Here is a 144,179-nt window from a genome sequence, read left to right on the forward strand (position 1 = left end):
ACAAAGCTCTAATACCGGACATGTCCGGTATGAATACCGGACGTGTTCAGGATGCACGATTTCTGTAGAAAAGCCAGGCACAGTGATTGATACCGGACGTGTCCGATATACACGATTTTAGCAGAACAGCCCCAAACTTGCTCCCTTCAATTTCTATCTTCAAACCAAACTGCAGGTATCTACTAGAGATGACAGTAAACACAGAGAACATGCACAAGAGCTAGAGCAACACAAATATCGAATGAAATGCAAATTGAGACACGATATTTGTTTTATCGAAGTTCGGACTCGTTCAAGTCCTACTCTCTGTTATGGGGGCTATGGGCAACCCAGCGAAGGTCAGCCCTAGAGGGTACCACGAAGGTCACTCTAGCTAGAGTCTTTTCCAACTCCTTTTCCTCCTTCCACTAGATCATTCCGAGGCGGCAGAATCTACCATTACAAACTTTCTGAGGCACACCACAATCTCTCGGGTGCTCTCCGGTGACGCCTAACCATTTAGGACCGAAGAGTCTAAGAGTAACAAATGTGAATCATGAGATTGACAATATGCACAAGTGCTCAAGTGGTTGGATTGCTCTCTTTTTGAATTTCACTCAACCCACAATTTGATTTGGCAAATTTGATCAAACACTCACTAAGAGAGGGTTGGGAGAGTTGGCAAGGCTCAAAAATGTGTGTGTATGTTAGCAGAATTAGCAGCCTCCAAAGGTGGAGGCTTGGGGGTATTTATAGCCCCCTTGGAAAACTAGCCGTTTTATAGCTGTTGCAATACCGGACACGTCCGGTATGACTTACACTGCCCCAATGGTAACTAAGTTATAGTGAAGTTGTGAGGCATTGGAACTCCCGACTTACGTTGGAACTCCCGACCCTTAGTATATTTGAAAACCATATAACTGAGTTAAAGTAAGCAAGGTGTCAGAACTCTCGACATATGCTAGGACTTCTGATCGTTGGAACTCCTGACTCACGTCGGAACTCCCGACCCTCAAGGCTTTTGAAAACTAGCCGTTGGCCTCTGGTCATGCATACCAAACACGTCCGGTATGACTAGGACAGTGAACCCTCCAATGTTAGTTAAAGTGCGAGACATCGGAACTCCCAATCGTTGCCGGAACTCCCGACCGTCGGAACTCCCGATGAAACAACCCGAGAACAATAATTTTACAGCTGCTGGACAAATACCAGACACGTCCGGTATGAATACTGGGCACATCCGGTATTGCCAGACCAGCAAGAAATCAGTTAGCTCTTTTGTCTCTCAAAAACTCAAAACTCATATGGGTTGGCTTAAGCACTTATAAAACATTATCTATCAACATGATGCATCCCTCTTAATAGTACGGTATTCCTATTAACTCAAATTTAAAAGTATAACTAAATTAAACCTTTTGAGTTGATCTCTTTCAATCCGAGGCCGTGTATTCCAATCTTCATCAAATAGGGTGCCAACATGTTGATATTGATCCTTACACTTGAGCATAGCCATCTTGAGCACGTGACTTGATTCCATTCATCAAATATGAATAACTCCAAAATGTATCAAGTCACTTTCATCAAGCACTCCAATAGTGATTTGATCCTCCACATAAACGTGAACATCATAGCTTGATTAGTACCTCGACTAAATGTAAGTACTTCCTTCTTCACCCTAGCTAGGTTCTTTGGCTGCCAAGCCATCGCTTGCCCTTCACCCTTGCTTAGTACCTCGAAGCATTTCCTTCCTATCTTCACCATCTCAAGGCATCAAGTCACATCTTGTGTTGAATCATCCATTCATGTATTGTTATCTTTTTTATTTCAATTTAGCAAGCTTCAAATATGAGACCAATCCATATGCAATCCCTTACGTCTCATTAATTAATTCTTACAAGCTTGCTTTCTCATAGAACATGGAAATCCCACAAAAATTAAGCCTTTGCATGAATTCCATTTGCATTGTTGTCTTGTGCTTGAACTAGATTATTTACACAACAACACATCATTTTGGCTTTCATTAAGTACCTGTAAGATAACCTATTACCTGTCCACACTTAGCAAACGGGTTAGTCCTTTAATCACGTTGTTATTCAATCATCCAAAACCCACTAAAGGGCTAGATGCACTTTCAATCTCCCCCTTTTTGGTGATTGATGACAACTTGATTAAAGCTTACAAAATGATATAAACATTTAAACTTTTGGGTTCAATGATTTATGAGAGGCTCCCCCTTAATATGTGCTTATGATTAGAATTCACAAAATGACCTCAAATGTCAATTGCACATACTAAAACATATAGGAGACTCCCCCTAAATCATTGCATCCGTGGGGTGCATGTGTGTGTGACAAAGTGAAAAAGTGATGCATATGACAAGATATATCACACAAGAATAAATATAAAGGCATCACATCAAATATTTTTATTCTAGCATGCATAGTCCTTATGAAAATAAATATAACACATGTAATTCACACATAGCACTCATTACACATTTTCTCAAGTCCACAAGCCACTAAAATATAAATAAAGATCATGTCTCAAGAGATACATAGATAAAGCATAAGTCTCATCTCTCACATGATACAATCTATCTCAAATCCAAGATACATCAATGATGCTCAAAAATGAAAAGCTACAGCCTGCAGTACATATCTTCAGGTACAAAGATAAGCAAATAAAACTATCCTGAAGCTTTAATCAGTCTCTCTCCTCCTTTGTCATCTATCATCACAAAGGTCTAACAATGACATACTAAGGACAAAGAGGCTACAAGCTATCACTAAAAGCTGAGATCACTCATCATTGTCATCATCTCTATCAGCCTCCTCATCATCTGAGCATGTAACATGGGTTGGACGAGAACCACCCGTACTAGATGGGTCATAGCCACCAGACGCGTAGTAGCCACCACCACAAGTGAGGTCACTCCACTAGTATGAAGCATAGTCGTCTGCAGTGCTAGGACATGGCTGAGAGTGAGTAGGCATACAAGCCTAAAGTGGTAGTGTTAGGGTGCTCAGGTGCCTGCTGCTATTGTTGCTGAATGAACTCAACATACTCTATATCATATCTGGCCTACTGCTACTCCTTAGTCTTAGGCTCACTAACTGCCTCATCTGATAGTGGAGACCTAGGAGGATCAAGCTCAAGCCTAGAAGCAATTTGCTTCAAGGTTCGAGTGTCCTTCCTCCTAGCCTCCCTCTCCTTCTGCTGTCGAGTCTGGATGTCTCGGTACATCCCAAATATGGAGCTGAAGAGCCTACGGATAGGTGAGGGAGGACTGCCACGGTGTGAAGTAGAACATGAAGGAGCACATGGTGGAGGTGAAGCTCCTACTAGTGCACCACTCTCAGGTGCATCTACCTTTGGTGCTGCTGCTGCTCCTCCTAGTCATGCTGGAGGTAACCCTGTCTCAGGCAGATCTACAATAATCTTCAGGGCCTTGTGAATCTTATCATACTCGAATGTGTGCCCTGTCACCTGCTCAATCGTATACATGATATAGGGAGCAAATCCACATCCCTTGAGGGGCCTCTCTCCCACACTCCTAATCTCGGACCAAATAAAGTCAAATATGCTAAAAGGCCGAGCATCAGGTGACATCCTATGGAGTAGGTTCCTAGAGTAATTTGTAATGTTGCCCTTGTCTCTACCCTTGCAGTCAATAGTCTTCCTGAACATCCTATCTAGGTATCTATAGGTAGGGTGAAGACCTAGAACCTTCCCCACTACGCCTCTCTCACCTCCTGGTGGATACATATAGGCAAGCTGCTCAGGGGGTAACACTTGCTCGGTGTGGATCTAATCTCTCTGGAGGTCATCCTCTGAAAAGCCAAGGTGAGCGGCGAAAACATCATAATCAACACTGTACCACTAGCCCTCAAGCATCCAGTGCATCTGCCTCTCATCCTCCTCAACGAATAGAGTAGCATAGAACTGAGCTACTACCTCTGTGTTCTAATCATGATGGAACTCCATGATCTCATAAACCCCGATGCGCTGGCAAATAGCAATGGCATGATCAACTGAGGCCTTCTGCAACTCTCTAACGTACTGCCAGTCAATCCACTGAGACCTGACAATAACTGGGTTCCTAGTGAGAATCACACTAGAGTAGAAGTCCAGGTGAAAAGCTATTTGGAAGTAGTGATCATACTGAACCTTAGGTAAGCCTCTCGGATCAACCCTTTGCTCATCTCTAGCTTTCCTGGTCATACCCTTTCCCCTATAGTCAACTCTGGGAACATAAGAGGACACATTGGGCAAACATGTCTCAAGGAGACCATAATGCATACCCTAACTAGGCTAGTGCTGAACAGGAGGAACTGGCTCCTCCTCCTCAATCTCCTGCTCCTCATCTAAGCTATCACCATCTGATCCTCTATCAGTGCTCTTCCTCTTTCTTTCTTCTCTAGACTCCACTCTAAACTCATCAGTGTCAATGTCAGAAGAAGAGCTCCCTAACCCCTCTGCATACTAAACTGCTACACTAGAAGCAGCCCTGGTAGACCTCCTGTTGGTCGGCTTGAATCCAGGATGCATTTCCTGTCTTGCCTTCTTGTACTTTTCAAGTGCGGGATCATGCCTGTGCTTGGACCTCAGCTCCTATCGTCTACTCATGGCTGCTATCCTGTATCCAAGGATTTTCAAGAAATTTTAGATACAAGCCCAAAATTTAATCTTGAATTGCGATTAGACATAGAATCTTTTATCCAAGGTTTTACAATCATCTTGACATACAACTATCAAAAAGTTTGCAAAATGTAGATACAAAAGAAACTAAGCCTAACAAACAATTCTAGGATAGGATTGAATCAAAGGAGAGCAGAGATCCTGCTCTGCTGGGCCATACCGGACACATCCAGTAGCATACTAGACACGTCCGATATGGGCGTCCAGCAACCCTAAATAGGGTTCCTAGATTCAAACCATCACGGATCAATTCCAAACTTTGGGCATTGCTTCTATATTACTAATGCAGCATATTGACCGAAGGAATTTCAAAATCATGCATTGACCATGTAGATCGGACGAGGTCCATGATTAGGGTACCTTGAGAGGAGAGATGAGAAGGCGATGAGAAATCCAAGTCCCTAAGCCTTCAATCTTGATGCAAGCCTTCTCCAATGTGATTTCCTTCTCTCCTTTTTCTTGGTGAAGTCCTCAGTCACCCTAGGTGAGGAAGAAGTCAGCAGCTAGGTTGGTTGGAAGGAGACAAGCCTGTCTGGGCCGAAGGGGTACGCTCGGTTTTATAGTCCCGCTCATACCAGACACGTCCGATAGCATACCAGACACGTCCGGTATACATGGGCTGGCCCAAATAATTTGAAAAAGTGTTTTCTCTCTTCTAATCCCCTTTTTTGTTATTTCTCAGCCCAAAAAGGTATATAATCTTGATCCAAAGCGAGTATAATCACTTTTCTTATCTAATGCCATAAAATGATTTTCTCTTTTCCAAATATTTGGCATATACAAGATTTCGCTTACTTGAGAGAGATAAAGAGAGTCATAGTAGATTGTGGACTTAAGAAAGCCATGTCATGTGTGATTAGCCAATCAAACAATCAAGGGGAGCTATAATCATCACATGACAAGGCTAGGTCACAAAGACCAAGATTCAAATAGTTTTTCAAATTCACACCACCTACACATGCTAGTTATGGGTTTTGAAAAATATCTCTCCTATGTCACACAAATGCACATTCTAACATATAAAGGGCCTTAGATGCACTTACAATGTATGTATGTAAACACATGCCTTTGCCTTGAGCCCACAAGAATACCACTAAGAAGATCAATAGCATGATGATCTTTATGTTGACCTTAATTGCCAAATAATCATGCTAGACACATTTTCATCCAAAGAACTACAAAGAATGCTAGATAAATTTGTTAGTCCACAATGGTGAAAAATAGAAACTTAGCTCCCCCTAAATAAGTGCCTCATGTAATTTGAATGACTTTTCAACAAGCACTTTATTCTATTAAGAATTTGGGAGTCAATTTTCTATTTTGGACCATAACCAAATAATTTGCCATAAGTAAGTTTGAGTATAAGAGATGGTCATAATCCACTTAGATTTTGTAAACCACAAGCTTCTAAGTAAATTTAGGATATATGAAAATATATGGATAAAAAAACCTAGTTGCTTATCCAATTAGTATTCTGGTTCCTGCAATACCGGACACGTCCGGTAGGTATACCGGACATATCCAGAATACACAGAACAGAAACACTTTCTTTCTGTCCCTGGCCATACCGGACACGTCCGATAGGTTCAGGACAGAACCAATTAATTCACTGCTTGAAATTCTTCGTTTAGCTCTAGTATTTATTGTAAACTTGCACCTCAACAAATGAATTGTTTTACTAGAGAGCCGTTAAAAGCATCATATGGCAAAGTAAAATTCTTTTTAATTGAATCTAATTAACCACTTTCATTATTTCACAAATGTACCTATTTGTGAACTATAGAACACGAAATAAACAAAGTGGCTATCCTAAAAAGTTTAGGTACTTGTTACCAATGGTGAGGATGAAATATATGATATGTTCATTGAATTATCTTCGGGTCAACCATATAAGGGATTATGATAAGAATTGGTTGATAGATTGAGTGAATATTGTTAAATTGCTTGCTCAACCACCCCAAAGCCTTCATATCATCACCAAGTACCTACATCATTAACCTAAGCATACTTTGGTACCCAACTCTTGTTGGGTCCTTTTGAGTTAGTCAACAAGTGCTTAGGCACCCAAATGACTTTAGAACTAGTTTGTGGTGAACACATCACCTTGCTAATGCTAACTCCATTTGTGGTCTTCCTAAGCATATCATTATAAACAAATGTGTTCAGCTTAGGTAAGTTACCATTTGGGCATTCATAGCTTAGATGCCCCTTTCTTTTACAAGCATAGCATATGCGGCCTTTGTTTGCTCTATGCTTGTTTTGCTTGTATGGACATCTATCAACCTTATGGCCCATCTCATTGCAACCATAGAATCTTCTTGTTGCAACTTGGGTTTCCTTTCTTGCCTCTTTGTACATTTGGCATTTCTTGGTAGGATGCCCCAATTTCTTGCTCATGAGACAAGTGCTTTGCCCATCACTCTTCATTCGCTTGGCCTCCTTGGTAGAAGCCTTTTGATTGGTGGCTTCAACCTTGTTGGCCAACTCTTGTGTGGATACATAGCCCACTCATGTCCATACAATCCACAACCATAGCACATCCTTTTTTCATGTTTCTTGCTCTTGGTTGGGTTGGCCTTGCTTGAGATGTGATTCTTTTGTTGGGCTTTGGAGGAAGCAAGGTTCGAACCCTTCTCAAGCTTCTTCACCATGTTATCACGGTTATCTTGAGAAGGTTATGCTTTCTCCCTACCCTTCAATCGAATCACATCTTTCTTTAATCTTTTCACCTCTTCTTTGAGCTCTAAGTTTTCTATGAGATTTAGCTCAATCGAAGATTGGCTTGCTTGAGGAGCACACTCATTAGTACAAGAAACATTTAATTGAGATGGTGTACTAGTGAGTGGATGTGTGAGAGGTTGAGAAAATTTTATCGATGTAATCACAACCTCATGAGCCACCTCAAGCATGATGCTTGATTCTACTACTTCCTCATGAGAGCACTTTAGATGAACATAATTTGCTTGTAGCACATTATACTTGCTTGATAGTTCATCTAGCCTTGCCTTGAGCTCAAAGTTTTCCTTCTCTAGTTGTAAAACACTAGAAGAGGAGTTAGTAACTAAAGCATGCTCAATTGACAATTTTTCATACCTTTCACTTAGAGCCTTTAGTTCTTTCATTTTGGAGATAAGAAACAATTCTTGCTTTTGAAGTGATTGCTCTTGCTTCTCAATCTCTTCTTCAAGCTCATCATTCTTTTCAACTATCTTCATGATGATGAACTTGTCTTTGCGATTGAGATGATCAAGGTTGTAGTTATCTTCAACTTCAACATCACTCTCATCTTGATCATCTACTTGTGCTTTCTCCTTTTCTTGATCTTTCTTGTTACTCTTCTTCTTGTTTTTCTTGGCCATGAGACACAAGTGATGAGTATCATGAGATACTGAGGTTGACTCATCACTTGGTCGCCACCGGACTTGAGCATCATTGCAAACAACTGCTTGTTGGTCTGCTGCCTTGGCCACATGTCCGGTATGTGCAGGCAGATAGCAGGTCATGTGCTGCTTGCACTTCTTGCTCTAGCTCAGCACTCTTGAGGTCTTGTGAGGCTTCTTCGCTGCATGAAGACACAATGGACATACTTTTCATTGACTCGATCTCAAATGCATCATCACATTTGGATTTTCCATATAAATCAAAAAGTCTAGTCCAAATGAGATGAGCACTCTCTGGAGGTGGTTGTCCATTGAAGATTGCCTCATCTTGAACCTCTACACTCAATGTACTCAAAATAATATTAATAGCTTGAGCATTGAGTTGCACGCATATCTCTTCCTCTTTTGACAAATTTTTGTAGTTGCTCCAATCAACTATAGAAAGAGGTATGCTTGTATCCACAATATGCTCAACAAGAGGACTAATATCTCTAAAGGCATTGAGTACATGTATTGACCAAGTTAGAAAGTTTGAACCATCATTTTGGAGAAGCACCGGCTCCAACTTAATAGGCGTCGACATCCTTTTCTCACGGCGGTGAAGCTTTAGGTGAGAACCTTTCTCTGATACCAATTGAAAAGACCTAGGATGCCGCCTAGAGGGGGGTGAATAGGCGTTTCTGAAAATTAACACCTTTAAATGCAGAAACGATGGAAACTCCAAATAAAGAGTAGTACTACCCCTCACAAGTTAGCTACAGAGTATACAAGGTATAAATAATGTATCTAGAAGCTATAACCCTGCAACACAAAGTTAGAAACTAAAAATAAATATTTTCAGCACGGAGCTCTAATACCAGACGTGTCTGGTATGAATACCGAACGTGTCCGGTATGCACGGTTTCTATAGAAAAGCCGGGCACAGTGATCGATACCAGACGTGTCCGGTATACATGATTTCAGCAGAACAGCCCCAAACTTGCTCCCTTCGATTTCTATCTTCAAACCAAACTGCAGGTATCTACTGGAGATGATAGTAAACACAGAGAACCTGCACAAGAGCTAGAGCAACACAAATATCGAATGAAATGCAAATTGAGACACGATATTTGTTTTACCACAGTTCGGACTCGTTCGAGTCCTACTCTCCATTGAGAGGGTTGCGGGTGACCCAGCGAAGGTCAGCCCTAGAGGGTACCATGAAGGTCACTCTAGCTGGAGTCTTTTCCAACTCCTTTTCCTTCTTCCACTAGATGATTCTGAGGCAGCAGAATCGACCGTTACAAACTTTTCGAGGCACACCACAATCTCTCAGGTGCTCTCCGGTGATGCCTAATCGTCTAGGACTGAAGAGTCCAAGAGTAACAAATGCGAATCACGAGATTGACAATATGCGCAGGTGCTCAAGTGGTTGGATTGCTCTCTTTTTGAATTTCACTCAACCCATAATTTGATTTGGCAAATTTGATCAAACACTCACTAAGAGAGGGTTGGGAGAGTTGGTAAGGCTCAAAAACGTGTGTGTATGTCAGCAGAATTAGCAGCCTCCAAAGGTGGAGGCTTGGGGGTATTTATAGCCCCCTTAGAAAACTAGCCGTTGCAATACTAGACATGTTCGGTATGCATACTGGACACGTCCGGTATGACTTACACTGCCCCAACGGTAACTAAGTTACAGTGAAGTTGTGAGGCGTTGGAACTCCCAACTTACGTCGGAACTCCCGACCCTCAGTATATTTGAAAACTATGTAACTGAGTTAAAGTAAGTGAGGTGTCAGAACTCTCAACATATGCCGAGACTTCCGACCGTCGGAACTCCCGACCCTCAAGGCTTTTGAAAACTAGCCGTTGGCCTCTAGTCATGCATACTGGACACGTCCGGTATGACCAGGACAGTGAACCCTCCAATGTCAGTTAAAGTGCGAGATGTCAGAACTCCCGACTGTTGCCAGAACTCTCGACCGTCGAAACTCCCAACAAAACAACCCGAGAACAATAATTTTACAGCTGCTGGACAAATACCGGACACGTTCGGTATTGCTAGACCAACAAGAAATCAGTTAGCTCTTTTATCTCTCAAAAACTCAAAACTCACATGGGTTGGCTTAAGCACTTATGAAACATTATCTATCAACATGATGCATCCCTCTTAATAGTACGACATTCCTATTAACTTAAATTTAAAAGTATAACTAAATTAAACCTTTTGAGTTGATCTCTTTCAATCTGAGGCCGTGTATTCCAATCTTCATCAAATAGGGTGCCAACATGTTGATATTGATCCTTACACTTGAGCATAGCCATCTTGAGCACGTGACTTGATTCCATTCATCAAATATGAATAACTCCAAAATATATCAAGTCATTTTCATAAAACACTCCAATAGTGATTTGATCCTCCACATAAACGTGAACATCATAGCTTGATTAGTACCTCAACTAAATGCAAGTACTTCCTTCTTCACCCTAGCTAGGTTCTTCGGCCGCCAAGCCATCGCTTGCCCTTCACCCTTGCTTAGTACCTCGAAGCCTTTCCTTGCTATCTTCACCATCTCAAGGCATCAAGTCACATCTTGTGTTGAATCATTCATTCATGTATTGTTATTTTTTTCATTTCAATTTAGCAAGCTTCAAATATGAGACCAATCCATATGCAATCCCTTACGTCTCATTAATTAATTCTTATAAGCTTGCTTTCTCATAGAACATGGAAATCCTACAATAATTAAGCCTTTGCATGAATTCCATTTGCATTGTTGTCTTGTGCTTGAACTAGATTGTTTACACAACAACATATCATTTTGGCTTTCATTAAGTACCTGTGAGATAACCTATTACCTGTCCACACTTAGCAAACGGGTTAGTCCTTTAATCACGTTGTTATTCAATCATCCAAAACCCACTAAAGGGTTAGATGCACTTTCAATCTCCTCCTTTTTGGTGATTGATGACAACTTGATTAAAGCTTACAAAATGATATAAACATTTAAACTTTTGGGTTCAATGATTTATGAGAGGCTCCCCCTTAATATGTGCTTATGATTAGAATTCACAAAATGACCTCAAATGTCAATTGCACATACTAAAACATATAGGAGACTCTCCCTAAATCATTGCATCCGTGGGGTGCATATGTGTGTGACAAAGTGAAACAGTGACGCATATGATAAGATATATCACACAAGAATAAATATAAAGGCATCACATCAAATATTTTCATTCTAGCATGCATAGTCTTTATGAAAATAAATATAACACATGTAATTCACACATAGCACTCATTACACATTTTCTCAAGTCCACAAGCCACTAAAATATAAATAAAGATAATGTCTCAAGAGATACATAGATAAAGCATAAGTCTCATCTCTCACATGATACAATCTATCTCAAATCCAAGATACATCAATGAGGCTGGCTCCACCCCCCGCCCTAGCTCATGCGGGGCTCGCTCGCTCCGGCGCATGGTGGAGGACGGGACGAAGACGACCAGTGGAGGAAACGAAGAAGGGCACGGTCAAGAAGCAACGTGAGGGTATTTGTGACTTTTTCCAACGCAGATTGACACCATTAGATGAAAAAGTGGACGGAATGGCTTGGGAGGCAAAAAATAAAGTGTCATGACATATAGGTGTGTTCGAACTTTTTAGTGGTACATAGACCGCGACCATCTTTTATAACGACACACATGTAAAAGGCTCTAATGGTTTAGCCTTTCACACACAATCCGTTGCTCTCCTGTGGGCTGTGGGCTTGACATTTCGTTTAAAGGCCGATGCACGCATATTATTATGGGCCGGCTACCTAGCTCCGTGATCAGATTGATGGGCCCAGTTACAACCATAAATTCGGCCGGTGTTTGCAGGTCAACGCTGGTCCTCGGGATATTTCTTCTATTCTTCCCCGAATTGTTGCTTCTCAATATGCATTTTCACTTCCTAATAAATAAATAAAAGAAAACAAATTTCCCTGTCATGCTCTAGATTCAAAACTGAAAATTATTTTCCCCCTTCAATCTGGCTAGTTTTTTTTTTCTGTTTTTGTAAAGTCCATATTGATAGCTCTGTTTTTTTATGTACCTTATATTATCCCAATCACGTACCGCGGTAGTTTTATACTAAATTCGTTCTAAATTATAGTTTGTTTGATTTTTTGACCTCAAGTTTGACCACTTGTCTTATTCAAAAATTTGTGCAAAATATAACTTCTTTTGTTGCAGCTTGCTTTATTAACAAAAGTTCTTCAACAATGACTTAAATTTAACTATATTGACATAAAATTTTTAAATAAGACAAGTGGTCAAATTTGAGGTAAAAAAAATCAAACGAACTATAATTTAGAACGGATGAAATACTTCGCTCCTACCCCGACTCGTGCCCCCGCCCCGCCCCCCCTCCCCCCTCCCCGCACTACTGTTGCAAGGACACGCATAAGGCCCTGTTTGGTTCCCACCTCCTAAAATTTTTAGGAGCTTTTAGCAGCCATCTAAAACCTCCTAAAAATGTGTTTGGTTCCACCTACTAAAAGTGACTAAAAACAATAAATACTGTTGAACAAAGACACTTTTGCCCTGCTTCCTCCTACCCCTACTACCCCTGCACTCTTCCTCTCGCCTCCGTCGCGATGGCCCTCGGCGGCGCGGCGCCCGCCGCCTCCCGCTCAGGCGAGGCCGGCTCCACCGTAGGCGCGCGCCCCTTCGCCCACCGCACCACCAGCCGCCTAGGCGAATCTCGGGCCAGAGGAGGAACAACCCCCTGGGCGAATCGGCGATGGCGACCCACCCGGCCTCCCCGACCGCCAGCGCCGACTGGGGATCCATCCTGGTCTCCGTCGACGACGAACCCGACGTCGGCATCGCCTTCACCTCCACCAAGGCACAGGACCTCGCGCAACCGCTCGTCGTCGCGCAGATCCCCTTCAAGATCCAGCCTGGCCGAGGCGTCCAGGGGGAGCAGTGGGCCGCCGGTGTCGGGGGAGCGGGAGGGCGGCCTGGGGCTGGGGGCGGCAGATCCGACAGCGGGAGCCCTGGCGCTCCAACAGGTCCAGCAGCTGGAGCCCCGGCGCCGTCGCTGCCTCCACCGTGTTTGGGCGCGAAGGGGCGGCGGATCCGGCGGGGGGAGGGCACGGACCGGAGGCGCGAGGGAGCGGGGGCGGCGCGAGGGGGAGTGGAGGAGGGAGGGAGCGGTGGCGGGGTTGGGGAGGGAGCGGGGGCGGCGCAAGGGGCGGGCCCGTACGGCGGCAGCGGGGGGAGGGAGGGTGGGAGAGAGAGGGGTAGTGGGGTCCAAATGAACTTTAAGAGGTTTTAGGAGGGGTGGAGCTTATAAAGTTTTTGACCCATCTAAATTTTTCAGAAGGTTTTAGGAGGAAATGTTTGATTCTTTAAGCAAATTCTATCCAGATTTTAGATCCTAAAACTTTTAGAAGGGGTAACCAAACAGGGCCTAAATACCACCAGTACCCACATGCTGCGTGATGGAGGCAATCAGTGTGAAAGAGGATCAGCGAATGTGATGTGCCTAGGAAAGAAAGCAAGACAAGCTCGCGATAGATATCTTACGCTCCGATTGACCATTTTAGCCCTGTAAGAGACTACTTTGACTAATACAAGTCAGAGTGTCAGACCCGTTCTTCAAAAGTACAGTATTAAGCACAAAACTAGTATATCGATTAAGATCCCATACTCCAAAATATGCAAGAAAGATTAATAGTGGTAACATTCCTAGCTAAAAAACAGCACTATGTTGCTCGGTTTATAAGCCGTACTTTTTCAGCCAATGAATAATATTTTTTTCTCGCAATAAATCAGTCAACGGTATTTTTAGGTCCCGTTTGGCAGAGCTTCATTTCACTAGTGAAGCTATTTTTTTTTCTTCAGCTCCACGAACAGCTCCACTAGTGAAGCTGAAGCGGTTTTGGTAAACCATTTGGCAAAATGGCTTCCCTGTGAGAGCATGTTTTTAAGGGCCTGGAGGAGGAGCCGGGAGAAGCCATTTTTTTAGCTCCATCCCACCCCAAATCACTGTGAGAGCATGTTTTTAGGGGCTTCACCAGTGAAGCTATTTCACTTTACCCCGTTTGGCAGAAAACGGCTCCAAACGACTCCTGAAGTCGATGGAAAAACCCTACCAAACGGGTCTTAGTCATTACTTATCAGCCAAGCCAACCGGACAAACACATTTGAGTGCAAGGAAAAATCGTATTATATGAAAAAAAAGAAGAAGAAGAGATGGGCAGAAGTAGCAACGCCAACGCACACACTTCACGGCGACAGGTGATACAATCCTTCTAGCTACAAAAAAAAATCTTACTACTGGTGCTGCTGACAGACCTGGGCGGTAGGCCCCACCGAGCGATGCACGTTATCCATGGCGCCTCGAGCGCGGCCCCGGCGAATGGTGGCCCTTGGATCCAGCTGAGCGCGCATGCATGCGCATTCGCTGCCTTCCAAACGGAGGAACTGGAAATTAACAACGTGATTACGCGAAGCCTTCAAAAAGCCAGCCCCCTCCTCTCCCTTCCAGACAGCCAGCCACAGCGCAGCGGTGTGTGTCTGCGCGAGAGACCAAACACCAACCTCCCCCCACCCTCGACCCATCCCTCCGCGCATCCCCACCTCGCCGCCGCCGCCGCACGGTCTCCTTCCCCGAGGTAAGCGCCGGACCCTACCCTTTCATCCGTCCCTCCTCCCAGGTCGATCGCCGGGCACCGCGTCACGGATTGGCTAGCGTGTCGGCGGCGGCGGTGGCGGAGGAGGACGAGGCGGGCGCGGACGATCGGCGCGGCGCCGACCGATCTTAGCGGCCGTAGTGTCTGATCGCGCGGGGATCGCCCCGGCGCCCGCCGATCTCCCCGTTTCGTGGCGGAAATTTTGGGGGCGGCCTCTGTCCCCTCGGTTGCTGTTGGTACCCGTAGAGATTTTCTGGGGGCGGCCCGGCGGGTTTCGATGAGGTGGGTGAGGTATTGGCGTGCGTTAATCGCGCGTGTTTTGATCGGTTTTTCGAGAGAGGAGTTCGTGTGGAGGAGATCGGGATAGGATTTGGGGAGGAGAGAGGTAGTGGGGAGCTGACTGTTGGGAAATCTCATGTCATGGCTTGCGTAGATTGTTTCACCGCAAATGGGACAAGGGTCAGTAGCTTTGCATTAGTCCTAGACGTCGATCACAAATAAATGAAGGCTTGTTTGTGCTTGCTCGATCGGTACTTATTTATCCAGATGTGTTTTCTCATGTTTCCAGTGATATTTTATGTTTGATGAGCTGGCAGTAGAATCTAGTACCAGTGAATTGACTACTTAACGATGCTGTTGTCGTTTTCGATTGACAGATTCGTATGCGATAGGAAGTGCATGGGGAGAAAGGATGCCAGAGTTGCGTAGTGGAGTCCGGCAATCTCGGTTGAGGGCGAAGAAGGTTGAGGATCTTGTGGCTCAGGACCCTACCGACAACTTGGTTGTGGCGGCACCTACGGTGGCAGGAAGGCGTGGTAGAGGAAGGGGTGGGAGGGGTGGAGGGAGAGGAGCAGCACGGGGAAGGGGAGGAAGAGGAAGAGGTGTTCCAGTGATTGACTTAGATCCTGACCAGCCTTGTGAGGTTCTTCCAGGAGCTGGTGTTGGTGGCCGCGCTGCAGGTGGGGCACAGCCCATTCAAGACTTTGCTGATAAGGTTGTGAAGATGGATGGTGGGAGTGCTGAGAAGATTGCTGCAGGTGAAGATGAAGGGACTACATCTCCAGTCCCAGAGAAGGTACACTCTTCTTATGCAGTTTTGCTTGCCCTATTTGGTTGTGTATCTTCACTTGCATGATTTCCATAGCAGTGTCATTTCTTGCCATTGAGGTTAGTTTTGGCAGCGAAGCTATCTTAGAAAATGGGATAATAATGACAAAATATATATTGTGACAAGGTATCACATGGCACATGGAGTATGGTATCATACAGATTTAAAAAAAAATAAATGTAGTTCATATATGTGCCTATTTTCCATGCAGCTACTCATTATGCATCTTTGAAACCTACATATATTAACTATCTTACACCATCAAGAATCAAGTGACAAAAAAATCAGCACCTTCTTCCTTACTCTATCATTGTTGTAATGGTTATATGTCTGTAATGATTATCTTCTTGATTTCTAATGAGAATGAATGAATGAAATGCTCATATTAATATGCACAATTCTTTAGCTGGAGGTGTAGCGATTTCATGATTTATGGGATAGCCTGTGTATCAGATATGTAGTGACCTAAAGAAGTTTGGAGCTGGTAACAAAACAGAAAGTTATGGATTCAATATGGCTTGGTACCATTCTCCTGAGGAAAACAGTGCTATTCCTTTAACATTAGATCACTTAACGTGTTGCTTAGTGTAACTACATACTGTCAGAGTGTCAGTCACATGTGTCAAGGTAGGTGCACCATCCTGCATTCATGTTTTGTTTGTCTCAGGCCACTTCCAATGATATAGGTGTCTGTAGATGCAGTTGCTTTGTTCCTCTAAACTTAGCATCATATCTTGCATGGTTTCAGATGTATAAATTATTACATCACTTATGTCTACCTCTAGACTTAATTTAATCAACTGAAAGTGTCATGTCTGGTTTTATTGCCCAACCTTGCCCACTGGCCTTGGTTTGCAAGGTTGGTCAAGGCAAACCTTGCTACTTGAAGAGAGACATCTTCAGTCTCCATCAAAAGCTACGAAATCCTTGCCCAGCTTGCTCAAATCAAACCAAGCAAGAGAACTAACAGTATCTTCTTGTCCCCTTACTAGGTAAGGCCAGGCAGGGTGCGCAAAGAAACCAAGCATGCCCGTATTTTAGATCAAAGTGTTAAAGTCCAGGCTTTTTTTGTTGACTAGGTGAATCGAGTTGTATGCAGAAGAGAAGTTATGTGAACATGATAAAGCCTGTTTGCTTGCATCTGTAAATCGGACAGATTACAGTATTTTACGTCCAAAGTATTGAATCTTGTATTATGAGATATAGCAAGGACTTGCTATAAAAGGTATAGAGAGCTCGCATCTGTCATCAGCTCTTGAGCACTCTAAAACTGGATAGTACCGGACTACATGTAGTTGTCAGAGATTAATTTACTACATCTAGTAAAAAATGGCTAGTGCTGCAAATAACCCACCTATGCCTCAAATTCTAGCATGATTTTTTTCACTCTACTTGGAAGATATAAATTCAAACATGAGAATCTTACCAACAAAAGCTTGGATTGCTAAAAAGTAAAAAGTGGCCATGTACTCCAGGTTCATGGAATATGATTTATTAGTAATATATTTTGGTAATTGGTAAGAACCGACAGCTCTGGCCAATGGTGCCAAAAGTTAGAACTGCAAGTGTATAACTGAATTTGAAAATTTGGTCTCCTTTAAATGATAGATATCATTTGCAGGTTCAAGTAGGCCATTCTCCGCAGTACAAGGTTGAGCGCAAGTTGGGAAAAGGTGGTTTTGGGCAAGTATATGTTGGCAGAAGGATTTCTGGGGGAACAGAGCGCACTGGACCTGATGCTTATGAGGTTTATATATAGTTTACCCTTGAAGTTACTTAAAAAAGATATCCTCTTCTATGAAAGTTATACTAATACATGGCTTACTGACCACAGGTTGCTTTAAAATTTGAGCACCGAAACAGTAAGGGCTGCAATTATGGCCCTCCATATGAGTGGCAAGTTTATAGGTAATTACATCATATTAAGCTGAAAGTGTATATTACACTCTTACGGAAGAACTTTAGGGATCATAGTTATGAAAAATGTACTTTGAAACATGGCGATACGAATCATCGTTATAGTTTTGTGTTTGGTTCAGTAACTCTGGACTTACATTTTATCCTGAAACCCAAAATATTGAATGGCTAAGGTACATTGATGGCTCCATTCATTACTTTTGAACTCTGTCATTTCTTTGTTGTTTTGTTTATTTGGCAGCATTCTGTTAAATATGATAGCAGTATATGATGTTATTACTTATTAGTACAAATCTTACTAGTCATCCTACTAATTTTAATGTTTTTGTTGTGCATCTGCTTCAAGTGCTCTGAACGGGTGTTATGGTGTACCATGGGTTCATTACAAAGGTCGGCAAGGAGATTACTATGTTCTGGTTAGTTCTTATGTATATATATGCATAGTTGAATCTGAGTTTATATTACTTAAGTTAAAGAACTAAGCATTACAATTATTCCAGGTGATGGATATTCTAGGGCCCAGCCTTTGGGATGTCTGGAATTCATTTGGGCAGACGTAAGATGATATTTTCTGTCTGCTTTGTTTCACTCATGTTCTTCTAAGCTGACTGATCACCAATATTTGATTCAGGATGACAGCTAATATGGTTGCTTGCATTGCTGTAGAGGCAATTTCTATACTTGAGAAACTTCATGCAAAAGGGTGACTAGTGTATTTACTGAATTCTATTTGACATACTGTATCTCCCAATTATTTATTTATTGGTAATTTTCTGTCAGGTTTGTTCATGGAGATGTTAAACCCGAGAATTTTCTACTTGGTCAGCCTGGATCCCCTGACGAGAAAAAACTTTTTCTGATTGATCTTGGGTTAGGTACGTCATGGCGCTTCTCCTGTGATAGATATTTTGCTTGCAAATGTTAAGATGGTCTAACCAGTTTGTCGCACTGCTCTTTGTTAATATTCTGTGAGCTATGTTTCACATGTGCTTTAAACTTGTTATATACCAATGCTGATCTAAAATTTGAGTTAACAAGTTTATCATTCCTTCCATTTGCACTGTCAGCATCTAGATGGAAGGAAGCAGGGTCATCTGGACAACATGTTGAATATGATCAGAAACCAGATATTTTCAGGTCTGTTTTTTTTCTTTACCAAATAGTGTGTTTTTCATTTCCCTTCATTACACTGATCTTACTTTGCCCCTTCCTCAACAGAGGTACAATAAGATACGCTAGTGTCCATGCGCATTTAGGACGTACTGGTAGCAGAAGGGATGATCTGGAATCATTAGCATATACATTGATATTTCTTCTTAGAGGAAGGTTGCCGTGGCAAGGTTATCAGGTTTGCTATCTTTCTTTGGATGAGATTGTTGAATCATTCTTTTGGTTATTGACTATGCAGACTTTCTTATTCATTGTCATATTTACACGCTTGAAGCCATTTTCTCTTGTCTTTTATGCCTGAATTCACATATAGATTGAAGTAGTGTTTGAATACTGCTTTATTTTGCAGGGCGAGAACAAGAGTTTTCTTGTTTGCAAGAAGAAAATGGCTACCTCTCCAGATCTATTATGCTGTTTTTGCCCACCTCCATTCAAACTCTTCCTGGAGACTGTGACAAACATGAAATTTGATGAAGAACCAAATTACTCAAAACTTATTTCCCTTTTCGATGAATTGATTGAGCCCCAGCATTTGAGACCTATTAGAATTGATGGTGCATTGAAGGTTTGTTTTTTACCACAAGGAATGACATTTCTTATTTTTTTTATACAGTTGTTTTATGCATTTTTGTACTTACTGGATATCTGGCTTAATTTTGCATTCGATTACTTTCATGTGTAGGCTGGACAAAAGCGTGGAAGATTGCTTGTAAATCTAGAAGAAGATGAGCAACCGAAGAAGAAAGTTCGACTTGGAAGCCCAGCAAATCAGTGGATTTCAGTTTATAATGCTAGAAGGCCCATGAAGCAGAGGTAATTAAGTAAATAATAGTCTTTTTGGGTGTATGCATTATGTATCTTGTCATGATATGCTCAATTTTCAAGTTAGACCCTGCTTGTGGTGGTCCTGACTCCATACCTCCTATATGAGATGATTTTGTGTGGACATTTCAATGTTTATATATATATATTTTGCATGGACTTTTGTCCACGCAAGTACATCTGTTTTTGCTTCTCTATGGTAATCTGTTTGAATGTGGAAGGAGTTACCTCCTTGGGAAGCTTCTAGTCTTAACTATCACTAAACATTTTGAGATGTTTCCCTGGTCTTTGACAATTGACGAGCAATAGATGCTATATGCACACAGTTGTGCTGCATTCACAACTGCAGATTTTTATTAACAGAAACCATGTAAAATTTTTGTAGTGCTTTGCCGTTTTAAATGTCCTGGAAAAAAGACAGTTGAGAATGTACCACAACTGTAGATTATAAGTTATTAAGTAAAATGTATCATCTAAAGTAGTTATATGGCTTTATGCTCTAAAATGCTTTCTTTCCTTTCAGATACCATTACAATGTAGCAGATGCCAGACTTCATCAACACATAGAGAAGGGTAATGAAGATGGATTGTTCATTAGTTCAGTAGCATCTTCAGCAAATCTTTGGGCCCTCATTATGGATGCAGGGACTGGTTTCACATCCCAAGTATATGAACTGTCACCCATATTTCTTCATAAGGTATGGTCTCAATTCTCAAGCATAGTGCTTTTCTAAGCAAGGCTACATTTTAAGCTACAAGGTGCCTTTTCTTGCACTTTAGGATTGGATTATGGAGCAGTGGGAAAATAACTACTACATCAGTGCCATAGCTGGTGCAACGAACGGGAGTTCCTTGGTGGTCATGTCAAAAGGTATGTCCCAATTGATGGCTGTATTGGAGGCCTCTCATATTTATTACATTCATATGAAAAATCTTTGGGTGGTGCCTACTGCTGTCAGTGTTACTGACCAAACATATACACAGTTAAATGTTCTATGCTGACTCATGTATGCTATGGCATGCAAAGCAATTGGTTATATCTAGATCCTGGTGGTTTTCACATTCTTGTTTGCTTTCTAGTTTCAAGATATGTTACAAGATAACATTGAGAATACACACAAGTAGACCTGATCATTGACTGGTTGACCTGACCAGTGTATTGGGTGGGCATGGGCCACGATTTCAGTCTGGACACTGGGTCGGGTGTGGGCTGAATTTTTTGATCCAAAACCCTACCCAATATAGCGAAACCATCTCAACCTGGGAAAATACCCAACCCGATGCATTAGTCAGGTGGGGGCACAGGCCAAAAAAATCTGGCCTGGCACGGCTGCCAGTCAGGTCTGGGCCAGCAAAAAACGATAGGTTTTTTGGCCCGACCCAAGTCTAACCCTATCTGGCGCTTGAACGGGTGTACACACAAGAAAACAAATCACATGAATGTTTGATATGTCGTGGTTCTAAAATCAGGGCCTCAAATTGTCCTTTTCCAGAAGGACTTGATGAAGATGCTCCACTTCTATACTGTTAGATGCAAGCACAACACAAGTTTTGGGCTGATAGTAACAGTTTTCTGTGATTCTATAGATATTTGGCCTGTTTCTGTAGCCTTTCACTTTGCCAGTTTGCCTTGTCTGCGTTGATTTATCTTGTGCATTTCGGTTTAGAATTACCACATGAGTTACATTACTTGAACCTTTTTACTCTTTGCAGGAACTCCTTACACTCAGCAGTCTTACAAAGTTAGTGAATCATTCCCCTACAAGTGGATCAACAAGAAATGGAAAGAAGGTTTTCATGTTACATCAATGACAACTGCAGGAAGCCGCTGGGGTGTAGTTATGTCAAGGAACTCTGGATACTCTGAACAGGTATTGTGGAAGTTGTTTTTGGTCAATGCACAGTTAAATGCATATTTTGCAATGGTACTTCTAGTAGCAGCTGCATATAGAACTGTATTTGAAACTATCTGGTTTTTAAACAGAAGTGACTCACTGCAGGAAACAGGATACATAATAGAACTGTGTGGTATTTGAAACTATCTGCTATCTGAAATCAATTTGATTGTGCTTTCTTTTTTGTTATGCAATGCAGGTAGTGGAATTGGATTTTCTTTATCCTAGTGAAGGTATTCACCGACGATGGGAGAACGGATATAGAATAACTTCTACAGCAGCCACTGGTGATCAAGCTGCTTTCATATTGAGTATACCTAAAAGAAAGTTAATGGACGAGACACAAGAAACTCTTAGAACGTCTGCTTTTCCAAGCAACCATGTGAAGGTATGATCATATATTTTTATCCTTGACTACGCTATCAAAACTAGGGCGCTTATTTGAACTGAAAATTAGGGTTTTCGTGTTAAAGTTGCTGTGATTTTGTCTCAACTTGGCATGTGGCCTAGCCCATCCAGAAGCAGGGACTCAAATCACCCATCTAACGTCGACAAAATAATCTGGGTCTTTTGCAGGAGAAATGGGCCAAGAACCTTTACATTGCTTCAATATGTTATGGCCGGACAGTGTCATGAGGCTTGCTCGGCTGCATCCCTAGTTGGGAAGAGCATATTCTGATGAGTAGATATTGGAAAGTTCAGCAATTTTTGTTGCTGCTCTCTATTACTCTCTGTATGTGTAGGTAAACTGGTCAAGGAATCACCTCACAATGTCCAGAGTAGGAGCTCAAGAAAGAACCGAGAGGAAGGTGGAAAGCAAGCAGCCAATAAGCAGACGAGGAGGATGTGATCTGGCTAGTGGCGGGTGCAGACGCTAATGGCGTCAAATGTTTTGCATCAGCATGTTTTGCTTCGCTCCTGACTGCCGTGCAAGAGTATGACAGCTTGTAGCCTCCTTCGGAGGCAAGTCATCTGAGAACCATCGTGTATAGCGTATGATGTCATTGCATTTTCTTTAGTGGAAGCCAAGTTCCATCTTTCCGGAACTCTGAAAATGCTAAGTTATTATGTGAGGAAAACAAGTGTACTGAAAATTCGGTGTATCGATCCCACCATTCTATAATTCTTACCAGCATTAATTAATGCAATGTTGCATTACTAATATCATCCTGGTTTTGTTTGTTCGTTTTTTTTTGGCCGCGTCACAGAAGAATTTCTGACGTGCTTGTTACCATCATTCGGGAATACATAACCTCGATTAGAGCAGGAATCCAGTGAAAAGAACAACAGTGTACTTAAGTAGTTAAGTGCTGAACCTCAAAAGCAGTTACCAGGACAGGTACATAAAGCTAGAGCAACTAATTTGATACTGTTACACACCATGGTTAGACGTTTTTTTTTTTTTTTGTGAAACTGGGTGTAATCTCATTACAGCTGCTAACAAATTGTTAGCAACAATTACACGTACGCTTTCAGGAATAGAACTTATGATTCGCTCCTCTCACTAAACAAACAAATACCACGCAATTAAATGCATGAGGGGCTTGGTTACAATCTCGTCCTTCAAACAGGCACTAAAAAAACATCATCGAAGTCATCGGTTGTGACTGCTTGAACCACCATTTTCGCATTTGTCTCAACAATTAGGTGCCCAATACTCAAATCAATCGCCTTCTGTATTCCTCGAGGCAGGTGATGAGTTCGGCCTAGAAAGCATTCAGTAGATGGTCCATCTTCCCCTATCCGGACATGACCACATATCCGTCCCAATCCCGGATGAAGAAACCCTAGCTGCCCGACGATGAACTAGGTAGGAAGGATGCGTCACAATTAAGTTTTAGGAAACCCATTGGTGGTTTGCTCCATTTCTCCTATCGCCGAGGAATCCTGCTCCTTGTCGTCCCCCCCCTCCCACCCACCCCACCCCTCCCACACATACACTCGGATTAGATTCCGTTCATTCCAAGTGAACCAAAGCGCAATGATCATCAGCATCCTTCGGTCCTCCTTTGTTTTCATGATGAACTCAACGTCGTCTCGGACATGCGATGTAGTAGCCAGCGCCATCCGTTCCCTCTTTAGGTTCAGGAATCCCCATATATCTTAAGCCATTCTGCATTTGAACAATAAGTGCCCTCCATCTTCCTCGGCTTTCTCACAGACTAGACACTTTACCTCAATTTTCATGTCGCGATGTGCAAGATTGCCCCTTGCTGGTTATACATGAGACATGCGCTAGAGAAAAATGCTTAGCTTTACTTGGGCACTTTAGCTGCCAAATCTTTTTGGATTAAGTCCACTTTTGGCCCCTGAACTCTCATGTTGGTCTAATTTTTACACCTAAGTACAAAACCGTCTGATCTGGGCACCAAAACTTTCAAACCTGTTCACTTTAAGCCCCTCGGCGCGTTTGAGGCGGTTTGCGCTGACGTGTTCCCGGTTTTGAGTGGCAACGCTGGCGTTGACGGACACATAGGATCACCGCGCCGGTCAAAACACAAGCCGGCCTGCTCAGCTCTATCTCTCCCTCTCAGTTCCTCTCCCCCAAACCCTAGACACCGCCGCCGCCTCCATCGCCGCCGCCGCCTCCATCGTCGTAGCCGCTACCGCATCCTCTCCTCCGGTCCCTCTGCGTCCGCAGTCTCCCCTCTGCCGCCTTCGCAATCGTATATGACGACCTCAAGCGGATCCAGCCGAAGTTTGGGGACCCAAGAGTCGCGATGGCGTCGCCATGGCGATTCCCATGGCAATTCGTCCTCACCCATCCCCTATCGTGAAGGACCACTGGAGTATACCCCAGCTGTGCTATGCAAATGCGGTGCAAAAGCTGGTAGGTTCATATCTTGGAGTGATTTGAACCCAGGATTGCGGTATCTGAAGTGTGCACGGGCTCGTGTAAGTTGTTCTCTTCGTGATTCATAGTCTGTAGATGCATCAGTGATTGAGTGTGTCTCTAATTTGTTGGTTATTGGTTTGTTTCATAGGATGGTGGTTGCGACTTTTATAATTGGGTGGATCCGCCAAATAGTAGCTCCAAGAAGCAACTTCTGCTTGATTTGCGAGATGCAGTAAAGTACTAGAAGCGTGCAACTGGAGTAGCTGAACAGAGCTTGGAAGATGCAAGAATGGAGTCTGCAAGACTCTTGGAAGGTGCAACAAGGGAGAATCAAAGACTGCAGCTTCAGCTGGAAAGCACAACAAGGGAGAATCAAAGACTGCAGCTTGAGCTGGAAGGCGCTGTCAGGTACAATGAAGACAGGGGGGGCATGTTTGTTGCAGCCAGGAGAGATGTGGCCATTATGCAAGCTGAATTGCAGTTGGGAGCTGAATCTAGGGTTGAGTTAGAGGTGAGGATAGGGACATTGGAGAATGAGAGGAAGTTCTTGTTTGGTGCTCTATTTGTTTGTGTAGGATTAGTGGCTGCTTCCTGGATGCCTTGGATCATGTAAGTCAATGTGGTGTTAGCCTTGGTGTAGTTGTAGTTGTAGTTAGTAGGATCCCTGTTGGTACTGAAAACATGTTCAGGTTCTATTATGTGTTGTGTGTCAGCTTAATGCATGAGCATAATGCAAGACCATGTATGAGTATCAGGTTAATGCTCATGTCCTAATGTTTTAGTGAAGTGTGGTTGCATGAATCCTTTTATATGTGTAACCAGTGAGCTTTGTCAGACTAAAGTTCAATACAACACAGATCCATACAACACATGTCATTCAGTGATTAACACATGTCATTCAGTGATTAACACAGATCTAAGTTCATTACAATAGTTCATGTTGCACACACAGAGACTCATGAAATTTGACACACATGAAGTAAGGTAGAAGGATAGATCCAAGTTCATTACAGTAGTTCTAGATAGCATAGATAAGACAGATTCAAGTTCATTACAATAGTTCTAGATAGCATAGATAAGACACAGACACAGACATGGGCTCAAGGATTTGGGTCTGTCAGCAGTAAGGTAGAAGGAGTGGCTCCCTTGTGATCAGCTGCACTTGGTCTTCCTTCCTCTGGATAAATCTGCTTGGCTGGTCCTGTAGCTGACACAACAACCTTAGAGGTAGAAGCACTTGAAACTTGGAGGCTTACTTTACTGTGATTTCCAGACATCCCTGGTATAGTGGCCTCTAGGGTGACCTTAGCCCGAGCCCCTTTCTTCAACGTTGTCTTCACTCTTGCTGATGACTTCATAGCTTTTTGCCCATCCTGCAAGACAAAGGAAGTATATAACTAAGACAAAGAAAGTATATTACTATTAAGGATGACCACATGGAATAAGCAGTTAAACTTACATTGCAGTGTCTTTTGCTACTAGCAGCAGTAGATGAAGGGCATGACTTCCTTTTGATGAGCCTCCTCTACCAGACTGTGAAGCACCATCACCTCCTCTAATAGACTGTGAAGCACCACCACTTGCATTACCAGATTGTGAAGCACCATTGAAGGGTCGAGATGGCGACTAGAGGGGGATGAATAGTCTTTTCTATGACTTAATCGCGTCGGCTAACCGATACAAATGCAGAATTAAAACTATCGGTCTAGCCAAGACTATACCCCACTATATGTGTTCACTAGCACCTTGCAAAGATAACAAATATACAACAAAGGTGCCGGGCTAGCTAGAGCTCTCCTAAACAATTCTAGGAGCAAGGTTACACAAACCTATGTCACTAGTACTTTAAGCGACAAGGAAGCTCCTACACATGCTAGTAAGCAAAAGCACAAAGCTAACGATGCTCACTAGCAATGCTCAATAACAAGGCAACCAATGCCTAATTAGAGAGCGCAAAAACTTAGCTACACAAACTAAGCAATGTGACTAACAAGGTTACTAAAACCAAATTAGCCATGCAAGGGAGCTACTTCTATGCTACACAAGCAAGAAGGTAATTAGCAAGCTACACAAGCTATCTAATTACAAGAGCAACAACACAAGCTTAATGTATATGAATGTAAACGCAAGCTTGTGTAACGGGGATGCAAACCAACGGGAAGAACAAAGTTGACACGATGATTTTTCTCCCGAGGTTCACGTGTTTGCCAACACGCTAGTCCCCGTTGTGTCGACCGCTCACTTGGTGGTTCGGCGGCTAATTAGCATCACCCGCTAAGTCCGCACGTCGGGCACCGCAAGAACCTACCCCTTGAGTGAGGGTAGCTCAATGACACGCTTTACTAGAGTTGCTCTTCGCGGCTCCCGCGGGGCGAGCACAATGCCCCTCACAAGCATTTCTCCGGAGCGCCGCACAAGCTTCTTGCGCGCTTCGACGGAGACCACTACCAAGCCGTCTAGGAGGTGGCAACCTCCAAGAGTAACAAGCACCACCGGCTTGCAACTCGATCACCTAGTGCCACTCGATGCAACCTCACAATGCAATCGCACTAGAATCGCTCACTCACATAATCGAATGATCACTATCAAGTATATGTGTGATGGAGGGCTCCCAAGCACTCACAAGCATGGACACTAAGTCCCTTGAGGTGCTCCACACCAGCCATGGCCGAAGGCCACTTCTATTTATAGCCCCAAGGGCTAAACTAGCCGTTACCTCTTCACTGGGCAACGGTCGGGCCGACCGGACGCTCCGGTCGTGTTGACCGGACGCTGGACCTCAGCGTCCGGTCACTCATAGACGACCACGTGTCCCGATTCCAACGGTCATTTGACTTGACCAGACGCAGCAGCACTCAACTGATCGGACGCTGAACCCCCAGCATCCGGTCGTTTCCAGTAAGCTCCCGAGCATGACCGGACGCGTCCGGTCGAACGCGATCGGATGCAGCCAGCGTCCGGTCACTCTCCAGCTACTGCTACACTCCACGTCAGTGCGACCGGACGCAGCCTGCCAGCGTCCGGTGCATTCAGATCCAGCGTCCGGTCAGTTGACCGACGCCAGCATCTTCTCTATTCTCTTCACCCTTGCTCAAGTGTGCTAACCATAAGAATTTGCATCTGGCGCAATAGAAAATAGGCATTCCATTTTCCCGAAAGCACCGAATCCCGCCGAGCTTGTGAGGCGGGATTCGGCGCTTTTGGGAAAATGGAATGCCTATTTTCTATTGCGCCGGATGCAAATTCTTATGGTTAGCACACTTGAGCAAACATCACCTCCTTTGTAAATGTGCCAACACCACCAAGTGTACACCACCATGTATATGTGTGTTAGCATTTTCACAATCATTTCCCAAAGGATGTTAGCCACTCAACTTGCCACGCCACTCGATTCTAGCGACAATGCAAAGTTAGATCACTCGAGTGGCACTAGATGACCGATATGCAAACAAGTTTGCCCCTCTTGATAGTACGGCCATCTATCCTAAACCCGGTTATAAACTTCTCTACACACCTATGACCGGTGAAATGAAATGCCCTAGGTTATACCTTTGCCTTGCGCATTCCATTCCATCTCCTTCAATGTCGATGCAACACATGCACCAACACGATCAACAATGATATGATCCACTTCATATCATCACATGATCATATTGGTTCATCGATCTTGACTCTACTTGCTCTTCACCATTGCCATCGTCCATTGGTGCTAAGTCTTGCTCAAGCTTCACCGCCACGCGGTCCATCACTCCAAAGCCTTCGACTTGCCCTTCACGCTTACAACCGGTCCATCAAGCCAAGTCTTGTCTTGATCTTCTCCACCTTGATCACATGACTCAATGTCATGTCTCATGTGCATTTAAGCTCCTTCATCATCACATATGTGAGCTTTGCAACATCTCCAAGCCATTTTCATCTTCATGGCATATGTTGCTCACATACATGTACCTGTGGACTAATCACCTGTGTATCTCACATAAACACAATTAGTCCACCTAAGTTGTCACTCAATTACCAAAACCAAACAAGGACCTTTCAACCATCACCTCCTCTAATAGACTGTGAAGCACCACCACTTGCATTACCAGAACCTGTCCTCCTGCTACAGGTTGTCCTATTGTGTCTAATCCCTTTACATACTTTGCACCTTATAACTGTTCCTTTCTTGGATAGCTTACCCTGAGGTGGCTTCTTCTTCTCTCCATCTTTCCTTTTCCTCTCCTTTGGTCTTCCATGCATCTTTACATACCTAGGGGCAATGGCTTTTCTCTATTTGATACTAGCTAGAAGGCCTTGCCTTCCACTGGTTGCAGGCAGTGTGCATATGTCTTGCTGTACTCCTCAACATAATAACACTTGGCTATGAATTCTTCTAAAGGCTTGGATGCATAGTAGATGTAGGAAATAGCATGAGGGCAGGGCAAATCTGACAACTGCCAGAACCTACAGGAGCAAGTTCTCTCATCCAAATTCATAGTGAATCTGTGATCCCAGTAGGTTACTTCGTAGCAATTGTTGCCATTGCTGATAGCATGGCAGAACCCACTAGCTGTGACATATGTCATTAGCTTCTTGTAGGTGTTTGGACAGATGAGACTTGTCCACCTTTCTACCTTGTTCCTGTTCTCATGGATTCTTATCATAACTTGGCGCCTTATACCTTCAAGCATACTTATGATTAGAAGGAAAGAATCCAGTGGTTGAAGCACTCACACATGTTATTGTCCACAAAATCACAGAATGACCTAATTTTGAACCATGTTCTACTCCAATGCTCAGGATCAGTTCTCAAAATAGCATCAGCCCCATGTGGTGTCTCTGCCCTTAGCTTGTTCATGTTGTAGTTGAATTGATTCATTGATGAAGACTTTGCACATCTTCAAAAAAGCTTCTGATACTTCTTGTTAGTGAACTTCTTCCTCCAGTTAGCATAGATATGCCTGGCATACATCCTATGCTCCACCTTAGGTGCCCACTTGTTTACAGCATTGATGATCCCCTTCTGTTGGTCAGAAATGAATACCCAGCCATCACCATCACCAAACTGTAGGTCAGTGCTTAGCAAAGATAAGAAAAAGTCCCATGACTCCTTGGTCTCCCTCTCTACAACCGCCCAAGCTATTGGGTACATTTGATTGTTGGCATCTCTACCTAATGCATAAAGCAGCTCTCCATTGGTTAATCCCTTAAAAAACAACCATCCAGTCCAATAATCTTCCTGCAACCAGCAAGGAACCCCTTCTTGCATGTATCAAAGCAGACATAAAACATCATGAACATAGGTTCAAGTTCTTCAGTGTCAAGCTTCACTACTATTGTACTTTCAGGATTGCTTCTCAGTAGTTCAGAGCTAGTAGTCAAACATCAGAGCATACCCCCCTTGGTTGCATCATATATCCTTTGCATCACAATTGATTTGGCTCTCTTAATCTTTGAAATACTGACATCTACAAATATTTCCTCCTGAATTGTTTCTCTCATACTCTCAACTGACCACTATGGTTAGCCAATATCAATTTCTCGTATTTATCTGCTATTCTCCTTGATGTCACTAAAGAGTTGTCTCTCTTTGGTGGGCATATGTGCATATCTTTACATGTGGCTATAAGCCAACTACTTGCCCTTGATGTCTTTGACAGATGCAAAACCCAAGGACACTTTGGCCATGAACAAACTGCTCTACACCTTGTGCTCTCATTCTTCAAAAACTTAATCACCTTCCTTTCTGTAAGCCCATACTTGATGACAGTCTCCCTGAATGTTGACTTATCACTAAAAGCCATCCCAACAGTGAATACTAGCACTGGAGCATTGGCATCAAACTTGGAGAATTTCTTCTCCTTCCTAACCAACTCTCCATCAGATGTTTCATCACATGAATCATCCTCTTCATCAGTATCCATATCATGGGAATCACAGCCATCATCTTCATTAGCACATTCCACATTGACTTCATGCCTTTCCTCATCAACCACCAACATGCCTCTAGCTTTTAATTTCTTCTTTAACTCCTTTAGCTTAGCTCTAATCTGAATTACCTCCTCATCCTCTCCACTGCTCTCATCATCACCAGGCAAGTAATCCTGGTCACTAGAATCATCCATATCTGAACCGTGTTCCTTCTGCACCAGAGCCTCTTCATGAACAAACACTTCTTGAATAACTAACTTCTGTACAGGAGCCTTTTTTTCTCTCTAACCCAATGCAAATACTTAGTAGCACCTACTAAGTCCTTCACTTGTTCTGGTGATGACATGTTCATTATAGCCAAATCCTCAACCACCACATTGTCTTCATGAGGTGTTTCCATCCTAGTGCTTTCACGGTCTACTCTTTCACTCTCCATTTGAGCATCTTCCTCCCAGTCACTACACTGGTCCTCCCCATCCTCTTCCTCCTCAGTCTCCATGCCATCAGCTTTCACTTCAATAAGCTCAACAAATACATCTGCAACCCCTCCATCAGTAACACATTCAGACATGTCCAAACAAGCCTTGTCATCTACCAAAACTCTGAGCCCATTTAGTAAATCCTTGCCAGGGAACAACCAATGGAGAAGAACAGGCTCTGAAGCATTGTAATGGTCTTTAAGATGTCCAATTACTTCAGACAAAGATATTTTGTCACGCTCGATGAATGACATTTCCTCATTTCGACCTAGATAATGAAGTTTCTTCCCATCATTGAAAAACTCGCCACCAAAGTGAAATCAAACACAAAGAAATTCCAAAGAGTCCATTCCTACAACAGATATTAGAGTCTTAGGACTATGGATCTAAGGTAACTAACCTAAGAGCACTTCCATACCTACATCCATAAATGCAAAAGGATTCAATCGTACTTGAGCGTGTTCGTTTCAATCCTCCAAGCCCATACGACTGCGAAGGCAGCGGCGGAGGACTCCCAGGTGGAGGGGAGACTACGGACGTGGAGGGACTGGAGGAGAGGATGCGGTAGTGGCTACAGCGATGGAGGCGGCGGCGATGATGGAGAAGGCGGTGGCGTCTAGGGTTTGGGGGAGAGGAACTGAGAGGGAGAGACAGAGCTGAGCGGGCCGACTCGTGTTTTGACCGGCGCGGTGATCCTACGTGTCCGTCAACGCCAGCGTGGCCATTCAAAACCGGGAACACGTCAGCGCAAACAACCTGAAACGCACCGAGGGGCTTAAAGTAAACAGGTTTGAAAGTTCTGATGCCCAGATCAGACGGTTTTGTACTTGGCGGTAAAAATTAGACCGACACGAGAGTTTAGGGGCCGAAAGTGGACTTAATCCAATCTTTTTCCAATTGGAGTAAGGCGCATTGCCACTACTCCGTTTTGCTCCGAATCAACTTCTATTCTGTAGAAAATCAGCACGACAACACAATAGCTTTACGAGCCGTTACGAGCTGTTTTTGTTTGCTAAACACTTATTTTTAAAATGGCTTGTTTTTCTCCTCCTGTCACAAAGATATGGGTTAGGAGAAAGCTGAAAAAAGTAGCTTATCCTAGCTTTATCTCCCATATTATAGTCATTCTATTCATTGTTCCACCATGTGAAGCTGTTTTGCCAAACACTTGTTCCAAAACAATTCAGATTCAACAAAAAAAAGTTGCTCATGAGGCTATTTTGCAAAAAAAAACTTATATGGTGAAGCTGAGCTGTGCCAAACGTGGCCTAAATAATCACTCTTCGCACTAAATCGGCCGTGATTGTTAGGGTTCCATGCTAAGAAATTCTCCCCTCCCTCGTGAACCGGTAGCGCCAAGATAATCAGCCTGTTCGTTTCGGCTGAAACGATCGTGAATTATAAGTCAGAAGTACTGCTGGCTGGTTTGGTGTGAGAGAAAAATACTATTCTAGCTTATAATCCACGATCGTATAAGCTGAAACGAACAAGCTGAATATCAGCATCCTCTTCCCAGAAGAGCTCCTTAAACCCATCTCGCTAGTAAATTCCGTAATTATATCAGTGTTAAAAGAAAACTCAATAACAAATTCCATAATTATTGTCGGTGGTAAAAGAAAACACAGTTGTAGGAGAGTTAGGGGGCGTGAGAGTAGATTTATCTGAAGACACCCTTATGTTTCTTCACCCATTCACTAACACGTTAGCGGGTTTGACTCTCTAGAGTACGTACTTCATATTAGATATATAAAATTTGTTGGAAAATAAAGTATATATGGAAAATAATTTCTATTTAAATAACTTGTTACATAATAATTTAAAATAGTTAGTTAAGAGCATCTACCGATTGTAAAAAAATAACTTGGTAAACTAACGAGTTTTTTAAGTGACTAAAAAAAAGTTGAGAGCATATTTGTTTGGTTCTTCCAACAGTTTCCAAAATCTCATTCCTCAAGATAAAAGGTTTTACATCAAGAATCTCAAACTATTTCTAAACCACCTCTAAACATTTTTATACTTTCTGGATATGCATGCGTGTATTTATCCGCACGACGGGGTCGATTTTTCGAAGTGCCAAAAGATTGGTGTGTTTTTTTTTCTATATCGCCAGAAAATCATGAACCGAGAGCTTGTTTTGGGATCTCATGGAGATGCTTTAAAGAAAAACTCTTAGAATGCTCTTATGTTTCATTTGAACGGAAATAGCTTTATGCTAATTCATAGTACTCTATTTTATTTTAAATTATAAGTCATTCTCAAATTCCTCTAACTTCAACTGTGTTTACGAAAATTTGCGCCAACATTTACAAGTTCAAATACTAGATAAAATCATAGGAGCAGTACATAACACTTGAACGGTTTGAGCCCAATCCAAATTCCAAACACCCCCCCAAAAAAATAAAAAATAAAATGGGAGAGCTAATTTATACCAAGATGCTCAACTAACCGCGAGATCCAGAACGAACGGTGGAGCGACCTTCTTCCCGCGAAACAAAATGAAGGCAACTAAACATCGAGCGCACCTAAATTTTATCTTCCTCGTCGTCCCTGTCTCTCCTCAGATCTCACTTGTCCCGTGCGGCGCGGCCTCCCGCTTCCGATCCCCGCGGGGGCATAGGCCAAAACCCTACTGGTCCCACCGTCGCTTCCCTGCTGCGCCTGAGGAGGAGCAGGCCGGCGGAGGAGGAGATGGCCTTCATGGCGGCGCTGGAGGCCGATTTGCGCGCTCTCTCTGCTGAGGCACGCCGCCGCCACCCCGCTGTCAAAGACGCCGCGGAGCACGCTATACTCAAGGTACGCCTCTCCTTACCTAAGCAGTACGCACTCTTCAGCAGTGATCATGACACCGACACCCATTTCGCGTTCCTTCAGTGCCCTCGCCCGTTCCGGACCCATTTAGCGGCGGGGTAGTATCCGAACGTTTAGGCCGGTAATTGAAATTTGGAAGTGTTAATTTGGGTTTGGTAACTCTATTCTAGTCTTGTTCTGCGATAGTGTGATGTCACTATATCAGCGTGTTTGAACTAGAGATATGGAGTAGGACTGCTCCAATTTTAACGGCTGGAACCTCCGTAGTGGGAGTTTAAATTTCTAGCTGCATTTTGTGCATTGTGGTTAAGTTATATTAGTGATTAGTGCTTAGACAAGTCTATCCCCTAGGTGGGTGTAGAATGATTAGATAGCTTTTGTTCAGATGCTTGGAACCAACAACAACAACAACAACAACAAAGCCTTTAAGTCCCAAACAAGTTGGAGTAGGCTAGAGTTGAAACCCAACAGAAGCAATCAAGGTTCAGGCACGTGAATAGCTGTCTTCCAAGCACTCCTATCTAAGGCTAAGTCTTTGGGTATATTCCATCCTTTCAAGTCTCCTTTTATTGCCTCTACCTAAGTCAACTTCGGTCTTCCTCTGCCTCTCTTCACGTTACTATCCTGACTTAGGATTCCACTACGCACCGGTGCATCTGGAGGTCTCCGTTGCACATATCCAAACCATCTCAACCGGTGTTGGACAAGCTTTTCTTCAATTGGCGCTACCCCTAATCTCTCACGTATATCATCGTTCCGAACTCGATCCCTTCTTGTATGACCGCAAATCCAACGCAACATACGCATTTCCGCGACACTTAGCTGTTGAATATGTCGTCTTTTCGTAGGCCAACATTCTGTACCATACAACATAGCAGGTCTAATCGTCGTCCTATAAAACTTGCCTTTTAGCTTCTGTGGTACCCTTTTGTCACATAGGACACCAGACGCTTGCCGCCACTTCATCCACCCTGCTTTGATTCTATGGCTAACATCTTCATCAATATCCCCGTCCCTCTGTAGCATTGATCCTAAATATCGAAAGGTATCCTTCCTATGCACTACTTGACCTTCCAAACTAACATCTTCCTCCTCCCGAGTAGTAGTGCCGAAGTCACATCTCATATACTCAGTTTTAGTTCTACTAAGTCTAAAACCTTTGGACTCCAAAGTCTCCCGCCATAACTCCAGTTTCTGATTCACTCCTGTCCGGCTTTCATCAACTAGCACTACATCGTCCGCGAAAAGCATACACCAAGGGATGTCCCCTTGTATGTCCCTTGTGACCTCATCCATCACTAAAGCAAACAAATAAGGGCTCAAAGCTGACCCTTGATGTAGTCCTATCCTAATCGGGAAGTCATCCGTGTCTCTATCACTTGTTCGAACTCTAGTCACAACATTGCTGTACATGTCCTTAATGAGCCCGACGTACTTCGTTGGGACTTTATGTTTGTCCAACGCCCACCACATAACATTCCTTGGTATTTTATCATAAGCCTTCTCCAAGTCAATAAAAACCATGTGTAGGTCCTTCTTCTTCTCCCTATACCGCTCCATAACTTGTCTTATTAAGAAAATGGCTTCCATGGTTGACCTTCCGGGCATGAAACCAAATTGGTTCATAGAGACCCGCGTTATTGCTCTCAAGCGATGCTCGATAACTCTCTCCCATAGCTTCATAGTATGGCTCATCAACATAGTATGGTTCAGATGCTTGGAACCAATTTTGTGAATTTGGTTGGAGTGGAAATCTCAAGTTCATACCAAATGCACATTGTTTCCATGGTTTCGAGAGAAGTGTAAGCACCATATGCCCAAAGAAGCATAAATCATGTGGAGCTGAAGGAACTTCACTGGTTTCTTCAAGTTGAAGGGTTTATTAACTGCTCCTTCCATTCCAAATTGTAAGTCATTTTGTTTTTTCTAAAAAATCCAAAATGACTTACGATTTGCAACGGAGGGAGTAGTAGGCTAGTAGTCATGTGTTTGATGGTTCATGTGAAGTTCTAAGCTTAGCTTGAAAAATGAAAACTATATCAATGTTGGATTGCTGTTATCATTTCCGATGGCCTCCTATGGCCTAGGTGATGCGCCAGGGGTCTGCCTCATGCCTAATTGTGATTAAGCATACACGTAATTACACCTTTTTGGAACACTGATATCATCATACTCTTTGCTGGAGAGTTTGAACCTGTAGAAAGTCATGCACTGTTTCCACTTTATTATATTTTTAGGCAGTTTTTATATCATTATGGCAGATGTAACCAATTATTAGCTTTATTCCATGACCATCTAGGATGAATCTCTTTCATCTATGTTATTTTGACATAGAATGGTTAAGCATTCCATCTATCCCATAAAAGTTAGCTTTCAGTTTTTTTTTTAATCTTTATAGTATCAAGGGTCTCTTCTCTCTCTTGTAATCCAAATAAATTCATGGCTAAATAATGTTTATTGATTACTCAAGGAGAATACTTTTTATCCATTTCTTGTAATTCTGCAAAAGACTTGTAATTTATGACCTTCTATACATTTTCAGTATTAGTATATATCATAAGTGTTACTTGTTCGTTGACAAGGCATCATTTTCAATTTCTTTTTTGGTCTTGAAGCTCCGATCTCTATCTGGCCCAAGTGAAATAGCTCAAAATGAAGATATACTGCGGATGTTTCTGATGGCATGCAGTGTTAAATCAGTGAAGTTGAGTGTCATAGGACTATCCTGTTTGCAAAAGCTTATATCACATGATGCTGTTGCCTCATCTGCGCTGAAGGAGATACTAGCGACTTTGAAGGATGTGAGTTCTTGCCTTCTTAGTTACTTTTGCCCTCATTCTGTCTATTATGAAAATTTTGTCGATAAATGCACAAATCAGACATGATATTCTGCGTTATCTTTTGACTGTCATGCCATTTAGGAACTTAGGCCCTGTCTGGATCAGCTCAACTTTCTATAAGCTGCAATAGCTGGGGAGAGCTAGCTTATAACTTCTTCTAAGCTGGTTGGTTGGGCATGGGCTATAAGCTGGGCTGTTTGGACCAGACAGAGCTTTTTTTTAGCAGATTTCTATAAGCTCTAGCTAATCCAAATTGGGCCTTAGCAAGCTCAGTGGTGGGAGGTGTGGCTGTACACCTCCACCACCCAAGTTTGTGTCTTAAAAAAAACTCCTAGACCAACCTAGAAGGAACAGGTGGCTTTATATTAATAAGAAAATATGCACCCATATTCGCCTCGATGAGGACTTGAACCTGGGTGCTAGATGGGGTGATGCATCATGAGTCCATTCCTCAAATTTAGTGGAATGTCTTCATTCCTCATGCTATTATTATTTATTAGCTTGTAAGGAATGAGGTGGTGATGGATCAACTCATTCCATTCCACAAACCAAACACCCCATTACTGTTTTTCTTAATTGAGTTTGAGATTATGTTTTACAGACACAATAATTCAAAACCCACATTTATTAAGCTAGAAGTTTATTTTAGTTGTTTATTTTGTATTTGAACCTTTATGTTTATGTTTCTTCTGTTCAATTCTCATGACAAAATTTGATTTCCATAATCGTCTGTAGTTGTAGCTGCAACCTTGAACTCATTGTTTCTGAACTCTGTTGTTTGTTTGTTGCAGCACGCAGAGATGACTGATGAGATTGTTCAACTAAAGACTTTGCAAACGATGTTGATTCTTTTTCAATCTCGTCTACATCCTGAAAGTGAGGTATCAACTATCAGTGGCTATAATTTTATTTCTTTTTTGTGGAAGGTTTCCTACATGTCATGTGTTTAGGTAACCTTTGAACATGTGAAAGCTTCTATCTATCAAAATAATAAACATAAGACCGCATTAATGAGCCAACATGCCATCACCCGATGGTAACACTGCTGATTTCTTTTTGTCTTTCTCGCTTGGATTATGGCCCTGTTTGACACAGTTTAAACTTCTCTATAAGCTGTTTTTTTTCTAGCTGCACAGAGAAAACACTTCTTACACAAGCTGCTGAATAAAAAAACTATCCTGTTTGGAGGTTTGACTTCTTTTTCAACTTTTTTGTGAGGATTCAGAGATGAACAAGGTTGCTGCCAGTGCTCTCATCAGCAGAGAGAAAATCCATGGCCTGGCCTGGCCGATCTTCTGCAGCAACACATTGGGTGAGCATGGTGCACGTGTGGCTCCCAATCTCGTTGTGCAGGAGCGGCGTGGTTGTGTGCCATCGCTCAGCTTGGCAGGAATGCTGGAACGGTGAGGAGGGCGCGTGTGCCGATCCGCTGCTGGCGAGCTCCGTGGCTGACTACGGAGCGGGGAGCTGGATGCGGAGGGGCGGAACGGCCATGGGTGACAGATGCAGAGGGCAGCACAGTGAAGGAGTGGCATGGCCGTGGGCACGATGGTAGAGGAGTGGAGGGAGTGTTGCCGGCAGAGAAGGCTAGCACCACTGCTGCTTGGTGTGGGAGAGAAGTAAGGAGCAGTGTGGAGCAGAAGGGAGGAGCACAGGCGGAGGCAGTCGTGCGTGGGAGTTGCAGTTGAAAATCTTTCCCCCTGCCGCTGATGGAAAAAGTTGCGTGCTAGTTCATTTCCCACAAACACTTGATTTTAAGCTACTTGAAAAGTTTCGCATTTGGCACCTGTGGTAGCTGAAAAAGAAGCAGAAGCTGGAAATCCAATGTACCAAACAGGGCCTATGTTCACTGCTACCTTTTTCTTAAAAGAAAGTTATTGTTCTTTTCTTTTTTACTATCTAAATGCCCATGCGTTGCTATGGGCAACAAAAAACATATCAGCCTACAAGTCACAGGCATGGGAGCCTGAGCATCAAATCGTTGTGCCGTGCCGTCCACATGCTGCCAATTGGGACCAAGGTTGCAAAAGTTCACTGTCCTGGTTCTGGCAGAGCCCCTCATCAGATATTCTCATACATGAGAGTTTTCCTGATGTTGTTGAGTGCTAACTCATGATCCACTTAACCGTATTATATTAGCACATAATTTGTCAAATATATACATTTGTTTCAAAATAAGTAATGTAACCTTTCAAACTCAAATGATTTTTTTTATGCTGCACAAAATAAAAATTTCAGATATTATTTTTCGTACTCTTGATGTCTACAATAGTACCTTATGATCAGGCAAATGATATAACTATACATAAGCGAAACCATATACATCCTGAAAAATATCCGCACAAAAATGATAATTTTAAAAACATCTCCTTGGAGTAGCAAAATTGTTTAGCGTGGAAAAAAAAATCTGAAGAAACAGTACTCCGCCATGACAGAAAAACAAGAACAAGTAATGCACGAAAGAAAGTTTCCTGCTCAGCAGTTAGCACATTTGCGTGCCTCTTATGCAAGATTTTAAGTGCAGGAACACTTGTGACCATAAGGAATGCACAAACAACCAATGTTATTCCAGGTTCACAATAACCGGAGGAATGCATGTACATGTAAATGCACTGGCGGAGCTACATGGAGGCCAAAGTGGGTCATGGCCCGCCCTTGGCAATTGATTTTTCTTAATGATGTATTGATGTTTATGGTTAATTTTTAGGGAGTCTTAGAGATTTGCACACTAGAGATAACATGAATATTGTTGGTCTCCTCTTGAATCTCCTTCCGTGTAAATGGTAATATGACAAGATTGCAAGGTCCCTGCAAATACACGGGGCTGATGTAAAGCTGAAAATTGAGCGCATAAAGAGGACAGGGATAGATTTGGTTTTGTCCAGCTAGGGGTGCCCTAGGGACAGCGAGCTAGGCTTCCAGGCATGCGTTGATGAGGGTAGGCTGCAGGCACCATCTTCTGTGATGGAGTATGGGAGTAGGCAAGATCCTCCAGGACGGTGTCAAGCCATCAGCTGGTGGGCGGTAGAGAGAAGGCGGAGGGACCCATCCTTGTTAGATTATCTTCACCTCTCCATCGATCTAGTAGCACTGTGGCACGAGCCATAGCACCCAGAGGTGATTGCAGAGTGGCCAGGATTGACTTCGGCATGGAATGCCGGAGGCCGTTGTGACCATGGACGTGCTGCACCATGCTCTTGGTGGCCTACTCGCTTCAGTGCCTACACCGGTGCTGGTACCGCACTACTGCATATGTCTCATGACCGCGCACATCATGGGTGCTGATCGTTGAATGTAGGGGTGGCCAACATGCGATCTGGGTGACGAGGGAAGGTAGGTGGCCACCGGGCGTGATCTGGTGTCGAGGAAAAAGGAAGTCCGTGATCTGGTTGTGAGGGAAAAAAAAGGTGTGCAGTACGGCTTTGTGATGTAGCATTGGAGAAAAACTGGGAGAGGATGATGGACCTTGCGGGCTGGAGTGCAGAGCGTGTTTTTTTTTTTTGGGGGGGGGGGGGGGGGGGGGGGGGGTTGGAGCGGAGTGGAAGGGGACTCACTATTTACTTTCTAAGTAGTAGAGATACAGACTTTTTTTTTCTGGAACATGCAAGAGAACTGCATGTCATTTTGTTAAGAAGAAGAAATTAGGTTTCTTATACATAGCCCCGCGGTTACTAGATTATGTGCGTCCTTTTTTCGCTTCCAAAAATGACCACAACCTAGTCTTCTACCCTCTACTTGCCTCTTCTTTTTCATTTTTGGAGTGCAGGCTGCTTGAATTTTGAGCTATGAGCTTTTTAATGTCTTAGAGCAACTCCAAGAGCCTCTTTATATCCTTCCTAATTGATAGGAATAAAGATTTTGGTGAAAAAAATACCCTCCAACAACTTCTTTAATTAAATCTCAATATAGCTATCCTCTATTCTGGATTTCTCACTAGCCAAGGATGGACAGCGGGGCTAGAGGGCGCACATGATATAGAATGATTGGCTCTCCAATTGATGATTTAGAGAGTGAGTTTAAGAGAAACTCTTGGAGATGCTCTTAAAACATAGTGTGTTCTTGCCCAATAGTATGTTTTAGTTAGCTCTAGAATGAAAATTATTAGAAAAGTTATTCATAACTTCTAAGTCTTCTGGGGGGCGGGGAGCATGTCTATTTGCTACTTCTTGGATTATATTTTTGAATCTTGATTGTTTCTTTGGGTTGTTCTTTGGAGCATGAATAACAGTTGTGGTATCATGCCATGAATGTTCTCAGGATCATAATACTGTTACCATCAGTAGGCTTATCTTATCAGTAGATCCTTTATATTTCTTTCAGGAGAGCATGTCACAAGCTCTTGGAATATGCCTTTACCTACTTGAAAGCAGTCGATCTTCTGACAGTGTCCGCAAGTAAGCTCATTGCCATACAGTTGTATCACTGATTCTTAAGTTCCTTAGTAATATCCTATGAATCACATATTGTTCATTTAGTACGGCAGCAGCTACGTTTAGACAAGCAGTGGCTTTGGTCTTTGATAATGTTATTCGTGCTGAATCACTTCCCCCCGGCAAAGCTTCTTCAGCAAGACTCGGTTCCTGTGTTAACTCTGTTGTGGATAACGTCACTCATAGCTTCAGTCACACACTGTAAGGCTATCTCTATTTCTTTAATGATTATGCTATTAAGGCATATCTTAGCTGCTATAGTTGACAACTTGACATTATGACAAAGCAGGTAAACTTTTAGCCTGAAATGCAGAGCCCCTATTTTTAAGTTTATTGTTCCCAATGCACATTTTTTTGACTTACTAAAAGTTATACCACATGAGCTCTGCTAGATTCTTCTTAGCTGCACCATGCTTGAATTTTGCTTTGCTTATGTAGTTCTGTCATGGGTTTGTAGTTGAGATGGATAATAATATGAGAAGCTCTGCATACTTGCATTCTTATGCCTGCTTCATTCTAGTCAGATTTTGGAAAGACATTTTAAAATTTATACCCAAATACATGATAGGTACTGCAGAAATGTTAATGTTGTTATTCTTTGTGTTGCGTTTGCATTTTGCCTTTTTTTGGGTCTGTAGATTCAGATTGCTTTACATGGCAGATTGCTAGCAAGCAACTCTGGAGATCCTACCATGAGGGAGAATTTGAGTGATGTTGGAAAGCTCGGGCTCCGTCTGCTCGAAGACCTGACAGCTCTTGCTGCAGGTGGATCTGTATGTGCGAACAATTTCTGATAGAACCTTCTCTATTTTTCTGTAAATAAGGACATATGAAGTTTTTTTTTCCCTTCCACATAATGTTGTGGGTAACTCCTGACTTATTTCCTCTAGGCTACGTGGTTCCGTGTCTATTCACTGCATAGGACATTTGCCGTTGACATACTTGAGTAAGCTCTCTAAGTTCCACAATGAAAATTTTATTATGCTTTCTCTTGCAAGAATGTATCTGTCACTTGTTATCATATAATGACATGATGCTACCACTGGGCTGAGTTAAAAATTACTGATCCTAATGGTGCATTTTGACTGAATATGTTGTGAAGAAGATGTATGTAGAACAATTCCACGTAAATCTTAAGCAGAAGCAGAACCTGCATAATAACAATCTAAACCTCATCTGGACATATTTTGTTCCAGGTTTGTGCTATCCACATATGTTGCTATATTCCAGGCATTGTTATCTTACCAGCAGGTTTGTGTTTCTGTACAACCCTTTATCATCATTTTTTAAATTTGTTGATTGATAACTTTTGATCATCTTGATAATCTGCCAGGTTTTGCGTCATCAAATTTGCTCACTTCTCATGACTTCACTCCGCACTAATGTTGAGGTAGGTTCATTGAATCAGGGGTTTGACTTTATTAATATGCTCAATTTGCAGTTACAGATTTTGATTGCACACCACATCACAAGCTTCATATACAGAAGCATTAGCTAAATTTTGGTATACTCAGTATACATTCACGTTTGCAACATTACCATGTTTATCTTTACAAGTCACAAAGTTCATTCATTTCTCGGTACTTGCTTTTGAAATTGTAGGTGCCAGGTATTGTGTTCTCTGATTTATGCATGGAAGTTATTGAATTGGGGCTGTAGTCTTTTAGTCATAGATTCTTAGTAGCTCATGCCCTTAAACTAACAGGGCCAACACTTGATCATTTTAGCCAAATTAGGGGCTGAGAGGTTGGCATTAAAATAAACAGGTCCAAGAAGTTAGCCCTTCTTATGTTGTTGGCTCTTTGCTACCTTAGCTTACTAGCTTTTTGCCCCCAAACTGGAAGGAGAGCTTCCTGTCATTATATCAAAGAGGAGAAAAACAGTACAAAACAAAAACACATGCTCACACAAACAACAATACAATGCACACACAGAAATTAAAGTTAGAAAACACTGCTTACAACCACCTTACTAGTTTCGTGTGACCTGTTTATAGTCTGGCATTGCAAAGGCTTTCACAAGCACCTTTTAGTTTCTAGTTTTTTTCATCGAACGAGCAGGAGAGCTGCACATCTTTGTATTCTAGAGAGAAGAATAAAGGGCCCTTATAGACAACCTCCTCATCTCAACTGTGAGACAAGGAAGGACTGCTGTAAATCATGGGTCAAAAAAGTCTGAACAGAAAAGAAAAAACTCCCTAACATAAGCCCAACTCTTGAAGTTGGGTCCAGCCAAGCACCAGAGTCTCATCTCCTCCTTGAAGTAGTACTGAACATCAGTGGGAGAAGGAGAGGTGCCATCAAAGACACAATTGTTCCTTTGAATCCACAGGGTCCAAGCACCTAAATTCACATCACTATTAAATGCCTTTCTTTTGGCCTTATCAATCCTTTGACTTGCCTTTCTTGGTTTCTCCACCAGTCTGCAAAGCTTAATTTGTCACATCTTGGCCTTATCAATCCTTTGGCTTGGCTAACAAATTATGCCTGAATTGACGAGCAGACACACAAGTGGAGAGGATATGTTGGGCACTTCCCACCTCTTGATCACATAGCACACACTGCTCTGGGTGTGGTAGACCTCTTTTTGGTACTCCCTCCGTCCCAAAAAGAATGCAATTATGGGATTTGTGTCAGTCAAGCAAGCTCAAGTTTGACCAAATTTATAGTGAATAGTATTAACATTTATGTCTCCAAATAGGTTTATTATGAAAATATATTTCGTAATTAATCTAATGGTACTTATTTTGTATTATAAATGTTAGTACTTTTTGTATAACTTTGATAAAAATTCAAATCATTTGGCTTCTCGAAAAGCAAGAATTGCATTCTTTATGGGACAGAGGGAGCAGTTGATTGTCTGTCCAACATTTGTTCCAAAATCCGAATAGCAAGCCATGAAAATATTTTACATTTTGATGGTGCCCAGGATTTCCACAAGTGTTTCCACGGTTCAAAAGTGAGCAAACCATAAAAGAAAGCACTATATGTGGATTTAGATGTGAAGGACCCACTTGTCTCATGCTTCCACACATGTTGACCAACCTCCTGTTTTAAATCGATATTTCCAGGACATCCCAAACTTTGCAGATACTGCAACAGGCCTTCCACATAGAAAAGCCCCCTGAATGTCTCTAACGCAAGGTTGGTTTTCCAAAGCTTCTGCAACTGTACGATTACGAATCATTATGGATCTTTTGGACACACAAGCAATACTGCTGGAGCAAGATCAAGTAAAGAACTTCATGCAGCGAGCGATCTGTCCAAAGATGGTTTGTGCCACTCCCAACATATGTGGTCACAGAAATTGCAAACATTGCTTGAACTTGTGGCTGAATTGGGATGTCCAAACCTGACCAGGGACGTCCTTCCTCAGTTTTATTCAACCATAGCCATCTCATCTGTAATGCCCAGCCCATAACCTGCAAATTAGTAATACCTAGGCCACCCAGATCAATTGGTTTTGTCACTTTTTCCCATGCGGCAAGCAACAGCCACCATTAATCCTAATGCTCTTCTGATTTTGTCAAATTGTTTGAAGCACCCACTTAGGCACATTCATGGCAATCAACAAATAAACTGGGATCGCAGATAACACAAAACGGATTGTTTTGGGTGTGACATTAGTTGAAAGCATCGTTTAGGTGTATTTAATAAAAAAATGTACTGCAACCACTGAAGTTTTTCTAATAGTTTCCACTAGACAACAATGGAACATTGGCCATTAGCACCTTCTTGTATGATCTGATTTCTGTTTTTCTCTTCAGCTCGAGGGTGAAGCAGGGGAGCCTTCTTACCGTCGTTTAGTCCTCCGTCTGGTTTCTCATGTCATCAGACTATATAGCTCTTCACTTGTTACTGAAAGTGAGGTACTGTTTTGCCCGTTCTCATATGCATCCTGACTACATTTTTCATAATTTAATATAGAATCCAACCAAAGCTTTAGCTGACTATAATGGTGATTAATGATGGTTCTATAACTTAAAGCAATTAATCATGTTACTAGCTGTTTAGGGTCAATATGCTTGGGAATGCATCATACACAATCCTAAAGTAATGAAACGAGAACAACCAATTTTGTCCATATTAGAGCAATCCTTGTTACTGCTTATCTATCTAGTATACTAGTAGTATATTGTCTTTTAACTAGTTGCTAACGTGTATAAGTTGGTTGTTTTTGCTTAGGCACTAAGAGTAGGCAGCTCCCTCTGAAGGCTGCAGTAGAAGTCAATTGTATTTTCTAGTTTACAGCATCAGGAGTTTCTTGGTGTGTAAGATAAGTTGTGTGTGTAAGATAAGTTGTGCAGGCTGTCAGCAAGCAGTCTATTTGATGTTTGCATGTCCTGATAGCTGCTAGAACTATATGGTCAGTTCAGCAAACTGACTTCATATGTGTACTATTAATATGTGTGCCTATATGCAATGAAAGCTAAGTAAGTACGTTTCAGAACTGAACCTGTGTTTAGCCTTAGCTACTCCACTCACCACTGCTCATTCTCTAGCTGCTGCATTAAAAACAGTGCATTAGGTAATTAGGTTGTATCCACACCATGTGCATGTAGATTAAGCACCATAAGTCCGCAAAATTTTCAAAAGGTGAATCAATCAATGTAGACATGACTTTGTATCATGTCAGGAATCATTGTTAGTTCCTATTCGTAAATTGATTTACCAGTAGATCTTAGACTTTGCGTTCTGCAATTTGGAGGAGTGGTTCTTGCTAGCTATTTTCCCTCATATGATTGACCATGCGTTCACATTTTACTTGTAGGTAGAAATTGCTAGCTAGTCATGTAACACTTTGAAGCAACTAATTTGGGATGTGAAATAATTAGAGTTCATTATTATACGAGTGCTTATGGTACATCTAATTCATCCAGTTATGTTAGCCTACCTAAGCTCTAAGCTGCTTCTATTAACAGGTTTTCCTTAATATGCTTGTAAAAATTACCCGTCAGGACTTACCATTATGGCATCAGATACTTGTCCTTGAAATTTTAAGGGTAAGTTTCTTTGGCTAAAATAGTGGTTCATGCTTATTGATTAATGGTTACGTGCGCCCTTATTGTTATTTGTTCATCAGGGTTTTTGTGTAGAAGCCTGCACTCTGCGCTTGCTGTTTCAGACATTTGACTTGTACGTATTATTTCCACAGTGCTATTCTTGAATTCTCTTCTTCTGGTTGATGAATTTCTATACAGCTTCTCTCGAGGGGTTTGCTAATCATGTCAGATTGCCAGTCCTGTAGCATGTAAATTTAGAATTTACTTTTTTTTTCCTTAGCTATCCATTTGTAAGAGAACAGAGCCATAAAGATATTTTCTTTTCTTTTATCTAGAATCTATAGATATGTAAGAGTACATGCAACAACAACAACAAAGCTTTTAAGTCCCAAACAAGTTGGGGTAGGCTAGAGTTGAAACCCAACAGAAGCAATCAAGGTTCAGGCACGTGAATAGCTGTCTTCCAAGCACTCCTATCTAAGGCTAAGTCTTTGGGTATATTCCATTCTTTCAAGTCTCCTTTTATTGCCTCTACCCAAGTCAACTTCGGTCTTCCTCTGCCTCTCTTCACGTTACTATCCTGACTTAGGATTCCACTACGCACCGGTGCATCTGGAGGTCTCCGTTGCACATGTCCAAACCATCTCAACCGGTGTTGGACAAGCTTTTCTTCAATTGGCGCTACCCCTAATCTTTCACGTATATCATCGTTCCGAACTCGATCCCTTCTTGTATGACCGCAAATCCAACGCAACATACGCATTTCCGCGACACTTAGCTGTTGAATATGTCGTCTTTTCGTAGGCCAACATTCTGCACCATACAACATAGCAGGTCTAATCGTCGTCCTATAAAACTTGCCTTTTAGCTTCTGTGGTACCCTTTTGTCACATAGGACACCAGACGCTTGCCGCCACTTCATCCACCCTGCTTTGATTCTATGGCTAATATCTTCATCAATATCCCCGTCCCTCTGTAGCATTGATCCTAAATATCGAAAGGTATCCTTCCTAGGCACTACTTGACCTTCCAAACTAACATCTTCCTCCTCCCGAGTAGTAGTGCCGAAGTCACATCTCATATACTCAGTTTTAGTTCTACTAAGTCTAAAACCTTTGGACTCCAAAGTCTCCCGCCATAACTCCAGTTTCTGATTCACTCCTGTCCGGCTTTCATCAACTAGCACTACATCGTCCGCGAAAAGCATACACCAAGGGATGTCCCCTTGTATGTCCCTTGTGACCTCATCCATCACTAAAGCAAACAAATAAGGGCTCAAAGCTGACCCTTGATGTAGTCCTATCCTAATCGGGAAGTCATCCGTGTCTCCATCACTTGTTCGAACTCTAGTCACAACATTGCTGTACATGTCCTTAATGAGCCCGACGTACTTCGTTGGGACTTTATGTTTGTCCAACGCCCACCACATAACATTTCTTGGTATTTTATCATAAGCCTTCTCCAAGTCAATAAAAACCATGTGTAGGTCCTTCTTCTTCTCCCTATACCGCTCCATAACTTGTCTTATTAAGAAAATGGCTTCCATGATTGACCTTCCGGGCATGAAACCAAATTGGTTCATAGAGACCCGCGTTATTGCTCTCAAGCGATGCTCGATAACTCTCTCCCATAGCTTCATAGTATGGCTCATCAACTTAATTCCTCGGTAATTTGTACAACTTTGAATATCCCCTTTATTCTTGTAGATTGGTACCAATATATTTCTCCTTCACTCATCAGGAATCTTGTTCGATCGAAAAATATGGTTGAACAGCTTGGTTAACCATACTACAGCTATGTCCCCGAGGCATCTCTACACCTCGATTGGGATACCATCCGGTCCCATCGCCTTACCTCCTTTCATCCTTTTCAACACATCTCTGACCTCAGATTCTTGGATTCTCCGCACAAAGCGCCTATTGGTGTCATTAAAATAGTCATCCAATTGAAAGGTTGTGTCCATATTCTCACCATTGAACAATTTGTCAAAATACTCTTGCCATCGATGTCGGATCTCATCCTCCTTTACCAAGAGATGCTCCCTTTCATCCTTAATGCACTTAACTTGGTTGAAGTCCCGTATCTTTCTCTCACGAACCCTAGCTATCCTATAAATGTCATTCTCTCCTTCCTTCGTACTCAAATGTTGGTAAAGATCCTCGTACGCTCTACCCTTTGCCACACTTACAGCTCGCTTTGCAGTCTTTTTTGCCACCTTATACTTCTCTATGTTGTCCACACTCCTGTCATGGTACAAGCGTCTATAGCATTCTTTCTTCTCCTTAATAGCCCTTTGGACTTCCTCGTTCCACCACCAAGTATCTTTAGCCTCACGTCCCCTTCCTTTGGTTACTCCACACACCTCTGAGGCTACCTTCCGAATGTTGGTTGCCATCTTGTTCCACATATTGTTTATGTCTTCTTCTTCCTTCCAAGAGCCCCCTTTGATAACCCTTTCCCTAAATACCTCTGACGTCTCCCCTTTCAGTTTCCACCACTTTGTTCTTTCAATCTTAGCTTGTTTATCCCTACGGGCACGCATCTAAAAATGAAAATCTGCCACCAAAAGCTTATGTTGAGAAACAACACACTCCCCTAGTATCACCTTGCAATCCAAGCATGCTCGTTTGTTCTTTCTTCTTGCGAGGACAAAGTCAATCTGACTACAGTGTTGTCCGCTACTGAAGGTCACTAGATGAGATTCTCTCTTTCTAAAGAAAGTGTTGGCTATCATCAGATCAAAAGCTACCGCGAAGTCTAGAGCTTCCTCCCCCTCCTGATTTCTACTACCATACCCAAAACCTTCATGAACTGCCTTGAAACCTGCGCTTGTAGTATCTACATGCCCATTAAGATCTCCTCCTATAAAAAGCTTCTCACTACTAGGTATAGCTCTAACCAGGCCATCTAAGTCTTCCCAGAACTGTCTCTTAGCACTCTCGTCGAGGCCTACTTGAGGGCATACGCACTAATTACGTTCAAGACCATATCACCAACGACAAGCTTGACTAAGATAATCCTATCTCCTTGCCTTCTCACTCCCACCACACCATTCTTGAGGCTCTTATCAATCAAAACTCCTACTCCATTTCTATTCGCGACTGTCCCTGTATACCAAAGCTTGAAACCTGTATTGTCCACCTCCTTCGCCTTCTGACCCTTCCATTTAGTCTCTTGAACGCATAATATATTTACACGCCTCCTAGTCGCGGTATCAACTAATTCTCTTAACTTACTTGTAAGTGACCCTACATTCCAACTACCTAAACGGATCCTAGTTGGTTTGACTAGCTTCCTTACCCTTCGCACCCGTCGACTCTGATGCGAAGACCCTTGCTCATTTTTCACTACACCCGGACGCCGATGTAGCGCGCCACTAAGGAAGCGACGACCCGATCCTTGGTTACTTGACACCATGCCCAGATCACGACACGGCGCGTCACGGGGGTGACGACCCGGCCCTTGCCCATTTAACACCATACCCGGGTTCCGATATGGCGCGTCGCTAAGAGGGTTACGCCCCAACGATTTTCTTTCGGGTTTCATCTCCATTTAAGTGGCTAAGTTTTTACATTGGCTCGCCATGCCTAACACAACCCTCCTCCTTACCAGGGCTTGGGACCTGCTATGCTGGGACACCAAAGGCGCCCCACCATAGGCGGAGTTATATGTAAGAGTACATGAAATTATGAAAAGTTTTAGCCTTTCTGTTGGGTGTGTTTGTGTGCATCTTTTTCCTTAATGCACAATCCTGTGTATTTGAGAAAAGACAAGCTTATACTCCCTCCGTTCCAAATTGTAGGACATTTTAGTTTTGTCCTAAATCAAACTTCTAAAATTTTAAACAAGTTTATAGAAAAATGCACCAGCATCTATAACATCAAATCAACAACAACAACAAAGCCTTCAAGTCCCAAACAAGTTGGTGTAGACTAGAGTTGAAACTCAGCAGAAGCCATCAAGGTTGAGGCACGTGAATAGCTGTTTTTCAAGCACTCCTATCTAAGGCTAAGTCTTTGGGTATATTCCATCCTTTCAAGTCTCCTTTTATTGCCTCTATCCAAGTTAACTTCGGCCTTCCTCTGCCTCTCTTCACGTTACTATCCTGGCTTAGGATTCCACTACGCACCGGTGCCTCTGGAGGTCTCCGTTGTACATGTCCAAACCATCTCAACCGGTGTTGGACAAACTTTTCTTCAATTGGTGCTACCCCTAATCTATCACGTATATCATCGTTCCGATCTCGATCCCTTCTTGTATGATCGCAAATCCAACACAACATACGAATTTCCGCGACACTTATCTGTTGAACATGTCGTCTTTCTGTAGGCCAACATTCTGCACCATACAACATAGCAGGTCTAATCGCCGTCCTATAAAACTTGCCTTTTAACTTCGGTGGTACCCTTTTGTCACATAGGACATCAAATGCTTGGCGCTACTTCATCCACCCTGCTTTGATTCTATGGCTAACATCTTCATCAATATCCCCATCTCTTTGTAGCATTGATCCTAAATATCGAAAGGTATCCTTCCTAGGCACTATTTGACCTTCCAAACTAATATATTCCTCCTCCCGAGTAGTAGTGTCGAAGTCACATCTCATATACTCAGTTTTAGTTCTACCGAGTCTAAAACCTTTGGACTCCAAAGTCTCCCGTCATAACTCTAGTTTCTGATTCACTCCTGTCCGGCTTTCATCACCTAGCACTACATCATCCGCGAAAAGCATACACCAAGGGATGTCTTCTTGTATGTCTCTTGTGACCTCATCCATCACTAAGGCAAACAGATAAGGGCTCAAAGCTGACCCTTGATGTAGTCCTATCCTAATCGGGAAGTCATCTGTGTCTCCATTACTTGTTCGAACACTAGTCACAACATTGTTGTACATGTCCTTAATGAGCCCGATGTACTTCGTTGGGACTTTATGTTTGTCCAAAGCCCACCACATAACATTCCTTGATATTTTATCATAAGCTTTCTCCGAGTCAATAAAAAACATGTGTAGATCCTTCTTCGTCTCCCTATACCGCTCTATAACATCAAATCAGTGTCATTAAATTCTCCATGAAATATGTTTGATAGTGCATTTATTTGGTATTCTAGATGTTAATATATTTTTCCATAAACTTGGTCAAAGTAAGCGAAATTTGACTTAGGAAAAAACTAAAACAATGCACATTTTGGAATAGAGTAATAACCCGTAGAAAACCTGGCAAGTCACTATAGATATTTACTTTTCGGTCTTCATGGAAAGGTGACACTTGCCTTAAGAAAGATATGTATCTGTTAACAATCAGTATGAGAAATATAGTGTAGATAAAAAAAAACTCGTCCGGGGGGTTAAGACTGCCCCCGCAGCATTACAAATAAGAAGAAGAACCTTCTCACCCGGCCGAGAAAACCCCCGAACCCCCGCCCCCACCCTTACACGGTGGCTTTCCGTCGCCCAAGTGAGAATTGGGCCGGTGCCCCCCAGTGCTTTGGTTATGGGGACGGACGAGGGGATTTTTTTAATCTCAGCCTGAAATTCGCTCCCACGGCGAGTCGAACCCAGGACCTGAGGAGTGCCGCTGGGCCACCTAACCGTTTGAGCTAGGCGCCCTTTGGCGTATATAGTGTAGATATCTGTTTAAGGTTCTTTGTTTTCTTCTTCTAACATGCTTTGAAATTTTTTATATTTGGTATCAGTAGTTGTATGCTTTTTATTGATTTGAAGACTTATCTGACTAGCTGTTGACGTTTCTTGTGAAAATGTTCCTTGTTATGTTTTATCTTTTGCATTGTTTCTTGGCCAGAAATTTCTTTTTGCAGCTTATTAACTATCCATGCCAGTATGTCCACTGCATTGGTGCTTTATGTCTGTGCGCATAACATTAGGTTTTTAGGAGAATATGCTGATATCCTTTTCTTGTTTTAATAATACAGGAATCCTGTGAATACCAATGTCGTGGAGAACATAGTTAGAGCACTTGCTTTGGTGGTAGCTTCAATTCAGGTGGTATTGGTTCCCTTGCTTCAAAAGAACATCATCCTTATTAATTACATGTTTGTTTGAACTCATTTTATTTGAGAATTTTCCATTGCTATTCCTTTAACTAGAAATGTTTCTCTTATAGGCTTCAGATTCAAGCGAAGAAACTCTAGCAGCTGTTGGTGGAATGTTCAGTAGTAAAGCTAAAGGTACTCTCTACAGTTAACAAGCCTAGTGATTAAATTATTACTTGCTCTGAGCTTATTGTTTTGTTTACTCAGATTTGTAATAACTACTGATATGGAAAATACCATTCAGGGATTGAGTGGAGTATGGATAATGATGCATCAAATGCTGCTGTTTTGGTTGCTAGTGAAGCACATACTATCACTCTGGCCCTTGAAGGTCTCTTAGGTGTAGTTTTCACTATTGCCACTTTGACTGATGAAGCTCTAGATGTTGGTGAGGTAAGAACTAAGAGGAGACGATTCTTATGAATAACATAATAATGAAGCTCTAGATGTTGCTGAGGCCTCTTTGTATAGCGGTGCTCTTTTTTTATTTTAATAAAATCACATTGGGGGCCTGCCCTGCTGTACATTTCGTTCGAACAATGAATATATGAATTTAAGTTTAACTAATCTTTTCTGTATCTTTTTAGCTTGAATCACCGAAATGTGAATCAAATAGTATGGAATGTAGTGGACAGTTGGCCCTTCTTTGTATGGCTATGGTCAATTCAACATGGTTAACCATCCTTGACTCTCTGTCACTTATTTTGATGAGGTCAGGCCAATCTTTAAACGTACATGTACTTTCCTATAAATTATATGTTATTTTTCCTATTCTTATGGTTATGGGTAATCTAATTAACAGGTCACAGGGGGAAGCTATAATATTAGAGATATTGAAAGGATACCAAGCATTCACTCAGGTGATAATAGTGGTTTGTTGATGTATCAAGAACTTTGGAAAATTGCCCTACTCTAGTCCACTTAGAGAATAACAGTATTCCACCCATGATGTGGCTTAAGGGCTACTGGTCTTCTGTTGCTTTTCTGTTTTATCCATGTCCTATCCTTTATAGTGAATTAACTGCTTTGACAATCAGACATACTATTTCAGGCTTGTGGAGTTCTCCGTGCTATAGAGCCCTTAAACTCTTTCCTAGCATCACTTTGCAAGTTTACAATCAATAATCCAAACGACGGAGAGAAGAAAAGGTATGCTACTGTTGTCCGGTTTACTAGGATTCTTACTGGGCATATAACCAAATATCTTGTTGGTAGAATCATATATCATATGCCTGCAGCCCCCTCCTCTTCTAAGTACCTTTTTTTCCTTTTTTTGCGAAGTATATAACATGTGATGTGACAAGTAATATTGTAATATGGTTTGTTAGAAATACTGTGTAACAATGTTTTCAAGTCGTCCAGTCGAACCTAGTCGCCATGGGACCGACTAGGATGATTATGAAAGCATAAGTCTTGTTGTTATCTATCTAGGATGCTTATCTTAGTAGTAGTTGGTGCATATGTCAGCACCTTATCTTCTTATCTTGCTTTAGCATCTACTTAGAATATGCTGTAATCCTTTCTTAAGGACCAAGTATGCTACCCTATATGTATCCCCAACCTACCATGTTTGTGGCAAGGCTAATGAAACTGAAATTCTAGCCCCAAACCTGTGATTTTGTTCTAACAAATGGTATCTAGAGCCTAGTTTCTTACTTGGAGTTTTCCCCTTTACTAATCCTTAATCTGATCGCCATGTCCAACCGATCCAATCGCTCCCCTTCCCTTTCCTCTCATGGCTCAACCACCTCTAGCGGCGGGCGGAGCAGGCGGTCTGCGGCTGTCGCTGAGGGCGACGGAGACGCGACTGTTGCTGCACGGGCCGCGCGGGAGGCGCGGGAGCGGGCGGCTACGAGGCGGCGCGTCTCGCGGCGGCGGAGGCTGAAGCCGCGTGCGCCACGGAGGCGGCCAGGCAGGCCGCGGCTGCTGTTGCTGCTTTGCGAGTGGAGGAGGTTGCGGAGCGGTTCGACCATGAGCGCACGGGCCGCGCGGGACGCCGCGCGGACGTTGAGCGGGTGTGGTCCGATGTGGGCGGCCTGGACGGAAGCGATGCGGACGACTTCAACGCACGACGAGAACGGGGCCGAACCTGCTGGGTTCGACGCAGAGGCTTGGCTCGACCGCGAGGTTGCGCGGGAGTGGGACGCACGACCGCGGGGCGGACGCGGACGCGACTTCGGTGCTTCAGGCTGACGCTGCCTCGACCGGGACGCGGGCGCGCGTGACGCACGGATCGACCGCGAGCTGGAGGCGCAGCGGCAGCGCGAGCGGGCGAAGCTGGAGCAGGCTCTACGGGACGTAGACGTGTGCAACCACGATGAACGTGGCCTCGGCGGACGTGAGCGGGGCGGACGGGACGCTGGCGCACGAAGCCCTCACAGCCTGGCTCCCCTCCCGTCGTGTAGACCGTCGTCAAGGACGCCGGCGTCGGTAGCGGATGGCTCATGCTCACCAAGACCAACCACGTCGAGTGGTCCATGGTGATGAAGGTGAAGATGCAGGCACAACGCATGTGGGACACGGTACGGTACGACGACGTTGACTTCGAGGAGGATCGGCAGGCGCCGAAGGTGCTTCTTGCTGCTGTTCCGACGGAGATGCAGTCCTCCCTCGCGAACAAGCGGACCGCCAAGGACGCCATCGCCGCGACATGCATCGGTAGCGCCCGCGCCCGCAGGTCCATGTTGCAGAAGCTGCGTCAGGAGTGGGAGAACCTGGCTTTCAAGCCGGGCGAGGGCATCGACGACTTTGCTCTCCGCCTCAACACCCTGATGCAGCAGTTGGCGCGGTACGACGACGACGACATCGACGAGGATTGAGCCGTTGAGAAGTTCCTCCGCGTCGTCCCCAAGAAGTACACGCAGCTGGCTCTGTCGATCAAGACGTTGCTGGACTTCTCCGAGCTCACGATCGAGGAGGTGACGGGCCGCCTCAAGGCCGTCGACCACCGCATGCAGCTACCCTTATAGCCGGTCACCATCGGTGGCAAGCTTCTCTTCACCGAGGAGCAGTGGCTCGCCCACCAGCGGGAGTAGAAAAAGGGGGAGGCCTCGGGTTTGTTGGCCTCGGGTTCGTCGAGCAGCCGCAAGCGTCGGCCGCGCAAGCAGGACAAGGCGCGTGGTGGCGCTCCTGACGGCGCCGACGGCGAGCGCAAGGCTACCCGCGATGACACCTGCAAGAACCGTGGGAGGACCGGCCACTGGGCCAAGGACTGTCGACAGGCAAAGCGCGGCGGTTAGGCACACGTCGTGCAAGCGCAGGAGGGTGACGAGCCAACTCTGTTCTTCGTACACGGGAGCATCAAGCCGTAGTCCTCTCCCGCGTCGGCCGCCGCCGCGCTCCTCCACCTCGAGGAGTCGTGGGCCCATGTCTTCCTCGGCAACGGGTCCGGCGGTGACAAGATCGACGGGTGGTACCTCGACACCGGCGCCACCCACCACATGACCGGGCGGCGGGAGTTCTTCTCCGAGCTCGACTCCGGCGTTCGAGGCTCCGTCAAATTCGGGGACGCCTCCGCAGTGGAGATCAAGGGTGTCGGCTTCATCGTCTTCACCGCCAAGACCGGTGTCTACTACATCCCCGCACTGAGGAACTCCATCATCAGCTTGGGACAGCTGGATGAGAATGGCTCGCGCATGGAGATCGAGCACGGGATCCTACGCATCTGTGATCGCCATGGTCGCTTTCTCTCCAAGGTGAACAGAGGCATCAACCGCCTCTGCGTCCTCCACGTATAGGTGGCGCAACCGGTGTGCCTTGCAGCCCGCCGCGACGACGACGCCTGGCGGTGGCACGAGCGCTTTGGGCACCTCAACTTCGAGACCCTGAAGTAGCTCGGCAACAAGGAGATGGTGCAGGGCATGCCGCGAGTCGAGCACGTGGAGCGGATCTGCGACACCTGCGTCCTCACCAAGCAGCGGCGGCTCCCCTTCCCCCCCAGGTGAACTGCTGCGCCAAGGAGAAGCTGGAGCTCGTGCACGGCGACCTCTGTGGCCCCGTGACACCGGCCACACCTGGAGGCTGGCGCTTCCTGCTCCTCGTCGACAACGTGTCCCGCTACATGTGGTCGGTCCTGCTCGACACCAAGGCAGCAGCTGCGGACGCCATCAAGGGCCATCAAGCTGCTGCGGAGAAGGAGTACGGCCGCAAGCTTCGGGTGCTATGCACCGACAACGGCGGTGAGTTCACGGCAGCTGAGTTCGTGGTGTACTGCGCCGACGAGAGGATCCAGCGCCACTTTCCGCCCCATATACCCCACAACAGAACGGCGTCGTTGAGTGCCGCAACCAGACCATGGTGGCCACCGCCCGCGCCCTCCTCAAGCAGAGAGGGATGCCGGCAATCTACATGGGGGAGGCGGTGATGACTGTCGTCCATCTCCTCAACCGCTCGCCCACCAAGGCCCTTGATGGCAAGACGCCGTACGAGGCCTGGCACGAGCGCAAACCGACGGCCAGCCACCTTCGCGTCTTTGGCTGCCTCGCGTTCGCCAAGGAGCTCAACCACGTCGGCACGCTCGACGACCGGAGCACGCCGGGGGTCTTCATCGGCTACGCAGAGGGCGTCAAGGCCTACCGCATCCTCGACCTTGCGACATAGCGCGTCCGCATCTCCCGGGACGTCGTGTTCGACGAAGGGCGAGGTTGGGCCTAGGACAAGGCGGTGGACGACGGCTTGACTTGACTCTTAGAGACTTCGTCGTCGACTACATCCACTTCGAGGGAGCGGGGGGAGCTAGCAGCTCATCTTCACCGAGCTCGTCTACCTCATCACCCAGCTCGCCATCAGCTCTGGCGAGTCCTCCATCGCCTACACCACCAGCGAGTCCTACACCACCAGGTACGCCCCACTCTCCACCACCGGCTACGACCCGCTCTCTTGCACCGGCGCCCACACCTCCGAGATCGGCACCAGCAGCTTCGGTCCGTGACGGGCAGCGCTCGGTGGAGTTCGCCACTCCGCTGTCCAACGACGAGGACCGCGTCGATGCCTACCACGACGACGAGGTTCTGCGCTGCCACACCATGGACAACACCTTTGGCGATCAGCCCGTCCCTGGACTAGCGACGCATGGCCTCGAGGGGGAGCTGCACCTGGCGCACGAGGATGGCGAGCCCCGCTCCTTCGCTGAGGTGGAGGGAGACGCGGCATGGCGTGCCGCGATGCAGCAGGAGATGGACGCGGTCGAGCGGAACCGGACGTGGGAGCTGGCGGATCTTTCTGCCGGCCACCGCGCCATCACCCTTAAGTGGGTTTACAAGCTCAAGAAGGATGAGGCCGGAGTGGTGATCAAGCACAAGGCGCGTCTGGTGGCGCGCGGGTTCGTCCAGCAGGAGGGAGTCAACTTCGACGACGCCTTCGTGCCCATTGCGCTGATGGAGTCCGTCCGTCTCCTCGCACTGGCGGCCCAGGAGGGTTGGCGTGTGCACCACATGGACGTCAAGTCCGCATTCCTCAACGGTGACCTGAAGGAGGAGGTCTACGCCCACCAGCCGTCGGGATTCGTCATCCCCGGCAAGGAGAACAAGGTTCTCCGCCTGCGCAAGGCCCTCTACGGCTTGCGGCAGGCGCCACGAGCTTGGAACGCCAAGCTGGACTCCACTCTCTAGCAAATGGGGTTCCAACAGAGTCCTCACGAGGCTACTGTCTACCGGCGGGGCAAGGGAGGCAATGCCCTGTTGGTAGGCGTCTACGTCGACGACTTGATGATCACCGGCACCGAGGAGGACGAGGTGGAGGCGTTCAAGGAGGAGATGAAGGTAACCTTCCAGATGAGCGACATGGGCCTTCTGTCCTACCTGGGGATCGAGGTCCACCAGCACAGCTCCGGCATCTCCCTTCGCCAGACCGCCTACACCAAGCGCATCGTCGAGTTAGGCGGGCTCACCGGCTGCAACCCAGCCCACACTGCCACGGAGGAGAGGCTGAAGCTGAGCCACGATAGCACGACGAAGGAAGTCAATGCCACGCGATACCGGCGCATTGTGGGTAGCCTTCGCTACCTCATCCACACGCGGCCGGACCTGGCGTTCGCCGTTGGCTACGTCAGTCGGTTCATGCAACGACTGACGACGGAGCACGAGAAGGCCGTCAAGAGGATCCTCCGCTACGTTGAGGGCACCTCCGACTATGGCTTGCACTTCCCGAGGTGCCTCGGCGCGGAACACTTCATTGGGTACAGCGACAACGACCTTGCCGGCGACATCAACACAAGACATCGACACAAGCAAGAGCATCAACGGGACGCTATTCTTCCTTGGCAAGTGTCTGATCAGCTGGCAATCGGTCAAGCAGCAGGTGGTGGTCCTGTCCAGTTGCGAGGCAAAGTACATCGCTGCCACTACCGCTTCGACTCAGGCTCTCTGGTTGGCTCAGCTGCTGGGAGATCTCTTGGGCAGAGACGCAAAAGCAGTGGAGCTCAGGGTGGACAGCAAGTCCGCCTTGGCCTTGGCGAAGAACCCCGTCTTCCATGAGCGCAGCAAGCATATCCGCATCAAGTACCATTTCATTAGGAGCTGCTTGGATGAGGGGAGCATCAAGGCCGGCTACATCAACACCTAGGACCAGCTCGCTGACTTCCTCACCAAGTCCCTTGGGCGGGTCAAGTTCCAGGAGCTTCGCTCCAGGATTGGGATGGCTCAAATTCCCCAGAAGGCGCCACACAAGACTTAGGGGGAGAATGAAAGCATAAGTCTTGTTGTTATCTATCTAGGATGCTTATCTTAGGAGTAGTTGGTGCATATGTCAGCACCTTATCTTCTTATCTTGCTTTAGCATCTACTTTAGCATCTACTTAGAATGTTGTAATCCTTTCTTAAGGACCAAGTATGCTACCCTATATGTATCCCCAACCTGCCATGTTTGTGGCAAGGCTAATGAAACTGAAATTTTAGGCCCAAACCTGTGATTTGGTTCTAACAGATTAATCATGATTAATCGCGATTAATCGGGCGACTTGCACAAGTCGACGGTACCCCTGATCAGTCACCAGGGACCGATTAGGACGATTAATCGTGATTAATTGGACGACTTGTAATCATTGCTGTGTAAGCATATCTTAGTTTTTTAATAGCAAAAACAGTAGGGGTTCCTGCAATATTCATCCATCTTGTAAATTCCAGCCTTATAATTTGTCTATGGTTAATTTTGCATGTCTCTGACGGTGTAACCTCCTAAACGATTAGTCCAATTAAATATCTATCTTGGTGTGTGATAGCAATAAAATATGCAGCTTTATCTGTCCGAAAAAAAGTTTTCTACCTTTTGAGTTTTTAGTTTGAATGCTATGAATTCGCAAAATGAAATATATTATTTAGGTATTGTATAAACCTGGTTTTTCAGGGCATGTATGATATTTTGTTTTCTAGTATTTGTGTTTTGGTAGGATCTTATGATTTTTTTTTCTCAAACGACGCACGAGTGCCGTGTGTCCTTTTTTAAGAGAAAAAGGTACAAAGGAAGTGGGAAAAAGTAGCCCCGTCCAAACACACACCCTGCTAGAAACAGAAAAAATGATGTGCCACCGCAATACAAACAGGCATGACCAAAAGAAAGACCAGCCAGTCTCTCAACAACTAGAAGGCTGGACCTATGGAGGATTTTATCATTGGAATTCCCTTTTTCTTTTGATAGCTACAGCCTACAATAGTATTTTCTGTCTTGTATGTCATTAGGCATCACTAATGACCTCATAGAGGATAATTTTTTGTTTTGTTTTATTGTTTACTTCTGTGGTAGTAGTATGTTGAAATTGCTGTGTCGAAATGATAGGACAAATGACTAATAGTGGTGAACTAATAACTAAAATACAAGATATTAAGTACAAATTCATGGTTGCTGACTGGATTACAACTTTGCTAATGTTCAATTTACACTTGCCTTAGTCCAAAGTCTGGAGAGTGGTCATTTATATTTCATGTGATGACTTCATTTACACTGAATGCTTCAGCTGTGCCTAAAGTTTTGTGCTGCATCTGCTATTCATGAGCTTTGTGCAATTATTTCACCTCACTTAGTTTCCTTTCATATGTGTCAGCATCTTGCAATCTCCTGGATCAAAGAGGTCAGAAACTTCAATGGATCAGCGTGATAGTATTATTCTCACACCAAAAAATGTTCAGGCAAGTAGGAAAGAAGCGCAGTGTCGCTTACAACTATATTATGGTCCCTTGCTTTTTCACATGTATTTACACTTGTTTCATTCTGAATTCAGGCACTAAGGACACTTTTTAATGTTGCACATCGATTACACAATGTCCTTGGTCCTTCCTGGGTTCTGGTATGCAGAGAGTTAGATAAGTGTAACATTTTAAAGCTAATTAAGTTTCATGAATTATACTTCTAAATCTCTTATACATGGAATTGTAGGTATTGGAGACTCTTTCAGCACTTGATAGAGCTATTCATTCTCCACATGCTTCAACTCAGGTCACAGTACTTTGTCCCCAAGTTATTCATTATTATGGTTGAGGAATTCATGTTATTCAGAAGTTGATTTACTCTTCTTTTTTGTTAACATCTTATTACCAAAAATAAGACATTGTTTTGTGTGTCTAATTTAAGTTAGTGCTGCCATTTTGCTGACACTGCCAGTTTCTCTCACAGGAAGTATCAGCTTCTGTTTCAAGACTTTCAAGAGATACATCGGGACAGTACAGTGATTTCCATATTCTCTCTTCTTTAAATTCTCAGGTCAGGAGGGGGATTCTTTTTCAGTTTTTCTTCTTTTTTTTCATGTTTTTTTGTTGGTATCATCTTAACTACATTGCTTATATGATAAAGTGTATTTTGTTTCATTGTTGGAGAAATTTGTTTGAAAGTTGCTGCTTTCATGTTTTAACTAAATTGTAATGTTAAACTGCATTTTGTTTCTTTGTTGGAGGAAGTTGTTTGAAAGTTCAGCCTTGATGAACATAGCTGCGGTGAAGTCACTTCTGTCTGCATTGCACCAATTGTCAAGTCAGCACATATCTGGAAGCTCTCAATTGTCTGTCCAGCAGATCGGGAGCATTTCATTTTCAGTGGAGCGCATGACAACGATTCTCATCAATAATCTGCATCGTAGGTGCTTTCTTTACTTGGACTGTTCTTGCAGATAAAATAACCTATATGAATCAGTTATGGTCTTTTATGATCAAACATAAGCTTGATCAGGTATAAATACTACAAATGTGTTTTTTTTTTCAACAGTGATAGTGTGAGCTCGATCACATATATAATCATTACTCCGGCTCGACTCGAAGCGATGCATGCACATGCAGCTCAACCGTCGCTGCACTAGCTTAGTATACTCGAATAAAAAATGATTTAGCGCCCGGCGGGGCGATGCTAATCGAGGCGCAGCATAGCACGGCTGTTAATACAGGCGCGTATTTCCATAACCTTCTTGGTATCTGGTATCTTGCCTTGTACGCCGGGTATAGTGGAATGGAGGGAGTATTTGCTAAACTGAACAGTTAGTTTGCTGGATCCTGCTTTTCGAATTTCAAATGCCGAACATAATTGGTTGTTTGTATCATCTATATTTTGGGCTTGTGCGACACCTCACATTGGCATAGTAGAAGCATTGAGGCCATCAAACATCATATCAACCTATAGCATCAGTCGCTTACTGATGAGCATGACGATGATATATTAGAATAGCAAGTTACTACTGTCTACTGCATACCATAGTTCATGTAAATGAATGAGCATAAGATTTGCTATTGAGGAAGATCAGTTCATTGTTGAACTTGATCATTAGTCTTTAATGTGTTGTGTAACTAATGTGGAGCCTATTTTAGTGATAAAGCTTATTGGCACCACAATTTGTTTGTTCTGCTATTGATTATTTATGTTATTTATTCTGTTCAGGAGTTGAACCGATATGGGATCAAATTGCTGCTCATCATCTTGAGGTAGCAGTATCTTTTCATTCACTGGTAGTTTTCTCTCCGTTTATATAACGTCATGATGATCTTGGTGATGACATTGCAGCTTGCGAATTGCTCTAACCCACAATTACGTAGTATGGCACTGGATTCATTGGATCAATCGATTTGTTCGGTAGTGGGTTCTGAAAAATTTCAGGGCATCAGCTCAGCACCTCATCAGTTTCAAGAAAGCCATGTAAGGGATCAATAATAATACTCTGATGTTTCCTCTGCTTGTGCTATTGTCTGACCTTTCTATTCCTGTGCTTGCTAGTTGGTCAAAGAAAATGAAACTGTATCATTTGAGTATGCAGTTTTATCTCCATTGGTGATCCTCTATTCCTCTAACAAGAATGTTGATGTACAAATGGGTGCACTAAAGATTCTTTTGCATGTTCTCGAGGTACTTATTTCTTGTATATGCTTTTCATTGGGTGTATCAGACAATGTCCTCTTATCCGTATTTTTTCAGAGACATGGAGAAAAGTTGTCGTATAGCTGGCCCAGCATTCTTCATATGTTAAGGTGTCACTGCTATTCATTCATGAATTATACGTTTTTATTTGACGTTTTTGCTGTTTCTTACATCATTATTTTCTTCCAGGGCGGTTACCGATGCATCAGAAAAAGACCTCATCTCCTTAGGCTTTCAGGTAAAATTACTAAATTATTCCTTGCTATGTTTAACATGATATGATTTTTCTGAGGGAGTTTTTCCCCTGGCATAGCTGCTTGGGCCTGTTATGTTTTTGCCTATCTATGGATGTCGAATAGGATTATGGATTACATTTCTCAACTCTTGAATGGAGGAGGACCAAATAAGCACTTTTTAAGTACCCCCTCTGACCACAAAAGAATGCAATTCTCGCTTTTTGAGAAGTCAAACAGTTTGAACTTTGACTAAATTTATATAAGTACTAACATTCATGATATAAAATAAGTACCATTAGATTAGTTATAGAATATATTTTCATAATAAATTTAATTAGAGACATAAATGCTAATGTTATTTACTATAAACTTGGCCAAACTTGAGTTAGTTTTGACTGCCACGGATCCCATAATTGCATTCTTTTTGGACAAAGAGAGTGCTGATAAAGTAATATTGACCTGTAATAAATATGCAACTAAGGTACAGTCGGAAACATTTATGAACTATAACACTGATTTTCAATATACTGGTCATTCTAGTTAAACAAAAGGATAATAAATCTTGAGTGCTATTCCCAAAAAAAAAATCTTGAGTGCTCATTTGTTTTTGCTGTTGTTTTAGGCAAGTGCTGTACATCTTAATGCTTTTAATTAGTATATGAGTTGTACAGTGCCCTTTAAATATATTTAAACACAATCTTTACTTTGCAGAGCATACGTGTAATAATGAATGAAGGACTGGCAACAATCCCTGTACAATGCCTTCATGAGTAAGTCTTTAAAAAATCCACTGTTTTAGTATTGTCCACTATTGCTATTCTTCTCATTTTGCTAATAATAGTAACAATGAATATACTGCCTATGGGAATTAAGTTGATGAGCCATACTATGAAGCTATGGAAGAGAGTTATCGAGCATCACTTGAGAGCAATTGTCAGTAGTTAGCCTAGTGTTGATGTTTTCTATTTACCTACTATAGCTATTTACTATTCACTGTCATGTAAGGTTTCAGGTTCCTTGGCAACCAAGTTGATCATGGTGCCTTGGCAACCAAGTAGGAATCATAGCATCTGCTTTATGCAGTTAGAATATGCTAAGGAGTAGGTACACCACTTGCTTATATATGCAGTGGTTAGCATCTTCTTGTATCTAAGTCATTTTTGCAATACAATCCAAGCGGCCTGTTGGCCAAGCTGCCCTCTGGCAGCCAACAATTGGTATCAGAGCTGGTTGAGAGATAGGGAAAAGTATGGCCACCTCCGCAGAGAGAGCAGCAGCAGCCGCCGCCGCCGCCGAGCAGTGGGCGCAGCGTCTGGCCGCGGCAGAGGCCGCAGCCGCGCAGGCGCAGCAGGCCGCGGAGGCCGCAGCAGCAGCTCGGAACGCGGCCGCCACGGCCGCGGCTCTGCGTCGAGAGTTGGTGGAGGAGGATCCGCGCGATCGCCGCCCGTTTCTACGGAGGAGTCCGGAGCGCGAGCGCAGGCAGACGCGGTCGCCCGATCGGGATCAGGATCGCCGCCGCGGACGGGCCAGGGGCCGCTCGCCGGTGATCCAGACCGTGTACAAGGACTCTGGCGCAAGTTCCACCTGTCCAATGCTCACCAAGACAAACTATCATGAGTGGGCCTCGATCATGAAGCTGAAGCTCCAGGCGCGGCAACTTTGGGATGCGATTGAGTACCAAGACCTGCTATACCATGAGGACAGGCGCACAGTGGAGGCGATCATCGCCGCCGTGCCACAGGAGATGCAGATGCCGCTGTCCGAGAAGGGATCGGCCAAGGAGGCCTGGGACTCCATCGCCGCCGCACGGATCGGAGTCGATCGGGTGCGCCGCGCCACTCTCCAGCGACTCTGCAGCGACTGGGAGAAGCTCGCCTTCCGTCCGGGTGAGCAGATCGAGGACTTCACCCTTCGCTTGATGGCCCTGAAGCAGCAGCTTCTTCTCCACGGCGACAACGACATCGATGAAGAGCGCGCGGTGGAGAGGCTCCTGCGCGCCGTGCCGCCGAAGTACGCTCAGCTCCGGATCGCCATCGAGACGCTTCTGGACTTCCAGGACCTCACCATCGAGGTGTCTGGGCGCTTGAAGACGGTGGACGACATGGAGGCGTTGGACGCGGAACCGGCCGCCATCGGTGGACTGCTGCTGACGAGGGAGCAGTGGCGTGCCAAGGAGAAGGAGGAGGCTGCCGCTTCTGCGTCGGGCAAGGAACCGTGACGTCGTCCACGCGGCGGCAAGAAGCAGCGCGGGAAGGGAAATCGCGGCGGAGGAGACAGAGGCGGTGGCGACGATCGCGGGGTGAACGACGACACCTGCCTCAACTGTGGTGATCGCGGCCACTGGGCGCGCGACTGCCGCCAGCCGCGCCGTGGTGGTGGTGACCACGGCGGCGGCGGTGGCAACCACCGTGGAGGAGGCAACCGCGTTGGAGGTGATCAAGGTGGACAGCGCGGTGGAGGGCGTGGCGGTGTTGCGCACGTCGCAGAAGCAGAGGACGATGATGGTGCTCTGTTTTTCACCCACGGCTTCCTCGAGCTCGACGAGAAGAACGAAGCCGTCTGCTCCAAGGCCACGGTCTCCCTTGACATCAACGAGCCGCGCGCGCGTGTCTTCCTCAACACCAGCGCCAACGAGGAGGCGCTCGACGGATGGTACCTCGACAGCGGGGCCACGCATCACATGACCGGCCGCCGGGAGCTCTTCGCCGAGCTCGACACCACGGCGCGCGGCACGGTGCGTTTCGGCGACTCGTCTCGAGTGGAAATCAAGGGGACCGGCTCCATCGTCTTCCTGGCCAAGAACGGAGAGCAGCGCGTCCTCCATGGCGTCTTCTACATCCCAGCGCTCCGGAACTCGATTTTGAGTTTGGGGCAGCTCGACGAAGGAGGCTCCAGGGTGGAAATTGATCATGGAGTGCTCCGCATCTGGGACCGGCGTGGTCGTCTTCTCGCCAAGGTACATCGCGGGCCTAGTCGGCTGTACATCCTGCACTTGGAGGCCGCGCAGCCGGTATGTCTTGTCGCCAGGAAGGAGGACGAGTCATGGAGATGGCATGAGCGCTACGGGCATCTCAGCTTCGAGGCGCTGCACCAGCTCGGCAAGAAGGAGATGGTGAGGGGGATGCCGGTGATCAAGCTTGCGGAGCAAGTCTGCGACACCTGCGTCACCACCAAGCTCCGCCGCAATCCGTTTCCGCAGCAGGCGCAGTACCGCGCGCAGGCGCCCCTGGACCTCGTCCACGGCGACTTGTGCGGGCCGGTGACACCGGCGACACCAGGAGGGCGCCGCTACTTCTTGTTGATGGTGGACGACGCCACCCGCTTCATGTGGGCGGTGCTTCTGCCGACCAAGGATACTGCTGCGGATGCCGTGAAGCGGGTGAAGGCCGAAGCAGAAAAGGAGACCGGTCGTGAGCTCAAGGTACTGCGGACTGACAATGGAGGAGAGTTCACCGTCGGCGAGCTGGCGCAGTACTTCGCCGCCGAAGGAGTCAAGCAGCACTACTCTGCACCACTCACCGCAGCAAAACGGTGTTGTGGAGCGGCGCAATCAGACGGTCGTGGCGACCGTGCGCGCACTCCTGAAGCAGAGGTCCATGCCGGCAAAATTCTGGGGGGAGGCGGTGATGACGGCGGTGCATCTGCTCAACCGCGCGCCGACAAGAAGCTTGCAAGGTAAGACCCCCTATGAAGCCTGGCACGGACGAGCGCCGGCGGTGAGCTACCTGCGTACATTCGGCTACGTCGCCTACACAAGGGAGCTCGGGCAGCTGCGCAAGCTCGACGACCGCGGCAAGGCTACGCCGAGGGCGCCAAGGCCTACCGGGTCCTCGATCCGGCGACGGGACGCGTTAAGGTGAGCCGCGACGTGGTGTTTGATGAAGGGCGCGGCTGGGATTGGTCCAATTCGGCCGCCGGGACGTCTGCTTCAGCCTCCAGCAACTTCGACATCGAGTTCTGGGGAGTCGACACAGACGGAGCTCCGCCGCGCGCGCCGTCACCAGCTCCAGGGGAGCACGATCCACAAGCCTCCTCTGCTTCACCAGCAGCAGAGACCGAGCAGGCGGACCCAGTTGAGTTCGCGTCACCGCTCGAGGACGACGACGATCGCCTTGATGCTTCCTACGACGGCGAGCAGCTGCGGTACCGAACCATGCCCAACATCATCGGGGACGCACCCACACCGCTGCCGGCTTCACGTCTCTTCGCCGAGCTTCACCTCACGCACGCCGGCGAGCCGGCCAACTTCGCGGAGGCTGAAGGCGATCCTGCCTGGCAGGCCGCCATGGAGCAGGAGATCAAGGCAGTTGAGCAGAACTACACTTGGGAGCTTGTGGAGCTTCCTCCCGGTCATCGGCCCATCACTCTGAAGTGGGTCTACAAGCTCAAGAAGGACGAGCGGGGCGCGGTGACCAAGTACAAGGCGCGCTTGGTGGCGCGGGGCTTCGTCCAGCAGGAAGGGATCGACTTCGACGACGCGTTTGCTCCCGTGGCGCGCATGGAATCCGTCCGAGTCCTCCTCGCGCTGGCGGCCCAAGAAGGATGGCGCGTCCACCATATGGACGTCAAATCTGCCTTCCTTAACGGCGACCTCAAGGAGGAGGTGTACGTAAAGCAGCCGCCTGGCTTCACCATCGCCGGGAAGGAGAAGATGGTGTACCGTCTGTGCAAGGCCTTGTATGGCCTACGGCAGGCTCCACGAGCTTGGAATGCCAAGCTGGACGCCACCCTCAAGGAGATGGGTTTCCAGCAAAGCGACCATGAAGCCGCAATGTACAGGCGAGGAACAGGGGAGGAGCTGCTGCTGATTGGCGTCTATGTTGACGACTTGATCATCACCGGTGCCAGCGCTCAAGCCATAGAAGGTTTCAAGGCTCAGATGAAGAAGGTCTTCGACATGAGCGACCCCGGCCTCCTGTCCTTCTACCTGGGGGTCGAAGTACACCAAGATTCAGCTGGGATCACTCTGAGGCAAACCCATTATGCCAAGAGGATCCTTGAGTTGGGAAGTATGGATGCCTGCAACCCCGCCCATACACCAATGGAGGAGCGGCTAAGGTTGAGCAGGCAGAGCGCAGCTGCAGAGGTTGATCCTACCAAATACAGAAGATTGGTGGGCAGCTTGCGCTACTTGGTCCACACAAGACCTGACTTAGCCTTCTCAGTAGGCTTTGTCAGTCGATTCATGGAGAGGCCGACTGCAGAACACCAAGCAGCCATCAAGCGCATCTTGAGATATGTGGCTGGTACTCTGGAGCTTGGTCTGCACTACACTAAGGCTCCAGGGAGAGCAAGATTTGTTGGGTACCGCGACAGTGACTTGGCTGGAGACATTGACACCAGCAAGAGCACTAGTGGCACCTTGTTCTTCCTGGGAAGCAATCTTGTGTGCTGGCAGTTAGTGAAGCAGAAGGTGGTGGCTCTATCTAGTTGTGAAGCTGAGTACATTGCCACTACCACAGCTGCAAAACAAGCAATTTGGCTATCTAGGCTGTTGGCAGACCTCCTTGGAAGGAATGTGGAAGTGGTTGAACTGAAAATTGATAGCAGGTCTGCACTTGCTCTAGTCAAGAATCCAGTCTTTCATGAGCGCAGTAAGCACATCAGGATCGAGTATCACTTCATCAGAAACTGCTTGGAAGATGGAAGTATCAGGGCTGATCACATATCCACCACTGATCAGCTGGCTGACATTCTAACCAAGTCGCTTGGAAGATCAAAATTTGAAGAGATGAGGGGAAGAATTGGGCTCAAGCAGATCACTTCCAAGGACCACAAGGCTAAAGGGGAGAATTGTCAGTAGTTAGCCTAGTGTTGATGTTTTCCATTTACCTACTATAGCTATTTACTATTCACTGTCATGTAAGGTTTCAGGTTCCTTGGCAACCAAGTTGATCATGGTGCCTTGGCAACCAAGTAGGAATCATAGCATCTGCTTTATGCAGTTAGAATATGCTAAGGAGTAGGTACACCACTTGCTTATATATGCAGTGGTTAGCATCTTCTTGTATCTAAGTCATTTTTGCAATACAATCCAAGCGGCCTGTTGGCCAAGCTGCCCTCTGGTAGCCAACAGCAATAACGCGAATCTCTATGAACCAATTTGGTTTCATGCCTGGAAGGTCAACCATGGAAGCCATTTTCTTAATAAGACAAGTTATGGAGCGGTATAGGGAGAAGAAGGACCTACACATGGTTTTTATTGACTTGGAGAAGGCTTATGATAAAATACCAAGGAATGTTATGTGGTGGGCTTTGGACAAACATAAAGTCCTAACGAAGTACGTCGGGCTCATTAAGGACATGTACAACAATGTTGTGACTAGTGTTCGAACAAGTGATGGAGACACGGATGACTTCCCGATTAGGATAGGACTACATCAAGGGTCAGCTTTGAGCCCTTATATGTTTGCCTTAGTGATGGATGAGGTCACAAGGGAGATACAAGGGGACATTCCTTGGTGTATGCTTTTCGCGGACGATATAGTGCTAGTTGATGAAAGCTGGACAGGAGTGAATAAAAAACTGGAGTTATGGCTGGAGACTTTGGAGTCCAAAGGTTTTAGACTCAGTAGAACTAAAACTGAGTATATGAGATGTGACTTCGACACTACTACTCGGGAGGAGGAAGATATTAGTTTGGAAGATCAAGTAGTGCCTAGGAAGGATACCTTTCGATATTTAAGATCAATGCTACAGAGAGACGGGGATAGACGGGGATATTGATGAAGATGTTAGCCATAGAATCAAAGCAGGGTGGATGAAGTGGCGCCAAGCATCTGGTGTCCTATGTGACAAAAGGGTACCACAAAAGCTAAAAGACAAGTTTTATAAGATGGCGATTAGACCTGCTATGTTGTATGGTGCAGAATGTTGGTCTACGAAAAGACGACATGTTCAACAGATAAGTGTCGCGGAATTGCGTATGTTGCGTTGGATTTGCGGTCATACAAGAAGGGATCGAGTTCGGAACGATGATATACGTGATAGATTAGGGGTAGCACCAATTGAAGAAAAGCTTGTCCAACACCGGTTGAGATGGTTTGGACATGTCCAACGGAGACCTTCAGAGGCACCGGTGCGTAGTGGAATCCTAAGCCAAGATAGTAACGTGAAGAAAGGCAGAGGAAGACCGAAGTTGACTTGGGTAGAGGCAATAAAAGGAGACTTGAAAGGATGGAATATACTCAAAGACTTAGCCTTAGATAGGAGTGCTTGGAAAACAGCTATTCACGTGCCTGAACCTTGATTGCTACTGCTGGGTTTCAACTCTAGCCTACCCCAACTTGTTTGGGACTTAAAGGCTTTGTTGTTGTTGTTGTTGTTGTTGTATTTCAAAGCAAAACAGAACCATGGAAAAATAGGAAGAAAGCATTTACTAGTACCTCCTTGGATTATATGAACTGGAAGATTTAACATGGCTATCTGTGATTTTGTATGGTAGTAGCCAAATTCTAGAGTTACATGCTATTGCATAGGTAGTAACAATTTAATTTGGAATTTCACTTAAACACTGTCTTCGGCAGAAGGACAATATCCATTGTACTTGAAAGTTGAGACCATTGAGTATGCTCCAGGAATCACTGTTGCTCTTGAGTTTTATGGTGATGTGCAGCTTCTCATCCTTGCCGTGACAGATGTTGCTTCCATGTAAAAGCACTCAACGCTAGTAAATAACAGTTTTTTTTGCTTATGCAGCTATGCTTTTGCTTTTATGGATGGCATGCATTTATTTATGTAAGACTGGTTAATATGAACATAAATTGCAATAAAAAACGGAAAACTAAATCGAAGTACTTTAAAGTCTCGGCTTAATTACAATCACATTGAAAGGCAGCCCATAAAGTATGGATCTTCTTATATAAACGAATGTCACCAACATAAATCCTGATGAATGATTATTCAGAAATTTTCGCATGGTACACAGTTAGACCTTAGGACTTGTTTGTTTGGGCTGCAGCTTTTCATAAGCTGGCTTCTGTAGCTACATGTAAATGCCAGTTTTTGAGAAGCTGAAACAAAGAGGGCCTTGGAATAGTTTGCTTCTGTTACCTGAATGGCTGACTGGACACTACAAGTACTTAAGGTTGTCGGATGTACAAACTACAGATACAATAACCCTCAACTGGTATGAATGAAATTTGATACACACAAAGTAGATGATATCATGATGTTTAGTATTTGTAACTTGGTAAACTGCAAATAGACATCTTGTCCATACCATAGTGGTCTGTACACAAGATTAGGGCCTGGCTCTCAAAAGTAATGGGAATTTGCCTTAATATAAAGAAGGATCATTTGCCATTATTTTGGTGCAGCTATCTATAGACCTTTTGTGCTTTCTGTGTCACAAACTCTGTTTGGAATAGATGTTTATTAACAAAAACAACGGTATCAACAACAACAACAACAAAGCCTTTAAGTCCCAAACAAGTTGGGGTAGGCTAGAGTTGAAACCCAGCAGAAGCAATCAAGGTTCAGGCACGCGAATAGCTGTTTTCCAAGCACTCCTATCTAAGGCTAAGTCTTTGGGTATATTCCATCCTTTCAAGTCTCCTTTTATTGCCTCTACCCAAGTCAACTTCGGTCTTCATCTGCCTCTCTTCATGTTACTATCCTGGCTTAGGATTCCACTACGCACCGGTGCCTCTGGAGGTCTCCGTTGGACATGTCCAAACCGTCTCAACCGGTGTTGGACAAACTTTTCTTCAATTGGTGCTACCCCTAATCTATCACGTATATCAAACAAAAACAACGGTATAAGAAGAGAATTCCACCTTGGGAGTTTTATTAACAAAAACAGCTTTGAAAGGAAAAGCTATGTTCAGTTCACAATAGTTTTATCCCCATCTTGGGAGTTGTATGTTTACTTTAGTTTACGATTTGTTGCAATTGCTGAAACTTTCATTTGTCAACAACTGCAGATGCATTTTGGTAACTGGAGCATATGGTACTCAGAAAACTGATATAAACATAAGTTTAACATCAGTTGGACTTTTGTGGACTGCTACTGATTTTATTGTGAAGGTATTAATCAGCAAGCCTATTGATCAAGCTAGTCACATGAATGATGGTATGTGATCACCACATATAAATATACTTCCTCCTCCCTGATTTTCTATATCACTAATACATAGCTCTCCTTTTGCTTTGCAGATGTTCAGTCAGGTGGAACGATTAAAGAGGCAAACAGCAAGCAAGTTCCTCCAAAACAAATAGTTGACTATAGTATGCTTTTCTTTTCAGTTTTCTCTGTCCTCCAGAAATTGGGCTCAGATGATCGTCCTGAGGTGCATCTTCTCAACATACAATCTGTTCTCTGCATGAACACCCATGAATATTGTTGACAAGTTTTTCGTTAGCTCATTGAATCATTAGTGATCTCTGTAGGGCACTGCTGTCGTGCTTTAATATTAGCAATTCGTGGCAACCTTGGCATCTTCCTTATAGATTTTTTTTTGGCATCCTCTGTATGCACATCACACATATAATGCACACCTTTTACTCTTACCATGAAAAGTTCTAATTTGACTTTTTCCTTGAAGAAAAAATCTCTGTGCTATTAAGCATGGTGTTTGATGCTGAATCTCCAAACCTAGCTACAGCTCTATAGCTCGCTAGTGAGGAGCTGCTTTTGGGGGTTTGACAGGGGCACGAGGTATCAATTACCTCCTTGCCCTGGGGCTGGATGTGAATTAAGTTTTGGTCGAGCCTGCCCTCTCTGTGGTTAAGGGCGAGGAGTTTGTTTAGTAAGAACCCACTGGTGTGAGTGGGTGGGTCTTGTATGGGTTCTTATTCCGTTTTTTCTTCTAATATAAATGATACACAGCTCCCTTGCGTGTTCGAGGAAAAAAAAGCTGGCACAAATTTTCTTAATACCAATAGCTTTGTTGTACAAACTGATGCTAAGTTTTCTATTTTCATTTCAAGGTTCGAAACTCGGCCGTTAGGACTCTCTTTCAGACTCTCAGCACTCATGGACAAAAGCTTTCTAAAAGTATGTGGGAGGATTGTCTTTGGTTATATGTTTTCCCTATGTTAGAGCATGTTTCCCACTTGGTAAGTAATGTAGCAATTAGGAAGGGCATTTTATCTTCCCCATGAATCTCCTCTTTTGATATTTAAGTTAGGCTAAACCTTCTTTTTCAGGCATCTACCTCATCTCGAGATGAGTGGCAAGGGAAGGAACTAGGAACTCGGGCAGGCAAAGCTGTTCATATGCTTATCCATCACAGGTTTATAATTTTTTCTGAGAACCATAAACAATAGGCATTACCTATTAATTAAATATGAGACTACTGCTTATCAGAAAAGAAAGGATCTACGTGCTGTTTGGTGGTAGGTTTTGTAACGCAAACGCAAAGGAATTACGGCTATCCACGTTACGGCAACATATATGATTTCATTTCCATTTGCGTTACAATTCTAGGAACCAAACAGCACGCTAGTGCTGTGAGCTTTGTGACCTCATCGCGGGGCGGGGGGTAATTAACTTTTTTTTTTTGGTTGGGGGGGGGGGGGGGGGGGTTAGAAATTCAATAGTTTATTATCTTTAACTTGATTAGTAACACTTCTAGATACTAGGTTTTAGCTTCTAGTGTTCCCTGTAGGCTTAATAGCTCTAGCATTAAATAATCTTGAACTCCTGATTTCTTTCTAAGCTTGCATTCCTTTTCAAATCTTAAGTCAGCAAATTACCCTCTGCGAGGAAGAGAGATCAGAAGTCCAGGAGTGGCAAAGTGTTTGTTCTTCTGGCTAATTGCCTATTTGGTGACTTGCCTCTTCTTTCTTCTAATCTAATTGACTTCTTTGTTTTCCCAGTCGAAATACAGCACAAAAGCAATGGGATGAAACTATCGTTCTTGTACTTGGTGGTATTGCACGGCTTTTGCGTTCTTTTTTCTCTTACCTCCAGCAACTGAGAAAATTTTCTTCTGGTAAACCTTTGTTGTATTGCCTATCGTACTTACGTTGGTCATTGGTTATCAAATTCCAAGTAACTTCTCATCATATTGAAATGTGTTCAGGTTGGGTGCTTTTACTCGATTTTATAAAAAATAGCATCTTAAACGGTAGCAAGGAGGTTGCTCTTGCTGCCATAAATTGCTTGCAGACGTTTGTCGGCGCAAACTGTCCAAAGGTATCCTAAAAAAAAGGATCTCTTTAGAATTTTCAATATATATAGTTATCTTGTATTGTATGTATGATAGGAGCTATTTGGTCTGGTCTGCCCTTCAGACCAGCTTGCTTTATTCACCATAAAAATAGCTTCTTATCTTATTATTGTTACGGATAATTCCTCCCATGTCATGTCAATGTCACTGCACTTTCCTTTGTGTTTTCATAAATGTATGTGAACTAGCATCAATTTGTACGGAAAATGGTCCCAAAATTAATTAGCCTTGACCCAAACAGTGCACTAGCGGCAAACAAGATAAGCAGGTCTAGAAATTCAAATCACCTTTTGGTTTGTGATTTGTAGTTCAACATAGTGCTCACATGGTTTGAGCTCTTTAGATGTCTTGATTGAGCAATAACTTCAGAAATAAAACCTATCCATGTTTTTCATAACTGTATTCAAGTATGGCATTCTAGCGAACAGTGTCAGATTCTGTGTTTTGTATATGTTGACAGAGGCCCTGTTGCTTGTTAACAAGTGCAGTCTTTTTGGTTTTTATTATACCTGAACAACTCTTGATCTGTATTTTACTGGAAAAGATTACTATTAGTTCTGTTGAATGGTATGCATTGGACTGCCGCATATTTCAGATATTATTTAGATAAGGAAAGCCTCATAAATAAATGTTTCCTGAATTTATTTTTCCAGGGCAATCTGGAATCCTCGTATATCAAATCTGTTCTCGATATTTATGAGCTTGTTCTTCAAACTTCACCTAATTTTAAGAATGACTCCACTGATAAAGTGAAGCAAGAGGTTCTCCGTGGTCTTGGTAATTATAGCTTCCGTTTGTTTTACTCCAAGCATCAGATATTGTAATTTGCTATTAATCCCGTTTCACTCCTGCAGGTGATCTTTATGTCCAAGCACAATCTCTGTTTAATGGTGACATGTATCTAAGGCTTATGACATTTATGCATCTGATGATCAAGACTACCTTGAATCCTACTGATTATGATAGTGAACTGGTATACCTGTGCATGCATATTTTTAGTTGATATATATATTTGTTATAATACTGTGCGTAACCATATAAGTTTCTTGGAAGAAGTTTATAATTCTATTGTTTTCGTTTTATGTGGAAAATCTGGGCATGAAAATACGGAAGTGTATCCTTTAGTCTTCAATGTTTCTCGTAGGAAACCTTAAAACATGTTTCTTTTTTATGCTTCTATCCTGATAACTTTCATAATTCCAGTTTGGCATCGATCCAGTGTTGAATTTCTTTTCTCATTTGGTCCTTTATGCTTTAGGGTAGTATTCCTGCTGTACAACGAGGCATATTGGAAATCATTCCTATGCTACGCCCAACAGCTGTATTGTCTTCCATGTGGACACCTCTCCTCCTTGAGCTGTTATGCTATCTTAATGGGCACGAAGGCCCCCTCCAGAAAAATAGTAAACAAATACATGATCGGAATTCTCAAGCGCTGGTAGACGGTGCAAAGCAGTCTCTTGGTAAGACCTGTTATGATATCTTATATACAGTGTTGCATAATCTGAGAAAAAATATATTTCTTGTTGAATGATGTCTAATTTGCTATTGTTACAGTTGAAAGAAGCAATCTCAATGGCGGGGGTACAAAACTGGATATGGTGGGATCTGGTTGGGGTATTCTATTTGTAGAAAAACTTGTGCCAATCATTGTCAACCTTTTTTTGGAGGCTCCACCAAATGAAAGGTTTAGTGCCTCTCCTGAAGTCATCCAAGGTCTTGGAAGGTAATTGCTTTTTATGATATTATATCTGACAACACAATGCAAAAGTGAGGATATATCCACTTGTCAAGAAGGCTTTACGCTTATTGCAGAACAGAAGAACTGCTTTACTTATTTTCAAATTTTCATGTCAAAAAGGTTATTAATTGAAACAATCTAGATTCTATATAATGAGTGCACGAAAGTTTTATTGTGCTCTTCCTGCATGTTGACTCTGAAAGTTTCCTAAATAGGTGCATGAATACAAGGAGAGACAACCCAAGGGGTACCCTTTGGAGAATATCTGCTGAATGCTTCAATCGTGTTGTGACAGATGAGGTGAGGCAGGACAATGCTGATTGCAAAAGTGATGTGAATTCATATAAACTTTCTAGAGCTCGTTTCTGGAAGGAGGTCGCAGATGTGTATGAAACCTTTCTTGTTGGTTCTTGTGGACGCGTGTTGTCATCAGATGTTCCTTCAGCTGACTATATTACAGCTGATGAGACCCTTGAGATGAGTGTCCTCACTGTCTTTGGAGATGATATTCTGAAATTGCAAAAGGATGCTCCAGTTGAGGTTAGTTAGTCAATAAAATGTATTTGTTTTCCTCTTGCTGTTGCAACACAATACCTGACCTTGTAAATGCTCAATTGTGACCATCTCACGATCGCATTCTTTCAGGTTTTGCAAAGGCTTGTGAACTGTCTTGATCACTGTGCCTCACGAACAGGATCGCTGCCTGTTCAAACTGTTGGCCTTTTACCTGTACACTGTAGCAGATTTTCGCTGAGCTGTTTGCAGATGATGTTTTCTTTATGCAGGTACAAGCGTTGTGCAATACTATGTAAATACAGTGTGCAGATCATCTTTAAAATAATTTGGCAGCATGTCTCATATTTGAAAGCACAGTACAATTATTGCATATAACATGTAGAACGATTTGGGGAATGGGGATCTGTCAGAAAAGATACTGGGTGGATGGCAGAGTCTTACATGCATCTAACTTTTCCGTTTCTCATTTTTTTTGGGCACTGCTTCTGTTAGATATGTGCAATGTTAATTGATGGTGAAGCTGTGTAAATTGAGAACTCAATGTTAGCTATTTTCTGTGGTTGCAGTTGTATAGCAAAGGCAACCTTGTGTGCTGCAGCATCAGAAACCAGCAAAGTTTCAATTTCCATTCTTATGAAGCGATGTGAGATTATACTGGGTCAATTTTTAGCCGATGAAAATGATCTAGGTACCTTCGCAGTTTATTTCTATTCTTGAGTTTGTTTTTTCATAACAACCCTGATGTTCATATATTTCTTAAAAATGCTATAATCTACAATACGGATATGGTAAACCCCATTAATCTTGTTACACTATTGGCGTTTGCAGGAGAACATCCTTTGCCTAGTGTGAGGATTGAAGAAACGATCTGTGTTCTTCAAGAGCTTGCTAGACTAATTATAGACATCGATGCAGCTAATGCTCTCAACATACCTCCATATCTGAAACAAGCTTTGGGGGAAAACAAATCCCATGGACGGGCTCATTTATTGTCTTTGCTTCCCACTTTTTCTGAGCTTGTTGTCTCAAGGTAAGAAAAAGGTTTCTAGTAAAGTGTATAATTTTAGGCATAGCTGATAGCTTGTGGACCATGGCTATGCATGTGTTCTTTTTATGCTTTGTAGGCCGTTTATCATAACCAGCAACTTGTGGATTAGATAACCCTAAGCATGTGACATGATGGAGGCCAAAACTTAGATTTTGTTGCCCCCTTTTCTGTTTACACGGCACTATCAATATTAAGGTTGAAGCTTTTTTTCCCTTCTCTCATACATGTACAACAATGTGACAAACTCTAAAAGGAGTACCATAGATATTGAATATTGGGGACTCAGCCATAAATCTCTTAAATAATGTTTTAGCTACCGTACGTCATCTGTAGATAATTAGCTCTGGTTGCAAATGTCTCACAGCTAACCAGTGCATGTCTGTTGAGATACCTGCCAAATTTTGAAAAGGAACAGCCCAATTTACTGTGTAAACTTAGGATTGAACCATTTGCCACCGCTAACTTGTTAATTATATTCTTCAAAACCATGGTTCCTCCTTTAATGTTCTGTTTGTTAATAAAAAAAAGTTTTATTTAGGATATCTGAGTAAAACATGGTCTTTCTATGTTTCCCATCTGAGACTGTTTCCCATCTGAGACGATTTTGTGTGATCCTGCGCACTTTGGGACTCTCCTGTGCCTTTTGTAAGCTAGATTTGATGTTGTGGTCAGCCATTAATTGAACTGGGAAGAACATGACATACCGCTGGAGTAGATAACTCTCCTTTTTTTGGGTGGGGGTAGGGGGTATTGGCCCCATTCGGCTTACCCTATATTCGGCTTGTTTTTTCAGCCGGAACAGTGTTTTTCTCCCACAACAATTCAGCCAGAACAGTATGTTTCAGCCAAGATTCAGCAAGCCGAACGGGGCCATTGGCTTAAGAGTTGGCTTTGTGCTTTTATGATGCTAGTTTTGCTTGTGGTAGTGTAAAATTTAATTAATTGTTATTGCCCCTGCTGATCCATCAGAGAAGCTAGGGTGCGGGAGCTTGTACAAGTGCTGCTCAGACTCATTTCCTCGGAGCTAGGACTACATCGGCTGACATAACAACTAATGATGAAACTCTGTTTTCTATTCTTTTGCTGGAGGAGAATCATATAGCTTTGTCAGTATTTTCCCCTTCTCTTACAAAATTGATTTTTTATATCCATGATATCCAAATTAGGTTCTTGTCACATGTATCTAGGAACAGAGTTGTGTATGTAACATTTTGTTGGGAAAATATGGTGGCTGTTTCTGGAGTCACTAGGTGTACAGCCCATTCTTTCAACGTTTTCTTACGCAAGGAATCCATTCTGCCACTCATGTAAGTTGTGCCACTCCCCTGTACGGCTGTATCTTTTGACATGAACAATGGTTGGAGTTGTCATATAGTACAGAAACACTTGCCCACGCGGATCAGGCCTTGCAACTAAAATCAGGCTAAGGACTTCCCTTATTCCTGGGCAAATTTTGATTCATTACACCAGGTTACATGACAAATGATGTGTAAAATTTTTTATTAGTGAAACTTATTCAATCGACATTGTTACGACATTTCTGTGTGGATCTAGTTTTTTTGTTCTTTTAAGAGTTGCATTTCTCTGTGTCAAGATGGTATTTTTGCTACTTACCACAGGTTGACTCATAAGCAACTATTTGTTGTTCACTTGGATTGGTTGGAAATCTAGGTCATTTTGCTGAGGTATCGGTCTCACTCAGCTCGGCCTAGGCCCCTGGCCTCCTGCTTATCTCGAATGTAATGTTGTGGCTTATATAAAGCCATTACATTCAAAGGCCAAATTGGTGAACACAGCCCACACGATAATGTTGAGCCAAGGAAGAGAGAAATTGTGTAAATAAATGAATTAGAGCCCCTTTCGTAGAGCTTCGAAAAGAGCTTTGGCTCTGGCTTCCATCGATACCTAATATCAAAGAGCTGAAATTTTTTCTCCACAAATCACCCACTGCGTCAGATGTCACCGCGAGTCCGTTTTGGTGCTCTTCCACGTCTGCGTCAGTTTTTTCGTTTCAGTGGTATTTCATGTCTGCCCGTTCCATGAGTCCTTTTGGTTTCTGTCTCGCTCGTGGTATTCTCCCAAGTCCGTGTCAGTTTTTTCATTTCCATTGTAATTCATGTGCTGTCCATTGTGACTTGATTTTCCCGTTGAGACCTTGTCCGTTTCTACTCCAAACCAAAGGAGTTAGAGGGGATTAAGGGGGAGTTAATCCCCTACAAGTCAAAATCTCCCTCAATCTTCTTCAATCCTCTCCAAACCCCTTGGTTAGATGTAGATACGAACAAGGTCTGCGGCTCTATGCGGGGCCTACGCTTCTTCTGTCGTGGTTATGTGAATTTTTCCCTTTTTTGTTCTTTTCTAGCTCATAAAATTAAAAATAAATAATAAATACAGTATTATAGGTTCTTGGTAAACAAATATTTTCATCACTGAATTACTAATGTAGTTTTAATTAAGAGTAAAATTTTATTATTAAAACCTGGATCAACTGATGATCTAACTAACCGGATCGTGAATTGAAATCTTAAAAAGTTTGCCATTCAATCTAATCAAAATAAATGTATCTCTAAGCTGTATGAATATATGCATGCAATCTTTGACGAGGGCTACCGTGTGGATATCAAGAGAGGTCTCCATCATGATCATCAATGGGCAGACTGACCCTTAATATGACAATAACTAATTTCTTATTGACTTTGTGATCCTTAAAAGAAGTCGCGGAATTTGACTCTAACAACACATAGATAGTATGATATATTTATGAGTAAATATTTATGTGCCTTACAACAGAATAAAAAAATCTTTGAAGGTTGTATTTTAATTCAATACAAACTTAATAGGACATTGCAATATCATTGCCAGCATCAACTTATATTATTGACGTTATGGTCATCATAATATAAATTATAGGTTCTAAATTTTATAGAAAGGATAAAAACTAAATAGATACTCCCTCGGTCCTAAAATAGATTATACTTTAGTTATGGATTAGGACAAATATTTGTCCGGATTCATAGCTAAAGTATCATCTATTTTGGGACGGAAGGAGTAACATTCCGATCCTTATTTCCGTTAACGTTTGATAGCTTTTTTTTTCTTCTGGTTCTCGTTTTCCATTAACATTTGGTAGGTTTTACTCCCATTGCAACGCATGGATACATTTGCTAGTTAAAAATAAAAAAAGCAAATGCAAAGGATTTGAAGAAAATCAAGTTCATACAAAATAGTATACTCAGTACTCTTTCGTACACAATAAATTGAATAGCCAACGGCAACACGGCTAATAGGCATATTCCATTCATTTAAAAAAAACTAGAGAACATATCACTATATCAGTGCTCTACAATGGGACATGCTATGACTTGTTGCCTAGGCACATCGACAACTTGGATTCAAAGATTTATTTAATAATCATGTCATATGTTTTAATTCATCCTGAAATACAATCGGATTCCTTGCTACTCTAATTTGTATGTGTGCCGAGGCTCGGAGATTTATCCATATTTCACTCAATGACTCAATAAAAGAATGATTTATTTGATGTCATAAATCTTTATAATTATCCAATATTTTTAAAATAACTTATAATTTAGAATGGAGGGAGTCCGATTTTTCTATAGAACATAGACCACATCAGTTTTTTATAGCTTACGACTAAATTAAATAAACTCTAAGCATATTTCAATTCACATGTGTTAAAGTGAATTGTAGTAAAAATTAAATCCAACGTACCATACCGTGCATCTAAGCACGATCTCGTGAACACATTTGCCATTTCTTACTCACAGTCACTATTCATTCATCATTCACATCACACCTCCCGCGTTCCCCCTCTTTCTTTCTCACCTCCACGTCACCGTAACCTCCTCCTCCCCGCTAAAAAAAAAAACTCCTCCCCATCCCCTTCTCACGCGACGAAACTCAGCCGTCTCCCCATCGGAACCCTAATCCTCTCTTTCCCTGCTCGCGGAAGCCACCACCACCCGCAGGGAAAGCGGAAGGAAAGCACCTCGGCCCCGGCAAGATGGTGCTCGCGCAACTGGGCGGGAGCATCTCCCGCGCCCTGGCGCAGATGAGCAACGCCACGGTGATCGATGAGAAGGTGCTGAACGACTGCCTCAACGAGATCTCACGCGCGCTCCTACAGGCCGATGTCCAGTTCAAGATGGTCCGCGACATGCAGGCCAACATCAAGCGCATCGTCAACCTCGAGGCGCTTGCCGCAGGCACCAACAAGCGCCGCATCATGCAGCAGGTAAGGGGCGTACTGGTTCGTCGCCTCATCTGCGCAATCCGCCCCCAATCCGTCAAGAGCTTCGAGGGATTTCTGTGTAATTTGGGGTTATTCTGTGCATCCCGTTGATTGCGTTAATTGATCTCTGTTGTTATTGCTGTAGGCTGTCTTCACGGAACTCTGCAACATGCTAGATCCCGGGAAGCCTTCTTTCACTCCCAAAAAGGGCAAGCCAAGCGTAGTAATGTTCGTTGGTCTGCAAGGTCAGTCTTCCTGTCACTACGTTATGTCTCATGCTATGGTAGCTGCACATTTGCTCGAATGACGTTTGGCAGATGGTTTTCTGGTTTTCTTTGTTCAAGAAGATCCTGAATTATTAAAACTTGATTTATTACGATCTAGCCTAATTAGATATGTTTTTGACTTTGTCCATTCTTTTTTCTTATACAATAAACAGGCCACTCCCCTGCAACGATATTAATTTAAATGTAACCGTTCAAATAATTTTACAGCTCATAATGATGTCCACAGTGAGATTTGTTACCTCCAGTAATCCAACTCATAAACTTCAATCACTTAAGCTCTTACATATATTAGTAATTTTTTTCTTGAACACACAAGAGACCTGTGTATAATTATATTATAAGAAGAAAAAAAAGGAGGAAGGGATCTTACAAACACATAAATCACACACACCCACATCAGGAATTTAAAACATTCATGCCTTTGTACAAAGAGAACTCCACCACGACCATGACCAAATATCAACCTACAAGTTGGCACAAGCCACAAGGGCTGTGAGGTAAGAAATTCCTTGAAGCTAGCCAGCATCCATAGATGAAGACCCTCACTAGCAAAGTAGCAAGTAACAAAGCTCTTACGATGCTTGGAGATGCCCCATGGGACACACTGATTACGGTGACACCTACAAGTCCAGTCACCAAGAATGACGAGAGAGGGTAAATTACATTGTTAATTCCCCAGTTTTGCTCATGCTCATGTGGGGTTTATACTGTATCAAGGTCGTAAATGTCTGATGGCTACTCCAGACAGGGCCAATAGCCTTAGAAAATTGCGCACTTTGTTATCTAATTATTGATGCTGTTGTCCTTTATTAGGTCATGTTTTTGTCCAACAGGTTTTTTCTCAAGTTGTAATTTTTTTTAATGTTTTTGCTTTCTACTTCCTCCGTCCCAAATTATAAGTCATTCCAAGAATCTTGGAGAGTCTAGATTCTTCATTAGTTATATTTTCATATCATACCAATTTGATGTCATAAATCTTTGTGTTTCTCTCTATAATTTTGGTCAAACTTAAGATGCTTTGACTCTCCAAGATTTTTGGAATGACTTATAATTTGGAATGGAGGGAGTAGAATATAGCATAAGTAGTTGATTACTTATAAGAAGTTATGTGCATATCTCTTGTTAATATTAAGCCATTTGCTTGAGTACACACATCTTAAAGTCCAAGGTTTAGTTGAACATATGGGCTGTTTGAAATTTGAAAAACAGAAAGATGGATGCTGTGAATCTATGATGTGTGAGACATAATGATAAAGCATCACATATCTTCATTTTGGCTAAGCTTCATTGCACAGCAAGTGGTGCTGGGAGCGTAACTGATGTAGTTGACCTATCTAATATCTATGGCATACACAAAGATTGGCCAGATCCTAAATTTAACCTTGATGGGACAATTCGTGTTTTTATCCCCAGCATGTTTGTCATTCTTCTCACAAGATAACATCATTTTGGTGCAGGTTCTGGTAAAACTACCACTTGTACAAAATATGCTTATTATCATCAGAGGAAAGGATTCAAACCAGCGCTGGTTTGTGCTGATACATTTAGGGCTGGTGCTTTTGATCAGTTAAAGCAAAATGCAACGAAGGCCAAGATTCCCTTTTACGGAAGGTGCTATAGCTCTCAACGTGAGTTTGTTATTCATGTTATTATCTCTGTATTCTAACAGTCACTTTGCAGCTACATGGAATCTGATCCAGTAAAAATTGCTGTTGAGGGTGTGGAGAGGTTCAAGAAAGAAAACTGTGATCTCATCATTGTGGATACAAGTGGAAGGCACAAACAAGAAGCAGCACTCTTTGAAGAAATGCGGCAAGTTTCGGAAGCAACAGTATGTGCACTTGAAATTCGCAAATAAATTCTGGCTTTCAGCAATAATTTGAAGAAATCTAATGAAATTTTACCGTCATTCTTGTATTTTTCCTGCAGAAACCAGACTTGGTGATTTTTGTGATGGACAGCAGTATTGGTCAGGCTGCATTTGATCAAGCACAGGCATTTAAACAAAGTGTTTCTGTTGGTGCTGTGATTATTACAAAAATGGATGGTCACGCAAAAGGCGGTGGTGCCCTTAGCGCGTTAGTATTCTCTGCCTTTTTTTTGCAATATGGCCTTGGTTTAATTTCCTGTTTCGTAACTTATAAAGATTGTTTCCAAAGAACCTGATGTAGATGCTCTCCATTGGAATATGTCTTGGTTTCACTATAGTCCGGATACAGTCTCCACAAGATAATTCCACATTATTTTGTTCTAGGAAAGGATGTAATGAGTACTCGATTATGAAGGTCTGTTCATTTAATTTTTAGCAAGTATTGGAGCTAGATGGAATTATGGGGTGTTACTCTTAATACAGCTACTGCATTCACATTTCAGGATAAATGTACTTTGTCCTGGACTTCTGTGCGCACAGCACTATCTTTGTTTTTTGATGTCTTTAATTCCTGCTGTCTGTGTAGCAAGTTTTGTCCCTTCATATGCATGTGTGTTTAAGATACCTTTCACTGAACAACTACTTGGTGTGTTTAAGACATCCCTTGGTGTATGCTTTTCGCGGACGATGTAGTGCTAGTTGATGAAAGCCGGACAGGAGTGAATCAGAAACTGGAGTTATGGCGGGAGACCTTGGAGTCCAAAGGTTTTACACTTAGTAGAACTAAAACTGAGTATATGAGATGTGACTTCGGCACTACTACTCGGGAGGAGGAAGATGTTAGTTTGGAAGGTCAAGTAGTGCCTAGGAAGGATACCTTTCGATATTTAGGATCAATGCTACAGAGGGACGGGGATATTGATGAAGATGTTAGCCATAGAATCAAAGCAGGGTGGATGAAGTGGCGGCAAGCGTCTGGTGTCCTATGTGACAAAAGGGTACCACAGAAGCTAAAAGGCAAGTTTTATAGGACGGCGATTAGACCTGCTATGTTGTATGGTGCAGAATGTTGGCCTACGAAAAGACGACATATTCAACAGCTAAGTGTCGCGGAAATGCGTATGTTGCGTTGGATTTGCGGTCATACAAGAAGGGATCGAGTTCGGAACGATGATATACGTGAGAGATTAGGGGTAGCACCAATTGAAGAAAAGCTTGTCCAACACCGGTTGAGATGGTTTGGACATGTGCAACGGAGACCTCCAGATGCACCGGTGCGTAGTGGAATCCTAAGTCAGGATAGTAACGTGAAGAGAGGCCGAGGAAGACCGAAGTTGACTTGGGTAGAGGCAATAAAAGGAGACTTGAAAGGATGGAATATACCCAAAGACTTAGCCTTAGATAGGAGTGCTTGGAAGACAGCTATTCACGTGCCTGAACCTTGATTGCTTCTGTTGGGTTTCAACTCTAGCCTACCCCAACTTGTTTGGGACTTAAAGGCTTTGTTGTTGTTGTTGTTGTTGTCACTGAACAACTACTTATACATCTCATAACACTCAGAACCTATGAGCAACCTAACATATCTTCTATCCTTGTTTCTTTCCAGTGTCGCAGCAACAAAAAGTCCTGTTATATTCATTGGAACTGGAGAGCACATTGATGAGTTTGAAGTTTTTGATGTGAAGCCATTTGTTAGTCGCCTGTTAGGTCAGTGGAAATATAAGGCATGCTTTTACATGTTTATATGTGTGTGACATTCCATTAACCTTGCTTTGTTCGATTTGCAGGTATGGGAGATTGGTCAGGCTTTATGGACAAGATTCATGAAGTGGTACCTACAGATCAACAGCCTGAGCTTCTGCAGAAACTGTCTGAAGGAAGCTTTACTCTGAGGCTTATGTATGAGCAGTTCCAGAACATTCTGAAAATGGGTCCTATTGGCCAGGTTAACTACTTCAATCCTTGAAATTTCTTGAACATCTTGTCAAAACCAACATTAGTAATAACAGATTCATTCATTAACATCATGGGTCAGGACTTCTCTCTCAAATAAAAAATTGATTTTGGTTTATTTGCAGGTCTTCTCTATGTTGCCTGGGTTTAGCGCTGAACTAATGCCAAAAGGACATGAGAAGGAAAGCCAGGCTAAGATTAAGCGCTACATGACGATGATGGATTCCATGACTGATGCAGGTAATTTGTGGTGACAAGAACCTTCCTATATATAAATTTATTTATTTATTTATTTTAGTAGTGTGCTACAATTGTAATCTTCATGCCTGAGTTTTTGTCTCAGAGCTTGACAGCACAAATCCTAAGCTGATGACCGAATCACGGATCATTCGGATTGCACGGGGTTCTGGCCGGCCTGTCAGGGATGTCATGGACATGCTGGAAGAGTACAAGCGGCTTGCTAAAATCTGGGGCAAGATGAAGGGTCTCAAAATCCCAAAGAAAGGGGAGATGAGTGCACTGTCCCGCAACATGAATGTTCAGCACATGAGCAAGGTCCTTCCGCCGCAGATGCTTAAACAGATTGGTGGCATGGGCGGTCTGCAGTCTCTGATGAAACAGATGGGATCGAAGGAGATGAGCGGAATGTTTGGAGGCATGGGTGGCGAGCGGTAATTTTACATGATCTAATCCTGTTTTTGGTGGATCGTCATTGTGATGCTAAGTTGAGAGGGTTTAGTGCTGCGGTCTGATCATCAATCATCATAGCTTTCCCAGAAAGATCAGCCTGCGCCATGTTATGGAACAGGCTTAGCGTAGCTCCCCATGCCTGAAAATTTAATTTACATAAACAGTACGTTTGTCCTTGGAAAAATGGATAAGGTATATATTGACAAAGAGAATATGTTTATGTAGATTGTTATTTCCCACATTAGTCTTCCAGTGTTGTTATGCCGTTGGGTTGGCAGGGATGTGCCAGGAAACTTCATGCAAGGGCGAGCCTATTTGAATTGTGCACTTTGTGCTGGGCGAAAGTTAGAAACTGATCGGCTGCCAGTGTTGCAGCGCTGTTTCTGCTGCTGCAAGGAAGATACAGTAACTGGAGAGAATTTTTTTGCAGCAACAGCTGCAGCCACCGTAGAAAACCTAACAGACCCGAAGAGGTGCCCATTTGAACATAAACGACAAAACTACGAACAATGTGGCAGCATTTTATTGCCAAAGGAACGCGTGAGCGTGACGAGTCTCCAGTTTCTACGCCGGGAATGGAATGGAAGAACTAGAGCACGGGCACAGCAGGGATGTCATCGTATTCGTCGGCATCCGCCTCGCGCACCGCCCGCGCAATGGCCCGCACCGTGGCCGGGCTCGTCCTGCAGCACCCTCCGATGAGCGCGGCGCCCGCCCGCCTCCACTCGCCGACGGTCGACACGAAGTCCGTTCCCGCCGCGCCGTCCGAGTCCCGAAGTTTTTTGTTGTTGTCACACTGTTGGTGCCAAAGGCTACGTTATCGAAGAAGCGCACCACCCATTCGTTCGTCTCGGCGATGTACGTCTCCCAGCTGTTCGGATATACGACAATTGGCTTGCTCGTCACCTGGAAATGAAATTGCCGAGTTTCAAATGCTTCTCTGTTGGTAACGCTATACGGCCATAGTAGGACGAACAGGCATACTGACAGAGGGTAGAGCCAGAGAGATGCACCTTTTTGATGGAGAGGATAAGACCGTGGATGAGCCTGGGAGCAGTGCAGTTCACTCCGACCGCGGCCACCCTCTGGCAGGAATCAGCAACGGCCGCGCACTCGGTGATCGGGTCTCCGCTCGCCGCGTGAACCCCATCCTTGGAAGTGAAAGAGAACCAGGACGGGATCCGTATGCCGTTCTACTCCAGGAGCTCAGCGTAGGCCTGCAGAGGTTCGTCCAGGTAGCCATAGGCCATAGCACGGCAACATATGTGCAGATGAGATGAAATACAAATCGCATCCCGTCCGTTCGCTACGTGTAATGTACTGTATGTACCTGCGCTTCGAGCTTGTTTGGGATCGTCTCGAAGGCGATGAGGTCGGGCCCCGCGCCTGCCAGCACCTGCAGCCGCCTCCTGTGGAAGTTCTTGAGCGCTTCTTTCGTGACCGATTTGCCATAATCCCCACTGTACTCGGAGCCGTCTGCCCGGTACGCCCCGTAGCTCCCGATGGAGGCCGCCACCAGCACCGGCGGGCGCTCGCCGCGCGACCTGCGGCTGTCGCCCTCCACGAAGACTCTGCGCGCCTCCTGCGCGACGTGGACGCTACGACGCAGCAGCTCCTCGCTCTCGTCCCGGGAGAAGCCCCTCGATCGTGGCCTGCGTGCGTGCGCCACCAGCGACCGATCACCGGTCGTCGTGACATTGTGATACGGTCCGGGTCAAGAGTCAAACCCGCGCGCGTGCGCAAGAAAAAGAGCAGTGTACGGTCTGCGCACCTGGTAGGACGCCGAGATTATGACATCCGCGCCTGCTTCGACGTAGTCCAGATGGACCTGTGCTTTTTTTTTTCAGAGAAAAAAAAAACAAAATCGCTTGTGATAGTAACCCTCTGTGCATCGTGTAGGTGTAGCCAGCGGTGGGGCTAGGGGCTAGGGGGCTCCAGCCCCCCTTACCGCTCGGGAGCAAGTGAAGCTCTGTAGAGCCGCCGTTTGAAAGTTTAGCCGTAGATGTACAGGTAGGAGGGGCTGAGATTTGCTGAACTTCTTTTCTTACTAATTGTAGTTGTTTAGCTCCTCCTAAATTTTTTTCGAGCTTCGTCCCTGTGTAGCGGTGCTTAACGGCCGGTGGTGGACTGGTGCTTCACCTTGGGATGAGATGCGGGGCGGAGGCGAGGCACTTGGCGCTCCAGAGCGCGGCGTGCAGGTCCGCGCCGTGCGCCTCCAGCTGCGTGCCGAGGCCCCCGTTCACCACCGCGCACCCGCCCGCTTCCCGCACGAAGCCGCGCAGCGCGCCCGCCGCGTCGACGATGGGTCCTCCACCACCGAGCGACATTTTTCAAAGGACGATGCTGAACGCGCGGCGACGGATCGGAGAGAATTCGATTGGATGGGGAAAACGCAACAGTACCGGGCGTAGTGTGTGGTGAATGAATGTATAATAAATAATAGATAGATGCTGAATGCACATGCACGGGTGGACACGCAGAAACTGCACGTGGCTGGAGCGGCGAAGCTCGTGTGCGAAGCAAGGAAGTCGCCGGCGGCCACGTCGATGAGCGGCGCTGTACGTGTCGTCCTGTGCTGCTGGCAGCGCATTTTACGTGCATGCACGTCAGCACGTGACTAATGCATGGGCGTCGATCGCACCACGACGTACTGCAGGACAGCAGGAGTAGAGTAGCGCCGCAGATGGACTCGACCAGATCAATTTGCCCGGCAACTCGTTTAGGACCATCGCGCGTCATATCAGCTCCTCTCATCATACTTGAATAGTTGACTGGCCTTTTGCCCGCAAAAAAAAAAAAAAGTATTCTGGAAATTGGTAAACACTGCAGTTGGAAAGCGAATAATAAAGGAATCACAGCGCACGGCATTGACAAGATTAGCGTCATGTTTTTCAGCATTATTTGCAGCGAACAAACAATGTTTTTTTTCTCACAAAAATCAGTATAAGCTAAATTTCAGTGAAACGATCAGAGCCTAGATTGAGCTCTCCGACCACATCTCCGAGGAACACTATGATGTTTTTCTGACCTTATATATGTTGCTGGCAGATATGGAAGAGAAGAAACAATTTCATATTTCAAAAGCAAACGATGACGGTATACTTCTGGTGCTTAGTGGAGACTATGGAGTTATAGACTACCGGCATAGAGCAAATGTGTGACGACCACATTGGTGCTCAATTTTCATTCTCGGCAACAATGTAAACCCAGCTTCTTTTTTTTTTAATCTTTGTCTTATGTCCTCCAAAAACGACGTTAACTATCTTTTTTTCATTTTCAGTTATAGGTGAACACACGAGGGGCGAGGGCCCAATGCCTTGAACGGCACTATGGGACAAATATCGAAGGTCGGGCTCTGCCTAACGCATTGACAGTTGAAGTCTTTTACTTAAGCATAATATCAACACAAAAATAGCGAAAATAGATAAAAAAAAAAATTAACAAATCATCATCACAGGCAGGGGCGGAGCCAAGATGAGCACCTCGGGGGGGGGGGGGGGGGGGGGGGGGGGGGGGTTGGCGTTAATCAATAGAAATTTAGAACAAATGTCGAAGATTAATGGTGAAATCACGTTTTTTCTACAGCAAATACAAAGCAAAATCACTCTCAGGAGGGCTGCAGCCCCCCCCACCCCCGTGGATCCGCCAATGATCACAGGGTAGGGGGCAACTTTGATGCTAAACAAAATGATCTCCACTCTAATCTCCATTTTCGATTACTGCCTTCGTTTCAAAATGCAAGAGCCAAGACGTTGCTTTGTTTGAAGCTAAACTTTATTAACTTTAGCGAGATTTGTAAAATAAATCATTAATATCACCAATCCTAACATTGCTCGCTATTGTTTATCATTTTATATAGTCGTCGTTGGCTGTTGTTGATAGTCATGTTTTTTTTCTTGATTGTGGCTCTTAGTGTTGTATTTCCTTTTTTCCCATTAGCCCTCCTAGGGAGAACTCCTTGTTTTTTTTTCCAGGAAGTATTTTGCCATAACAACTCACTTTCATGTATCTTTTTTTTCGACTCTTTCATACCTGTCACCCTATTCTCCTTCCTCGACACTGCTCCTCTAGTGAAGCCCTCGACATGGCTCCCCTCCCGCCGGCCGTCCCCGCTTGCCGGTGCCTGTCCTATCCTGGTGAGACCCATTCGATGTGGATCCTCTCAAGACGAGGCACTCAACCTCGTCGCGGCTTCCACCTTGTGCCCGCATGTCCTGTCCCGGCGAGACTCATTCGAATACATTCGAGAGCCCTAATTTAAGGTCTCCGACTCTTAAAGGTATTTGAGCTCTTAAATTAAAAAAGTAGGGGCTTCCCCATGTAGGGGTCCCTTTGATTTGAACGGTTTAATTTGAAATGCTCTAATGTAAGTTAGGAGTGTGTTTGGTTTGAGGAATAAGACAGTCTATTTTCTTCTCACTCTCACTTTTTTGTTTGGTTTGCGGAATAAAATATACTGATACATCACCATCTTATTTCTCACAATCTATTATTTGCTAATAATTAGTAGTATATACATAAGGAATAAATTGATTCCACCAAAAATCATGAAACAAACCACCGTCTCATAAAAAAGCCTAAGGTAATTATATACAAACCAAATACACACATAAATTTTAAATTTAACGGGAGAGAAGCGTCGTTCAACAACCTGCTAATTGCCACCTCTCCAAAAAAAAAAAAACAAAAAAAAAACTCGTGCAACAAAGAGGCAACGAACCAAACAAAACCGAACAAGTCAAATCCCGAAGTCTCGAACCCAGCAAAGTTCCACACGGCCGAAGCGGCCATCCTCGTCACGACGCGTCCTGACTCCAATGAATGCGAGTCGCCCACCCCATCCCTTCCCTCCCTCGTCCGAATGCTCCGCCACCAAACCACCTCCACCGACGGCACACGGCAGGCAGCCCCGCAACAACGACACCACCTCGAGGCCCCCACCGAAAAAGACCATCTCGCCCCCCGGTCTGGACCTACTCCCTACCTCGACACGCCCCTGGCTTCTCGACCCGGAGCTGGCTAGTTTCGCCATTTCATAGTCCGATCAAAACCTCCCCAACCCCAACGGCACCGGCTAGTCGCTACGCTCGCACGTCGCACCCGGCCTCCGTTCCTCTCCCCTACCTCCCTTCTGGCCTTCTCTTCCGCCCGAAGTCTCACTTTCTCCCGTTTAAAACCTTCGCTTCGTCTCGACTCTACTTGGCCGGCCATTTCCTCTTGCCCAATCCTCGCTCACGTCAAACCCTAGGGCCCCGCGCCTCCTGCTCGGTGGCTCAGATCCAATGGGCACGACGCCGTCGACCCCGAGGCTGGTCGCGGCAGGCGCGCCGCCGTCGCCCAGCGCGGCGGAGCAGATGTTCGCGGCGCTGGTCGGCGAGAAGGCCTACCCAATCTCCTCCGAGTTCTGGAAGCAGCTGCTCGAGCTGCCCCTCACCCTGCAGTGGCCGCGCGACCGCGTGCTGCAGGCGTGCCACGCCTTCGGTGAGTGTGCGCCCCCTCTCCCCTCCACCACCCCCCCCCCCCCCCCCCCCCCCCCCCCCCCTTCGAGCGAGATCCACGTCCCGCCTGAGGAAATTTCGCGGCTGTGCTGATTGCTTCCTTGCGCTGTCGCTTCAGATGATTTTACTCCTCCTTCCTAGTGTTTTGATCCGTCGGGCAATGCAGATCATGATCATGTGGTTTGTGTGTCTGGGGATCGTGGTCTGCACTGTGCCGTTCACGCCTTTGAGGCGAACTGCTAGATTGGTCAGGGCGTTTACGGGATGTTTGCTACGCTGATTGTGCCGTTGGGAGGTTTTTTTAGGTGTCGGTTTCTGCGGATTTTGAGGTTTCTGTGTGTTTATTTTATGATGATGGGGATCCTGCGGGGTTTAGTTGCCGTTCTGGCCAATTTCATGCGGGCTTGTTGGAATCGGTGAGGCATGTTCCTAATTACTCCAAGTCTAGCCTGACTGGCCTTGATTTTGCTGCAAATTATGCCATATTGGCATGTTCGTAATTTCTGAGTTTCCGTGCGTCTGGCTGACCGGGTTTGTTTTTACTTGAACTAGTTCAGCGAGTAAACTTTGCATCCCCTGTTTTTGGTAAGCTGACCGCTTGAGCGGGACGGAAGTGATGATTAAATGTGAACATTAGGTGGTAGCTGCCTAGCTCCAATTTGGACATTTGATGGAAACACTGTGATTTACTGAATTGCTGTATAATTGATGATTGGTTTTGGAGTTCATGTTCCCAGTAATTAGTGACCTTGCTGATGTGCCAATGCAATGGCGATACACTGTATACTGTTTCAATCTCCCACTTTAGTTCGCTTGATGCTCTGCTTTAACATTTATATGATTGGATTTTCAAATATATTTAACTCATAATTATCTATGCTTATGGGCCTTAGTTATGTGCATCTGCAGCCGAGAATAACCACCAAACAAAGCATCTTGCAAAGATTTTGATCCATTTGGTTTGGTGCTTGCAAGAGTGCTCCTCAACAACTTCTGTATCTTCTGTCGTATATCGGAGGGCGATCAATGCGGCATACATATCATCCATATTTCTCAAGTTCATCATTGAAAACGCAAAAACCGACAGTTGGCAAGAGCTATGCCTTGACATTGACAGGAGTGAGAAGGGGTTGGAAAACTTTCCTGCAGGTAATTGATTATCCACATCCAGTAAGATTCTCTGTGTCTGGTCTATTGCAAAGCGTGCTTCTTCTGTAAGCTGCATTATCTATATTGCTATACGAGTGTTGGCCAGAATTCTTATGATATTTGATGTTCCCTTGATCCTTGAAGAAAACACTGTGGAGTATTTTCTGATGAGAGGTGTGCTGGACTATATTGGTAGTGTGGATGTAAGGTATCTTATTCATCACTTGTATATATTAATGTTTCCCGTTTTCATGTATGTTTTATTTATATTTGATCTAACTGTTATTTTGTACTGTATTAAGTCCGGAGTCATGCTACCTACATCATGAACTCCTGAACTTGATGCTAGTTCTTATGTCAACTCAGTTATGTTCTGGACCATCTCCAGAGCCAAAGGATGTGCATCCTTTTATTGATGCAGCTATGCTTCAGGTAAAAGCTGAAACTAGTGGTGCTTCATATATGATAATTTATTTCCAGACATTATTGGGATAAAATTTTAAGTGTATCTCCATGTGGCCTGTTTCATCTGCAGGACAGCTCCATAGTGGCTTCAGTGGTGCAAAAATTTTTGCTCAATTTTGTAACACGGCCAAAAATTCCTCTCAATGGTTCACACCTTGTTTTCTCTGATGATGGTAGGCCTGGTGTTCTGCAGCGAGTTGGCTCAGCAGCTGGTAACATGGATCCTTTTCTTCAGCACTATTGTTTCTATAAATTTGAATTACTATATTATCTTCATGATGTGTGTCATGTCAATGTCCTAAGGAATATGTCACCTTCTAAGTTCAGCTTAAATATATTTAGAATATGTCAACAGTCTTTCAGTTATTTGTACTTCTCATGATGGTTTTAGTTGATGTTCCTCTTATGCTCTACAAGATACATATTGTCCAACCCTTGTTCCTAATTTGCAACAGTATGCTAGTTAAAAATTATAATGTTCACTTTAGGTCAGATGATGTTAGAATATGTAATTTTTTTATTATTAGTCTATTACGAAAACTAGAGTTATGGCGGCAGACCCTTGAGTCTAAAGATTGAGCACAACTAAAACCGAATACATGAGATGCGACTTTGGCGGAGTTGTACAGGAGGAGGGAGATGTGAGTTTGGAAGGTCAAGTAGTGGCTAAGAAGGATACCGTTCGGTATCTGAGATCGATGCTACAGAGGGATGGAGATATTGATGCGGACGTTAGCCATAGAATCAAAGCAGGGTGGATCAAGTGGCGACAAGCTTCTTGCATTCTCTGTGACAAGAGGGTACCACAAAAGCTAAAAGGCAAGTTCTATAGAACGGCGATTAGACCGGCTATGGATGTATGGAGTAGAATGTTGGCCTACAAAGATTCGACATGTTCAACAACTGAGTGTTGCAGAAATGCGTATGTTGCGATGGATTTGCGGTCACACATGAATGGACCGAGTTTGGAACGATGATATACGTGATCGCCTAGAGGTAGCACCAATTGAAGAAAAGCTTGTCCAACATCGGTTAAGGTGGTTTGACCATGTCCAAAGGAGACCTCCAGAGGCACCAATGCATTGTGGAGTCCTAAGCCAAGCTAATAATATGAGGAGAGGTAGAGGAAGACCGAAATTGACATGGGGGGAGGCAATAAAAAGAGATTTGAAAGCTTGGGATATACCTAGAGATCTATGTTTAAATAGGAGTACTTGGAAAGCAGCTATTGAAGTGCCTGAACCGTGACTTGGGACTCTTGGTGGGTTTCAACTCTAGCCTACCCCAACTTGCTTGGGACTGAAAGGCTATGTTGTTGTTGTTGTTGTTGTTGTATTAGTCTATTACGAGATATCTTAGATAGAAAGTTCATTTTAGCCAATGGGCCATTCTTATAATTCTTAGTCTCTACTAAGGGACTCTCTTATCTTGTTCTGCAGCAAATATCGTCTTGTTGCCATATTATACTTTCAACTACCTTGTAAGCTCAACTCCTGAGGGTGCGACAAGTCAATTGGCAGATAACAGTTTACTTGTTCTGCTTATCATGATCCACTACCGAAAGTGCATTTCAACTAATGAGTCCATTCTAACCAACAATGTATACACTATGGACTCAAATACCAACGACAAGGATGCTCCAGTTTTTCATGATAACCCTTATTGCAAGGCATTAAACAGTGCTAAGGACATACAATGTAAGATGCACCAATACTACAGAGAAACTGTGGCACTAATATAGATCTCTAATAGTTACAGGAATGAATTATTATGCAGATGATCGTGCTGATGTTGGAGGAAATGCTCAAGATGGACCTGTTGTCGGGTTGTCTTTTGCATCGTTGTTTGATGCTCTTGGAAGGTAAGTAACGATCATCTGCTGATCCTTAAGATACTGCACATATTTTAATTCATTAGCTGCATGTGAAATTTCAAAATATTTGCGTTCGTTCTAAAATTAGAATGGCAGTGTTCCATTTTCCCTTGAAAAACAAAACACATAGATTATAAATAATATTAAATATTAATCTTCTGATAGAATTGTGCCACAACTTTTGATGGTTAAAAATGAATCTACACTTCTCTACAGTTAATGTCACATTTATGTTTTGGCATGTTTCAGGGCTTGTCTAGGGTCTATTATAATTTGGATCAACCATAAATGTTTTTTATCATATTCCACGGTACTCAATTTATCTTCTAGAAAAATCTTCTTACAGTATTCTTCATTAGTTTCTATTATTCTTGTTCCTTACAGATGCTTAAATGATGAGAGCTCGGTGCTGTTTCTTTATTCTTTGGTCCATGGGAACTGTGACTTTCAGGAATACGTCCTGGTTCGAACAGACTTGGATACTTTGGTACGTTTTGTTCGCCTTATATCTAAGCATTGTTGCTGGAGCAAATGGACATTTAGGTCTAACTGGAATATGTTTGGATCATTAAAACATCTGCATCTTTTAAATAGTTTCCTTTGCAATGAGTGTATATTAGCATTTACTATGATTTTGATTAGTAGCATATGCACATTGCACTTATTTTGTTTCATCCTTTTGCCTTCATGAACTGGCTTTTAGTTTGTTAATGATACTTATATTTCATTTTGTTAATGAGACCCACTTATGTGTTGATATCACTCAGCATAAAAAAGGTTAAAACACTGTTTGTTTTTTATCTAATTACATAATAACTGTCTATTATCTAATATAGATTCTTATTGATGCATGCTAATTTTTTTTGTCAATCATTTTGATAGCTGATGCCTATCTTGGAAATGCTCTACAATGCATCAAGGAAGACTTCGAATCAGATTTACATGCTGTTGATTATTCTCCTGATCCTCAGTCAAGATTCAACTTTCAATGCTAGTGTGCACAAATTAGTAAGCAAACTAGTTAACTTCTTAATTTGTTTGTTTGTAAAACTGTTAATAATATAACATGCAACACCAGGTGCTTCCTGCTGTTCCTTGGTACCATGAGCGCCTGATGCATCAAACATCTCTGGGATCTTTGATGGTTGTAATACTAATTCGGACCATCAAGTACAACCTCTCCAAGCTAAGAGTAGGTATCAGAATCTTTATTGTCTGTACAGGAAAGTTGAAACTAGGTTCTTGATCTACCAATTGGAAGTTGCCTTTTGAAATTTCCTGCTATTTGCTGCTACATTTTGTATTTTGCGCGCAACACTATTTGTAGTACTAACTGTTTAATGATAAGCTTATATACACTTGCAGGATGTCTACCTTCACACAAACTGTCTTGCAATTTTAGCAAATATGGCTCCTCATGTGCATAGGCTGAGTGCTTATGCATCACAAAGGCTAGTTAGTCTCTTTGACATGCTTTCTCGCAAGTAAGCTAGCCTTTACTCTTTCCCCAGATTTATTTACTTAGCTTTAGTGTAACTTCAAGTTGAACCTAAAGTAATCTAGCTTGTTTCTATGTACCATGCAATAGGTATGCCAAACTAGCTGAGTTAAAAAATGACAAGTCTCTGAAAGTTATATCTGATCAGATGGAAGCAGACAACATCGCAGATGATATGGTAGTCTACATTTATTTTGCTCCATGATGTCATCTTCATCATTGCTTATGTTTCTCTTCTTTTCCTAAATAATTATTTATTTTTGCAGTCTACAGAGCTTCACATATATACAGATTTCTTAAGAATTGTTCTGGAAATAATCAATGCAATCCTTACATATGCATTGCCCAGAAATCCTGAGGTATGTATTGGCCTGCAATTCAGTTTACTTGACAGGAGGACTAGCACTGCTTCTAACATTTTTCTACAGGTTGTGTATGCTGTATTGCATCGACAAGAGGTTTTTGAGCCATTTAAAAATCATCCACGTTTTAATGAACTGCTTGAGAACATATACACTGTATGTGTTACTGTTTATTGCTCATGAACTTTCATAAGTACACATAAATCTATTTCCCAGATTCTCATCACATTGTATGCTACGAGTGTCTGATAGGTATTGGATTTCTTCAATAGTCGAATGGACATGCAACAATTAGATGGGGAATGGTCTGTGGATAAGGTGCTTGAAGTCATCAACAAAACTTGCCGTTCATGGCGTGGAGAAGGGATGAAGGTAGTAGTTTCATCTTCTTTTACTTCTGGGCTTGAAATTATGTATTTATGATGGCAAGATCTTCTGGCAATAAGATTGGCTGACAATATACAATGAATTATTTTTCAGATGTTTACCCAGTTACGGTTTACATATGAGCAAGAAAGCCATCCTGAGGAATTCTTCATCCCATATGCATGGCGCCTTGTCCTATCACGGGGGTAATCATTTGCTGTTCTATATATGATTCACAATTTTTAGATAGATCTTTAGCAAACCTTCTTTATTTTTTCCCTGAGTGGTACCTCCCCCACTTGGGCAAGTGGAAATGCTCCTTTGCCAATATAGAATTATCTTGATGTTATACATTGCATCTTGTTTGGGACTTGAAGGCTTTGTTGTTGTTATACATTGCATCTTGCCTTACAAGGATCTCATAAGCTTTCACATGTAAATTAGACACGATTTTGAGATTTTGTCCAGTCTTTAATGGCCAACTCAATTAGACACTTCAGAGTCTAGAGCAGTGTCTTAGACTCTTAGTTCATGCCCAAGCTCTATTTCCAAATTCAATTCACACTGATTTGTCATATGTTGATTTGTCATAACTGTTTTGTGTATTCACAATTCACAGATTCTCCTTCAATCCGGGCGCCATAAATCTCTTCCCTGTGGAGATTCGCCTTGAAGTAAGTTGCTCTCTTCTTTGCTGAGTTGACGCTTTCAATATCAGTGAGACATATGCTTTGATATAAATTGCAGCACCCAGAACATCAAATGAATAGTCAAATATGATGTTACTCCTTTTTTTTTTTTTTTGGGGGGGGGGGGGGGGGGGGGGGTGCTGCGTGCATCTGTTTTGTCAAATATTATGCGCTGTTCTTTTTTATTTCACTAACATTTTTCTTTCTGCCAAAATGATTCTCCCAGGACGCACCTGCCGGTGAACAAAAGGTTTAGGAAGAATGGTCCGAACCAGAGTTCTGACAAGAACATAAAGGCATATTTTTGTTTCATTGTGGCAAAGAGCACGATGTAAATAGGCGGCACATACCATATACCAGGTAGTCGAATGTACACATTCTTTTGTATTAAATAGTTCCGTTGTTTCATAATATGTGTAAGAGGGAAGAGGCTGGACGGATTGCGCAAGGGTTCAGATATTGTGCTAGTATATAGGGGGTAGATTACTATGTAGGGTATACACAATTCTTTCATAAATTATCGTTGTATTGTACCCTTAAGCTGAAAGGCCTTGTAACCACGCTGGCCACTCTTTATTGTAAAGTTGTAAACTCTGCGATCTGGTCTTTCTCCGTTATGTGAAGTGTGAAGTGCTGGCTCTGCTCTCCGATGTGTCATAAGAAGCATGCCACAAGAGTCGTAAAGAGTCACATGTAGCAACACAACTGAATTAGGTGATATATAGCTCATTAGCTCATAATAAAACTACCCGATAATACTAAGTTTAACTCATCTTGACACCAAATTACCAGATCAAGATCACCAGCACATATAGCAGCATGACTATAACAACATAGGCAAGGCACAAGCAACCCACACAATAAGATATTAGATGATGAGTATTTCACATAGTTTAAACTAGATAGACAGTACCATAGGTTTATGGGTTCGGGAACCATACCCATACCCACCTACCTGATGGATATGATATTCAAACCATTATGAAATTCATGGGTTTAGAAATTGATCCATGAGTCTTTCTATACATTGGAAACCCTAAGGCCTTGTTTAGATGTTATCATATTTACCTCAATCCACGTGCGTTAGTGGGGATTGAGGTGGAATTTATTTTAAGTTGCATTCCAATCCACCTCAACACATGTGGATTGATGTGAATCCGACTATATCCAAACAAAGTCTAAGTATAGAAACAACTCCATAGTGTTATTACAACAATGGAGATTGAGGAGTTTGTATTCCTGTGGATCCACCTACATGCAACCTAGCTACAGTCCAAGGTGTGTGATACAATCATCATTTAGAAATGGACGACCGATGGACGATACTCCACACACTTAGCATATTGTATCCAATTCAAAGGTATTTATGGTAGACATAAAGTCAGTCTGATTTGGAAGACACGTGGAAAATAAATACAAAAAATTTACTTGGACGCTCATACATGATATTACGATCCTACTGTGGGATGATCTTGTGACCCGAGGCTGGCCCTGCAGGGACACCATGTTATGTGCAATGGACCAGTAAGAGGGTATTTGGTTCTTTAGTCACTTCTAAAATTCATGTCACATCAAATATTTAGATACTAATAAGGAGCATTAAATATAGATTAATTACAAAATCAATTACATAGATGGAGGCTAATTTGCGATACGACTTTTTAAGCCTAATTAATCTGCCATTAGCACATGTTTACTGTAGCACCACGTTGTCAAATTATGGACTAATTAGGCTTAAAAGATTCGTCTCGCAAATTAGTCGCAAGTTGTGCAATTAGTTTCGTAATTAGTCTATATTTAATACTCCATGCATGTGTCTAAACATTCGATGTGACATAAATTTTAGGAGGGACTGCAGTAACCAAACAGGACCTAAGATTGGCCACCACATACGCTTACTTTGCTCCAAACGCAACCATCTGACTCACGTGCCGCCGCCGCCTGCCTGCTCCTCGCTTCGCCGCGGACACGGTCGTGCCTAGGGCCCCTCTCCTTCCTCTCCTGTGCTTCTGCCGGAGATAAGAAGGGGAGGGGACTAATCATTTTCTCGCAGTTTTCTAGTGTCTTAGGATTGAATTCAAATACATTTCTAGAAAAATCAGATGATTTTTGGTCAGGATCATGTGTCATGTGATGACCTCAATGATTACCACGACGAGTCGCCGTTGCAGGCGTCGATTTCATCGGCAGGTGTCCAATTTGTGGCCTTTATCTGCAAGGGGAGGGATGCTTATGGGAGCCCCTACGAGGACAACGACTCCGGGTCATCAATCTCATAGTCGATGGCCGTGAAGAGAAAATCAAGATCTCGAGGTAATGAATCTAGATCCTATGTCGTACCCAATGATTCAACTGTCAATATTCTCTCAACAATTTAGAGTGTTTTGGACTGGTTCCGAATCATTAGATCTTACAATTTGTCCAATGTTTTGGGGTTGGTCGGTGGATTCGGCATAAGGGCTGCACTTTAGCTCCAACATTCGAGAGAAACCATTGGGGAGGAAGATGATAGAAGAATCTAGATAGAATATTATGTATTTTTATTTTATTTTTTCATGTGTAATTTAGGATGTACCGTGCCAAGATTTTATATAAGTCCCCCTTCCCTTCGAAAAAAATGCTTGCTCTGCCCCTCAAACCCGTTTGGGGCTAAGTCCTTGCGTGGGAACTAGAAAGCATACAACATGGGGCAACTCGTCCGATCCGAGGACTTACCAACCAATTAGGCCTTTAGATGTAGTTGAATTTACATCAATCCACATGTGTTGGGGGAGAGGGGGGATTGGAGCTGAACTTGAACTAAATTCGACCCCAATCCACTTCAACACATGTGAATTAAGGTAAAATCCAACAACATCTAAACAATGCCTTATTGGGAACTGGGAAGGATACAACATGGGACAACTCATCCGACCTAAAGGACTTCCCAACCATTAGTGGATACAACATGGGGGCAACTCGTTCTTCCCAGCCATTAGTACTTGGTGGGAAGTGGTAGCTAAGCATGTAAAGAAGGATCGTCGCCGTAAAATCAATAGTATAGTGATCTATGTCTTTTGGAACCTTTGAAAGAACAGAACCGACGGATCTTTAAAAACAAACCAGAAGTGGCGTACCAAGTGACGTTGAGAAAAGGGAAGATATTGAGCAACATAGTAGAGGGTTCAGATCACCTCTGTAGTTCTTCACTTCTTCTACCTGTCCTCTTTCTTTCTTGTGATTGGCTCCTCACCCGGTTTGGTTTGGGGTGCTGCTTTAGACTGGATTGAATATTGGTTGTTTTAAAAACTCTAAGTTCCATCTTAACTGAATCAGAGTTCCTGCCACCTTTTTTTTTTAAAAAAATCCCTAAATATGGTTCCAAGCCAATAAAAAACACATCATCTATTGAGACGCTAAAAAATCCCTAATCAGCATACTAAGTTCTTTACTGGCTTGGCTCAAAGCCGATACAGGTTTTGTATACTCGCTCCATTTCATTGGTTTGTACAAGTAACAAATTAGCTGGGTCGGTCAACATGCACCCTGAGATACTTGTCTAGGACATTATGGAATATCTGCATTAGAAAAAAAATATATCGTAAAACATGTTAAGTATGTTTCACAACGTAAATTCTGCAAAAGGCTTCATTAGATGGTTTCCATTTCAATATAAGAACACCAAATATTTCAACACAAGCAGCTCAGCGAGGACTAGTTTGCTTCAAAATTTCCATGATAGGTCAGAAGCACAGATTGATCATACTGTATTTAAGCTAGTAATTGACATGTCAATGAGTTTTCACTGTTATATGTCATTTAGCAATTAGTAGAGATTGCGACTTAATGATATGTATTGAAATGGAAATATTTTACAAATGTGTAAGTACCTGAAAAGAAAACAATTCCTTCCCGTTGAGAAGCACATCCATTGCAGCATACTGGTCGTCAAACACGCTATAAAATTTCTTGTAGAACTCAACCCTGCATCAATCCATTCAACAGTTTAGTAGACTTAAAATGTGGTCCAAGTTACAATTGACAGAAGAATACTGACTGTTCTTCTTTTGTTGTTTGTTGATCCATCTCATCAAACTTCCTAGTCAGTATCTCTGCTCCTACTGGCCCAAGCATGTTGAGAACTAAACTTTCTAACGTCCTTGGGAAAGTATGCTGAAAATCATAGAGGATATTGTTGTACTTATCAAAAAAAATTATTGCAGCGTACACAGATTGGATTCGAAAGATAACAGAAATGCAACAATATCAACCGATTGGTTTTTAACTTTGAAATGCATACCACCATTGCAAGCAGCATACTCCGCAATTCAAGTGGTTCAACTGGTAAAATGATTTTTGCAACAGGATCTTTGTCCAAGAGGGATGAATCATCTGCAGCAGCACTCGTCTCTGTTTCGTCTCTTTGGTTGGAAGATTTATTCTGGGATGTAGCTTCTGTTTTGTCATTTTGGCTAACCACTTCAGCACTATCATGGACCAGTGAGATCAGTTCATAAAGTGCTTGCAGAGTGGAGGGTTCCAGAGTTTGCAATGGTGAATATTTTTGCAAACTGAATATCTGGAAACCTGATAAATGATAAACACAAATTATTAATTGTTTGTTGTAATCAAAAGGGAATAGGATCCAAAGAAACATGATAAAAATAAATATAAAGGTAGCCATTAACTCAATTCTAAATAAAAAAAGTTGCCGCGGAAACAAATTTATGCTGATACGAAAGTATCAAACTACCAACAACACTGTAGAAGTTATTGCATCGATAAAAAAAGGGCGTACCCAGTGCAGAGAGCTTCTGCGCTGTGCGGGGTCTGGGGAAGGGTGTTAGTGGCAAGCCTTACCCTTGTCCGTGCAATGCGAGGAGACCGCGACTCGAACCCGGGATCTTCCGGTCACAGGCGGTAAGACTCTACCGCTTGCACGAGGCCCGCCCTTCAAGTTATTGCATCAATGAACAAATTAAAATAATTCATAGGATGAAAATCGCAAGGAGTTTCAGATGGCTTACAGTACTGACCTGTCAATGTTTTGGCCATGCGCTGAATATCGGTGCGATCTTTCGAATGACCAAAAGGACTCTTCTGCACAATTATGCTCTGTCTCACGAGAAATGGAGAAGGTAAAAAAAAAATTATTGATTAGAAGAAACATGACCATGTTTCACTTATAGGAAATAGGAATAAAGACCCAAATATATGAAGAGAAAAAAAAACCGCAAGGTGCATGCGTGCATGCAAAGTAGATGAACCAGCTAAAGTTTAACTGGATCAGATCAGGGAAAGGAGTGAAATACACTAGGTGACTGTAGAAACCAATAACAGACTCAGAGTTTTCAGACTATGAAGAGAAATGCCCTTTTTTCTTGTTCTACTAGAATAAATTGAACAGGGTAACAGAGCATACCATCTCCTGGTCCACCAATGTTCACTAGAAATCATTTGTAGAGGTAGAAATCCATGAGAGTGTGTGGAAACAAGGGTTAAATAGTCAGATGTTGGTTAAAAAGAGGTATTGTGAAGTAAACATTTAAAACATAAAATACTTGGTGTCTTGGTTAGGACTTAATTTCATCAATGTCCTTCAATTCCAAAATCACATTTATCAGGATAAAAAGTCTATCCCTCATTGTCATGTGGCGGCAGGACTATAGCCATTAGTCAGCTATCAGCACCTATGTGGGGCAGGCAGCAGAGCAGCAAGTTGCTGTGCCTCCTCCAGAAGCCACCTAGGCTTATAGAGAAGAGTCCTTGAGATATCCTGCTCAACCGTTATGTCTCAAGTTTTTTTTAGTTAGGGGTAAGGTTGGTTTAAAGAGTGTTGATTGTTCAGGGGTATTTCTAGAGATATAAATCATTCTGCACTAGTCTAGTTTTCCATGGGAGGATAGCTTGTGGGAGCTACTCTATGAGCTGACCTTAGATGGTTATTTCTATTAGCACATGCCAAAAAGGTAATTTAAGTGAAAAATATGTTTTTATCCCTGTATTGCTTACTAAAGGTTAGAAATGGAAAAGGTGGAAGGTCGCTAGGAAGTACAAAAATACTTGTACACGTGTCACCATGGGCAACCAATCTATGGCTAATTATGTATAATATTTAGAAGGAAATGTACATAGCTGAATGAATTACAAAATACCTGCTCAGGATTCAGCGTAGATAGTAGGCATCCATATGTTCTAACATTTGAGTCATTATTCTGGACTTCCACCAAAAGTTAACTGCTATGGTTAAGTCGTCACTGTCAACTTGGTGATACCTGTTACAAGAACACTCAAAGTGTTAGCTGGATTAATGCAGTACTGATTTCTCAGATATAAAGGACATAACAAAATAAAGAAACAGACACTGTTATTCAATATGTGCCAACTGTCACATATAAGTATCTTAGGAGGGAAAAGATATCTCAAACAACATCACTGCATTCTACATTCAGACGAGTTCATATCAGCGTTCAAATAAATTTCAGCTCATAATTGAAAGATGCAGATTACAGGTGACTTGATATCATTTTTCTATAAAAAAATCTAAGTATCCGGATCTAGGATGCCAAAACTCAGGTTCAAGTGTTAGGCTCTGAGCCTCACAGTAGTAATAATCAATAATAAAAAATAGAGATGTACCATCCTTCTGGTTTGAAAACAACATCGCCGCAGTTTAGAATGACTGTTTCAGAATATTCCTTCATGTATCTTGCCCTTGTATATATTGAATAATCTGGCTCCTCCATGCTAACAGAGCTGCCAAAAAGATAGCGAGATAAGAAGACGTATTTTTGACTGCCAAATTTTGAATTACTAAAAGATAGTTCAAATTATTTAAGTACTTCCTGAGCAGAGGATTTTACCTGTGGTTGGAGGCCTCACCATACACAGGCAACGGGTATAAGAATGGGGATGCAGATGGAGGCCACAAAGTAACTGTGTGAAATATATAGGAGCAAGAAACCATTAGCCTAGGTACCTCTAGATAACCATCACAGGGTGCTACAAATAATCAATAACACAAAAGCTACAAAGATAAGAATCATTTAGAAATTAGAATGAAGTAGAGCCAATGCACGCCGAAGAAAGAATTACATACATTGTCTACATACGGATGGGGGGATCGCGGTGGCTCATCAAGACAAAAAAAGGTGATACGAGATTATTTTAAAAATCACATTGGCTCCGCGGTTCCGAGAGCTTCGACAGTCAATTGGCAATCCCTTGGCTACAACCAACAGGATCTCTCCGATCTGGAGGTGCCTTTCTCCCAGGAAGAGTTAAAAAACACTATATATTCCATGCCTTCCGACAAAGCGCCAGGCCCGGATGGCTTCACAGGTGCCTTCTTCAAAGCTTGTTGGGAAATCATTAAAGATAATGTTATGACAGCCATGAACAGCCTATTCACATTGAACACCTAGGGTTTTGAATGGCTAAACTCGGCTTGCATCATCCTTCTACCCAAAAAAACGGATGCAACAAGAGTTACTGATTTTAGACCCATCAACCTCATCCATAGCATTGCAAAGATCTTCTCCAAAGTGTTAGCTAACAAACTTGCCCCTCGACTGAACTCCCTCGTCTCCAACTGCCAGAGCGCATTTATAAAAAAAGAGAAGTATCCATGATACGTCCAGGGCGCGGTGCAAAGGCTACACAAGCAGAAGATACCGGCTTTGTTCATGAAACTAGACATCCACAAAGCTTTTGATATGGTACATTGGGGGTACTTGCTTGAGATTCTGCACGCTCTGGGCTTCGGACAGCGATGGCGTGAATGGATCTCTATCCTCCTACGTACATCCACCTCGACACCCTTGCTTAATGGGCGGTAGGGGGCCACTTTTAGCCATGCCAGAGGCGTCCGGCAGGGAGATCCGCTTTCACCCATGCTATTCATCCTAGCTATGGACCCGCTTCAACGTTTGCTTGACCAAGCAACCCAACATGGGATACTCACACCCTTACCAATCACGACAGCTAAATGGAGAACCTCTATTATGCAGACGATGCGGCCATCTTCATCAGCCCGACAAAAGACGATGTAGAAGTCGTCAAAATCATCCTACAGGCTTTTGGCACATTCTTGGGACTCCATATTAATCTACAAAAGAGCTCAGTGCATCCAATCAGTTGTGCAAACATCGACCTAGACCAAGTCCTATCACCTTTCACCGGTACTAGAGGGGGCTTCCCATGCAAATATTTGGGGCTGCAACTTCACATCAGATCACTGCAAAAGGTCCATGTGCAACCCCTCATAGACCGTATTGGGCAAAGGTTACCCAAATGAAAAGGTAGATGGCTAAACAGAGCGGGACACCTCACTCTAGTAACCTCTGTCCTCTCCTCCATGCCAACCTACCACCTGATAGTGTTTTCTCTGGCTGCATGGGCTAAGAAAAAGATCGATAAAATCAGAAGATCTTTCTTGTGGAAGAGGGAGGAGAATACCAATGGAGGACACTGCCTAGTTAACTGGCAAACAGTTACCAGACCAAAAGACCTTGGTGGTTTAGGCGCTCCTGACCTCGATAGATTTGGGAGAGCCCTCCAGTTGCGATGGCTTTGGCAAGAATGGGTGGATGACTCCAAGTCTTGGAGCGGCTCAGAGCTTCCATGTTCTGATGATGATCGTCTCCTTTTCAACTCCTCAATCATTATAACTTTGGGGGATGGTGCAAAGACTAAGTTTTGGCACCATAATTGGCTTGATGGACAAGCTCCTAGGTACCTAGCCCCGAACTTATTTCGCCTAGTTTCAAGGACAAACCGAACGGTGCAACAAGAGCTCCGGAACAACAGTTGGATGCACAAGCTAGGAAGGAAAATCACCTCGGCTGTCCACATAGAGGAGTTTGTGTCCCTTTGGATACGAATACAGGATGTGCACCTACAACAGGGCGTCCAGGACACCATCATCTGGCAATGGACTAAGGATGGGAATTACTCCACCCGCTCGGCCTATAGAATTCAATTCAAAGGCTCGCTCGTTCCCTTCCGTACGGAATTGATTTGGAAAGCGCATGTGGAGAACAGATGCAAGATCTTCGCTTGGATCTTAGTGCAAGATAAAATTCTAATGGCGCAAAACCTACAAAAGAGAAGGTGGCCACACCAACAACAATGCGTGTTGTGCAACGGTCCCTTAGAGACCGGCCTCCACCTATGCCTATGTTGCCCTTTTGTTAAGGCGGTTTGGGATCAGATCCTCTCGTGGAAAAACTTCACTCAACTTCAACAACAACCCCAGGTAGACCCCACCCATATCAGGTCGTGGTGGGAAGAGGCGGCAAGAAAAGTGCCAAGATCTGAGCGTAGACGGCTTAACGGGGTAGTAATCTACACCTTTTGGAATATTTGGAAAAAGAGAAATAGGAAAATTTTCAACAACAAGATAGAAACGGTGCCGTAGGTAGCCGCAAGGATAAAAGAAGACAGAGAGCAGAGGAAGAGAGCACTCGCTTATGTTTAGCTGTTGTCCCCCCTTTGGGCCGTGCGGTTCCCTCCTTTACATGCTTGTGGGGGTTTGAAACCCCAATCTCGAGTGTCCTTGCTTGTACATAAACTTTCTTTCCCTATCTTAATTGAAAGACAGAGCTCCTGCCATTGCGTTCAAAAAAAAAATCCAAAATTAAAATTTGAAAAGGAGAAACAGTGATTTTTTTAAAAAATCCCATCTGCAGTTGCAGCAAAAGGAGTTCCTATGCTGTCCCAATTTGATACATCCACCAAAGCACAATGAACTTGGAAAACATGGGGGAATCTAAACAATGTCAAAGCATTGCCTTTGTGAAACTGCCCCAGAATGGCTATTAGAAACAACTGGATTATATGAGAAAAATTCCCAAATAAACTAATTCTTAAGGGTTATGGTCAACAGTACAAAATGACATCAAATTATAACAGATTTTCTAAAAGCATGAGATAAGGACCTTTTTTGCAACCAGATACCACACAGAGAAGGTTATGGTGGGGATCGTAATGAGTACTTGATCTCAAGTGACCCTTATTCATCCAAAAGTTTATTGACGAAAATGATTTTCCTCTCAGAAATATAGGCTGTAGCAGTAAAGAGAAACAAATTAATAGAATAATGAACTTCGATGTTCAACTTGAAAGTCATGTGGAGAGTATACTACTTTACTAAAAGGCAAAACTAGTTCAAACCTCCTGGATGTCCCCTTCCAAAACTTGTAATGAGCATCTCTCTTTATTCTCTGTGTTCATAATAGATACCTGCTAAAGGTAAATTGCTAAGTCCATTTCAAGATAACACCAACCTTATAAAATGTGAGCTTGCCTGTGCCAAATAGACTTGCTCCAAGTTCTCTGAGCTGTTCGAACACGTCTCCCTTGAACAAGCTGGCTCCCCAAGCATTCCCTGTTCTTTGGATGAATCACTAGCTGCATTTACATGATTCAGGTAAGACTTGCACGACTGAATGAACGTGGAGAATGAAACAGAAACCTGCATGGAGGAAAAAGTAGCATTAGTACCTCAATGCAAACAATCCATATGGCTGGATTTATAATTTACAAGTTCAGAGCAAAAACCAGCCCTCTCATGGCTTCTGAGATCCCCGTAGAACACATGGCCAGTGTTTGACATCATAGCTTCCACAGCGACATCAGGTCCCACTTTTTCCTGAAGAACAATCGGACCAAGAGCGAAGATTGAAGCGAAATGTCTAAAAGAATAATTGTTTTTCAACCCGACGCCTCATACGCATTGGGAGACTTATAAGAGAAGAACAAGAGCTGGATTGTTTGGCGTGGTCTCACAGGGAGAAAAGCGAACCACATGATGCAACATTGCTCTATTCCCTTGTGACAAATTGAAGGGTTGCCTTCGTGGTTCGACGTGACACCAGAGCTGCTCTCAAATAAGCGGAGTATGCGACAACTAGATGTTCTGAAACGTGTTTGCATGGTGTTTTGGGGGAGAATGTCTATATGTGACAACCACCTAGGTATGAAGATAAATCCCGTTACACGATTAGTTTATGAAAGTTTTTTGACAAGCACTCGTTGCAATTGGACACATAAATCAAAAGTCTGTCAATAAAAAGGAACACATTCCAACAAGTTCCAAAAGATAAATTTGTATAAAATTGAAACTAGTAACCAATCCCAATGTGGAAGTATTAAAAAACTTATATAAACAAAAAACATCTCAAATATAGACATATAGTAATTAGTATTAATATAAAAGACATAAGAGGGCCGACCAAGTATCTAAATTCTAATAAGTATGAGCAATAATTAATTCATAAGACTGGTTTAAAGGATTGCAAACCGGTGAATACTCCACTTTCTATCTCTGAGAAGTTAGACGGCTGGTGTTGGTGAATTGTTGGATGGTGCTTCTGTTAGATTGATCTCTAATCCTAACTGGACCCAACGGTCCAGTTGGGCCTTTGATTCACGCCCTTATCGGGGGCGCCCAGCCTACCATGGCTGGAGGGCGCCTGTCACACTGCGCTATAAAAAGAGATGTGGGCCGGCGGATCTTATCACGAGGTTCGCCTGAGCCTAGCTCCCCACCGACACCTAAACCCTAACCCGATCTAGAGAGGGGCGTAGCCAGTGACGGGAAGCCACCAGCCGCGCCGCCCGCTCCATCGATGTCGACATCTTCACCACCCTCTTCACCGGCCGTCGCTGTCCGTGTGCAGACTACACCGACGAACGTGATGGCGTCCTCTGAACCCTCCCCCTCTGCAGTGTCAAGTTCAACACCTTCTCCCTTCTCTCTCTGTCTCTCTAGTTCTACATGTATTAGGATGTACTGCGTCTTTTATCCCGAATAGAATCACTCTACCGGCTAGATCTATGATCCTAGTGATACTATAAGTCTAACAATGGTATCAGAGCCATCGGTTTCTAGGGTTTTTAGATCTAGAACAGGTAAACCGATGAGAAAAGGAAGTAGAAGGTTAGATCCAGTGCGGGTCTAAGAAGAATAGAGGGTTCGGTTGAACCCTAATCCTAACTGGGTTAAGGAAAGGAGAAGAAAAAGAGGGTTTCGACCTTAAGAAGGTAAGAGCCGAACCCTAAACCCGTGAAGACTTCATGGGGAAGATAAACAGTGGAACCCTAACCCTAACTTCGATCCGTATCCCCAATCGGTTGAATCCGAGAATAGAAACAGAGAAGCAAATCAGAGGGGGATGTTAGGGAAGGGGAGGCCTACCTCGCCGCTGCGCAGCGCTGCTGCCTCGCCGACGCGCGGGGAGAAGAAGGCCGAGCCGGGGGTGCTGCTCACCGGGCTCTGGCCAAAGAGGCGCCGCGGCCAGGCCGCTCGACGGCCGCGTGCTCACCCGCTGGGGAGTGCGCACGCCGGCGAGGGGGCCGGCAACGGCGCCGAGGCTCTCTGCTCTCTCTCATCGTCGTTTGCTCTTCGCTCGGCTGCTCGGTGCTGCTGTGCTGAGGAGAGACAAGTGTGCAGCAAAGAGAGAGAGGAAAGAATAGAATGAGCTAGGGTTTCAGGTCGGACGGCCGCGACCGCGATTTTGTTCACGCGATATCGCCACTCGGCCGTTGGATCGGCATGGGCAGCTCAGATCGAGCGGGCCTTTCCATGGCCTAGGCGGGCGAGCGCGCCGCGCGGCTTTGCCGGCCTAGGCCCAGGTTGCGGCCTGGGTGCGAGCAGCGTGCGCGGAGAGAAGTTGGGCCGGGCCGTTTTGCCGGCTGGGCCGAATCAACAGTGCTGAAATGAATCAGTTTTTCTTTTTCTTTTTCCAGTAAATGTTTATTTCCTAGAAATTGATTAACGGCTTAAAGAAAATAGAAAAGAATTTTTTTTCTGTGGGTAAAATTCACTAAATTGAGATTATTTTTCCGCTGCATACCTAAAGATGTTATTTTCATTATTAAATTCGAATCAATGGGAGAATTTAATTTTAAAAATGGATATGTTTTAATTGATTATAATATTGTTATTATTCTGACCAACGTTGATTAATGGCAATATTATGATATTTTGTCATGCATTAATTCTATTTTTGTCCAACGGTGATGTAGAATTAGTGTAGAGGACAATTATATGTTTTAATTTTGACCAACGTTGGAACTAAGGCATGTAATTGTTATTGTTATTATTTATGTTCTCACTCTATATGAATTATGTTTTCAGGCGGATACAACTTGATGGGTTGTATCAAAGAGATCCCCACTCTCAAAGGTGATAACTACACGGAGTAGAAGAAAAAGATTGACCTTGCCTTTATCTTGGCTGAGGTGGACTGGGTAGTCATCTCACCATATCCCACTAAGCCTGTGGCACCGATGAGGGAGACAAACAAGGCTGATGCCGCTTGGGCAACCAAAGAGAGGGATTTTGCATCCTAAAGAATGTCCTATGACCTTAAACATAGGAAGTGGATCACTGCCAACAAGAAATATTTGGCTATGATAAATAACACGATTGAGCCTGCAATTGTGGACTCAATCCCAGAGTGTGACACCGTCACCGAGTACCTCAAAAGAATAAAGAGTCAGTTCACTGGCTCTTCAAAGACATATGCTACCTAGCTGATAAAGCAGCTGGTGACAGAGAGGTACTCAGGTAATGGTGGTATAAGAGAGCATATACTAAGGATGAGCAATTTGGCATCCAAGCTAAAACCAATGGATCTGGCTCTCAAGGAAGAGTTTCTTATCCATCTGATTTTTGCTTCCTTGCCAAAAGAGTTTGACACTTTTGTTGTCAACTACAACATACAGCCCGAGAAATGGGACATGGAGAGGCTCATGGCTATGTGTGTGCAAGAGAACAAGAGAATGAAAGCTGCCAATGGTGACACTATCAATTATCTAAAAGACCATAAGAAAAAGAATAATAATACTAACTTCTCCTCAAAGTCAAAGGGAAAGGGTCCCATAATGCATCAGCCTCAGCAGAACAAGTTCACAATAGAGAAAGACCAGTGTCTCTACTGTAAAAAGACCGAACATTATAAGAAAGATTGTCCCGATTACTTAAAGATGATCATGGCAAAGAAATGTGAGAACATTATTACGTTCATAAATGAATCCCTGTATATACAGTATTCGAAATCTACTTGGTGGATTGACTCAGGTGCAACTGTTCATGTTGCTAATTCTTTACAGGGATTCCGTTCGACGAGGACTACGCAAAAAAGCAAAAAACACGTTAAAGTTGCAAATAGAGTCCGAGCAGATGTTGAAGCCGTTGGCGATCTTTCTCTAGAGCTTGCTGATAACTTGAGGCCATGGAAGATGAAATAAAATCTATGAATGCCAATAAAGTTTGGAACTTGGAAATAATTCCTAAAGGAGCCAAAACAGTAGACTGTAAATGGGTCTACAAAATAAAACTTGACTCTCAAGGGAATATAGAAAGATATAAAGCGTGACTTGTGGCAAAAGGCTTTTTACAAAGAGAAGGGATTGATTACAATGAGACATTTTCTCCAGTCTCATGTAAGGATTCCTTTAGAATTATAATGGCATTAGTGGCACATTATGATTTAGAATTACATCAGATGGATGTAAAGACGACATTTCTCAACGGTGACTTGGAGGAAAATGTTTACATGGCACAACCGAAAGGTTTTATCGTGGAAGAAAAAGATCGAATATGATGTCGCCTAAAGAAATCCATTTATGGATTAAAACAAACTTCAAGACAGTGGTACTTAAGTTTGATTAGACAATAAAGAATTTTAGGTTTAAAGAGAATGTTGAGGACTATTGTGTCTATGCAAAGTTTAAGAATGGGAAGTTTATCTTCCTTGTCCTGTATGTGGATGGCATCTTACTTGCTAGTTATGATGTTAGTCTACTACTGGAGACAAAGAAGTTTTTGTCTTCAAAATTTGATATGAAAGATCTTGATGAAGCTTCGTTCGTTCTAGGGATCGAGATTCACCGAGATAGAAGTAAAGGGGTATTAGGACTGTCACAAAAGGCATACATAGAAAAAATCTTAAAAAAATTCAGTATGCACAAATGTAGTCTCTCATCTGCTCCTATAGTCAAGGGTGATAGATATGGGGATTTTCAATGCCATAGGAAGCAATATGGGATCGATCAAATGAAAGCGGTTCCATATGCTTCAGCTATCGGAAGCTTGCAATACGCTCAAGTATGTATGCGCCCTGACTTGGCATTTGTTACCGGGTTACTTGGCAGATTCTAGAGCAATCCTAGAACAGAACACTAGAAATTAGTAAAGAAAGTCTTACGTTATTTGCAAGGAATGAAATGCCTCATGATGACGTATAGAAGATCTGATTCACTCTATATAGTGGGATATTCATATTCTGATTATGCGGGAGATGATAGAAAATCCACGTCTGGATATGTATTTACTCTCGCAGGGGAAGCTATTTCATGGAAAAGCTCAAAGCAAACCGTCATTACATCGTCCACAATGTATGCCGAGTTTGTAGCGTGTTATGAGGCAACGTGGCAGGTGAACTGGCTAAAGAAGTTCATACCCGGTTTAAAGGTGGTTGACGATATCTATAGACCACTTAAGTTATACTGCGATAATAATCCGGCAGTACAATATGCTCACAACAATAAGTCAAGTGGTGCTACCAAACACATTGACATAAAGTATTATGTTGTAAAAGATAAAGTCTGGGATCATGTCATAAGTCTTGAGCATATAAGTACCGAAAAGATGCTCGCGGATCCGCTTACAAAAGGCTTACCACCCAACATGTTCAGAGAACATATAGCCGTCATGGGTTTAAGGGAAAGCTTATAATTCCTGGACAAAAGAAGGCTCAAAGATAAGTATCTATTTCAGAACAGAGTGGTGTGTTGTAGCTGTTAAATCTATCGACAATGGACCGTGACGATGAGACATGCTCTATGCGCTAATCTGTAATGGAATGAACAAAAATAAATGATATGAAAATAAAAGATAGAAGGAGATCAAATGGGAGATTGTTAGATTGATCTCTAATTCTAATTGAACCTAACGGCCCAGTTGGGCCTTTGATTCACGCCCTTATCGGGGGCGCCCAGCCCACCATGGCTGGAGGGCGCCTGTCACACTGCGCTATAAAAAGAGATGGGGGCCGGCGGCTCTTATCACGAGGTTCGCCTGAGCCTAGCTCCCCACCGACACCTAAACCCTAACCTGATCTAGAGAGGGGCGCAGCCAGTGACGGGAAGCCACCAGCCGCGCCACCCGCTCCATCGACGTCGACATCTTCACCACCCTCTTCACCGGCCGTCGCTGTCCGTGTGCAGACTACACCGACGAACGTGATGACGTCCTCTGAACCCTCCCCCTCTGCAGTGTCAGGTTCAACACCTTCTCCCTTCTCTCTCTGTCTCTCTAGTTCTACATGTATTAGAATGTACTACGTCTTTTATCCCGAATAGAATCACTCTACCGGTTAGATCTATGATCCTAGTGATCCTATAAGTCTAACAGCTTCTACTACAATATACATGAGTATTGTGGGTGGTTTATAATATTTAACTCTCACTCATCCTGACCTGTCTTTTGCGGTGAATAAAGTTTGGTAATGTCTCCGTACTCCTACTTTAGCTCATTACACTACAATGAAAAGAATTCTAAGATATGTCAGTGGAATAACAGTTGGTTATGGGTTAAAAAATGTCAAATCCAACACAGATATGTGAGTGCTTTCTCTCACACAGATTGAGTTGGTTGTTGTTCTGATGATATGTGTTCTGCTGGTGGTTTTGCTATATTTCTAGGTTTCAATCTTATATCATGGAGTGCTGGAAAACAACCAACAAATCGAAGGTCTAGTACCGAAGCAAAGCACAAAACATTGGTCAATGCAACATCAGAAATTATATGGGTGCAAACACTTCTTCATGAGCTAGCTGTTTCACAACCTCAAGCATCTATTCTTTTGTGTGATAGTTTAAGTGCTACCTATCTATCAACAAATCCAGTGTTCCAATGCCAGAACAATGCATATTGAGTTGATTATCATTTTGTTAGAGAGAGGGTTGCATAAAGATTAATTGGTATCATAATATTTTTTCAAATGATCAAGTACCAGAAGGTTTACTAAGGCTGAATCGGTCCTAAGATTACAAGATTTTGAAATAAATCTCAACTTGTGTAAGTAGTGATTGAGGGGGATATAGAGGTAGTATATCTAGTAGTATTGGATACAAGTTATGTGCTACACGATGTATCTTGTCTAGGACATAGCTAGAGTCCTTGTAGTTATTCACATGCATGTATCCGTGATTATTCAGGTCTTGTAAACAGCTATACATAACAGAGAGCTGGCAGCTTTTTGGCTTGTGCGGTTCCATCAATCTTTACAACCATCACATGATCTATTATCATGTGTTGCTCCTTCCCTCAAACGCACGAGAATACAGAAAGGGTTGACCTCCAAAATGAAACCATACTAGAATGGTTGTCGCAGTGACAAATAATAAGGCACACCATCACCTTTGGACACGGGGAAAACCACTAACCACGAAAGGATGAAACCCCCCTCTAGAAAATTAGTTGGAGTCTCAAGTTCTAAAAGTACATCAATTTTGCTATAAATATGACGTATATCTAGATACATAGCAAAATCTATGTACCAAAAAAATAAAATAAAATTATAATTTAGAACGAAGGAGTACTAGATCTAGAAGATGACCACTAGATCGTGCACCTTCTCGTCGTCACTGCTAGTGCGGATATAGGAGTTTAGGAAGACAGGAGGCCAAGATGGCGGTGGCACTACTTGAGAACACCCTCGTATCAATTGAACCATGCATGCTTATTTGGATAAGTTGATTCCCCATGATGACTGGAATGTATTAGGAGGGGACTTATGGGTAAATTACTTAATTTCCCTCTTCAATCCACATTTATTGGGAAGGAATAGATTCATCCAAGCAATCCCTTAGGTGGCTTTTGTCTTTCGTATTTGAATTCATGCATAGTTAATTAGGACGTTGTGCTAAGTATACCATTTGTAGGCTCATTCACATGAGAATCCTGAAAATCATGGGCAAAGCTAAGTGGCACCTACTAGGAAATAAGAAGTGGTAGAAACAGAAACCTAGAAAAATCAAGAATGAAATTTCGTATACCTGCTAGGCTGCTAGTAGAAATTTTCCCATGTACGAAATGAACAGTACATATAATTTGTTACCAAGATAAATAGTAAAATGAAAAAATGTTGTTTTGGGGGATGTAGTAAGACCAAAAAGTTTTTGGATCGGTAGATTAATTAACCACATGAATCAAATTCAAGTTATAGCTAGACGCATGCTCTACATGTTATCACAAAGATCATGAACAAGTTAAAGAACAGCAAACAGAGAGGCGGATAGCCTGATCAGGGTGTCTTTGAAACCCCTGAACCCCATGCCCCACCCTCACACAGCGGCACCGTCGCCCCGTGAACGGGCCGGTCCTATCTTGAGTACCATTGGATCATAGATCAATGAAGTTATCCTTCTCACCAAAAGATAGTCTAGTAGATATATGTTTTACTTCGTAAAAAAGTTTCTGCGTACATGCTTGCAATTAAATTCTCTAATATTTCTTGATGGGAGAGACAAACATAAGAAGAGTATATAAATCAAATAAGCCAGATCTAATGCATCTAATTAATGGAAGTTCATAAGGGAATTGCAGATCGACTGAGAAAAAAAACAAAGAGGTCACTCAAGTGAAAAGAAAAGGAGTAAAAAAAAGAAATAATCAGAATTCAGAAGCAAAACAACAACAGGAAATAATCTGACTATACACAGTGACAACAGTTACCAAAAATCATGCAGAAATGTGCCACGCTCTTAAAGTACCGGGACAACAAACATGTACATCTGGTGACTGAGACTCTGAGGACAGAGAGCAGCGCGCATTATCGTGAAGAGAATTAATTAACCAGTGAACCACACCAAAGGCCCAAATGACTCACCTGACATTGACATCAATATAGTGACACTGATCTTTCATCTCTGAGATTTTCTCTCGCTATATGAAATTTGTATGCGCAAGCCGTGTTACATCATTTGATCTACCTTTGTACATAAGCAGGCTCATGGCCGTTGTTTTATTTTTCTGTGGTGGTGATGATGTGGGACGACAGAAGAAATTCACGGGGTAGAGTAGAAATTAAGGGCCTATCGTCTAATTTTTCTATGCTCCAATTAGCAGGTGAAACTGCGCAGCACGATCTAGATCTTAGGCATCCAAAGTTTGCCAGTAAAAGAAAGATCAGATCATGCTGGCAGCTTCAGCTGCTTAAAGTGCACAAATACACCACGCATCGATGTACATGGTCTTGGCTACTATAGAAGGTATAGTCACTACACCGTATCACAGGATAAGAGCGAGGGGCCGGCCGGGGTGGGGAGGGTTAGGGCACGGAAGCTCCTCATATATAGAGCAGTAGTATTAGAAGCTGAAACAAAAGCAACAAGGCATCTCGATCAGTTAATGTTATATAGCAGCAACAGCTAGGGTTAAAGTTCAAAATGGGAGGAGCTAAATTTTGGCAGGATTTTAAACTTGGAAAAAAGCTAGGTGGTCCTATGAGCGGGCATACAGAGGAATATGTCAAAAAAAAAAAAACGATGTTATCTTGCATTGGATGCTGATGCTGATGCTCACAGCACCAAGGACCACAGCATAGCATAGCATAGGCTGGGTAGCTAGGGTTTGTACAATTGTATATCATCTGTACTCTTGACACTTGTGCTGGGATTAGCCGGGGCGTGCGCCGCGAACGCAGTGCACAAGGCCAAGTTATCCGTTGCAGCAAGGGTACACGGCACGGTGACCTGCTAAGCTATTACATACGGGATCATCCCTGGTCGGTCACCTGGGCTCGTCCAATTAATTCGCTCATTTCCATGGGATCGACCCGCGTTACTGGAAACGGGATCTTTGCCGAGTGTCAAAAATCGGGCACTCGACAAAGACCTTCATTGCCGAGTGCCGCACTCGGCAAAGAATTGCACTCGGCAAAGAGTTTTTTTGCCGAGTGCCGGACACTCGGTAAAAAAAAGGCTCTCGGCAAAGGACTTCTTTGCCGAGTGTCAGGCTCTCGGCAAAAGCACGACACTCGGCATAGGCTGCCTGTCTTAACGGTGTTCGGACACATCCTTCTTTGCAGTGGCGGATCCAGGATTTTTGCATAGGGTATGCGTCACAAAAAAAAAATCTTATACAATTCGATAATCATTTATAATTCGGTAAAATCATATTATAATTCGGTAAAACGACGTCAAATCTTAATATAAATTGTTCAAATGAAATACAAATACTTCGAAATATAACAATATGAGACTTACAATATTACTTGTTTATCCGCCGCTTTCTCAATGACATGAATGTCTCCATTATATCATCTTCATTAACTTGGAAGAAAATATCCCGCTCAATAAATGTGACTAGACAATCATCCAAAACAGTATCACCTATCTTATTCCTTGACTTTGTTTTCACTATAACCAATGCAGAAAATACCCTTTCAACACTCGCATAACAGGATAATCTTCAATGGGTAGCCTTTCACCTGGATCATATGGTAGGCGATTGATGTCATACGCCGGCGGCTTTGATGCGGGTGGTGGCAGTGATGCTAGCGGGGGCGAGGGCAAATGATCTGCAATTTCTTCAACTTGTACTCTATCTTCTTTTTGATTCTGCTCTTCCACACTATTTTCATCCGGAGGTGGGTCAATAGCAGCCGCCTTCTTTGCTGCTTTCTGAAAAAGGGATCGAATGTCTCCGTTTCTTTTCATAATTCAAGACTCAAGAGTTCTGGAAAAAACACTTGCCAATTAGCAAAACTAACGATCGGAAGAAAAAACCTGGAACTGAGGAAGCACGGAGATGGACGGGGAGTATCACCTGAGGAACTGAGGAAGGACTGGCGATCACTCGATCAGTCTTGCAGGCGATGGCCAGGCCAGGCAAAGCGACGGGCGATGATCTGCTGGAGTGCTCGTAGGGCGGCGGCGGGCGCGCCGGGCACGGCACCGAGCGGTCAGCTGGAGCCGGCGCTGGCGCACGCGAAGTCGCGAAGAGCAGTCTAGACTCTGGACTCCTGGTATGACGCGTCGTAGTCTCATACTCGTAGACGAGGCCCGGGTCCGACGCGTAGTCATGCCGTCATGGTAGCGCGTGCTTGCCTGCTTGGGCCGGATGTGGCCTGAGCCGTAGTCATGGGCCCCACGACGGACCGATCCACCTCCGGATGAAAGCAGCAAAGAAGCCGTAGTCATGGACCGCGCACGCTACCATCTGTATCTCGTAGAGCATGATGCATGGTTGACAGGTGCAGTGGACTGGTGGCCCACAGGGTGGTCGGTGGACCACCCTGACCACCCACTAGGTCTGCCACTGCTTCTTTGCCGAGTGCCTGCTGTGAGGCACTCGACAAAGAAGTTTTTTTTTTTTAAAAAAATTTGTCGAGTGTCCTAGATCTGGCACCCGACAAATATTTTTTTTAAATATACTTTGCTGAGTGCCCCGGATTTGGCACTCGGCAAAGAAGGTTTTTTTTAATTTTGTTTGCCGAGTGTCCCAGATCTGGCACTCGGCAAAGATTTTTTTAAATACTTTGCCGAGTGCCCCTAACACGACGCTCGGCAAAGAATTTTTTTTTCGAAATGTCTTTGCCGAGTGCCCCTGTGAAGGCACTCGACAAAGAGAATTTTTTTTTAAAAAAATTCAAAACCATCTTTGCCGAGTGCCTTATTCTTGGCACTCGGCAAAGACCCCCTTTGCCGAGTGCCATACCTCGGCACTCGGCAAAGTTTTTTTTGCCTCTAATTTTTTTGTGGAGCCCTTTTAAAGTATCAGGAATTCATAGTTATAATTTGGGGATTTTTTGTGGCTTTTTAATATATTTAGTTATTTTATTTTGTTTACTTGAATTTTTTTTCGAAAAATATAAATTTGAACTGCACGTGGTACGAATAATAGAATTTAATGATTCAAAAAATTATAGTCATGTTACTGAGTGTAGTGTGAGACCGTATCCAGGAACGGACCCAAAATTTTGGACATCTTGTTCACGAAACATGACCGCGAACTTGCGTGCGAAGTGTTTTTAAATTCTATAAAAAGCAAACGAAGTCCAAAAATCATGAAACTTATTGAGATATCATATATCGTATGTGGAGATGTCCTGGTTTGTAAGCATCGTACGTGACAACGTGCACCAAACCTTCTCAAATTTTTATTATAGTCTCCACATACGATATCACGACATCTCAACAAGTTTCATGATTTTCAAACTTCCTTTGCTTTTTATAGAATTTAAAAACACTTCACACGCAAGGTCACGATCATGTTTCGTGAATAAGATGTCTGAAATTTCAGGTCTGTTCCTAGATATGGTCTCACACTACATTCAGTAACATAACTATAATTTTTTGAATCATTAAATTTCATTATTCGTACCACGTGAAGTTCAAATTTATATTTTTTGAAAAAATTCAAGTAAATGAAATAAAGTAACTAAATATATTAAAAACCCACAAAAATCCCCAAATTATAACTAGGAGTTCTTGATACTTTAAAAGGGCTCCACAAAAAATTTGGAGGCAAAAAAAAACTTTGCCGAGTGCCGGGGTATGGCACTCGGCAAAGAGGGTCTTTGCCGAGTGCCTTCATAGGGGCACTTGGCAAAGACATTTCAAAAAAAATTCTTTGCCGAGCGTTGTGTCAGGGGCACTCGGCAAAGTATTTTTTTTAAAAAAATCTTTGCCGAGTGTCAGATCTGGGACACTCAGCAAAGAAAATTTAAAAAACAACTTCTTTGCCGAGTGCCAGATCCGGGGCACACGACAAAGTATACATTTAACTGGACCGGACACGCACCCCGGCCACACACATGACACATGCACGACGCGCCACCGCCGGCTCGCCCGCGCCGCCCGCCCGACCGCGCCGCCCCCGGCCGGCCTAGCCCCCGGCCGCGTCCTGCCCGCACTGCCCGTGCTGCCCCCAGCCGGCCCTGCCCCTGGTGGCGCCCTGCCCCTGGCCATGCCCCGTGGACAGCCCACCCCGACGCTGCCCGTGCCCGACCCCGTTCCCGACTCCGGCGACCCCGACCCCGACGCCGACCCTGACGCCGCCCGCCCCTACCCCCGGCGCCCGTCAGGTATGCCTTCTCTCTTGTTGTTGTCGTGGTAGTGACAGTTGTAGTAGTATTAGTTGTACTAGTAGTGCTAGTGGTAGTAGTAGTATTAGAAGTAGTGGTAGTAGTAGTACAACTAGTGGTAGTAGTAGTAGTAGAATTAGTGGTAGTAGTGGTAGTAGTAGTAGTAGTAGAACTAGTGGTAGTAGTTGTAGCAATAGTGGTAGTAGTAGTAGAAATAGTGGAACTAGTAGTAGAAGTAGTGGTACTACTTGGATATATTCTTCTACATGGATTGATATCCAAACTACATGGCTTCTCTTGAGACATATGTGATTGTCGGCCATCGTGCCGTTGTTTTTTGCAGGTTTTGGAAACCTCATCGTGTAGGGGAGGTTCTGCCAAAATTTTTTAAATGACAGTATTTTGTTCCATTTTTGTAGAGAAGAGCCCGTCGGAGCCGAGTCAGAGTTCCCGTCGCCGTGCCAGTCTGCCTGCACCGCGTTGCCTCGCCACTGCACCGACCCACCACGGCCCCGCTAGCCTTACTCCACCGCCACCCTAGGTATAACCCCTCTTTCCGTATCATGGTCGTAGATCGCGTAACCTAGTTAGGTGTCTCCTGTTCAAAAGAGATACGGTTGGAGGTATGTAGATCTTTGCATATCTATGACCGTATCTATTTCAGATTGTCCACGTTTTTTGGATAGCCCACGGATGCGTAGATGGGTTAGTTTCCATGGTATGCTCTGGTCCGAGATAGAGTTTTGGCATGACCTCCCTATTGTTCTCCGAATACGCACTCTTCTTTGGCAGGACATGTATCTGGAGAACAACGGGGAGGTGCTGCTAAAATTCTATCTCAGATAGGAGTAGAGCATGGAAACTAACCTCATCTATGAATCCATGGGTGGGATTAGGACCTATCCTCACCTATTAGACAGTAGGAACACCATGTAGATGCAATTGATGGTTACATTACTCGCTGATACATATGTTAGAGGATGGATGACCGTTAGTGGATGTACATGGGCTGGAGAAGTCAGAGTGATTACACCATGGAATGGATGAACAAGACCGATGCTTTCTTGAATAGTGCATTTGGCAAGGCTGCTAAAGGACATTGCCTAGTTTTGTGTCCCTGCAGCAAATGTGGAAACAGGAGAAGGGTAAACAAGGTAGAAATGGGTAAACATCTTGTGAAGAATGAATTTACACCGGACTACACCCGGTGGGTCCACCATGGTGAAGCCCATCGTATGAGAGAGGAGGTGGTGAGACCATGGGTGGAGGCTTTTGATGCTGATGTTGGGGTAGCGGACATGTTAGATGACTTTCACCAAGGATAGTTCAATGAGGGACGTGAGAAGGAGGAGATGGAGGTAGCCGCACAGGCGTTCTATGACATGATGGACTCAGCATAGAAACCCCTTCATGATCGGTCGATGGTGTCTCAACTGGATGCCATTAGACGCTTAATGGGGTTGAAGTCTGAGTTAAACTTGAGTCGACCTAGCTTCGATAAGAAGTTGGCCATGATTAGCACCTTGCTTCCGGAGGGCCATATTCTGCCAAAGAACATGTACGAGTCACATAAACTCCTTCATGCACTTAAGATGCTGTATGAGTAGATACATGCTTGTCTGAAGGGGTGCGTCCTATTTAGGAAAGAACACAAGCATGCAAAGTTCTGTCCAAAGTGTAAATCCTCTAGGTATCTAGAGGTAGACTCTGATGATGGCCAGAAGAGGCAACTTACAATCCCCATGAAAATCCTATGGCACCTTCTATTCCTACCGAGGATCCAATGGCTATACATGACTGAGGAATCCACAAAACAGATGACGTGGCACAAAAATGGCAAATGGTACAATCCTGACAAGATGGTACATCCATCCGATGGTGAAGCTTGGATCCACTTTAATGACAAACATCATGACAAAGCAGATGAGGCTCGTAATGTACGTGTCACGCTGGCAACAGATGGGTTCAATCCTTATGGAATGATGGCTGCCCCATACACATGTTGGCCCATCTTCGTTATCCCCCTTAATCCCCCCCCCCGGTGTCTCCTTTCAACGACATAACATATTCTTGTCGTTGATAATTCCAAGACACCCAGGGAGTAATATGGGTGTATTCATAGAGCCCGTGTTTGATGAATTGGTCCATGCTTGGGACAAAGGGGTATGGACATATGATCGAGCTACAAAGACAACCTTCAAAATGCACGTTTGGTACCACTACCCCCTGTATGACTTCTTGGCGTATGGGATATTCTGCGCCTAGTGTGTTCACGGGAAGTTCCCATGCCCAATATGCAAGGAAGGTGTGAGGTTCATTTGGTTGCAGAAGGGTGGCAAGTATTTGTCGTTCGACAGACATCGTCAATTCCTACCTCTTGACCATCCATTCAGATAAGACATCAAGAACTTTACGAAAGGTGTCAAAGTGACAAATCCTGCACCGTGGATGATGACTAGTGCTGAGGTTCATGCTTAGATAGATGCTCTCATGCCCAATGAAGAAGGTGGTTTTGTGGGATATGGTGAGCAACATATGTGGACTCATATCTCAGGCATGACGAGGCTCCCCTATTTCGATGACCTTCTTCTACCACACAACATTGATATAATGCACACTGAAAAGAATGTTGCCAAGACACTTTGAGCAACACTTATGGACACTGAAAAGTCTAAGGACAACCCTAAGGCTATAGTGGACCTGGCAATGTTGTGCGATAGACCAAATCAAGAGATGCAGCCTCCTAGCCGTGGCAAGACCTGGAGAAGGCCTAAGGCCGATTTCATCTTGAAAAAGGACCAAAGGAGGGAAGTACTTGAAAGGATCAAGACGCTCATGTTCCCTGATGGGTATGCAGCGAATCTAAAGAGGGGAGTGAACTTAGGCACTCTGCGAGTAAATGGGATGAAGAGTCATGACTACCACATATGGATTGAGCGGCTTCTTCTAGAGATGGTTCAAGGCTATGTCTCGGAGCATGTCTGGCAAGTGCTGGCAGAGTTGAGCTACTTATGCTGCCAGCTTTGTGCCAAGGAGCTCTCTCGAACCATCATTGATGACTTGGAAAAAGTGGCACCCGTGTTGCTCTGTAAGTTGAAGAAGATCTTTCCACCCAACTTCTTCTTGCCGATGCAGCATTTGATTATGCACCTCCCGTATGAGGCACAGATGGGGGGCCGTGCAGAACTGTTGATGCTATCTAATCGAGAGATGTCTGAAGACTCTTCGCAAAAAATGTAGAAATAAAACCAAAATTAAGGCTTCCATTGCAGAGGCATACATTCTAGAGGAGGTGTCGAACTTCACAGAGAAATATTACACTAAGAAACTTCCTAGCGTTTATAATCCAACCCCTCGTTACAATGCTGGCGAAAATAAATCGAACCTCAGCCTTTTCCAAAGGCAACTCGGAAGCACAAGTGCATCGACCACTAAGCAATTGAAAAATGAAGAGTGGCGCAGTATCATGCTATATGTGTTGACCAACCTTGTCGAGGTGTAGCCATTCATTGGGTAAGTTCTAAACGAACTTGTTTCATTTCGCCGTATGTCCTTGTTTCTTCGTCCAACCCCCTTGTTTCTTGTTGGTACAGGGAATTTCTTTATCAATCCTGGCATGGATCAAGGCAACCTACCCTGCAAGAAAATGATACCCTTCTTTCATGGGGTACGGGACCAATGAGCCCCGATTTCATTTGTTGGTTCAAACAGAAAGCCCAAACTAATGCGTCTATAAGTGACGAGCTGAGACAGGTTGCAAACGGCTGTGCCGTTAGGGTCAAGTCATTTACTGGTTATGACATGAATGGATATCGTTTTCACACAGCAAGCTACAAGCAGAGTCAGCCTAATTGAAAAACCACAAACAGTGGAGTTGTTACGCCCGACACTGATGGACTCAACTATTATGGAAGAATTAAAGAAATCTATGAACTATCATTCTATGGTTCCAAACCTCTTACTCCTATCATATTCAAATGCCACTGGTTTCATCCTAGAGTAACGAGATGGACCCCTAAGCTTGGGCTAGTCGAGATTCGATAGGATTCCATCTATCCAGGAAAAGATGTCTACATTGTGGCTCAACAGGCCGTCCAGGTTTATTATACGTCATACGCGTGCAAAGACGCCGAGCATCTTAAGGGTTGTCTATTGTGCATAAGGTATCGCCACACGGTAAACTACCTGTCCCAAACGATGAAGATTACAACTTCAACCCAAACACATTTGATGGAGAGTTCTATCAAGAAGAGGGACTACAAGGAAGGTTTGACATAGACTTAACCAAAGAGATAGGAATGGAAGTAGACAATGAAAGGGATGATGACGAGGATGCAGAAGACGAGGTGCGAAATCTGAAGGACATACAAATGCTTGAACAATTACGTTTAGGCAATGACAATGAAGACAACATTCCTCCTTCAAATAGTGTTGATGAGTTGGACAATGTTGATAGTTATGACAAGACCTATGATCTAGCTAACCTCAATCATGAAGATTATTTTTAATACATGTAATACAATGTTTTTTGTAATTATGTTTTGTTCATTTTTGCACCTATTTCTAATTACATCTTGTTTTTCTTTTTTATTGCAGGTGATTGAACAAAGATGGCGGGCGACCATCATAGGTCCATGAGCTTGATTTACCAAAGACCACGCCGGCTGCAGGAGGAGGCGAAGGGATCAAACAGGAGAAGGAGGAGGACGACTGCCAGACGTAGGAGGGGGCTGTCTCCTCCCATGCCGCGTGAGGAGGAGCCGGAGGAGGAGGTGGCGCCCATGGATGAGTCGGACGATGAGCTAGTCCAGCAAACGAACAAGGAGGGGCCACATGAGGACAATGAGTTGGAGGCGGTAGGCACGAGTTCCGCTTCCTCCGACTCCTCTTCGAGTGTCTACTTGCGAGGTCCCGCGAGCCTCCCACATGTTCCGCTTCCTCACTAACGCCCAGTGATTCGCCCCAAAGGGCAAAAGTAAGTAACTTTATATGTTATCACCACTACTTCATATGATATGATGAAAAAAACTAATAATTTTTCTTAATCACTTGTGCAGGAACTGGGTGGTTGTGTCGGGTGGTAGCGCACGGCTAGTCAACGGCATCCTAGGTCTTCTGTGCAGGCAACACTTCCCCGGCATTGTCACGTACGCATCGAAGATGGAGCCAGCCTACTCGTTTGACCACTACGCCGTCGCCACCGATGTGGAGTACCCCAACAAGGCAGCACGGGTGAAGGCAGAGCTTTGGGTAAGTCTCCCTCGCACAACATTGCTCAATACGTCGCATTCATTGGACTTTTCTTGAAATAATGAATGGATATATCGCTTTTGTATGCAGACTTATTACAGATGCGAGGAGGGATTTGAGGCCAGGGCGGAGCAGGCGACTTCCAAAGCCTGTAAAAAACTCATCTCCGACATGCATCATGAGGTGCACATCTAGGCCATCGTAATCTACTACAGGTCAAAGCTTGGAGAGAGGAAAACCAAGAAAGATGCAAGAGAGATGCAGCTGACCCGAGAGCAGTACCTTGAGGTAAATGAAGAACATCAATATTGATTCGTTTTGAGATTAAGTTGGTTTAATTTGATCTTCTTATATGTCCAATACTTGATAACGTGTAGATGATTCCCTGGTGGTGCCAAGCGTATCCCGAGTGCTGGGCGATGATGGTGGAGAGGTGGTTCATGGAGAAGTACCTCAAGATGCACAGGGATGCCAGGGACCGTCGTTTGCAGATGCAAGGTCTAGCACACCATCAAGGTAGCCACAGCCTCGCCGGATACAAACAAGCATAGGTACACGAATTCATTTATCTATTGTGACGCTTAGTTCTGCCTAATTTTTAATCATTGTGCTGTCTTTCTCGCAGTCGGCGTCACATAGTGGCCAGGCTTGCTCGAACATCTAGGCATGGTGTATGGCCCACAAGGGCAAGGCGACGTCCGACATCTCCTTTAACCTAGAGGATCTGCCCGAGGCATACACGAACCCGAGCGTCCACTCCCGCATCAGTGAGTACACTGAGGTGGTGAGGTCGCTCCATGGGTCAGACCATGATCTGAGCACCCAGGACTTTGATGGAGAGGCCGTCATGAGGGCGGGGCAAGGCAAGAAGCATGGGCGGTTCTGGCTTGGCGATGGCGTCATCGACACGGCCTCTACTCTCTCTCGCTCCCAGATCCAAGCACAGAGCACGAGCGAGAGCTCAGCCATTCGCACATGGCCGACCGCTGCACAGCACCGGGTCGATGCACTCAAGGTTATTCCTGTTTTACTCGTCATACATTGATCTTTACACACCTTAATTAGCTTGGCATTACTAAAACATTGGAGTGAAATATTACAGGCCCAGCTGGAACAAGAAATGAGGCAACGTCAGGAGCTGGAGGCCGGGCACCAGAGGATGGCGGCCCAGCTGGAGGCCGAGCGGGAGGCCGAGCGGCAGGCCTAGGCGCAGAGGCTGACGGACATTACGGACTTCTTACAAGGGCTTGGGCAACGTGGTTCCACCTCTGCCTCCGCGTCCTGTAGCTCTAGCTACTCCTGTGAGTATGAAAGTTTTTTACTTTCGCTTGTGCTTTGCTTGTATGGCCTCTACCTTCCTAGATTAGCTATCCAAATAATCTTGTCTCACATGCAATATTTTCTCCTTTGTGCAGTCTCCATCTGATGGTGGTTCGAATAATCCACCTCATGAACCTCCGAATGATGGAACTAGGCCTTCACCACAGTCGCAGTGGCCGAGATGAGTGCATGTTGTATTTTTTTCATTTGTTGTTCACTTGGTGATGGACTTATGATATACTTGTAGATTTATTTGGATGAACTTAAGCACTTATTATTATATATGTGATATATATTGTGATGGATGTGATATGTGCGGATGAATGTGTGGATGGATGAGATATATATGTGATGGATGAGATATATATGTGATGAATGAGATATATATGTGATGGATGAGATACATGATTGTATGAATTTATTTGTCATGATGGAATATAAAAAAAATAAAAAATTGCCGTTTTGGGTCACTTTGCCGAGTGTTGCACTCGGTAAAGGACCTCGTTGCCGAGTGCCATGGTCACAACACTCGGCAAAGCTGAAAAAATGGACGCTTGGAAAACCATTTTTCCAGCTTTGCCGAGTGCCATGACCATGGCACTCGGCAAAGATTTTTTTAAAAAAAAATTCAAACTTTGCCGAGTGTCGGCCAGAGGACACTCGGCAAAGATTTTTTTTAAAAAAATTAAAACTTTGCCAAGTGCCGGCCAAAGGACACTCGGCAAAGATTTTTTTAAAAAAAATTCAAACTTTGCCGAGTGCCGGCAAGAGGGCACTCGGCAAAGAATTTTTTTTAAAAAAATTCAAACTTTGCCGAGTGCTGGCCAGAGGGCACTCGGCAAAGAATTTTTTTTTAAAAAAAATTCAAACTTTGCCGAGTGCCGGCAAGAGGGCACTTGGCAAAGAATTTTTTTAAAAAAAATTGAACCTTTGCCGAGTGCCGGCCAGAGGACACTCGGCAAAGAATTTTTAAAAAAATTCAAATTTTGCTGAGTGCCGGCAATAGGGCACTCGGCAAAGAATTTTAAAAAAATCAAACTTTGCCGAGTGCCGGACAGGGGGCACTCAGCAAAGAATTTTTTTAAAAAAAATAAAAAATTCTTTGCCGAGTGCCTGCAGGGTTGGCACTCGGCAAAGCCACCGTTAACGGGACCGGCGCCATGACGGTCGCTTTTCTTTGCCGAGTGCCCCCGGGGCTCTCGGCAAAGCCTTTGCCGAGTGCCCGATAAAAGACACTCGGCAAAGAGAGCTTTGCCGATCAATTTTTTGCCGTGTGTTCTTTGCTGAGTGCCGCACTCGACAAAGGCTTTACCGAGTGCAATTTGACCTTTACCGAGTGCCTCAGGCACTCGGCAAAGAACCTGAATCTAGTAGTGCCGCTAGTTATGACTAGGAGCGAGTCAGTTTCAGGCTAGTGATCTAGCTAACTAACTTGCACATACATACTCTCACTAAGCTACTAAAGGATCGATTTTGGGACACAAGCGTTTTGAATAACAGTGGTCAACACAAAGTATCCTTGCCTTAAAAAATGTATAGCGATTTTCAGAGGTGAGCAACCTATTTATAGGGCTACTTAGAAACACCTGTCTATCACTACGGGATACAGTAGATTTGCCGAGTGCTAGGAGCACTCGGCAAAAGCCCAAAAACACTTGGCAAATGCTTTGCCGAGTGTAACACTCGGCATACAACACACAACATTGATTTATCGGTAAACAGTAGTTTACCGAGTGTTTTTTATCGCACACTCGGCAAACAGTTTGCCGAGTGTCAATAAACACTCGGCAAAAAAATTTTGACGGGATGGCACGATGACGTCGATTTTGCCGAGTGCACGATGAAAAACACTCGGTAAAGTTTCTCAAGTTTGCCGAGTGTCAAGACAAAAACACTTGACAAAGTTTCTCAACTTTGCCGAGTGCCAACACGAAAGCACTCGACAAAGTTTACAAATTTTGCCGAGTGTTATGGACCAAAACACTCGGTAAAGTTTGTAAACTTTGCCGAGTGCCAGGTCCATAACACTCGGCAAAATTTGTAAACTTTGCCGAGTGCTAGGGCCATAACACTCGGCAAAGTCTATACACTTTGCCGAGTGCCACGCTTAAAACAGTCGGCAAACAAGCGATCAACGGTCAGATTTTATGGTCACTTTGCCGAGTGTCTATTAGAATACACTCGGCAAAGAAGGTTCCCAGAATGACAGAAAATGGTCTCTTCGCCGAGTGTTTTGTCTTGACACTCGGCAACTCCTCTCTTTGCCGAGTGTTACACTCGGCAAAGCGACCAAGACCCCCATTTTTACTAATCTGTCACGTATAACGGACCCCTCTCAATTCACAAAAAACCATGACAATTCACAATAAAACATCATTACTGGCATAATTATATGTCACATGCATAATAAACCATCATCATAATTCACAATAAACCATCATCACAAGTCACAATAAACCATCATCACAATTCACAACAACCCATCATCATAAGTCACAACTAAGTCACAATAAGCCACACATATAAATGCAATCACTATGGAGACCCTTAGAACCACTGCGACAAATCCAGGTCTTGAGACTGATTATTTGATGCCGCCGATTGATTCTGCACAAAAGAGAAAAGATTGCATGTGTGAGCTGCAGATATAAAAAACCCACTGCAATCAAAAAGTATAAGTAGTGTCTTCAAAAAATACTTGCACGTAAGTATATATAGTACTAACTTGTATTTGTGCAAGGGAAGCTAATAAGAAAGCTTCTAGTCTATTTGATTAAATTTTGGGAGAATTTATATTAAATTTTGTGTGCTGTGCTGCTGCCAGGAAATAACTATATATATTATTAAACTAACAAAGTGGGAGTACGTATAGAGCACAAGTAAATGTTTCGACTGGCATATGTGTGTGACACTGCTCCTGGATACTTGTATTGGCTTCTCTCCATTGTTTCTGCAACTGCAGGTGATGCTAGCTACTGCCCAATAGAAATATATCGACGAGAGCTAGACTACTTTTATATGTATACTGATTGCTACTTTCAGTCATATGATCCTAAGACATTTTCAATGCTTTTGTTTCACGATGATTTTAACCCAAGAAATTATCTAAGACATTCTTCTGCTGATATTTAAATCGAAACCACGCTATTTGATGACAATGTTCAGTGGTTGTGGGTGTCAAGTGACTCACAGGAGTAGTTGTGGGTGGCTGAGGTGGAGGGAATAGCACCGGTGGCGGTGGCAAAGCTTGACCCATACTCGATGCAAAATTCTACATGTATTGGAACATTTGATCCATCCTCAACCGATTTTCTTCCTCTATCCCTGCATCGTCCGCTGTTGTTCTTCCTCCATGTTCTGCCGCTCGGCCGCCACCCTCTGCTGAATCATCTCCTCCATCCTCACCTCCATCTCCTCCCGTTGCTTCGTTTCTGCTTCCACCCAGGCCTATAACATTTCATCCCAATGTTACAATGCAAAGCTAAAGTATGTAACAATCAACGAACGATGAATAAATAAGAAATAACCTAGAGAGCCTCCATCTGGAACTGTGTAGCGGTTGGCCGTGGGCGTATCGCCGAGCTCGCGCTCGTGCTCCTTGCTCGGATCTGGGAGAGAGTGGGAGTAGAGGCCGTGTCGATTGTACTGCCACCAATCCAGTACCGGCCATGCTTCTTGCCTCCTCCCACCCTCATCACGATTTTTCCATCAAGATCCTGGGTGCTCGGATCGAACTGTGGCCCATGAACCTGCCTTGCCATCGCTGTGTACTCACTGACGCGGCTGTGGATGCTAGGATCGATGTACGCCTCGGGCAGGTCCTCCGGGTTGAAGTCGATGTTTACCATCGCTTTACCCTTTTTGGACAGAACCCATGCCTTGAACTGGGAGCAAGGTTGGCCATCATGTGACGACGACTGCGGCAAAAATGCAAAATGATTAGAAATTATGCAGAATTGAGTGCTAGAATAAAGAAATGAATTCGTGTACCCATTTTTCCCTGTATTCGTCGAGGCTCAGGCTGCCTTGATGGTGTGATGCACGTGGCATCAGCAAACGCTGGTCCCGACAAGCAGTGTGTGTCTCCACCCACCCGGGCTCCAACCACTTGTCCACCATGTATTCCTAGCACTGGGTATGCTGGGCGCACTAGTACGGAGGCACCTACGTGATCAAGTGTGTGACATATGAAAAAATGAAATTAAGCATAATTAATCTCATAAAAAGTAAGTATTAATGTTCTATATTTACCTGCAAGAATTGTTCCTGGGTCAGGTTCATTGTTCTTGCCTCTTATTTTTTAACCTTCATCCCTCTATGTTGAGCATAGTAGTCGATGATGGCCTAGACGCGTGCCTCGTAGTGCATGTCCTTCATGAGCTTCTTGGTGGCTTCTTTAGAGATGGAGGCCGCCTTGGCCTCGTACCCCTCCTAGCATCTATAGAAGTCCTACATATAGATACGATGTATACAGTTATTACTTCAAGAATGTCCAGTGAATGTGATGTATTGAGCAATGTAGTGCGAGGAATACTTACCCACAGCTCGCCCTTCACCCACTCCGCCTTGTTGGGGAATACCCTGCAATCACGATCAGCGGCGTCGAGGGCGGTGACGTAGTGATACCACGTGTAGGCCGGCTGTAGCTCTTCGTGGAACTGCACTAAGCCAGGGAAGTGTAGCCTACACAAAAGGCCAAGGATGTCGTTGACCTTGCGGTTGTGATCACCCCCAATGACCTTAATCCAAGCCCTGCCCAAGTGATTAAGATAAATTATTAGTTTCCATTGTAATTTTCAACATATCAAATGAAAAATTATTGAGAACATCTAAAGTTACTTACTTTTTCCTAGAGGGTCGAATCATCAGGCGCCTCTCAAGAGGTATCGATCGCCTCGAGAGGGTCGAGGGACCTCGCAACCAGACCTAGGAACCCACTGCCTCCTCTACCTGCTCCTGCTCCTCCTGTACCTCCTCCTCATCACTAGAGGCATGCGCGGAAGGTACCTCCTCCTCGTCACCAGAGGCATGGGCGGAAAGTACCTCCTCAGACGATGACAAGGGAGCTACAGGTAACAGGGGCCTCGCCCCTTTACCCTTCCCTCCACCCTTGCCTCGACCCCTCCCTAAAGCTGACCCTGAAACTCCGGTCTTTCCGTAAAGCGCCACGATATTCCTCATACCGCCCACCATTGTTCAATCACCTACAATTAAAAAGAGTAAACCAATCAGCACAGATAAACAAAACATACTTAGAAAGATATGACAAACAATAAATAAATTAGTATGGCTCATACATGTATTAGAAATAATCATTATGATCGGGATTAGCTGGATCATAAGTCTCATCATCACTATCACACGTGTCGATATAATTATCATGATCGGGAATGTCGTCATCACTGTCATTGCCTAAATGTAATCGCTGAAGTAATTCTAAGTCCTTCACATTCTGAACCTTGTCTCCAGCGTCCTCGTCAGCAACCCTTTCATTGTCTACTTCCATTCCGATCGCTTCGGTTAAGTCTATCTCAAAACTCCCTTCGAGTCCATCTTCTTGGAAGAACTCTCCATCATATGTGTTGGGGTCTATGTTGTAATCTTCATTGTTTGGTATAGGTAGTTTACCGTGTGGTGATACCTTGTACACAACATCCCAACCCTTAAGACGGTTGTTGGTTTGGCACGGGTATGAGAGATAATAAACTTGCGTGGCCTGTTGAGCCACAATATAGACATCGTCTCCTGGTAAGACGGATGATTGTCGAATTTTGACTAGCCCAAGATTAGGGGTCCGTCTCACTACTGATGGATCAAACCAATGGCATTTGAATATGACTAGATTAAGAGGTTTGCAACCATGAAACATGAGTTCGTATATTTCTTTAATTCTTCCATAGTACTCGACCCCATCAAAGCCTAGCATAAAAACTCTGGTATTTGTGGTTCTTCGATTGGTCTGACTCTGCTCGTGGCTTGTTGTGTGAAAACGATAGCCATTCATGTCATAACAGGTAAATGACTTGACCCTATAGGCACAGCCATCGGCAACCTGTCTCAACTCAGCACTCATAGACGCATCAGTTTGGCCCTGCAAGTTCAAGCAGGGTGGTTCATTATATTATTCGCATGTACGAGCAACTTGTAATGTCAAACTAAGTACGAGCTAAATTGGACCATACCTTCTATTTGAACCAAGAAATAAAATTGGGCATTCCATTTCCCGCACCCTCTCTGAGAAGGGTCTCAGCTTCCTACGGGGTAGGTTCCCTTGATTCACGCCAGAATTGACGATGAAATTCCCTTTACCAACGAGAAACATGGGAGTTGGACACAGAATAGTGACTACTTGAGAACAAGTTTGTTGAGAATTTACAGCATGTACAGCTCCACTTCGGATAGGTTGGTCAACACATACAGCATGATAGTGTGCCACTCTACATGTTTCAAGGTCTTGTGGGTCGCACCACTTGCACTTCCGAGTTGCCCTCAGAAAATGCTAAGGCTCGATTCATCTTCGCCGACATTGTAACGAGGGGGTGGATTATGCATGCTAGGAAGGTTGTCAGCATAGTATTTTGTTATGAAGTTTGACACCTCCTCCAGAATGTATGCATCTGCAATGGATGCTTCAATTTTGCATTTATTTTTACATTTAGTTCAAAGAACCTTTTGACATCTCTTAATTGAATAGCACCAATGGCCCTGCATAGGCCCCCCATTCATGCTTCATACGGGAGGTGCAGAATCATATGCTGCATCGGATTGAAGAAGCCAGGTGGAAAAATCTTCTCCAACTTACAAAGCAACATAGGCGCCATTCTTTCCATTTCTGCAATCATGTTATGAGATAACTCCTTGGCACATAGCTGGCGGAAGAAATTGCTCAACTCTGCTAGCACATGCCAGACATGCTCAGGGACATAGCCTCGAACCATCACCGGAAGTAGGCGCTCAAGCCATATGTGGTAATCATGACTCTTGAGCCCATTGATTTGCATAGTAGCTAAGTTCACTCCCCTCTTTAGATTCACTACATACCCATCAGGGAACATTAACGTTTGGAACCATTCTAGTACCTCCTTCCTTTGGGCCCTCATCAGGACGAAATCGGCCTTAGGCTTTCTCCATGACTTGCTAGTTCTGGGAGGCGCCATGTTCAGCTTTGGTCTGTCGCATAACCTCGCTTGATCCACTCTAGCCTTAACATTATCCTTTGTCTTATCTAGAATGTCCATAATTGTACAAAAAATTGCCTCGGTGATATTCTTTTCAGTGTGCATTACATCAATGTTATATGGAAGAAGAAGATCATCAAAATAGGGGAGGTTCCACAAGCACGACTTCTGAGTCTAGGCATGTTGCTCGCTATATCCCGTAAAACCACCTTCTTGTTTATTGACCTCGAGAGCATCTAACTGAGCATGAACTGTGGCTCCTATCATCATCTGCGGTGTAGGGTCTTTAACTATGACACCTTTCATAAAGTTCTTGATGTCTAGTCTGAATGGATGGTTAAGAGGGAGGAATTGTCGATGTTTGTCGAAAGAAGAATACTTGCCACCCTTTGTCAACCAAATGAACATAAGAGAAGCCTTGCATACCAGGCATGGAAACCTCCCGTGAACACACCAGCAGCAGAAAATCCCATATGCCGGCAAGTCATGCAGGGAGTACTGGTAACATGCATCTTGAAGTTTGTCTTTGTATCTCGGTTGTATGTCCATACCCCTTCCTCCCAAGCATAGACCAAATCATTAATCAGAGACTCCATGTACACACTCATATTATTCCCTGGGTGTTCTAGAATTATCAACGACAAGAATATGTTCTGTCGTTGAAAGAGGATGCCAGGGGGAGATTGAGGGGGATAACGAAAATGGGCCAACAGATGTACGGGGCAGCCGCCATTCCCTAAGGATTGAACCCATCTGTTGTTAGTGCAACACATACATTACGAGCCTCTAGAGTTTTCTCACGATGAATCTCATCAAACCTTGTCCAGGCTTCACCATCGGATGGGTGTACCATCTTCTCATGATTGTATCGACGTCTATTTTTGTGCCATGTCATCTGGTTCATGGATTCCTTAGTCATGTAAAGCCGTTGGATCCTCGGTATGAAAGGAAGGTACCGTAGGATCTTCACGGGGATTGTGAGCTATCGCTTCTGACCATCACCAGAGTCTACCTCCAGGAACCTAGACGATTCGCACTTCACACAGTACTTTTCTTCTACATACTCTTTCCTAAATAAGATACACCCCTTCGGACAAGCATGTTGAAAGCTCTAGTTTGGTTTTGGTTAACTGACGAAACTCTAACCAAGTTTATCAAAGTAATCATGAGATAGGTAGCACTATTCCAAGTGATGAAGCAATGACAAAGATCAGGACAATGGTGATGGCATGGTTATGATCAAAGGCTTGAACTTGGAAAAGAAGAAAGAGAAAAACAAAAGGCTCAAAGCAAAGGTATAAAATGTAGGAGCCATTTTATTTTAGTGATCAAGACACTTAGTGAGTGTGATCACATTTAGGACAGATAGCCGTACTATTAAGAGGAGTGAAACTCGTATCGAAATGTGGTTATCAAAGTGCCACTAGATGCTCAAATTCATTGCACATGCATTTAGGATCTAGTGGAGTGCTAACACCCTTGAAAATATTTGTGAAAATATGCTAACACATGTGCATAAGGTGATACACTTGGTGGTTGGCACATTTGAGCAAGGGTGAAGGAGATAGAGATGATAGAAGGTCAGTCTCGCTATTTTACAACTGACCAGATGCTGGTCTCAGGGGAACCGGCGCATCCAGTCAGGCATGGTAGTGATAACCTAGTGTCAGTCATGCGACTAGATGTTGGGTCTCTAACTAACCAAATGCTGGAAGGTAGCGGCCGGTCAGAGCTAATGTAGCTGCACAGAAGTCAGGGTAACTGACCGGACGCTGGCTGTGTCTGGTCAAGTGCGACCAAACACGTCCGGTCGAAGAAATGCGTCTCTGGGAGCTTACGGGAAATGACCGAACACTGAGGTCTAGCGTCCGATCACTTTTTCACTAACGCATTCGATCAAGTCTTGACTGTTGAGATCCATTAGCTCCTGTTGAACGTAGAATGACACGTGGCCACCTTCGGGCGACCGGACGCTAAGCCCTATGTCTAATCAATAGGACTGGAGCGTTCGATCACCCCGATCAGTGCCCAGTGAAGGGTACAATGGCTCTATTTCATGGGGGCTTCTATTTAAGCCCCATGGCTGGCTCAAGCTCACTCTCTTGTACATTTTCATTGATATAGCAACCTTGTGAGCTTAGCCAAAGCACTCCCACTCATCTCCATCATTGATCCATCATCTTTGTGAGATTGGGAGAGAATCCAAGTGCATTGCTTGAGTGATTACATCTAGAGGCACTTGGTATTCGTGTTGCGCTATAGATTTTGCTTGTTACTCTTAGTGGTTGCCACTACCTAGATAGCTTGGTGCAGCGGTGGAGGATCAGCACGAGTTGGTGATTGTTCATGGCCGTCTCTGGTGACTGTGAGGGGAGTTGTACCTTCCCCGGTGGAGTGCCGAAAGATAACTCTAGTAAATTGCTCATGTCATTGAGTTACCTCACTTGTGGGTAGGTTCTTGCGGTGTCTAGTCGTGTGGACGAGGTTTGTGAAACACCTCTTAGCCGCCGAACCACCAAGTGTTGGTTGACACAACAGGGACTAGCGTGTTGGCAAGCATGTGAACCTTAGGAGAAAATCGGTTATCTCTTGTCATTTGTATTCTCCCGATGATTGGCGTAATCTTCATTTTGTGATTGGTTCATTCCTCTACACGGCAGTATAATCATCCTACTCACTCACTTACATTCTTGTAAACTAGTTGTAGCAAGCTCTTTAGTGTAATTAGAATTGAGAGCTTGTATTGTTATTCTAGTTCATCTAGCTAGTAGGATTGCAAGTGGTGTGTCAAGTGATCACTGCTACTAGAATTGTTGGATAGGTGGCTTGCAACCCTTATAGAGCTAGAGCAAGTTTGCATTTCACCGTTTGTCATACTAATCAAATTGCTCTAGTTGATTTGTAGAATTTAAATAGGCTATTCACTCTCCCCCTCTAGCCATATTAGGACCTTTCAAGTGGTATCGGAGCCGTGGTCACCGTTTGATTTAAGGCTTAACAACCTCAGTGTCAAATTATGGCTCAAGTTATGTTCAACCATGTGGGGAGCAAACCACCATTCTTTGATGGCACATGCTATGATTATTGGAAGAGAAAGATGAGGATGTATCTTGGTTCAATCAATGATCAAGTATGGGAAGTGACCGAGAATGATTATGCTATCATCGATCCTGATGATCCCACCAACCAAGATAAGATCAACAAGCAATGCAATATAATGGCTCCCAACACAATATACAATGCCATTGATTCCAAGGTGTTTGAGCAAATCAAGGATTGTGAAAGAGCAAATGAGGTGTGGAAAAGATTGGAAGAAACATATAAGGGCACACCGGCGGTGAAGAGTGCTAAGTTGTACATCCTCAAGGACAAGTTGACAAGTTTCAAGATGAAGGATGATGAGAGCATTCTAGAGATGTTTCATCGATTGCAAGTCATTGTCAACAACTTGAAGGCATTGGGAGAGAAGATCAAGGATGATGATGTCTCTCATCGATTCTTGATGTGCTTACCTCCAAGATTTGAGATGTTGAGATTGCTCATCATAAGAGGAGGATTGAAGGACATTACCCCCAACCAAGTACTAGGTGATGTCATGACACAAGAGACATACCGTGTGGAAAGGGAGGGAGATGGCAAGGAGGACAAGAAGGAAGAAGAGGACAAGAAGAAGAAGAGTGTAGCCTTTAAGGCTAGCTCATCATCATCCAAGAATAAGGGCAAGTCCAAGAAAGAATCAAGTGATGATAATGATCTTAGTGACATTGATGATGAAGCCATGGCTCTATTTGTTCGCAAGATGGGCAAATTCATGAAGAAGAAGGGCTATGGTACAAGAAAGAGAAGAGATCACACCAAGAGCAAAGAGTATGTGAGAAGATGCTACAATTGCAAGAGCCCCGATCATGTTGTAGCAAATTGTCCCTACAATAGTGATAATGATGAAGATGAGAAGAAGAAGCACAAGAAAGATAAAAATAAAAAGAAGGAGAAGAAGGAGAAGAGAATGACCTTCCAAAAGAAGAAGAAGGGTGGAGGATATGTAGTCACTTGGGATAGTGATGGCTCATCGGATAGTGATGACTCTATTGATGATGGCAAGAAATCCATTAAGAAAGCACTAGCAAGCATCACCATCAACAACAAGCCCTCCATCTTCGACACTCCATTGACATGTCTCATGGCAAAGCCTACCAAGGTAAAATATGATGAGAGTGATGATGATGAATGTGAAAGTGACTCTTGTAGGAATGATAATGATGATGATGACAAGGAGGAGTACACCAAGGAGGAGCTCTTGGATATGTCTGAGCAAGTGCACGCTTGCAATGAGATGAAGAGAAAGGAGTACAAAGAATTGCATAAGAAAGTAAAATTTCTTGAGCAATCCTTTGATGAGCTCAATGCTACTCACGAGAGGCTAATGGAAGCCCATGAGAAACTTGGCAAAGCTCACTCTAAGCTTGAAAATGCTCACTCCTCTCTCATTGATCAAGTCAAAGTGGAGGAAGCCAAGAAGGAGCAAGTGATCATATCATGTGATGTGAGACTAACATGTGATCTTATTGATGAATATATTTTTGTTGCTCCCACTAACACTTCCTATAGCACTACCACTTCTACTTCACCTTTGAGTGATGGTCTCACTTGTGAAACCTCACTAATGGTGGGAAATAAGACCCTCAAGAAGGAGGTGAATGAGCTCACTCATGCCTTAGGCAATACCTATGGTGGAGAAGCCCGCTTGCTAAAGTGCTTGGGTAGCCAAAGGTTTTCTCTCAACAAAGAGAGATTAGGCTATACCCCGAAAAAAGGCAAGACAACCTTTGTCACTCCCAAAGCTAGCTTTGTGAAGGGCAATGGTCAGTTTTGCAATAGATGCAAGCAAGTTGGGCATATAGAGCAAAATTGCAAGACTAACAAGAACAAGCTACCTAATGTATCCTCAATCAAATTTGATTCTTGTTACATGCTTTATAAGGGTGCCAACGGTGTGAATGCTAAGTTCATTGGTACACCAATTGTGGGCCCAAAGAAGAAGGCCATTTGGGTACCAAAGACCTTGGTAACTAACCTATAAGGACCCAAGCAAGTTTGGGTACCTAAAAAGAATTGATCATCTTTTGTAGGTAAATTATAAAGCCGGAGGAAGGCATTCGGTGCTTGATAGTGGGTGCACACAACACATGACCGGAGATCCAAGAATGTTCAATTCAATCAATGAAAACAAGATCAATGGGTTTGATAGTATCACATTTGGTGACAATGGAAAAGGCAAGGTCAAAGGGCTTGGTAAGATGCAATATCCAATGACTTGAGCATTTCCAATGTGCTACTAGTAGAGAGCTTAAACTTCAACCTTTTGTCGGTAGCTCAATTGTGTGATCTTGGTTTCAAGTGCATATTTAGTGTGGATGATGTAGAGATCATAAGTGTAGATGGTTCTAACTTGATATTCAAAGGATTTAGATATGAGAATCTATACTTGGTTGATTTCAATGCTAGAGAAGCTCAATTGTCAACATGTTTGATCACTAAATCTAGCATGGGTTGGTTATGGCATAGAAGGCTTAGTCATGTTGGAATGAAACAATTAAACAAGTTAATCAAGCATGACTTAGTTAGAAGCTTGAAAGATGTCACTTTTGAGAAAGATAAGCTATGTAGTGCATGTCAATCTGGAAACCAAGTTGGTAACACACATCCTAAGAAGAGTATGATGAGCACATCTAAGGCATTTGAGTTGTTGCACATGGACTTGTTTGGACCAACCACATATACTAGCATTGGTGGAAACAAATATGGATTTATGATTGTGGATGATTTCACTAGATATACATGGGTCTTCTTTCTTGTTGATAAGAGTGATGTGTTTGCAACATTCAAATCTTTTGTCAAGGGTATTCACAATGAGTTTGAAACAACAATCAAGAAAGTTAGAAGTGACAATGGAAGTGAGTTCAAGAACACAAGAATTGATGAGTTGTGTGATGAATTTGGAATTAGACATGAATTCTCGGCCAAGTATACTCCTCAATCAAATGGGTTGGTTGAAAGAAAGAATATAACCTTAATTGATATGGCAAGATCAATATTGAGTGAGTACAATGTGAGTCATTCATTTTGGGCCGAAGCAATCAACACGGCTTGCTACTATAGCAACTGACTCTATTGTCACCCCATGATGGAGAAGACACCTTATGAGCTATTGAATGAAAGAAAGCCCAACATAGCATACTTTCGGGTTTTTGGATGTAAATGCTACATATTGAAGAAAGGCACTAGATTGAGCAAGTTTGAAAAGAAATGTGATGAAGGTTTCTTGCTTGGTTACTCCACTACTAGCAAGGCTTATAGAGTTTGGAATTTGGCTAGTGGTACTCTTGAGGAGGCTCATGATGTGGAGTTTGATGAAACAAATGGTTCCCAAGAGGAAGATGAGAATCTAGATGATGTGAAAGGCACTCAATTGGTCAAGGCAATGAAAAACATGGACATTGGTGAGTTAAGTCCTAGAGTGGTGATTGATGTTGAAGATGACAAAAATCAAGTGCTCTCTAACTCAAATGTGCAAACTAGTGGTTCTTATGATCAAATCCGAGCAAGCACTAGTGATGGCAATGTGCAAGATCAACAAGTGGCTAGTTCATCATCTCAACCAAGTGATCAATCAAATGCTAGCAATCAAGTGCAAGTGCTTCAACCAACCAATGTTGCAAGAGATCATCCATTGGACACTATCATTGGTGATATTTCAAGAGGTGTGCAAACAAGATCAAGATTGGCTTTATTTTGTGAGCATTTCTCATTTGTATCATCCATTGAACCTAAGAAGATAGATGAAACTTTTAGGGATGTTGATTGGGTCAATGCTATGCATGAAGAGCTAAACAACTTCACAAGAAACCAAGTATGGGATTTAGTTGAGAGGCCTAAGAATCATAATGTGATTGGAACCAAGTGGGTCTTTCGGAACAAGCAAGATCAAGATGGGATAGCAATAATGAACAAAGCAAGATTAGTGGCTCAAGGTTACACTCAAGTTGAAGGTCTTGACTTTGGAGAAACATATACCCCGGTTGCAAGATTGGAAGCAATTAGGATCTTGTTAGCCTATGCTTATGCCCACAACATCATGTTGTATCAAATGGATGTGAAGAGTGCATTTCTCAATGGGTACATCAATGAGCTTATGTATGTTGAGCAACCTCCTAGTTTTGAAGACGAAAAGAAACCCAACCATGTTTACAAGTTGAGAAAGGCTTTGTATGAATTAAAACAAGCACCTAGAGCATGGTATGAGAGATTGAGGGATTTCCTACTCTCTAAGGGATTCAAGATGGGAAAGGTTGATACCACTCTCTTCACCAAGAAGCTTGGAAATGACTTGTTTGTAATGCAAATCTATGTTGATGATATCATATTTGGGTCAACAAATCAAGATTTTTGTGAGGAGTTTGGCAAGATGATGGCAAGTGAGTTTGAGATATCCATGATTGGAGAGCTTAGCTACTTCCTTGGTCTTTAAATCAAACAAATGAAGAATGGCACATTTGTGAGTCAAGGCAAGTATATCAAAGACATGCTCAAGAAGTTTGGAATGGATGATAGTAAAGCTATTAGTACACCAATGGGGACAAGTGAAAGCTTGGATAGTGACGCTAGTGGTAACATGGTGGATCAAAAGATGTATCGGTCTATGATTGGAAGCCTACTCTATGTGACCGCATCAAGGCCGGATGTGATGTTTAGTGTATGCATGTGTGCTAGATTCCAAGCCTCACCAAGAGAAAGTCATTTGAAAACAACAAAGAGAATATTGAGGTACTTGAAGCATACACAAAATGTTGGATTGTGGTATCCCAAAGGAGCAAGATTTGAGTTGATTGGATATTTAGACTCCGATTATGCGGGATGCAAAGTTGAGAGAAAGAGCACATCGGGCACATGTCAACTATTGGGAAGATCACTTGTGTCTTGGTCATTAAAGAAGCAAAATAGTGTAGCACTTTCAACCGCTAAAGCGGAGTACATTTTGGCCGGTAGTTGTGCTCAATTACTTTGGATGAAGGCTACTTTGAGTGATTTTGGAATTAGGATCAAGCAAGTGCCATTGCTATGTAACAATGAGAGTGCCGTCAAACTTACCAACAACCCAGTTCAACACTCAAGAACAAAGCATATAGATGTCCGTCATCACTTCATAAGAGATCACCAACAAAAAGGGGACAGTTGCATAGAGAGTGTGGACACCGAAGATCAACTTGCTAACATATTCACCAAGCCACTTGATGAAAAGAGGTTTTGCAAGCTAAGGAATGAATTGAACATACTTGACTTCTCCAATATGTGTTGATGCACCCTCAAATTTATATGACATGCCTCTCCTTCGAGCAATCCAAGGTAAAAGTTGATTGGCATGGCATACATCCTTGCTAAGGACATGATTAGTGCATCTAGACATATTTCACATTTGAATAGGCTCATTCATGAAAATCAAATGAATTTGATGCTTGTATGGTACCACTATTGCTTGTAGGTTTGAAATGATCTAGTGGTAGCATATGACATGTTTGTGGGCTTGTAAACCTAGTGTTTGATCTATAAAATGAGCTATAAGTGTTTAACTCAACATGGTACAAGATAACCCTTATTTGGAGGTGTGAAGAAGCTTGTCCTTGGATCAAACCGAGTTAAATATCTTTTGCAAGTCATCTAGATTGAACCAAATTAGAAAAAATGATCCCAATTTCACATAGTTTCACCCCAACCTATCTATAATTTGAGCTCACCTTTTTGTGCTAATTGTTGACATTGATAATCCTAACCAATCTATACTTTAAGCCTTTGTAGTCATTGATGACAAAGGGGGAGAAATAGTGTACAAAGATAGACAACAAAGGAACAAAGGGGGAGAGATAAGATATGACAAAGGAAGGAGATCAATTAACTAACTTTGAGCATACAAATAGGGGGAGCAAGCTCATGAACTTGTATGGTGCATTTGAATGTGCATTACATATATTTGCTTGCATGGTACAAGTTCTTAATTTCAATATCCATGTTTGTGTGGTGTATGCTAGTTGTAGATTTGAATGATGAAATGAAAATCTAGCATGCATAGGTCATCTAATGATTTCATTCCCATGTATTTACAAGTGGTAGCTAGCTATCAAGTGGTATCTAGCTAAAGTAACTAGACTTATAATATTGATCTCATGGGGTACTCTAGTTTTTATGTATGTCTAGTTACTAATGGTGCTAAGGATGGTATAATGGTGCACTCCGATTGGTATCACGCTTCAAAGGTCCATCTCTTATACCTTAGCATCATTTGGTAGAAATTGTCTCCTATATTTCCTATCT

General features: G+C 43.5%; 5 protein-coding genes and 2 pseudogenes across 9 annotated transcripts; 5 read left to right on the plus strand and 2 right to left on the minus strand.

Annotated features, from left to right (window-relative positions):
• Positions 1–14,547: 14,547 nt before the first annotated feature.
• Positions 14,548–22,799, plus strand: LOC136450611 (casein kinase 1-like protein HD16). Of its 2 annotated transcripts, none has more exons than XM_066451142.1 (17): positions 14,548–14,705; positions 15,380–15,798; positions 17,453–17,578; positions 17,666–17,739; positions 18,095–18,164; positions 18,249–18,304; positions 18,380–18,451; positions 18,529–18,623; positions 18,816–18,885; positions 18,967–19,096; positions 19,268–19,483; positions 19,601–19,731; positions 20,264–20,438; positions 20,521–20,611; positions 21,454–21,611; positions 21,835–22,023; positions 22,212–22,799. In XM_066451142.1, exons 2-17 carry the CDS (start codon positions 15,415–15,417, stop codon positions 22,269–22,271), a joined length of 2,097 nt encoding a protein of 698 aa, XP_066307239.1. In that variant the 5' UTR covers positions 14,548–14,705; positions 15,380–15,414; the 3' UTR covers positions 22,272–22,799. The 2 variants fall into 2 exon arrangements, with proteins under 2 accessions (XP_066307239.1, XP_066307241.1); XM_066451144.1 differs by lacking the exon at positions 14,548–14,705 and adding an exon at positions 14,782–15,005.
• Positions 22,800–24,305: 1,506 nt separating this feature from the next.
• On the plus strand, positions 24,306–25,197 carry LOC136453322 (uncharacterized; annotated as a pseudogene).
• An 8,094-nt stretch (positions 25,198–33,291) lies between these two features.
• LOC136450612 (uncharacterized) lies at positions 33,292–78,425 on the plus strand. Of its 4 annotated transcripts, XM_066451145.1 has the most exons (44): positions 33,318–33,653; positions 36,284–36,469; positions 37,300–37,389; positions 40,829–40,902; positions 40,984–41,139; positions 41,600–41,711; positions 41,829–41,884; positions 42,135–42,189; positions 42,272–42,328; positions 44,705–44,806; positions 45,860–45,940; positions 46,021–46,073; positions 51,872–51,941; positions 52,063–52,126; positions 52,236–52,384; positions 52,579–52,703; positions 52,794–52,851; positions 53,043–53,140; positions 60,027–60,111; positions 60,204–60,269; positions 60,359–60,418; positions 60,596–60,682; positions 60,877–61,051; positions 61,844–61,887; positions 61,967–62,098; positions 62,177–62,305; positions 62,375–62,427; positions 62,507–62,555; positions 63,265–63,323; positions 71,478–71,626; positions 71,710–71,843; positions 72,484–72,612; positions 72,703–72,788; positions 73,375–73,490; positions 73,581–73,693; positions 74,381–74,504; positions 74,582–74,700; positions 74,986–75,190; positions 75,285–75,453; positions 75,684–76,008; positions 76,114–76,253; positions 76,551–76,672; positions 76,813–77,014; positions 78,002–78,425. In XM_066451145.1, exons 1-44 carry the CDS (start codon positions 33,549–33,551, stop codon positions 78,078–78,080), a joined length of 4,842 nt encoding a protein of 1,613 aa, XP_066307242.1. In that variant the 5' UTR covers positions 33,318–33,548; the 3' UTR covers positions 78,081–78,425. The 4 variants fall into 4 exon arrangements, 3 of the variants coding, with proteins under 3 accessions (XP_066307242.1, XP_066307243.1, XP_066307244.1); XM_066451146.1 differs by lacking the exon at positions 40,984–41,139 and having other exon boundaries at positions 33,319–33,653; XR_010758389.1 differs by lacking the exons at positions 76,551–76,672; positions 76,813–77,014; positions 78,002–78,425 and having other exon boundaries at positions 33,292–33,653; positions 75,684–75,768; positions 75,902–76,008; positions 76,114–76,251.
• Positions 78,426–80,901: 2,476 nt separating this feature from the next.
• Positions 80,902–86,323, plus strand: LOC136450614 (signal recognition particle subunit SRP54 2). The gene is made up of 9 exons (XM_066451149.1): positions 80,902–81,287; positions 81,430–81,529; positions 83,029–83,182; positions 83,252–83,402; positions 83,501–83,649; positions 85,048–85,148; positions 85,229–85,386; positions 85,520–85,634; positions 85,738–86,323. The coding sequence occupies exons 1-9, from the start codon at positions 81,057–81,059 to the stop codon at positions 86,067–86,069; spliced, it is 1,491 nt and encodes a 496-aa protein (XP_066307246.1). The 5' UTR covers positions 80,902–81,056; the 3' UTR covers positions 86,070–86,323.
• Positions 86,324–86,436: 113 nt separating this feature from the next.
• On the minus strand, positions 86,437–88,855 carry LOC136450615 (homocysteine S-methyltransferase 4-like; annotated as a pseudogene).
• Positions 88,856–91,199: 2,344 nt separating this feature from the next.
• Positions 91,200–98,601, plus strand: LOC136450613 (uncharacterized). Its single transcript, XM_066451148.1, has 18 exons — positions 91,200–91,565; positions 92,492–92,731; positions 92,876–92,939; positions 93,034–93,163; positions 93,267–93,408; positions 94,636–94,893; positions 94,973–95,057; positions 95,454–95,556; positions 95,952–96,077; positions 96,148–96,261; positions 96,435–96,553; positions 96,658–96,745; positions 96,834–96,926; positions 96,996–97,085; positions 97,182–97,301; positions 97,410–97,501; positions 97,915–97,969; positions 98,211–98,601. Exons 1-18 carry the CDS (start codon positions 91,367–91,369, stop codon positions 98,238–98,240), a joined length of 2,148 nt encoding a protein of 715 aa, XP_066307245.1. The 5' UTR covers positions 91,200–91,366; the 3' UTR covers positions 98,241–98,601.
• A 2,859-nt stretch (positions 98,602–101,460) lies between these two features.
• LOC136455245 (lysine-specific demethylase JMJ31) lies at positions 101,461–109,846 on the minus strand. Its single transcript, XM_066455359.1, is given in 14 exon segments — positions 101,461–101,541; positions 101,854–101,947; positions 102,021–102,136; positions 102,264–102,550; positions 103,000–103,078; positions 103,386–103,409; positions 104,112–104,238; positions 104,603–104,719; positions 104,827–104,899; positions 107,902–108,028; positions 108,137–108,205; positions 108,270–108,437; positions 108,528–108,657; positions 109,830–109,846. Coding segments are annotated over 14 exon segments (1,509 nt in total).
• Positions 109,847–144,179: the final 34,333 nt, after the last annotated feature.

This window comes from Miscanthus floridulus, chromosome 5, assembly GCF_019320115.1.
Source record: "Miscanthus floridulus cultivar M001 chromosome 5, ASM1932011v1, whole genome shotgun sequence".
NCBI classification, from domain to species: domain Eukaryota; kingdom Viridiplantae; phylum Streptophyta; class Magnoliopsida; order Poales; family Poaceae; genus Miscanthus; species Miscanthus floridulus.

Coding starts and splice junctions, on each gene's coding strand:
- LOC136450614 (XM_066451149.1), top strand. CDS start 81,057: ATGGTGCTCGCGCAACTGGGCGGGAGCATCTCCCGCGCCCTGGCGCAG. Junction 83,650..85,047: donor GGCGGTGGTGCCCTTAGCGC/GTTAGTATTCTC, acceptor GTTTCTTTCCAG/TGTCGCAGCAACAAAAAGTC. Junction 85,635..85,737: donor GGATTCCATGACTGATGCAG/GTAATTTGTGGT, acceptor TTTTTGTCTCAG/AGCTTGACAGCACAAATCCT.
- LOC136450611 (XM_066451142.1), top strand. CDS start 15,415: ATGCCAGAGTTGCGTAGTGGAGTCCGGCAATCTCGGTTGAGGGCGAAG. Junction 18,886..18,966: donor CAGAAACCAGATATTTTCAG/GTCTGTTTTTTT, acceptor CTTCCTCAACAG/AGGTACAATAAGATACGCTA. Junction 20,612..21,453: donor CTTGGTGGTCATGTCAAAAG/GTATGTCCCAAT, acceptor TACTCTTTGCAG/GAACTCCTTACACTCAGCAG.
- LOC136450612 (XM_066451145.1), top strand. CDS start 33,549: ATGGCCTTCATGGCGGCGCTGGAGGCCGATTTGCGCGCTCTCTCTGCT. Junction 45,941..46,020: donor TTGTCCTTGAAATTTTAAGG/GTAAGTTTCTTT, acceptor TTTGTTCATCAG/GGTTTTTGTGTAGAAGCCTG. Junction 76,254..76,550: donor ATGATGTTTTCTTTATGCAG/GTACAAGCGTTG, acceptor CTGTGGTTGCAG/TTGTATAGCAAAGGCAACCT.
- LOC136450613 (XM_066451148.1), top strand. CDS start 91,367: ATGGGCACGACGCCGTCGACCCCGAGGCTGGTCGCGGCAGGCGCGCCG. Junction 97,086..97,181: donor TGCTTGAGAACATATACACT/GTATGTGTTACT, acceptor AGTGTCTGATAG/GTATTGGATTTCTTCAATAG. Junction 97,302..97,409: donor GGCGTGGAGAAGGGATGAAG/GTAGTAGTTTCA, acceptor ATTATTTTTCAG/ATGTTTACCCAGTTACGGTT.